This window comes from Equus quagga, chromosome 7 (assembly GCF_021613505.1).
Source record: "Equus quagga isolate Etosha38 chromosome 7, UCLA_HA_Equagga_1.0, whole genome shotgun sequence".
In the NCBI taxonomy this organism is placed as follows: domain Eukaryota; kingdom Metazoa; phylum Chordata; class Mammalia; order Perissodactyla; family Equidae; genus Equus; species Equus quagga.
Window position 1 is genome coordinate 17,499,155 of NC_060273.1, and position 144,179 is coordinate 17,643,333.

Below are 144,179 nucleotides of genomic sequence, written 5' to 3' on the forward strand. Positions count from 1 at the left end.
TTTCCTTGTGACTCAAAGCCTGGAGCAAGAGCACAAATGGAGGCCCACATACTATGCACTTAAACATTTAAAAGTTATAAACCAAACCTACAAACTATTAAGTAAAGTATGTTCTATAATGCAACGCTGACAGATATACCCTCAGAGCATTCTGGAAGGCCAAGTTCAGATTTAGAATTCCGACTCCTCCAAGTTCTTCACTTGAAGGTGACGATCTGAGGACAGCCAGCCCCTGGCCTGTGGCCCACTCCCCTTCTCTTTGCACTCCTGGTTCATCCTCCACTTCAAGCTGCCTCATACACAAGCATGTAAACATTCTAGCTCCATACGCACCCTCTCCTGCAAAGATCCCTTTCTTGGCCACCCTTTGGGCCTCAGGGTGTGCAAGCTGGTGGTGCAGTCCACTCTCAGAGGGACACCCCTGAGGAAGAGATCTGTGTGGACCTGAAAATGTGTTGAGGCTGTTTGGCCAGGTATTCCAGGATCCAGGACACCTGGAATGTGGTCTCTAAGGAGGGGTCATAGGTGGGCACATCTCCTTGGTCCTGTGGACTCCTCACTCCATGGGAAGGGACGCAGTCAGAGTCTGGGTCTTCCTAGCTGCAAGGGAGTCCAGGAAAGTGAGATCTGACACTTTCAGCTTCTTAGTGGAGGATAGGTTATGCCTGCCATCAAGACTTATAGCATGGGAATTCCATAAACAGAGGAAAGATACTCAAAGCTTGGCAGCCTAAAAGAACAAATGTCACCTACAATGCTTTAGCACATAGACTTTATCCACGGTCAGCTCAGAGATTCATAGATGATGATGATGATGAGGGAAGCTAACATTTATTGAGTATTCACTTCTGTCAGGCACTACGCAAATCTCTTCACATATATTATCTTGTTTAATCCTCACAACAACTCTAGGTTGTAGACTCTTTCATTACTGCCACTTCCAACAGAGAGAAGAAAACTGAGATGCTAAGAGATTAGATAACCTCGTCAAGGTCACTTGGGCAGCAAGTGGCAGAGACGGGCTTTGAACTCAAGAATGCCCGGCTCCAGGGTCTGCAAGCTTCACCACTGCACTGGACATCCTCTAGAGCGTAGACTGGTAGAAAGATGATTTAGAACCTAAAAATCAAAATGTGTGTTAATAGCTATTTGCCTTGACTATATAGAAACCCTGAATAATGCCCTCTACGAATGTTTGATCCTGAATGAGGACACCCACTAGGATGAGTTCATCATACAGTGTGTCCCCTGGGGCACGCTATCAAGCTGAGTTCAAGGATATTTTAACACTGTTGGCCTGACACCCTTTCCTCTCACCAGTTTCTTCAGGACCAAGGATGCACAGAGGTCAGCATTGTAGAGATAGGACTAAAGGATCCCAGTGAAATGGAGAGTAGATAGCGAGTACCTGGGAGGTGATGTCTCCATCACCGTGGTGCTGGAGAGAAGGCAGGCATCCTCTTGTCTCTTTCCTGCTTCTTTCTCTCTAGGCCCCAGGTATAAGGCTTGGGGGCGAGATGATTAATAACAGAAAGATGTTTCAGTTTTGCAGGAAGGTGGTTAGAGGTGAGAGGATGTTTTTGGCTGTGGTGTTTTGGAGGGATTTAGTTTAGGGAAGGAGCGATGGAGAGAGGGACGAGATGCTCCCGGTGTTTCTGGGGGTACTGGAGGCACCTTGCTGCTCAAGGGTAGTTCCTAGGCAAGAATATCCCAAGCTTGTCTTGCCATCAGCATCCTCTGACGCACTTTTAAGAATGACAGCTTTTGAGTTGCAATCCAGATGTACCAAATTAAAATCTCTCAGGGAGATTTATTGGTCAATAGATGGTTGGCCTGGTGTAAAGGGGAAAAGATCCAAAATCATGTTTGGGCTTACTCTTGGAAAGAGGGCAGGTAGAGGCTCTCACTAGAAATAAAAAGCAAGCACTGGGCTAAAGCAGCATTTCCCCTAGCGTGGGGTGTCTATTAGTGATGGCACCAAGATAATTTCCGGTGTCACACAGCCATCAACTCACAAAGAAAGTTATCCTTTATAAACAACTTTCAATCCTTCTAATTACATCCAGGAGACTTCTCAGTCTTGTGCTGAAATGTCTTTAACATGACTCTTGCTTATTCACCTTCTGAACAAAGAGACAGCAAGTCTCAAACTCAGCCTCCAGCAGGCAGCAATATCCAAAGAATGTAATAACACTGTTTTGTCTTTATTTGTGTACGTTTTTAAGGTTACCTCCAATTTTGGGAAATGATTCCAGTTTTTCACTTTGAGTAGTGATCAAGCTCACTTTAAAAATATCTATTTAAGTACAAAGATGATACAAAGAAATTTTATAGAAATACCCGAATTTTTGGTACATGGGCAGGGCAGAAATCATGAAGATGCCATGAAAATGACTGAAATTCAAGAAACGCCACTCTAGAATATTCCCAATTCGCTGCTTCCTCCCTCTTCGGAATTTGAGCATGGTGGAAAGGGTGCAGAAAATTAAAGAAGCCCAGTAAATACTATCCACATTTTTTCCCCTTCCCTTCTACTCATTCATCTTATACTTAGAAGGGGGCGGGGGGGGGGGGGCTTCTAGACATTAATACATCACCTCCTTCAGTGTGTTAATAAATGATCTGAAATGAGCTATGGTCCTTGCAGCTAGCAATATCCATTAGACAGGGGTTGGGGTGGATGGGAGGCAGAGACAGGGCCGGGGGAGGGATTAGGGAGGAGGCAGTTGCCAATGAAAATAAAGCAGCATTTTCAAGGTCTGCAGCTAAGCCTCAAGCCTCAAATCACTGGGTGAGCAAGGAAGTGCTAAAAAGTTGTTTGTGTGAAATGGAGTGTAAACTGCAAATTTGTTATTGAGGTGGAGGAGAAGGGAGCAGAGACTGAGGGGAGAGAGATGGAATGTGTGGGCAGAAGGAGGGACCCACTTAGGAAGCATTAGCCCCACCGCAAGTGGAAGACTCTGTAGGAGTTTGGCTGTCCTTATTTCTACAATACCAGATAACTCTGCAGCTCACACTCTGTGTGTTTGCTGCCGCATCTCCATCAACAGATGGAGGTAATAAAGAGGCTAAAAATGGAAACACGAACCGATGTGTAGCTTTGTCGTGGCAGTTTGTCACAGAACAGTCAAGAATCCCTCACTGGTAAGTGTGCTTGTCAAGGTCACCCATGACCTCTTTGGTATTAAATCTAACAGACACTTGGCTGGCCAGGCTGTAGCAAGGCCAGGGAGGCCAGTCTCTCGGGGTGTGAGGTTGGCCGCTGCCCACTTGCGATCAGCCCAGCTCAAGCAATGGTTTGGCTTCCCTAGGGCTTCTGGAGGCTGTTAGTTCCAGCTTTGGTCAATAGCCTTCGTAATTAATCAACTTAAAGGGAGTGCCGGTTAGCGATGGTTCTTGACCCCGGCTGCACACTAGAATCACCTAGAGAGCTTTAAAAAGTAACACCACTCCTAGACCTCACCCGGGACCAAGCTGTGGGGCCTCAGATTCTAAAAGAGCCCCAGGTGATTCTAACGTGCAGCCAGGGCTGAGAACCACTCGGCTAGATAGATCATTAAGGGGCCAAGTTCAGACGCAATGTGGGATGCCAATCTTGCTCCTTGTCTAATCCGTGATCTCTCGCCTCTTCCCAGTATACTCTGAATTGGAGTCTAGATAGGGGATTAACACTGAGAGAGCAAGAGACCATAACTTATTTAAGAAAAACCAATGGATGCAGTTTTAAGATTGCTTCCAATTTTATATAAATAATGCTATCATGAACCAATCACCTTATGCACAAACTTTGTATGTATCCGTAATCTATTTTCTTGGGATAAATTTCTACCCTGAGTAAAAAGGTATAAATACTTTCTAAAGTTTGTAACACACATTGCCAAATGGCTTCCAGAACAACCGTTCCAATTGACATACTCAAGTATGTACGAGTTTGCCCTTTCTCCGTAAGTTTCATGACCTGGAGTTTATCATTTAAAAATTATCTGCCAACTTGATTGGTAAGAAATTCTATTTAACATTATTTTATTTTGTACTTCTTTAATGTTCACTTTTTCCATTTGTGTATCAGTCATTTGTATTTCTTCTTTTCTGAAATGGCTATTCATGTGCTTTGGCCATTTTTCCATTGTGATGTTCATTTTTTCATATTAATTTTTTTATTAGCTATTCAGATCTATTTTAAAAAATTTTTATGCTATCTTTTTTTTTTTGGTGAGGAAGATTGGCCCTGAGCTCACATCTGTTGCCAAGCTTCCTCTTTTTTTCCTCCCCAAAGCCCCAGTACATAGTTGTATATCCTGGTTGCAGGTCATTCTAGCTCTTCTATGTGGGATGCTGCACCACAGCGTGGCTTGATGAGTGGTGCCATGTCCACACCCAGGATCTGAACCAGTGAACCCAGGCCGCCAAAGCGGAATGTGCAAACTTAAGCACTCAGCCACGGTGCTGGCCCCCATATTAACTTTTTAAGACTTTTTATATATATTAAAGGTATTAAACTTTGTGTGTCATATATATTGTCAATATTTTTCTTGGGGTCATTTGCTTTGAATTTTATTTCCACAAATTTTTTTAGATATACAGGTGTAAACTGTTTATGTAGCCAAATTTACCATTCTTATCCTTTATGGTATCTTCCATGGCTTTTGTGTTTAAAAGTTCTTTTTTAATCTCAAAATGTTTTTATGATTATTTTATGGCCTAATTTCTAATATTAAATACTTCGATTCATCTAGAACTTATTTTGGCAAACAAATTGCCTCAGCTCCACACCCAGATGCCACCTCCATCACCCACTGGACACGAGGGTCTGGTTGTGGGCTCGCTCTTCTGCGCTGTTCATCACTCTGTCTGTTCTGTCCTGAGCTAATACTGTACCGTTTTAATTACTGTAACTATATCATTAATTTTAAGATCTTGCAAAAAGTACATCATTCTTATTTTTATTTTCAAAAGCATCTGGTCTATTCTTTATGATTCTTACTTGAATATTATTTTGGAGAAGTCTCATAAAAATATTACAAACTTAATGCATATTAAGACAATATTGTTTGCAAATATTGACACATAGGTCTATGGAGTCAAAGAGAGAGTGCAGGGATGAGAAACACAGGGTTTAAATCTGTGAGAAAGGACAGGACTAGTCAGTATTTCATCTTGGACAACTGCTTATCCAGTTGGAAAACATGAGAGTGCTACCTTAAATTATACACAAAAATAAATCCCAGGAAAATTGGCAAAGTCCACGAATAGTCAATTTACAAACAAGGAATCCTAAACAGCCAAGAAACATAAAAAGATTCTTACCCTCCGTGATAACCAGGAAAATGCAAATAAAAACGACAACTAGGTATAATTTTTCTTACACATGATTGGCAAAATTATTTTTAAAACATAGTTTCTCAATATGTAGAGTCGATGAAGTTCGGGGAATTGCTGGGAGAGTACAGATTAGCATAGCCTCGCTGGAGGGAAATCGGGGAGGATCTATTAAAATTTAAAACACACACACCTTATTTCCTAGTGAATCTACTCAGAAAGGCTCGCATGTGCACACAGTAAGGGAAGTATAAGCAGAACTCTACCAGTTGCTAAAATACCAAAATACTCCTCTTTTGGTTGGTAGATAGCCCCACCTTAAGGTCTGCAAGTGCCCTTGACCCCCACTGTCAAGGCCACTTTAACCTGTTCCCTTCAGCCCCATGTTGTCCTGAGATCCAGCAGCTTAAGAGTTAATGAGTTAATGACCCAGCACAGAGAAAGGTCCAGGACCCCCTCCAGTTTGAGGCCCAGGGTCTGTTTCAGTTGGTTGGGGATATTTGACTGTGATCCCTGTGTTAAAGGATATACATCAGGGGCCAGCCCATGGCCAAGTGGTTAAGTTCATGTACTCCGCTTTGGTGGCCCAGGGTTCACCAGTTCAGATCCTGGGCATGTAGCTACATACCACTCATCAAGCCACGCTATGGTCGCATCTCACATGGCAGAACTAGAGTGATTTATAACTAGGATATACAACTAGGTACTGGGGCTTTCAGGAGAAAAGAAAGAGGAAGATTGGCAACAGATGTTAGCTCAGGGTCAACCTTCCTCATACACACACACACGCAAAATTCATTGATACCCAAAGAACTTGAAATCAACAATTCAAAGAGATTTATGCACCCCTATGTTCACTGCAGCACTATTCACAACAGCCAAAACGTGGAAGCAACTCAAGTGCCCATCAAATGATGAATGGATAAAGAATACATGGTAAATAAATACAATGGAATACTATGCAGCCATTAAAAAGACAAAATTGTCCCATTTGCACAACATGGATGGACCCTGAGGGTATGATGTCAAGCGAAAAAGCCAGACAGAGAAAGACAAACACTGCATGATTTCACTCATATGTGGAAGATAAACAAACATGTGGATAAGGAGCACAGATAAGTGGTTACCAGAGGGGAAGGCCGGGGGGTGGGAGAAAGGGGGAAACGGGCACAAATGTATGCTGACAGATAAAAACTAGACTATTGGTGGTGAGCACAGTGCAGTCTATACAGAAACTGAAATATAATAATATACACCTGAAATTACACAATGTTTTAAACCATTATGACCTCAACAAAATAATTGGAAAAAAAAAGATGTTCATCGAAGCATTGTTGTAAGAACAACAGATTGGAAACAGCTTGATGCAGAGACTAACTGCCTGCCAAATATCCACTCTCTTTCAAAGCCACAGAACCGATCAACATTACTGTCCATCCAAAGAGGACATGTCCCAGCTTTCCTTGCAGCCAGCTGTGGCCATGTGATTAAATTCCAGCCAATGAACCACCGGTGAGCAGACATTAGCGTGGGACTTCTGGGAAATCTTCAGGGGGAGGATGGGCACCTTTCTCCCCTTCCTCCATGCAGTCACCTGGACCGAGATGTGATTGGGGGAACTGTAGCACCCATCTTCAACCACAAGGAGGCGGGACACAGCCAAGGGCACCGAGAGCTGGAAGCAGCTTGGGTGCCTGATAACTCCATGGAGCCACCGCACAGACCCAGACTGCCTCCTTCTGGACTTCCTCTGAGTGAGACAAACAAATTTATGTCCTAGCCAAACAGCTGTTGCTTTGGGTTTCTTGGTTATAGGCAGCCAAATTTAATCACAGTGGATACAAAGCTAAATGCCTATTAACAGGGAAATGGCTAAATCAACCATGATCTATAAAAAACATATAAATGGAAACAGCTTGAGGTGCCAAATATATGATGAAACACTTTGCAGAAACTGAGTTAAATCTATAGGCATTAACATGTTGAGTGAAAAAAAGCAAGTTGCATAATAGCATAATCATATATGTAGACTTCTCCCCAAATCTCCAATAAAGTATGCCGGGTTTTCCTTTTTTTCTATAGATGAAAGCATAGAAGAAAGAGGGAAAGTATACTACCTAAACTGTGATCATGTTAGTGACTCTTGGAGAGAGGATAAAAATTCCTGGGAGATGGTCAAAGGGCACCTTATCTTTGGCTGCACCGTTCTACATTTTTACCAAAGGAAGGATTCATGTACTACTTGTATGGTACGAATTAATTAGGTTTCCCACCTACCCACCAGCTGACCTTCTTAAACTGTTTCCTTGCCTGCTGCTTGCCGCCTGCAGGGTCCACATTTGAGAATTGTCAGGGCTGAGGCTGCGGACCCGGAGCGGCAGCCTCTTTGGCACACAGAGATTAGCTCGAGAGCCACCACCTGAGTGCTTTTTGTCTGAGAACTTCAAGGTTCTTTCAGAACCCCTCTGTCACAAAGACTGTATTTCTTACAATACCACTGTGTCTAAAGAAATGAAATAAAGGCATTAATCTGTGAGGACAAAGAAAGTGAGGGGATGCAACAGCAAATGAGAAATTATAATAAAAAATTGCAAGTGGTACCTGGCACAGCAGAGCTGAGAAAGTTGCACTGAATGCCTAAAGCAGGAAATGCTGCCGGAGGAAATCTTCAAACAGCTCTGATCTCGGAGGTAGTGGGTGCTGCAGGCAGCAGGACAGAGGTACAAGGCTGAGCAGCTGGACCCCTAGGTATCCCTTATCATGCACACAACCAGGAAATTGTGCTGCCCACTCTCTAGTCGCTTATTCTACAGAAAAATTCACTAAGATGAGCTCCAGACAGGGAGACCTCAAACACAGTGGGAGAAGAAGAGAAGTGTTGGTATAAACCAAAGGGAATAAGGTTAAAATCATCCTCTTATGCAGGATTTATCTGTGGGTCTCATGCCACATTCTTCTATTTCTCATTTTTGAATGAGGCCAGTTCTGAGTCTGCTAGTTGCTTGAGAACAGTGTGGGGTCAGGACAGAGGGGAGCAATCTGGGCAGTTGGCAGTTTTAGTTTGGCTTTATTGTCTCAAAACAATTCTTAGCAGGTTGACAAGTCTTTGGCCCCTGTGGTGGATCTGCTCTCTGAGTGAGATTAGAAGTCACAGAGGGTTTTAAGCAGAAGGATCTCTCTTGCTGTTGAGATGACCTTAGGAAGGCCTTTGGGGGGCTGTATCAATCAGAGTCTGCTCAGGAAAACAGAACCATGATAGGTACTTCAAACAGAAAGAATTTAATTATAGGAGATTGGTTCTAAAAATGGTGGAAGAGTGAGAGGAGAAAAAAGGGAAGGATAAAGTTACTTAGAAATTAGTAACTGCAGGAACTACCCCTAGGCTGTAGGAGCAGAAGGGAAAATGATGTTACCAGAGCCCACAGCTGCTACATCGCTGTGATTGCTGGAGCATCTGCTACTGTCACTGCTGCCTTAGGAACCACAGCCACATCTGCCTTGCAAGAGTCCAGGAGGTCACATTTTCACGAACACGGCAGGATCCCAGGGGCCCCCAAATTGGCTGAGAGGTGGAGGGTTTGCCACACCCAAGAGTTCCGTGTCCTACAGCTGAAGCTATAGGAATGCCCACTTCATCCTCCACGCTATTCTTGTTCATCCTCCATGAACAAGAAATGAAAAACCTGCACTTAACCAACACTGCTGTTGCTGCTAAGGCTGTGTGAGACACTTCTAGAAGCAAAACATGGTTTCTTTTCTTTTTTTTCTCCCCAAAGCCACAGCACATAGTTGTATATTGTAGTTGCAAGTCCTTCTAGTTCTTCCATGTGGGATGCTGCCACAGCATGGCTTAATGAGCAGTGTGTAGGTCTGTGCCCAGGATCCAAACTAGCGAACCCAGGGCCGCCAAAGCAGAGCATGTAAACTTAACCACTATGCCACCAGGCTGGCCCTCAAAACATGGTTTCTCCTTTCCATTTGTTTTCTAGTCTCCTGCCAGGGACTCCCATTGGGCAAACCTAACTAGAACCCAGCTGGTAAGAGATTCTGGGAAATGTAGTTTTCAGGCTTCCAGCATCTTGAACATCAAGGGAGAGCATGGAAGAGAGGGAATAGAAAAGAGAGAAAAGAAATGACTGATAGTGGCTACTACAGGAATTTAGGTGGGAAAGAACCGTGGCTTGGACGAGGGTGATAGCAATGCAGCCAGTGAGAGACAGTCAAATTCAGTATATATTTTGAGGGGAGAGTCAACAGGACTTGCTCACAGATCAGATATGGGGTAGAAGAGAATGAGAGGAGTCAAAGCTAACTCTATATTATTCTTGGCTTGAGCAAATGGAAGATGAGAGTTGCCATTTACGTGGATGACTAGGACTATGATAAAAGCAGTTTTTGAAAACTAGCAAGAGTCCAGTTTGGGACATGATTAATTTGAGATGGCTGTTAGACATCCAGGTGGAGATGTTTGAGTAGACAGTTCAGGGGAAAGGGGATCTGAATTTGAGATGCAGCGGTATATAAATGGTATATAAAGCTATGAGACTTATGATATAACTAAGGAAGTGAGTGTGGATAGAAAAGAGATGATGACCAAGGACTAATTCCCGGGATACTCCAAGGAATGGTCATGGAGGCAAAACGAAACCATCAAAGGAAGCTTAGAAGAAGCAGCAGAGAGGTGAGAAAAACACCGGAAGAATGTGGCATCTTGAAATCCTGGTGAACTATGAGTTTCAAGAAGAGAAAAGTGTCAACTGTGTCAAATGCTGCTCATAGGCCAGGTTCAATGAAGATTAAGAACTGACGTGAGTTCAGCACTGAGGATGACATTGGTGACCTTGAGAAGAACAGTTTTAGAGGAGACGTGGGACCATCAGCCTGATTGGAATGGGCTCTGGGTCAGTGGGAGGACAGAGGTTGGAGCCAGTGAGCAGAGCTCACTCTTGAGGTGTTGAGAAGTAAAGAGAGGAGTATAAATGGTGCTCTAGTTGGAGGGAGAGGAGAGGTCAAGACAGGGTTGTTTCTCTCTTTTCTTTTTAGGAAGGAAGAAATACCGATGTATTCGTATGCCAACAAGAAGGACCCAGTGGAGAGGAGAAAAATGAGGATGCAGGAGAAACATGGAAAGATTGCTGGAGTCATGTCCTTGAGTAGACAAGAGCGGATTGGATATAGCACGCAAGTGGAGGGATTGGCCTTATCTAAAAACACAGACCATAAAATCATATTAACAGGAGAGAAAACAGTCCATGAACACAGCTGCAGGCGGGTAAGCAGAGGGAGTGGTAAAAGTTCTCTTCCAACTGCTTCTATCTGCCAGTGAAGGAGGAAGCCAGGTCATCAGCTAATGGGATAAGGGAGGAGGCGTTAGAGGTTTGAGAAGAGGAGAGGATGATTGCTAGGAAGAGTTCAGGGTCTACCTGAGATTAGAAACGATGACTTTGAAGTGAGACTAGTCATCATGCTGGGGCATTTGCTGTGCTCAGCTGTGTGGGTGCAGGCATTGGGCACTGAGTGGACAGAAAGTTGATTTTAACAAGGAAATACAGCACAGTGACAGAGAGTCAAGGGAATTAATGATATAAGCAAAAGAGTGATGATCATGTTTCTCCATGGAATTTTGACTGAAAAAAGAGGGAAGTGATGACACGAAGGAGGTGATCAATAAACAGAGAATTCAGTCCTTTAAGATAAGTTGTACCATGTCCTCATGGCTAAAATTGTTGTCCTCCTGGCAAAGGGATCTTTGAGGGTATTACCAATCTATTTATCCAATAAGCATACATTGAACACCTGCCATGAACTGTGCCCAGAGAGGATATTTGGTTACTTCCCCAGAAACATTTAAAATATTAGGGAGATTAGTTGGATCCAAAGCAGGAGGGGTCTTAAGTGATTACTGAGAATAGAGGTTGATGTTATTTTATTGTCAATAAAATTTTCAAGTAGGTTGAAAGATGCATATCTAGTTGAAAAGTACATAGGTATAGCAATCAAAATAGCTTAAGTCAGGGGCCAGCCCTCTGGCCGAGTTGTTAAGTTTACACGTTCTGCTTCAGCAGCCCAGGGTCTCGCTGGTTCGGATCCTGGGCACAGACATGGCACTGCTCATCAAGCCACACTGAGGCGGCGTCCCACATAGTAGAATTAGAAGGACCTACAACTAGAATATACACGGATGTACTCGGAGTGGGGAGGGGGGCTTGGGGAAAAGAAGAAAAAAAAAAGATTAGCAACAGATGTTAGCTCAGGGCCAATCTTTAAAAAACAAAATAGCTTAAGTCAAAAAGAGACTTTATTGATGGATGTAATTGAAAAGTTTGTAGCATAATAATAGCTAACGTTTATTGAGGGCTATTGTTAGTCAGGCTGCGTTCTAAGTGCATTACATTTATATCTTGCTTAATCTTAGTAGCAGAGGCAGGATTTGAACTCCAGCAGTCTGCTTCCAGACACTGCACTCCTAACTACTATGTTTTACTGTTTCTTTAAGATACAGCTGCAGGCAAAGCTGGATCCAGGGATCCAAACATTATTACCATTACTCAGTCTTTCACTCTCTGCTTACTTCTGTGTTGAATTAATTCACGTGCATGTTAGGTTCTCTTCATTCATGGTAGCTGCAGGCTTATACCATCCTTCCATCTAGCATTTTCAGAAGAAAGTTATGTCCTCTTTCTGAAAGTACTAGACCTACAAATGTCTATATCAAGTGATATAAAATAGATTCACAAGATTGTTAAGTAAAAAAACATTTTACAAAACAGTAGATATAGGTCAACTCATAAACAAACATTTATAATTGGAAGGATGTCAAAAAAACCATTGACAATAGTTATTTCTGAGTGTTATGATTCGGAGGACTTTTTTCTTCCTGCTTCTCAGTATTTTCATTTGTTTCTACATTGAGGATATATTACCTTATAATAAAAATGTGGAGGGAAAACAAAAATCTCAATACAAGCCAACAAATATATCTCCCTAAATTGTTCCCTTTAGCTAGGCACTCTTCCACTCCTATACCACTAAGATCTGTCCCTCAGGACATGGATACGTTGGGGGTGATGACACCAATCTTACCTGCTTCCGTTTAGTTAAGCCAAGGAGATGAGAGGGACTGTCACCAGGTCGCTCTGCCATCTAATTGTACAAGTGAACAGGCTTAGTATCTTCCCTGACATTACCAATAATCCACTTTGGATCAATTTGGAAATGAGATATTAGGTCTTCCTTGGAAGCCCTGGCGGGAGTAATATTTAGTGGTGCATCAAGAAGGAGAAAGGAGATGAAACCAAGGGAGTTCCTACATGAACACACAGCCCAAAGTCCAAGTCCTGGGCAGAGTTAGAACTAGCTATTTGGTCTCTGCCCCCAAGGAGTTGACAGTCTCATTAGGAAGGCAAGATGGTAAGAACGGGTGAGGACAAGAGTGTGTGAGTTAAATCATGCAGGATGGGAGGCGGGGGCGCTAAAAAGGTGGGGGCACTGACCCAAGGGAGGATTATGGGTGAAGCTGGTCGTAAATCTCCCCATTCATGCTGTTTTGCACTAGTTTCCTTCTTCAGCCTGCAGCATCTGTAAGAACATGGAAAATTCGACCTCCTTGAGATTGCATCCTTATTTATAAAACAGGGATAGTAATAATCCCTATTTTATTGGTTTATTGAGAGGATTAAATTAGGGAATGCATCTAAATGCTTAGCCCGGTGCCTGGTGCCGAAAAAATGCTCCATAAATACTGCCGATGATGATGATGATGATTATTGCCAATAGCAGAAGGAAACCAACATGGAGATGACAAAAGGTTTGGAATCTTATAGAGTACATACTTAAAAACAACCACGCCCCTGGTCTTCCAGATTTGGTTCTCTTTTATAGGCAGGATGTAGTCCCTTGAATTTTTGCCCTCTGATTTTGTCCCAAGAATGGAGCGTGTGTAAGATCATTTCTCACCCTCACTCCCAACCTCTTTCCTAAACGTAGAATATTTATCCACATCCTCTTGGCTCAGATGTGAACTTTGCACCTCATCCAACCTGCAGACTACGTGACTCCATTTCACGGTCCTTTGCCTCATAGAAACCACTGTCTTGGGAACATTTTCTCATATTTTACAAATCTCAACTCTAGGGAAAAAATTTGAAACTTACACTGAAATCAAACTGAATAATAAGGCTCGATTGGGTTGAAAGATTTAAGGGAAAGAAAATTTCCTTGTTTTATTATTTCAAATTCAAAGTCTTAAATGCAGGCTATTAGAGTGGGAAGGAAGATTTAAGACAATGCTGATGCAAAAGAGAAAATGAAGACTCAGAAAGAAAGGGAAGAGAAAGAAATGTGTTCTGTAGTTGCTATTCTGTTTACAAGCCCAGGTCTCCAGCCTTCTTATTAATTCTGCAAGCTATCTCAAAGTTGTTTTTCTATGTGAGCTATTCCAAATTCCTCTTTTTGCTTCTATTAGCCAGAGTCAGTTTCTGTTGCTCGAAACTAAGTAACCTTTACTGATTCATAAATAAAGGGGGAAAAAGGCAGTTAAGAGTAAGAAGAAAATAAATAAGGTACCAAGAGGAGTAGAGAAAATGGAGAAAATAGCCAGATCCTACAACTGTTTCACATTTTGAAGGATTCTAGTCCTAGTTTGGGCATATCCTTAAAAATAAGCTTGCACCCCACCTACACCATCTTTTAAATTAAAATGGTCCCCTTGTAATTGAGGTGGCAATTGGTTTTTGTATTAGTCAAGGTTCTTTCAGTTGTAAGTAACAGAAAAATAACTAAGCAGTTGGAGCGAAAAGTCCAGGGACCACGCTTCTGACATGGCCAGGTTCAGAGGCTCAAAGGATCCCATCAGGAATCGGATTCCCCACCTTCAGCCCCGCTCTCCTCTGTTTGCTTCCTTCTCCAGAGCTTCTGCTCTCGATGGCAGAGAGGAAGCTTTGGGCTTATTTTGTACTAGTTCACCACCTCAGAAGAAAAAGTTTTTCTTTTCCAGTAGTTGCAACAAAAGTTCTGAGGTTGATGCTCACTGGAAAGATTTGAGTTGCTTTCAATCACTGAACTAGGATTAGAAAATTATGATTTCCAGGCTTGGTCATAAGCCTGCCTTTGAACTAGGCTCAGCCCATACAAAACCACATAGGAAAAGAATGAGGGAAAACTCTCTCTCCAAGGACAGTAGAGATGACGACTTGCCCTCCCTAAGTTTTCTTCAGTTCTTTCTGGGTAACAAAACACCCAAACATTAGCCAGGCATATAGCCACCCAGAATCAAGACTACATTTCAAAGGGTCTCTTGAAACTAGAAAGTCACGTGACAATGTTCTGACCAATTGAAGATAAGTGGAAGTAATGCAGGAAACTTGCAGGAAATGTCCTCAAAAGGATATGGCATGTCTTTCTCTGTCCTTTCTTCCTTACCAATGGTCAGAATGTGGACGTGATGGCTGGAGATGAATAAGTCATCTTGGACTACATGACGATTTTGGAACAGAGGAAATACATGGTGGGGCCTAACACTGTGGAGCCAGACCAGCCCTGAATCTTCATCTTCTTTGATGTGATAAAAAAAAATAAACATATATCTTGTTTAAGTGAGTGTTATTTGACAAACCACGCAACCCAACATAATCCTACCTGATTCCCCCCAAGGGAGAATCATGATACTGTCGTAAAAAGATAGGGATCAGGGATGAGTAGCAGGCATGTCCACAGTCTCACTCCCTGAAGAATTCCATCCAGGTCATGGCCACTACTCTGGTTGGAAATTTGAAGAGGCAAATTTGCCTGCATCTGATGTACATGAATACCCAGAAACTTCAGAGTTTATGAATTCAAAGATAAAAATAATTCTAAAATTGAGCCAAGTGCAGAATTCTGAGAAATAACTGTACCCATGTCTTTTTGTCTAAGAAAAAAGTGGTTGTCAAAGTGGATTAATCCATGTATAACCTTGTAATCTTAACAATGAAGTGCAGAAATAGCAGGTTCACAATGTGAAAAACTGTTGAAGGTACATATTAGAACTCCTTTCAACATATTTGTTTTGACATTTTTATTAACAATTTGAGTGAGGAATTAATTAAATTGTAATCAAACACGGAGATGACATGATGCCAATAGAACGGCGTATGCCTTGAATAATGGAATCATGGAATTATGCAACATCAGAACCCCAAGAGGTTTTTGAAGTTAATTGTAACACCCCATTTCACAGCTGAGAAGACAGGCTTGGAGAGGTCAACCCACTTACCCAAGGCACACCTGGAATCAAGGGCGAAGCCGCTGGGAGTCAATCTTTCTACTTTTACTATTTGAATAAATGAAAGCTCTGTCATGATTCAAGATTCAAGCAGACATTTTTAAAACATTGGAGGAGTGAGCTGATGAGACAAGATAAAATTTAATCAGGTCAAATGCGTAAGGACCTACATGTTGGGTCCAAAAAAAGTCCACTGTACAAGCACAGTATGGGGTAACTGTGCCTTCATCAGCAGCACTTGTAAGAAACACTTAGAGATGCTACTTGGCTGCAAGTTTGAGACGTCAGCAGTGATGTAGCTACAAGAAACAGATTATGGACTCATAGGTGGCACTAGTAAAAATAGAGTTTACAGAAGGGAGGTGAAGAGTCCTGCTGAACTTTCCAGTCATACCCGGAATTCCTCATTCAGTCCCAGGTGTCAGATTTTAGAAGTTATATAGACAAATTATTTTACATCCGGGAGAGAAGCCTAGGATGGAATTATGTGAGGAATGGTCAAAAGAAGTTAGGGAACTGCAAAGCACTGTAATTAAGAGCTCGAATCTTGCAGTCAGACTGCCTGGGTTTAATGCCAGCTCTGTCAATCACTGAGTATGTGCTCATTAAGTCTCAATCTCACTGTCTGTAAATTAGGAATTATAATAATACCTATCTCCAAAGATAAACGAGGTAATGCATGTCAAGTGAGCTGCATGTTACTGGCACGAAACAAGCACTCAAATGTTAGCTACTATGAGGATTAAGGAAGCAAAGTGAAGTGGGGCTAATGGTACCAATCTCACAGGTGAGGTGAATATTGAATGAGTTACATACTGAGTGCTGGAAACAAAGTTGGTAGTTACTATCTGTAGTAGAGAGATTGGCCTAAGGTGTCTAGGGATGGGACTGGTTTTGGGGCAAAAGATTCCCCGGCTTGGGCTAAGTTCCACAGAGCCTGACCAGGTTATCCCTAAAGAAAGACCCTGAATAAAGATATTCAGTTGGGGGCAGGTGGTGGGGATGCTGGTAGTCAACTTAGACATTCCATGGGGGTACTCGCTTGGTAAACACCTAGGCACAGTGACTTGGCATTGTTGCGGAGTGACATCTTAGTTGCATTCTTGGCCATGGCCATTTAGACCTGCTCTGACGGCCGGTTCTGACCCACTTTGTGGTCACTCAGGGCAGTACTGGGGTTGCTCACTCAAGCCTGTTCTGGGCATGGTCACTGAGAATTGTCCTGTGGGCAGTCACTTAGGAATCCTTCGAAGTGGAACTGCGCCTGGATGTCTTCTCCGACCTCTGTTTCCTCCTCCTTGTGCCACTGCGTGAAGAAGTCCTCAGCATCCTGGACTTTTTTTTTTTTAGGGACGCTGTGGGACGCTGAACAGCTCCCCGCGGAGCAGTGCGCCGCTAGGGGGCGGCCGCTAGAGAGGAACCCGCCAGGCGCGGAGTGCGCTCCAGTTCGAGCTCGCTCTCGCGCCAGGCCCAGGGAGAGGTGGAGTGACAGTGGGGTGGGGGTGCATGCTTCATGGGTGTGAGACAGAGCGAGCCGCCTGGGTGTGAGTCAGCGCGCGGGGGGCTAAGGAGCTCCATGAACAGTCACGGAATCTCACTCACGATCGGCTCCTCCGCCCATCCCGTCTAGGGCGTGTGTCCCAGTCCCGCGCGTGTGCGCACACGGCACGATGTCCGATTCCAGGCTATGTGTGTCTGTTTGGAAAGGTTGGGGTGCAGGGGGGCGGAGTGTCCCTGTCGGTGTTTCTATGGCCAGGTTGGGAGATTTCTCCCTCTCCGACCCCGCGTGGGGTGTGGGGGTGTGTCCCGATCAGAGTACATGCGTACCTGTGTATGTGTGTGCGTGCGTGTGGTTCGACTGTTTATCATTGCAGGGTGCTTGCGTCTGCGCCTGGGTCTATGTCTGGGTCTGGATGTTGGCGCAATCTCGACCTGGGGGCCCACCCCTAGGTGTCGGGAGGCCAGAGTGGTGGGGGTGTCTAGGCTCCTGTAGGACTAAATGCCTCGACACCCTCCCCTCACCACCCCAAGCCGGCCAGGGCTCCTTAAGGAGCGGCCTGAGCTGGGAAGGCCTTGGGTGGATGAGTCGCTGGCAGAGGTAAGAGACTAGGGGCGCAGGGGGCGGGCCAGGTACCCGGGCGGGGCGCGGGCTCGGGGGACCCGCGCGGCTGACGTCAGGCGACTCCTTAAATAGAGCCGGCAGAGCGCTCCGCTCGGCATTTCTCTAGGAGCCCGAACGGGGCCGGCGCCAGCGCCACCGACCGGTCTGCCCTCCAGCCGGCACAGCCGCTCCGCCGCCGAGCGTGCGGTGCGCCGCGCTCCGAGGATCGGGAATGGGGCTTCGGGCGCTGGGCGCGCTCCGAAGCCGGCGCGCCTAAGAGCAGAGGAGCGCCAGGAGCCGCCCCGCTGCCCGGAGCCCCGGCGCCTAGGACTGGGAGATGACGGAAGCGCAGCCGCCTATTTCCCGGGGAGCCGCCGTCCCCAGGATCCCTGGGCATGGTGCGCGCCCCGGCCAGCAGCGCTTGGAGAAGACGGCGCCCCCTTCGCCCGACCCGCGTGCCCCGGGCAGCGCCCCGCGAGCCCTCTAGGCGGCCGCAGGGCCACAGCAGCTCCGCCGCCGGCGCCCCCTCGGAAACCATGACCCCCGGCGCGGGCCCATGGAGCCATGGCCTATAGGGTCCTGGGCCGCGCGGGGCCACCTCAGCCGCGGAGGGCGCGCAGGCTGCTCTTCGCCTTCACGCTCTCGCTCTCCTGCACTTACCTGTGTTACAGCCTCCTGTGCTGCTGCGACGACCTCGGCCAGAGCCGCCTCCTCGGAGCGCCTCGCTGTCTCCGCGGCCCCAGCGCAGGGGGCCAGAAACTTCTCCAGAAGTCCCGCCCCTGTGATCCCCCGGGGCCGACGCCCAGCGAGCCCAGCGCTCCCAGCGCACCCGCCGCGGCGGTGCCCGCCCCTCGGCTCTCCGGTTCCAACCACTCCGGCTCCCCGAAGCTGGGTACCAAGCGGCTGCCCCAAGCCCTCATTGTGGGGGTGAAGAAGGGGGGCACCCGGGCCGTGCTGGAGTTTATCCGCGTGCACCCGGACGTGCGGGCCTTGGGCACGGAGCCCCACTTCTTCGACAGGAACTACGGCCGCGGGCTGGACTGGTACAGGTAAGGAGGGAGCGCCCCACTCCGCGCGCCCAGTCTCCCGTCGGCTCCATCCTAGAACCATCTCCTGCGCTGTCTCTTGTCCTTAACCCGGCTCGTTGTGTGCGTTCAGGCTGACAAGGGGAGACTGTAGCAGAAGGATTTACCCGGAACTTCCCAGTGATTATGGAGATGGGCACGCAGTTTCTTTAACTGCCAAGGGCAGTTGTCTTTGGAGTCGCCAGAAGGGAAGGGAGCTCTCTAACCAAACCTCAGAGAGCTGGAAGGCCGGCTCCGTGTCCAGCCTTTGGGGTGGGGCAGGGTGCCCAGGGAAGGGACAGGCCAGGACACGTGCTGCCTGAACACAGCGCCCTGCTGACCCTCGGCGCGTCTTTCCTGGCCTCTGAAGGACCCTGAGAAGGGAAAGTCAGAACAGGGCCCCCTTGCGGCAGGGCTCTGCGCTTGGGCGAGGTCTCCATAGTTCAGGCCGAAGGAGAGGACGTCCCCTGAGGCGTCGGGATCAGAAAGCTGCCTTCGAAGTCTGCTCCCAGCTCCAGGTATTTACTGCTGTACCTGGGCTGAGACCCCCAGGCGCTGCGACCCTGTATTAGTGGTCTTAGAGTAGTGGACAGGAACCCTGGATTTGAGTCTTGGCTCTGTCACTTAGCTTGAGCAAATGCCTAAAACTCCATGAGCCTCGATTTTCTCATCCAACACAATGGGCAGGAAAACAGTCCCCGCTGTGTCTGCCTCCCCAGGCCTTTCTAAAGTGCTTTAAAAGTGTAGCATAGATAGTTTGCACTGGGCGGTGCTTCTAAACCAGCAGCCAGGACGTGGACTCTGGGATACTGGTGGGCACCTCATGTGAAGGCTGGCTAGTGTCATAGGGGCAGACAGTCATAAGTCCACGGTCCACTCCCCCCACTGCACTGCCCAGCATGAGAGCCACCCAGGCTGGTGGTGTCTGGGGATAGCCTGAAGCTTCTGGAAGATGGCACCCTCCACCGTTCAATGCCCATCTGCCTCCTAAGCCCTGTATGGTGCTGAGGTGTAGGACTAGCCCACATGTTGCCTGATCAGGGCATCCCTGAGTGGGGGTGGGGGGGGCCGGGGAGGGGGTGATGTATGGGCTCCCCATAACACATAGGTCACAGAATTCTCCCATTCACCTGACCCCTTGAAGACTTTCTGGAAGTGTCTGCATAATGATGGAACTGGGGAGGGGTGGCGTGGAGGCTGACACAGTAGCTGATGCTAGTTTTTTTATTTTTATAAAAGCAAACCGTTTAGGAAATAGAAAGTCGTAAGCATTTTGGACAAAGGACAACTTCATAGGAAGGGGGACCCCACTGGGTTCATAATAGGGGACCTTGGATTTACAAGAAAGAGGGCAACAGGGCCGACTTGTCACCTTTGCCAGTTAGCCCTGGCCTGCGGTGGTCGTGGTTGTGGGGGCAAGGGGCACAAACCGTCCTCAGCAGGCAGACAGGGTCTGTCTCCAGTGGAGCCCAGCAGGGGATAGCTGGCCTGCGGGTGGTCCCAGCACCATTATGCCAGCTTAATGGAATAGGGTGGCACAGAGTGGCAGGTCTGGTGCTTCCCCAGCTGTGACCCACAGGCATCCCCTCTGGGTGTACGAGGTGTCGAGGACAACGCGGGAGCCAGACCCAGGGCAGGGGAGGCAAAGGCAGCGAGCAGCAGAGCCCTGTGTGGGTCAGCGCGGTCACACTGATGCACGGCAGGCTGTCCTCGGTGGGAAATCTGAAGATCGTTACGAAGCCGTTTGCCCATGTGAAGTGCCTTTTAAGCGCAAAACAGCAAAATTCTGACCATGAGGCTTTTCGATATTGTGCCCCCCATTAAACACCCATCCCCTGCACCCAGTCTCTGTGCTCCCCTCCCCTCACGCCGCCCCCAAACACCCTAGCTCAGGCTTCCTTCCCGGAGCCCGTGTCATTCAGGGATGGCTGCTTTTTATTTTTAACCTTGGCATGTGTGATTCTAAGCCAGCTTAGCTGTGAACCTTAGAGATGGGAGCCGTGCCTTTTTTTTTTTTTTTATAGCACATTTGGATTCTGCTAAAATTCTCAGCTGAGTCTTGGTAGGTTTTATTTAACATCAAGCACACTGACAGCTCCACTTCTCTCTCTACTCCCCGCTACTTCCCAGGGTCTGACTTACCCTCCCTTTCCCCCTTTATATTTCCAAAAGAACAATTAGCCTGGAGGCCTGGTACTAATTGCCCCATGCCCATCACTTCCCCAGGAAGGCTGGGCACCTACTGTCAGGAGAGAGCTCTGTGATCTGTACTTCTCTCAGTTGCAAATCCACACCCTCGGAGTCAAGGGTTTCAGCTGGCTTGCCATTTCTGCCTAAAGTAATACTGCCCCATTTGGACGGTTTTTCCGTAATTGTCTCAACATTTCTCTGTATATGTTTGATCCTTTATTATCACTCAAGTAGTATGCATAATTGCAGAAATGATGGAGATTTCTGGGATCCTTTAAAACCCATGTTTTCACTTTATTCCCGAATTCCATGGGTTTGGATGGCAGGTGATATGCTCCTCTTCTGCCCACTGCCTCTGTTATTTGACAGATGTGAAAACTGCAACCCCAGAAAAAGAGAGCATCGGGATCTGGGGACACAGCATGTGGATGAAATTTAGGATCAGAAGTCACTGGCATACAATATCCCACAAAGATACATGTGTGTGTGTCTGTGTGTGCATGTGTGCATTTCCAGCCACGTGCTCTAACCATTGCTCTGCGCAGCTTGTCACCATAAAGCCAGTGTCCACGAGGTAGATATGGCCAAAGAGCCCTTGCATCCACTGTGGTGGACTGTGTTTTCCGAGGGTGGGCTCCAGAGTTGTGGGCAGTGGATCTCATTAAATATGCCCACGGCTGAGCCCCTGGGGATAACCGCCTGGGTCCAGGGACCCAAATCAGATAGACAGTGGAAAAATCCAAAGCTTAACTCTCACTCCAAAGGAGAGACTTCTTTCTGTGAGTAAATGGAGAGAAACCAGGAGGTGACAAACATGTGGTGCCTGCAGGCAGAGTGGTACAGTCAGAAAGACACCATCGGCCAGAGAGACCGGGAGAAAGAGTCTGCACCTGCCTTGCCCAAGCCTGAGCCCTCTCTTGGGAACCAGCCCCTTCAGGCCACCCTAGGAGAGCGCAGCCCTCTGTGGTGGGACCCCTCCCCTCGCTATTTGTCTGAGATCCATCATGAGGCTTACCTCACCTGTGCATCTGGCCTGAGTCCCCCTCCCAATTTCCTCCCCAAGGTAGCAGCTGGGCCTGCAGGGTGGGGTCGGCTAGCTGCTTGGACAGGTGGCAAAGCGAGACCACGCTGACTGACAAGGGAACCAGGATAGGCCTGTAGTAACTCTCATAGAAGGTTGTTTCGAAGGATGAATGAAATGGTCTCTGTGAAAGTGCCCTCAGAGTTCAATGGTACGTAAAGATCAGGTAGGAATGTTACTGTGGCCACTGTTACTCCGGCTGCAGCACTACCGACACTTCCGTGCTTACCGTCAGTTCTAGTGGTGTTAAAACTATTGGTTTCCGTCCCTGCTGCTGTTACCAGATGGGGCTGAGGAATTAATTGATGGCTAGAAAAGTAATTCCATGATAGACTGGAAGGGCCCTGGTCTGAAGTTCTGCTTTCAGCTCTGCTGCAATTTTCTTTTTCATCCTCCCTCCCTTCCTCTGTGTTGATAAAACGTCCCCTTCACATTTCTGGGTGTCAGTTTGCTCACTTTTAAGATGGGAATGCTGCCTGACCTGCTTTACAATCTTGTGAACATCAAGTAAGACAATGTATGTGAAATGCTTCTCCCAATTGAAGATTATCTTTAGGATGCTGTCATTCCCCAAAGGTTGGGTGTGGGTCTTCATCTTTTATAAAGAGGTAAAAGCTGTGTATTGTCCAGTAGTTTTTTGAGTCTTAGGGGAGGCTGAGTTTTGTGTGAAGTGTTCTCCATTTTGCTAGTTTTCAGCGATGGGCGTGGTGGTGGTGGTGGGGGGTGTTGGGGGAGCAGTGTGGAGAGGAAGTGAATTTCTCTAAATGCATTGAAATGCCAACAAGAGCAAGTTAATATGTGATAATCGACTCTGTGCTCTGGTGTCAAATCTTGATAGATAAGCCCGTTCTGTAAATTTTAGACTCTACTTCACAATGCTGGTTATTTATTTGTTCAGCGTTGATGGTGTTCTTGGGATGGTGTGAGGCAAAGAAGACACAACATTTGCCCTGCAGGCAATAGTCTAAGTAAGAAAGATTAAAAGCACAGAATAATGTTTATCACCTTATTCAGCTCATTTCAGTCAGGAAATCAAATTCTAGTGGCACAGCCAAACTCTAGAAAGGCAAACTTTAGGAAGAAATAAAACCAAAGGCAGAGGCAAGTGGCCTCCTGTATGCAGTAGTTAATGCAGAAGGCTTTACTGTCTTTAACAAACTGGTCAACAAGTGACACAGATTGATCCATGCTCATCGAGTGTGCACAGACGTGTGTGCATGTGCGCCCCACACGCGTACACAATTACCGTGTCTGTATAGACACACGTCTTCGTAAGGAGTTTTCCAGCCTCAGTCCGGGAGGATGTCATGCACACTGACTAAATGAAACCATTGAGTCCATGAATTTGCCCATCCATCGTGTAGCTTCGAAGCACGCTGGAGATACAATAGTTCCAGCACGTGTACGGATCTTGTCAGGCACCGAGACACATTCAGAATGGGCAAGCAGAGCTGTCATTGCTCAAGGAGGCTCTTGAAGAGCTGGCTTCACATCCCCCTGGAGCTTAGAGGGACAGTGGAAGAGCCTGGAATGGAGACCCGGCTTTCCCCAAGGCTTTTGGTATGTGGATATTTAGGGGGAAAAGCCCCTGACGGGCCCAGTGCCTTTCAGCCAGCACACATTGTTACGGCTATTTTGGATGCTAAAATGTGAAAATATCGCTTATCAGAGATTCTAAGAAGCACATTTTTTTTCACATTTTAACATCTCTGAAATTAGGATGTATCTGAGGATTGCTGGGCTCTTAGATTCAATGAGATATGATGCTTCCATATGGGATGGAAACTCTCTCCCCCAGCGCGGCCTCTGTTTTGAGACCCACTGGACTTTCTAAAGAGCCAGCGACTAGGTGGCAAATACCTGGCACAGCAAGGAGCCCCTGAGACTCTGCTTGTCTCTGCGGCCAGCAGGGGTCTCTTCTGATTGGTCAAGGAGCAGTACCCATTGTAGATTTTTGATTGTTACCCGAGCCATCTCCCTGAAAGCCTCTGTCCTGAAATGAGGGAAAGGGTGGGCTGATGCCCAGCAGGAGATAACAAGATGCTGTGGTGGGCATGTTCTTCATGGCCTGCCGTACTGCCCGGGGATTTGGAGGCACATCCAAGAGTCTCTAACAAGTTCAGGGCAGAGTCAGTGCCCATCAGGTGCTGTACCTGCGTGCTTGCTAACGCTCCATGCGTCTGGCGTGCAGGACTGCAGATTAACTGTCTTCCCTTTGGTTAGACCTCCATGAGTCATTCCTGAATGACTGAGTGACAGAGTAGGTGCGGAGGGGGCCGGAGCACACAGCTCCCTATTGGTGGGGTCCCCTGGAGGGCTTGGAGGGGAGGCTGTCTCTATGTGCAGGGGCAGTGGGTAGACAAGCACGTGGACTGTGAGTCAGGCTGGAGGGGTCTGAAAGGTCACGCAGCCGAACTAAACCTGTGGGACTCAGTATGTCCTCCAGAGCTAACCCCGGGGCGGGTTAATCCATTTATTTGTCAGACGCCTACCATTTGCCAGGCTCAGTGCCAGGCTGCTGTAGGCCAGCTCTGCTGCCACTTTCCTCTCCTGATGGGCTGCACTGATGGGCTGAAGTGCTTTGTAGTCCATGGGCAGCTTGACGAGGTGGGTAAAAGCCACCAGTGAGTGGAAATAACTTAGCATTTCAGAGGTAATGGCTGCCTGTCAAGCTACACAGCTGGGCTGTTCGTCCAATGATGCGGTCTTTCTCAGGAGGATGATGGCATAGGGAGGGGGGCAGAGGGTTATTACTGAGCATATTCTTCCAAGGAACATGGGCCAGAGGTTCTGGTTGGGTTATCTGGGGCTCGAGCATCACATGGATTTCCTGGCACAAGTCCATTGGGAGTGTCCTCCCACGCTTTGGAATCAGAGGCACTAATAATGGTCCCATCTCAGTGCCCACGGCCACCAGCTGCCATGAGTAAGTCAATTAGGGGTGTCTGCACTGGGTGGAGGCCTGAGGACCTCTTACTGCCATCTTATGAGGGGTTGCATCGCTCCCACGTTCTCTGAAATGAGTTTTCCAGGCATCAGACATTCTTGTACTGCCTTCCGATATGCCAAAACCTGGCATGACCTCTACTATTATTTCCTTAATATTTTTAAGTTAATGCATTTAAAAATTATAATTTTTCATAAAGAACTAGGCTTATTTTTCCCTTTAGTGTGTATGTTTTAGGATAGATAATATTCACATAATACAAACTTCAGAAGCAACAAAGGATACTCAATGAAAATTATTCTCCTCCTTCCCACCCCTGTCTCCCCACCATGTACTTCTTCCCAGAAGCATCACAGGTGTCCATTTTTGTGTCCTTCTAGAGATGTGCTGTGCATTTGTAAATCTAATACAAATTATGCAAATATGGCTAAATATATATTTTTTTAAAAAAAACTTTATTTAAAAACCACCCTAAGTGGAAAACCAGCATCACTTGCCATAATTAGAAAGTAATCATAAAAATAAATAGATTGAAGACAAAACAGTGCTATTGAATTTTTGCTACCTAAGGTGGCTAGAATGTTCCAACCCTGCAGCCTGCTCTATCTTTGTTTAAAAGAGGACATTAGGGGATACTAGTAAGAGCAGTTAAAGAAATACTGATATCAAAGTGAGACTTTTCTCCTTGATGTAATCAGGAAGAATGAAAGTGAAGTGGAAAAGATAATACCTTGTCTCACTATGTGATTCGGTGATATTTAGTAGGTCTGTGTAGTACCTACAGTTACCAAGGTGGGCTGTACACCAACATGGTGGGAAACTGCCAGAGTTTGCAGAAAATCCAGCTTCAGTAAATCCAGTGATATTTCCAGCTTTCAGATTCCTTTGATGTGTTAATGATTGGAAGAGACAAGCCAGAGGAAAACTCAGAACAAATATGGACATTCGGAAAAGTATTTTGACTTGCAGTATTTACAGGATAAGTCTAGCCTTCAGAAGAACAGGGTGTAGCGGGTATTTAAAAGAAAAAAAAACCCCACAAGCCTCCCGTTGGTTTCTTCACTGTTCTCACTGGTGGAAAGTCTGCAGTCTCCCCCGTGGTTATCAGATCTACATAGGTCATGACGTGCCTGCAGGCGTCAGTGTTGCAAAAATCAGAGATAAAGTTGTGAGATAGGGTGTGTTTTTAAAATCTCAGGATGCAAAGTTCCTTTACTTCCACCCTGCGATGCGGGATGTGAGGCTTCATTAGACATAGCGGCAGGGCAGGTGTCACTTTTGCTTCCTCAGTTTAATCTCACTGAATAAAGAGGGGAAGACAATGTCTTTCCTTTGTGCATACTTGCTTAGCTGCATAGAAGGAGCTGCGCTGGAGACAATTGTCCTTGGGACTTCCCATATATTGTTAACAGAAGCAACTTAGAGGGTGTCCATGACAGCAGAGCTCTCCAGGTTTGCCTTTAGTTGGGCAAATAATCATCCACACTGATGAGGAGGGGGTTTCCTGCTAGCTCAGGGTCCCCCCGGCCTCCATGCTCACTGCTGGGTGAAGGAATCCCAGATGGAGCCTGAGGCTGGTGGAGAGATGAGCAGGCATTGAAACAGTGCCTCTCGTGGAGGAGGGCTCCTGAGGGAGCATAGAGAAGAGGGATCCTCTCGGAGGGAGGGAGAGCAGCCCAGATTGAAAAGGCGCAGGTGAGATGAACTCAAAATGGAGATAAGGAGACAGAAAGCGAGGGACGACAGTCTCAGCACAGTGACTAAAAGCTCAGGATCTCGAATCAGAATGAATGAGTTGGAGTCTCAGTTCCGCTGTCTGCTAGGTGTGTGTCCGCCAACCGGTGGCTTCTCTGTGCCCCAGTTCCATCTGCTCGCTGAGACAAATCGTCACCAACCGCATCAAGCTGCTGTGAGGACTGAATGAGGAGCAACATGGTAAAGAGCTCAGAAAATTCCTGGCGTGCGGAAGGGGTCCAGCAAGTGTTAGCTGTCATTATTAGTCATTGAGTTTTTCATCGTACCTTTATTGAGCTAAGTGCTGAGGACCTAGACGTGAATAGGACACAGGTCCTGCCCCTGGGCTCTTTGCAGTTTGATGGGGTTATGAGATGTTCATGGAAAATTTCTACGCAAGTCAGGTGGTGAAAGTACCATAATAGAGATACAAGCAGAACTACAGTAGCGCAGAAAGGAGACAAAATCCAATAGAGGGACTTTTGGAAGGCTTCCTGGAGGAGGTTGTATGTTATTTGGGTCTCAGTGGGCAGATAGGATTTTCACAGGTGGTGGTTGATGAGGGTGGCCCCATAGGAATGCCGTTTCTGAATACATTCGTCCCACAGTTTCATCTCTGATTACAGTCAAATTGCAAAATAAAGTTGTTTTGGATCACTTTAGTTCTGTACGCATTTATTGACCACCTGCTATATGCCAGGCACTGGGCTAAGCCCTGAAAAAATGAAGATGGGGGGGCCGGACCAGTGGCACAGCAGTTAACTGCACATGTTCTGCTTCAGCGGCCCAGGGTTCGCCGGTTCGGATCCCGGGTATGGACATGGCACTGCTTGGCAAGCCGTGCTGTGGCAGGCATCCCGCATATAAAGTAGAGGAAGATGGGCATGGATGTTAGCTCAGGGCCAGTCTTCCTCAGCAAAAAGAGGAGGATTGGCGGTAGTCAGCTCAGGGCTAATCTTCCTCCAAAAAAAAAAAAAAAAATGAAGATGAGGAAAAGGATCTCTCCTTTAAAGAGTGGGAGGGGCAGACAAGTTCAATAGCAAGACTTGCTGAGAGAGAATACTTCCCCCGGCATTGCAGGGTCGCCGAGGAGGGGCCCCCACCTGCGGTGGGTCGGAGAGGCTTTGCGGGGAGGTGATGCCTAAGCTTTAGGTCATTTGCATTTACTGTTTCCTCTGCCTGATCACTCTTGCCCCAAAGCATCCTAGAGCTTGCTGCTTCTCAGCGCGCAGGTTCCAGCTCAAATGTCACCTCCTCAAAGACGCCCTCAGCCTTAGCCGCCCAATCTGAGCTGGCTCACCCTCCCCATTCCCCCCTCTCTCTCATCACCACCTTCTTTATTTGCTTCGTACTTCTTATTGCAATCTGAAATTGTGTTGTTCATTTTTCCTCTTACTTTCTGTCTCCCCCACTAGACTGATAACTCCCTGAGAGCGGGATCTTGTCTGTCCTGTTCGTGCCTGTATCCTTGGAGCTCAGAACAATGCCTGACACACAGTAGGTGCTCAATAAATAGTTGTTGAGTGTATATACTTAGATAAGAGGGATGGCTAGGAATTGGTGAGTCTGTACCAAGGCCACCAACTGGCCCCCTGCTTTATTAGGCTTTTCACACATGGGTCTCGGGAGACTGCGTGGGAGGATGCAGGACGCAGATGCTGGTGACTCGGCCATCACTTCACAAGATATTTATTGAGCACCTACTCTGTACCAGGCACTGTTATAGTCACTGCAGAGGGAGCAGTGAAAAAACAGACTAAAGTCCCTCCTATGGGGCTTCCTTTCTATGGTGGGAAGGAGATGGTCAGTACACGAAGAAGTCAATCATATCTACGTCGGATGGTGAAGAGGGCTGTGGAGGAAATAGAGGGAGAGGACAGAGTGCGTGGTGGGCGGGAGGGTGTAATTTGAGATAGGGTGGGTAGGAAGGTGATATTGGAGCAAAGACCTGAAGGAGGTGAAGGGGCAACACATGCTGTGATCTGGGCGAAGAACATTCTAGGCAGGGGGAGAAAGAGAGGCAAAGGCTCTGAGGACAGCAGAGCAGCTGATATGACTGAGGAAAATCTAGAGGCCAATATGACTGGAGGGGTGTGAGCAAGGAGGAGAGTGATGGGAAGTAAGTTTGGAGAGGTAGCTGGGGCCAGATCCTGCAGGGCCTCGTCGGCCATTGCGAGAACTTTGGCTTCTGCTCTGAGTGAATGAGGAGATATTGGGTGGTTTTGAGCTAAGGAGTCATATGTCCTGACTTACATTTTCAAGGGATCTCTTGGGCTGCTATGTAGGGGAGCGAGGATGGAAGCAGGGCAACTGGTTGGAGGCTTCTGCTGTGGTAATGGTTGGTGGAGGAGTGAGAAGTAGGGAGACGCTGGGTGCATTCCAAAGGGACACTTGTGGGATTTGCTGATGGATGGCACGGGGCAAGGTGTAAGAGAGAGGAGTCAAGGAAGATGGCGATGATGATGATGATAATGATGGTGCTGCTGCTGGTGATGATGACATTTATCAAGGGTTTGCTGTCCTTCGGACCCTTACAAGTGACAGGCTGGGGTTTGAAGCTAACATACTTCTCAGTACAATCCCTGCCTTGACTGGCCGTGTCTATCTGTAGGTGTCCTTGAACTAACCAAAGAAAGGAGTCATGTCCTACTATAACTTAGAGGCTTCAGGGTGACCCCTAAATAGGTGGGAGATGGCATAATCCCTCTTTCTAGGGGGTCTTCTAGGCCCTTTATATATATACATATAAATGCAGTGTTCTTAGGTAACTTCTTGAAATTCTTTGAAGGTTGAATTAGCTTTGTTCCAACCCAGAAAAGGCACATGTCACTCGTTGTGTGTGTCACTCAGTTTCCCATTCTTGTTCCAGCCTCGTCAATGTGCATGACTAGATAGCATGACCTTGATGGCATTGCTAGACTTAGGGGGCTCATATGTGTGGTTTCCTTCAAATGGAATTGAACGCTATAATACCTTCCTGCAAGATAATCGGGGTCTGAACCTCCCCGACTTCCCCAAAGCTGCTGAAGCATGGGGAATGTTCTCTGCTTTGGCAGCCTCTTTGCAGTGTGTTTCTGCTTTGATGGTTTTAATGAAGATATGAAATCATCTAACAGTTTTCATTTTGCTCAAGCAAGATGGCTTAAAGTGGAGGTAGCATTTCCCGGGATCAATCTCCATTTTCAGAAGTGGTTGGTTAAACTCTCTGCAGCTTATGGCCACTTCTGGCTGAAACAGTGTGGGATCTGAATTATTAATTCTGTGAAAAATGAGTTAAGTCATTGCAAAGCTCTGTGGTGGCAAAACCCCTACTGTAAGCCCCTTCTCTCGTATTTTCTCTAGCACGAACACCACCATTAACCAGAAATTTGGAGACAACTTGGCCAAATCTCTGCCGGTCATTTCTCTGGGAGGGAAAACACTTGACTTAATTCACTTGTTCTTTCCTGCCAAGGATGAAGAGGAAGAAACAGGCATAAATGACTCTGGGAGGTCTTACGTCAAAGCCGTTTTCATAGGTACTCGAATTTGGACGTCATTCAAGTGACAACTCTGCAAGCAAGGGGACATCTCTCAAATATGAAACTCTGAGCGCCTCTACCCTATCCAGGTGGCTGATGCCGAGGGAAGTATGTGGAAGGATGGCGAGCTCTGAGTGGTTTTGAATATGGCACTGTGAGCCGGGGGCGGTGACCCAGCTGCAGAGAGCTTCTGTCCCATGGAGAAGCAGTGTAGGGCAGCGATGGCATCGCAAACTCAGCATCCTGCCGACACTCTGTGGGCACGTACATGAGTGAATGGAGCTGGCTGTGAAACAATAAGGGGGGTGGATTTTTCCCATTTAGACAAGTCCCATCTGGAGAAGGCACTTGCCCCATTTAGAGAGGAACAACCACTAGTCAATCCCAACAGATTTTTTGCCATTCCTATATTGCCAGATCTTCTAGGCTTTTTCTTTTTTAGAAGAAAACTTGAAAAGGCGTTTAACAAAAATGTGAACTGTTAATTTATAATTGTGTCTTACTGATTCACAACTTTTATAGAACACTTGTGGACCAAACCGAACATGTTTGTGGGCTGAATGTTACCTGTAAGCTTTCCTTTCAGGATTCTAAGAGGGTGGTCCTTACAAGCAAGTTCTACTGCTTTGTAATCCTGCCTCTGCCACGTATTAGCTGTGGGGTAAGCCGCTTCACCTTTCTAAGCTTTGGTTTCTCCTATATAAGATGAGGATGTTATATGTTCCCGTCTCCTAGGTTCTTGTAATGATTCAGTGTCATAAGTGTTAGATTTCATTATTGTTGTGGGTCCCTCTTCCTGGATTGTGCTTGGAGGAGGTATGACCATCGCTAAGCCGATGGGCATGCCTGGAAGACAAGAGGCATAACGTGGACCTTTGTCAAGGTAGGGAAAGCTGGAGTCTTATCAGTTAGACCAATGAGGAGGAGAAGAATTGGGAGCTAGGATGACCCAAGGTTGGAGAAACCCATTTGGTTGTAGAACTGGCACCCAGGGAGGGAGCCAGCAGTCCTCATTGCTCCTTATGTCATTCATGTATGTGCCCATGGAGCCCCTAAGGATTTTGAATTTGTGATGCCATCGTTGCTCCAAACTACTTCTCCATGGGATTGAAGCTCGCTTCAGCTCAGTCACTATGCCCAACTACAATGCCATATTCAGAACAGCTCAGAGCTCTTCATCCTTCTACCCACTTCTCTTGGCTTCAGTCACCTGGATAGGGTAGAGATGCTCAGATGTTGATGTTTTAGAGCTGACCTTGCTTCCATAGAAGGCTAATGCCTCTTTGATTCAGTGGTTTGGTGTAGATGGAAGTCCAACCTGGAGAGTAGGATCTTGCTGACAAGCAAAGGAAGGGATGGGCAGAGGTGGACCATAAAGATGAGCCTGGAAGAATTTCTGTTCAGTCTTGGTCAGTAGTTGGCGCTTGCAGAATGACAGAAGAACATTGGACAGCGGGGCAGAGGAGGCTGGAGTGAGAAGAGCATGATGGAGCAGAGAAGGCAGCTGCCCCTCAGGAGAATGAATTGTGTCAGGCCTGGCACGATTCCGTTTAAAGTCGAGGTGAAGGGAAGTCTGTTGGGATTGGTTGCATGATCAGTATTGAGAGCCTGGATGCATGAACCATTGGAGGAGGAGCTGGGAGATCATCCTGGCTTTGCCTCGCCTCCAGAGCAATCTGTCTACAAGCCTCCTCAATCATAGGGTCATCAAAATTCTATCTAAAATGACACCTTGTTTCCCAACCTTCTGTCATTTGGGTGCCATCTTCACGATTTATATTTGGATATATCTAAAAATACTTTTATTTACTTTACATGGTATTAAAGTTCACCTATAGCTTTTGCTTTAACTTATTTACTTAAACAGGAAACTTTATATCACTACCCTAAATGAAAATCATCACTTGCCAGAAATAGAAAGTAGTCATAAAAACCTATGCAGTAAAAATCAAACAATGCAATTAAATTCCAGGCCCATACTGTTGCCTGTGCCTTGTTCTGCCTGAGGCAGCCTCTTTTTTCTGTTAAAGAGAGATCAAAAACTGTTAGAGAGGTGTTCGCATTTTAGCACCTAACTAAGACTTCCTCCATGATGTAATCAGAAGATTTGAATAGAATGAAAAAGGAAAGATAATTATTTTCTAATGATGTGATTAGGTGGTGTTTCAAGTCACGTCCATGTGCCACCTAAATGAGTTTTTTTAATCTCTGGTGGTTCATATCCCACACTTTGGGAAACGCTGACCTACCCACCTAGATCCCTCTTGCTTTGATGTCACTGTATTATTTTATCATACCTGGTTGTCATGGTCCATCAACAGCTTGGGAGGGACTGGCTGACATTACAAAGTCTGGGTGGTTTAAAAAGCTGTGATTCCAATTTAAATTGCAAATTGATGGGGCTTCATGGGAAGAGCGAATGCAGACGTGTGGAACTAGAGGAAGAGATCCAGCTATGCAGTATTTTTAGATCTTTTTCCCTGGATCAGTTTTGTATAATTTTATCTGGACTCTGGGTTTGATAAGTTCCAATATCTGCTCTCTACTGTATTACCTGAGGGCTAGCTCAAAGTTTCTTTACAATTCCAACTTAAGTGACCTATGTAAAATCTTTATTTATTGTTCCTTAAAAAAAAAGGTGACTTGGATGAATCTCAAAGGCATTATGCTGAGTGAAAGGAAGGTTACGTACTGTATGATTCCATCCATATGATGCTCTCAAACAGACAGAAGTAAAATGATGAAGAACAAATCAGTGGTTGCCAGGGTTTGGGGCAGGGGGAGGACGTGACTATTAAGAGGCAGACCAGGAAATTTTGGGGGGCTGATGGAACCATTCTGTATCCTGACTGTGGTGGTGGTCAAATGAATCTGTACATGTGTTAAAATTCATAGAGCTGAACACCAATGAAAAGTCTATCTAACTGTATAAGACTTTTAAAGATTTTTTGTAAAACCGACTTTATTTTTAAAACATCCATGATTATAGATCTCGGTATTGATGGGCATCCTATACCTTTAATTCCTAATTATCAAAAGGACCAAGCTCCCAGATTTTTGAAGTTCACTAGCCTCCCTAACTTCCGTCCTTATTATGAGTTAGAATCAAGGATGTGGGTGGCTTTTGCATCTTCCTCATCCCACACCCACGTTCCTGAGTGACGCTGGGATCTGAAGCAAAGTCTGAGAAGTTTCCGTTGTGGTCTGAGGCCACAGTGGCCAACACAGATGTCCAGCCAGGCTTCCACCTAAAGATCTGAGGTCAGGACCACAGAAGGCAGCAGTGGGGAATGCATCTCACAATCAGAGTGCCTGTTAGTGGATGCGAAGATCTGGCTGAGGTCCTGGGGAGAGTTGGAGAGGATATGGGATGGAGAAAAATGGGTCATAGCCATGGCAGGGTTACCCACCGCTGAACAAAACAATTCGCAGTCTACCAACAGCACGTCTGTTCTCCTGACCGCCAGGCAGCCTGAGGACTGAGCTAGAGAAGCCCCTCCTCAGCCCATCCTCCACCCAGAGCCAATTTAGCAGGGACAAAAAGCTCCCAGACACCCCCTCTCCAGCCAGAGCTGGGGAAGAAGACCCCACCCTGGACTGGAGAGCCCTCAGCGCCCTCTTCCCAGTACTTGGTAAAGACCCCATCTTTCTCTAAGCCCCCCATGCCACAAGACTTCACTTCCCAGCCACTGCTACAGATGGGCCACAGTCGTGTTCTCTCTTCCCCTGGCATCTGAAATTGGACATAGAGACCATGTCAACAGCAGAGAGAGCAGCCATTAAAGCCTGGCTGTACTGCTTGCACTTTGTATCCACAAGGCACCCCGCATCCTTTCACAAACCCCAGTTTTTATTGGGGTTAGTTTGAATGGGTTTCTTTTCCTCAGGTGACTGAGATATTACTTGGGTGGTTGTGCTGAAGCCATCCGGGCTGGAGGCAAACATGTGAGTGTTGCCAGTCTGTGGGTGATAATTGAATTCATAAAAGTGGCTGCAATAACTTAGGAGCCTGTATAGCTGGAGAGGGAGGTCACAAGGTGGGGCGTGACCCGGAAGTAAATTAACACAGTGATAGAGAGGCCTGGGCGGAGGGGCAGTTGGTGCATAAACCACCGTGGAGCAGAGGGTCTGTGCACCAGACGTGTTTGAGGTGTCTGCTCCTTCAGCATCTCTTATTCTGTGCCAACCCCTAGGGAAGAGATGGTTTATATTTCTCAACTTTGCCATTTTGCTGTGGTTATTGGTCTATTTGGACTCAGGTCAACTTTGGTTATTCATATTAACCTATTTCAAAAATGATGATGATCATATTACATATCAAGACGTCTGATATCTGTTACTGTCATCATTGTCCCCAACATATAAATACTTGTGCTTTTTCTGATTATAATTCATCTATAAGTAAATAAATAAGCAGATGAGCAAATAAAGATACATCCACATGATGGAATTCAGCATAGCAGATGAAGAAAGAAAAATATATACTGATATGGAAAGTTCTCAAGATCTGTTGTTTACTTAAGAAAATAGCAAGGTGAAAATGTATTATCTTTTGTGTAAAAGGGGGAAAGGAATAATGTATATTCAAATTTTTTTGTTTATGCATAAATAAATTCTGAAAGGATACACAGAAACTAATAACAGTTTCCTGGGGGGTAAATTGGGTGGATGGGGACGGGGTAGGAGGAAGACTTTTCAACACACATCTTTTATTTTTTTTAGCCTATGTGAGGATATTCTTTGAAAAATTAATAGAAACTGTACATTGTGGAAAAATTAGGAAACTGATAAAAGAACTAAAAAGTCATCCAAATTGTACTTCTGGTTATAACCACTATTCGAATTTTGCTTTTTTACCATTCTAGACAAATCATGTGTCTACTTTATATAGCACTTTATACATACATATGTATATTATCATATGTTTTATATCTTTTATAATTTGCAATTTTGCTTAACAATATGACATGGATATTATTCCATGATAATTATGGAACTACAGAATCATTTTAAATGCCTGTATAGCATTTGGGTGTGTGTGTGTGTGTGTGTGTGTATATATCATTATCTCTTTAACCAAATTTCCTGTTGTTGGACATTTAGATTTTCTCCACATTTTACTATTTAAAAATAAAAATGACAGCAGCAAGCACTTTGTCCACTTTTTCCCCCTCAGGATAAATCTCTTACAGAGGAATTTTTGGATTTGAAAATAGCATGCTTAAAAGAAAAAAAAAAGAAAGAAAAATTTGTGATACAAATTGCCAGCTGTCCCCTACTCTCCCCTACTCCTATGACAATTAGCTGAAACATTTATATTTCACTAGCAGAGCCTAAAATGGCTTTTTTCCCACAACTTTGTCAGCACTGACTACTAAGGGTCTATTTGATCTTTGCCAATCTAACACATAAAAATGATCTCCTTTTAATTTGAAATGTTTGATAGCTATTTAAAAATGTTTATGCCCATTTGTATTTACTTTCTAAAATTTTTCATTAATTGCTTTTTCCTGCTGGATATTTTTCTCTTTCTTTTTAAAAGAGGATTCTTAATGATTAATGATGCTTATTCTGGGTTGCTTTCATACTTTTAATGTCATATTATTTCAGATATGTTTCTGGTGGGTGTATGGAATTTGGCTGGCTTTTATATTTTTATCTAGTCTGATAATCTTCTCTCAATATGTTAGTTTACTTTTTTTTATTGATGTCGTAATGGTTTATAACATTGTGAAATTTCAGTTGTACATTATTGTTTGTCAGTCACTATATATATGTGCCCCTTTACCCCCTTATGTCCACACCCTAAACCCCTTCCCCTCTGGTAACCAGTAATCTGTTCTCTGTCCCTGTGTTTGTTTATCTTCCACATATGAGTGAAATGACGTGGTGTTTGTCTTTCTCTGTCTGGCTTATCTCGCTTAACATAATACTCTCAAGGTCCATCCATGTTGTTGCAAATGGGACGATATTGTCTTTTTTTATGCATGAATAGTATTCCACTATATATATATATATACACCACATCTTCTTTATCCATTCATCAGGCAGTGGGCACTTGGGTTGCTTCCACATCTTGGCTATTGTGAATAATGCTGCACTGAATACAGGGGTACGTAAGTCTCTTTAAATTGTTGATTTCAAGTTCTTTGGATAAATAGCCAGTAGTGGGATAGCTAGATCATATGGCATTTCTATTTTTCATTCTTTGAGAAATCTCCATACTGTTTCCCATAGTGACTGCACCAGTTTGCATCCCCACCAGCAGCGTAAAAGGGTTCCCTTTTCTCCACAACCTCTCCAAAACTTGTTATTTTTGGTCTTAGTTATTATAGCCATTTTAATGGGTGTAAGGTGATATCTCGTTGTTGTTTTGATTTGCATTTCCCTGATGATTAGTGAGGTTGAACATCTTTTCATGTGCCTGTTGGCTATCTGTATATCTTCTTTGGAAAAATATCAGTTCATATCCTTGGCCCGTTTTTTGATTGGGTTGTTTGTTTTTTTGTTGCTGCGTTATGTGAGTTATTCATATATTTTGGAGATTAAACCCCTTGTTGGATATATGATTTGCAAATATTTGAGAGTTTACATTTTTATGTATACTGATTCAGCTATTTGAACTTTTTTTTCTATCATTTACTGTATTCATTTTCATTGTTTCTTTTTTCCTCCTTTCCTGACTCTCCACTTTTGGATTGGCAGAGAATTTTTTATTCCCCCTTTTCTTCCCACTACTGGGCTGGAAGTTATATGAGCTATTTCTGTGCTTTTGACAGTGACCCTTATATCTGACCAAACAAAACCTTAACAGAGTAACACAGAGTGCCATGACACCCTACCTCCTCCACTCGACACTGTCCAGGTTATGCTTGCCTAGTATTTTACTCCACTTGCTTTTGTGATTTTAATGTCTATCAAAATAATGTGTATATGTAGTTTAAACAGTTAAATAATGTCATACGTCTTATCACAAAAACAGCAGCCCATTTCCTGACTCCCAACATTCTGATTCCTGCTTAACGGAAGCAACTGATTTTGCATCTTTTGGCTATCTCTCCTTCTGTGTTCCTCTATATTAGTAAATAACTTGTTTCTATTGCTATGTCTTATACATCACAAAAAGGATAAACTTCTCAATTACTCAGGTAAATGAAGAATTTCAAAACAACAATTGTGCAATATGTAGAAAATAATGATAATGTGTACAATAGTTATTGAAACTAGTCAGGTGTAGCCAAAGCTATACTCCACAGCAATGTAGCTTCTTTATTAAATGAAGAAAATGAATTGACTAAGGATTTTACCCCAGAAGTTAGAAGAATGATAAAAAAAACTTAGGGAAACAAGGAAGATGTCATTTGGAAAGATAATAACAGAAAATGAATCTAGGAAAACAGTAACATTGATTGAAAAAAAAAATAAATCCAGAGCTGATTCTTTGAAAAATCAATAAAATAGACAAACGTCTATGGTATTTAATCAAGAAACAAAAAGATAACACAAATAGGTAAAACTAGGAATAGGAAAGAGGATAAAACCACAAGATTTTTAAAAATCTGCAAAAGGCTCAAGCATCTTTATGATGCTGAAAAAGAACTAGATAAAATCTAATATTTAGTCCAATAAAACATGCAGTGCATCTTAAAGATATTTTCTTAGCAGGATTTTAAAAATAATTTTCAACATGACATCTTGAGCTGTGGATACCATTTCCCCCAAACTCTGCCTGCTGATAAATCACAGAAGTGCTAGATAAAATGTAAATAATAAATAGAAGAGTTAGAGAAAGTATAACAACTAAGATAAAAAATCTTAGCCAAGAACTTTAGACATCCTCGGGGCCACAGTGGATGAGAACGGAATGGCAAGTGGTGCTGCTGTTGCTGAGGACTCGACTTCTAAGTAATTATTACTCAATCATGTCATCTAATGCGTCTCCTATTTCAAATATTACATTTGATGTTGTACTCAAGCTTCAAAACCATATTAACAACATAAGTCTGCGTATACTGGTTCTGGTCCTCACCTTTCTTTCTCCCTTACTTTATGACTTTCTTTAGTTGTTTGTTTTTATTTCTCTCTCGACCAGTTGACCAACTTATTATGAATAATGTTTTTTTCAGTTAGTGTTTTACCTTGAGTGCTTTGCTAGTTTAAGAATATCTTTCTGCTTTTCTCGCACCTGAGCTATAATTTGGCTGAATTAAAATTTTTACGGGAAGATCTTTTAAGGTACGCCTCTGAAAGCGTGGTCCGTTGTCTTAGGGCATTTGGGGGGCGGGCAGAGGAGGAGTGTGGTGTCAGCTGGATTCATCTTTTTCCTTTGCAGACTGTTTCCTTTTGGTTTTTCCCTTGCCTGGATGCTTCCATAATTTTTCTCTGTTGTTTAAGTTACAACAGGGTAGGTTCAGGTGTGGCTCATGGGTTTACCTCGCTACTTACGGGCGCTTCTATTCTGATCCATAGCATCCACCACCTTACCTCTTCATCTGGATTTCCATTAAATTCTCATTAAACTTTACAGATTTGTCCTCTGTGGTTCTTAGGACTTCTCTGTATCACTTTTTTCCCTTGCCTCTGAATTCTGTGTCTCCTGAGATGTTTTATTCACTGATACGTGGTTTGAAATGTGGAATCTGGAGTTCCATCTCATTTTTGGCTTTTGCCTTACTAATCAGTTACTCTTTTCTCTGCAGCCATTACTGACTTTGGATTAGTCCCGCTCCATAGATGCCCGGGTGCTGTGTTTTCTTGAGTCTTTTTGAGAATGCAGCTGGCGATTTTCTAATATTACTTTGGTTTCTTGCAGCTACTCTGCTGCTTTGATAACACTTACTCTTGTCCCTTACACTGATTTTTTGAGCTCCCTTATCCTTCTATCCATCTGGTGATCTTTCTCTTTTCTCTACAGGTGTAGACAGGTGACCTACTTCCTTCTTTCTCATGGCTGAATAATATTCCATTGTGTGTATGTATATACATGCCACATCTTCTTTATCCATTCATCTGTTGATGGACACTTAGGTTGTTTCCAAGTGTTGGCTATTTTAGTCTCAACTTTATTACATCTTGTTCAAAAAAATCCTTGAAATTCCTGGCGTGTGAGTTAAACGCATCCGCAGGTCCCAATGCTGACACAGATTTCTCCTGTTTTTCTCATTAACAAAAGGGACCCAGGAGGTGGAGTAGGGGAGGTTAAAGATGCAAGGAGTCCTTTTTACTGAAACCAGCATTATAATCATCTTTTGCCTCCTGGAACTACTGGGTTTCTTTGCAGTGTGTCTCACTGGGGTCTGGATTTTAAATCTAGGTCTCTTGCTTGTTGACAGCCTCTCTTTCTTCTCTTTCCTTCTGTCACATAATTGGGCTTTCAGCACTCTCTCTCCAGGGGAGAGGGCCCTCGTCATGTGGGATAGGAGTTGATCTCTTCTGTCCAGAGTTCCTGAAGGTCATAACCTCTCCCCAGCGTGACACACACTGGTGCCTATCTGGATTGCAGGGGATATTGGCACTCTTGACCTCACTGTATGTCTGAGTTTGGATTTCCCTAAAAACAGAGCTGGAGATGCAAGCCTGAGTGCAGGTAGTTTATTTAGGAGGTGATTCCTGAACGCAGGAATAATTGAGTGGCCATTGGGTAAAGCCTGGGACAGAATATGAAAGAGACTCAACAGATACTTAAGAGAGACTGCCAGGGCTCACAGGAGCTGTCCAGCACAGCTGCCGCTGGCATCCAGGCAGCCTATGGAGTGAAACGGGGCACAGAACGTAGAATGCTACAAAACATATCACAGCGCTCTCACTCTGAAACTCAAAAAGAAGTCAAGCTCTCTAGCCACTTTCATTTCCACAGTCCTTTCTCTGGAAGTAGATTTGGAAAACTGCCAAGGACCTGGAACTGAGCGTCCCACTAGGGATCTAGTTTGCTGCTCAGTATTGATGACTCAGCAGTAACTTTCCAGTCCCTCCACATTTTCAGGTTGAGCTTGGTGCAGACAGAGGGCTAGGTTCTCAGTCTCATCTTGGTCTCTTGCTAAAAGGTGCCTATCAGGCCTTCATTGGCTCTGAATCCTTCAGACCAGGCCTTCTCCTCCAGGAGGGCGTGCGTTGAGGCACAGTGCCAGAGCAGCCAGCCGTTTCTAGGCCTCTGCTCCGCTGTGTGCAATCAGCGCTGACCTTGGATGGGTCATAGCTGGGAGAGAGCTGAGCCTTCATAGACTAAGAACAGTAGCCTGGTTCTCCCAGGGGAAGTAAGTGATGCTCAGGGGTCCTGCGCCGTGAGGGAAGGAAAGAGGTGTCCAAAGAATTTTGGTCTTGGGCCAAGAAATCCATGTTTTAGTGCCACTGAGTTCATCAACTTGCCTTTGACCTTGGGTGGATGACTTGTGTGCTTTTAGTGTCACTGTTTCCATTTGTAGAATTAAAGAATTAGGCTAGGTTTGTGTAACCTGAGTGGAGAACATGTCATAAACTAGGTGGTTTGAGGTGATACCTGCGATGATTTAGGATGACCTGCACTCACATTACATACATCAGAGCCCATCGTGAAAGCTCACTTCGCTTTCCAGCTCCCCCTCCCTCATTCCAGTTGAGTCAAGGAGAAGGTCCGTTTGGTGTTCAGAGGTCTTTAACATCTCTCTACCACTACCACATGACCTAGTTAGGATTCAATCTTTGTTTCCCCCTTCCGTATTGTGGCAAGAGAGACTGGTTTCCCATTTATGGGTCTAACAAAGTTTTAGAAAAAAACTAAAAAATAGATTTATGTAAGCAAAAAAAGTGAGTGGATTTTAAAGAAAAATAGAAAAGTTAGTACAAGAATATAGCCAGAATTGTGGGAGTTGTATGTGAACGACTGAATCTGGAGAAAGTGGACTTAAAGTGCCTGTGTCTAGCTGTAGAATCTCTTTGAGCAAAAATCCATCGTGCAGTTGGGACTCAGGACGCAGTATTCCAGGGCTCAGGATTTTGAATGATCCATTTGGATTCCTTTGGAATATATTCCCGGCAGACCCACCAAGCACCACCCTTCTGATGTGATATGTCTGCACCATTGGATCAAAGGGGCTTTTTTGACAGTTGGTGGAGGCTTCTGTCTCCTACGGCAGCCACAGGAATGAGTCCTTAGAAATCATAAATGACAAACTGCTTCTTCGGCTGCTTTGATGTCCTTGTTTAGTTCAGTCCAGGTGTGTTGTAGCTGAATAGTTTGGACCAGAGTGCTCACTGGGGAGAAAATCGTTATGAAAAGCTATCGATTAGGTGTCCACAGCTGCTGAAACCCAGCGGCGGAAGCTCCTGGCGCTGCATTTATGGAAGGGCAGGGGTCACAGTGAAGGGCAAGAATGTGACTGAGGGAGGAGACAGTTTGTTTAAGGGATTTGTGTGAAGGCAGGCAGGGACTGAAAAGTCGGTTCTTGCTCATTCCAGGTGGTGGGGCGGAGGGTCCAGGTGTCTGCTAAGGTGTGCCTTACTACCGTTTGCAGCCTGGAAAGAGGCTAGGGGATGCTGTTTCTTCCCAGGAAATCCTGCCTTGGTCTCATTACCCTAGGACTAGGGCATGGGGATGCTGACACTCTGTTTTTACTGCACAGTCCCAGCACTGCCCAGCCCAGTCCAGTGGTTCTCTCCACTGCCCAGCCACGAACACCCAGCCCCACACTTCGCTGCGCAACACCAGCCGACACTGTCACCCCATTTGTGAACTGCACTAAACTGTGATGATCACAGTGCATCTCTGTGTTGCCCTCGGTAACCCTGTATAACGCACTCCCTCGATATGCTGTACATCCTTAGACACCTGTGCCTTCCTGTGAAATGAAGCACAACCTCCTCTGTGCCTAGGAAAGTGCCTGACACCTAACAACATACCTGTTTGTTGAATGAGTGAATGAGCATGTGTTCGTACCACCTGTGTGGGGCACGACTCACAGGCACCCACTGAAAGCGCATGGGACTGTTGACTCACAGCTGCAAATGCCTGAGAGAGTGAAAAGCTCCTCAGGAGAGCTGGAAGGAGCTCTTGAAAAGAACAAAAGTGTAAGTAGTGAAGGAGTGCCACAATACTCCTTTCTGCTTATAGCTTTAAAATAGTTGTAATTTGCAATGGTCTGTCAATCACATTTCATAAATTGAATCATACCTCAGAGCAGCATTTTCAACATTGTTTTCTTCTTGGCACAAAAGCCTCTGCATAGGTAACTTCTGCGAGGTATGTGAAATTTTCTTTCCTGGGTGGCAGCAACTCCACTCCTTTTCTTCAACTCAAGGCAGCATATTATATGCTGTTTTTTAGATGACATGCAGTTTTTCCCTCTTTCAACCAAAGATTCTTATATGCCCCCACCCACCACTCCTGCTAGTTAGAATTGATGCCTTAGATGCTTCTACCTTCATTCTGCTCATAGATTTCTCTGAGATCATGATGAAAGCTATATTCCCATCCCCCTCCAGTTTATAAATATGTGCATGCAACATATTTGCAGAGAATTCATCTTATTGCAATGGAAATTGATTGCCTTCAAATCCGTGTGATGTAAGTCCTTGCAAAGAGCTATGTCTTTTTACCTTAGCTTTTTAATGTAAAATAAATCATCATTTAAAATAAAACCCTCAAAGTTGTGCAAAATAAGACAAAAGGTAGCCTTTAACTTTACTCAAAAGGAAATTTCAGTGATAATGCTGCTCATGTTTAGCTTGCACAAGAAGCTGAAATTGTGGTGCAGTGCGCATGTCATTTGTGACATCGAGTCGATTCTGACTTTTGCTTTTGATGGCGATGTGCACCTGGCTTCCAAAGGTGTAAGTAGAAACAAATGGAATCAGAGATTCCGTGGATAGCTTTGCCCAATGAGGGTGGCCTTGTGTCAAAGAGCACGAGATTTCCCCAAGATTCCTTAAATTGAATTCATGCCACATCATTTCCTTTGTCCTCGTGTCAGGGAGGCCACCTCTAGCTCTGTCTGCATATTCTTTGCTTGGCAAAGAAACTTCATTATTTCAGAGATGTTGCCTGCTTTTGCAATTACCCAAAGGAGCTCACAAAATAGGAATTCTTTGATTGTGACAGGGTGCATGTAAGAGGTGGAAAGAGCTGCTGGCTGCCCTGGGACGTATCGGCAATTTTATCCAGCTGCGTGCTGGAGAGAATGGCGTAGTGATGGTCTCCTCCAGGACCTGCGTCACGCCGTTAGGAGAAACATCAGTGGTTCTGGAGTGAATGACGGCATTCTACAGAACTGCCACTTGCATTTCTTCCTCTGCTCCAAGCCGTGAGCCAGCTCAAAAGCCACACTGACTGCTGTCCTTCAGCTACTTTGGAAGTTGTCTGTTCTCCTTATATTCTATTAGGGGTTATCCTTACAATTTTAACTTAACAGTCCAGAATGTATCAGTGTTTTACCTTCTTCCAGAAAAATACAAGAACCTTAGCATGCTAATTCCTATCACCAACCCCCATCTACCGTGTTTTTGTCTAGGATTTTTGTTACACCTCTTTTTGTCAACCCAAATCCTGTTATCATTATTACTCCTGTTTTAAAAAAGCAGTAAACATCTGGGGCTGGCTCAGGTGTCCTACTGGTTAAGTTCAGTGCGCTCTGCTTCAGCAGCCAGGGTTCAGTTCCCGGGTGTGGACCTACGCCACTCATCTGTCAGTGGCCTTGCTGTGGAAAAAAACCAGCAAACGTCTACATAGACTTATCCAGAGGTTTCCTAATTTCTTGTTTGCCATTGCTTCTTTTATCCACTCCCTCCCTTTGAGGTCAATTGCTGTCTACTAAAGTATGCCCTTTAGTAGTTTTTTCACTGGTAAATTCTGTCAATATCTTTTTTTTTCTGAAAATGTCTTTATTTTGCCTTCTTAATTAATAGTTAGCCAGTATGGAATTCTAAATTGGCAGTTATTCTCCCTCAGATCCTGGAAGATATTTCACCGTCTTCTGAAATTTCTGCTGTTGAGAAATCTACTCTGAATCTGGCATCATTCCTTTATAGGCGGACATGTCTTTTATCTCTGGTTGCTTACTACGCTATCTTTGCTGTTTTGTAATTTCGCTACAATGTATATAAGTATGGTTTTGTTTTATTTTATTTTTAGCTGAACACATTTTGCTTCCTAAACGTGAGGATTAATGCCTTTTATCAATTCTGGAAGATTCTCAGCCGTCATCTCTGAGTAGTTGCTTTCCCATTCTCTCTGCTTCCTCCTTCTAAGCTCTCCTGTTAGACACTTGTTGCACCTTCTAACGCATTTCTCCCATCTCTTAACATTCTCTCCTGTTTTCCTTCCTTTGATCTCTCTGTGTTGAACTATACAAAATTTCCTGTGTATTTTTCATTTGTTTGAGAGTATTTGTTTTTAATAAGAAAAAGGTTATATTTGGAAAGCCTAGAACTTTTGCCAAAATTTGGATTTGCCTGTTTTTTTTCTCATAATGAGCTACTCTTTTATTAGGGTTTCTGTCTTTTCTTTTAATCTCTCAATTATGTTAAACATATTTACTTTGTAGTTTCTTTTAAATTGCCTTATTATCTCAAGTTCTTGGGAAGATCCAGTCACTTTTTGTCATGTCTTCTTACTCCCCATTACGATGGATCGTGTCCCGGTGGGTTTTGTAATTTTTAAGTTTCGAGCTCATCTTCACTGGGGTTGTTTTTGCCTTCTGAGTGCCATGTGTCCTGAGTGTGGAGTGTTTCTGCTGAGTGGCTTTGCATTTGCTTCTGCTGCACTGGGACAAACTTTTGCGTTCATTTCGTGCTCTGGGATTCCTTTACCATGCTAGACACAAGCTCGGGGTTTCAATTTCTCAAGCCTTAGTTTTTCCTCCCAGAGCCCCGAGTAAAGGCAAAATTCCTTACAGGTCCCCCGGGCCAGTGGGAAGAGTTTCTCTAGTCTTCAGTCCCTTATGAGAGTCCCAGCTCTATGCGAGCTCCATGCAGGGGTCTTGATTCCAGGTAACCCCTCACATTAACTCAGGGTCACAGCTTCAGTCCTTCTAGGGGCATAACAACTCCATTGATAAAGGCCTATGTATGGCCTATCTCTCTGGGCCACGTTGGCATCATTCTATCAATGTTCTCTTCATTTCTGGCATTCAGGGATTTCCCTTTCTTTTTTGTGAACTCATCTATCTATTTTTTATTGTAATGTTTTATCTAGTGTTTCTATTGATATGAAAATTCTTGTTGGCTCAGGCTGCTTTGCTGTGGGGCCTCGTGATGTCTCTTTAATCATGGCTGCATTTGCTTACAATAAGCAACATAGTAAGATGCTGAAGATAAGGCTTTTGTGTTAAAGCAAATTCAACTTTGGGTAAAGTTCCAGTCTTTTGAAATTGAGTTTTCTTCTCATAACAAAAGACTTTTCTTGTCTGATTTCATTTCAAGATGGTCAGACATATGAAGGGTTAGCCCTTCAGAGTGGTCCCTGCATTGGGCCAAGAGGCCCAGTCAACACTTGATATATTATATCAGCTTTGGACAGTGATGTCCCCAATACAGATCATTGCAAACCCTTTCTGTCCTCCCACCTGTAATGCCTCTCTCGTTGTATGCTTGGCCTTCTTTGTACACTCATGTAAACTTAGTGAGGTCCTGGACCATGTCACATACTTGTTTCCTATTACCCATGGCACCAAGCACATAATAGGCAGTTAAAAAAATCTGTATGCTTTATATGAACTCATTTGTAGTTGGAGATATTAAAATTAAGAAAATTTGAGATGCCATTTCACGCCTAGTAGACTAACAAAAGTTAGAAAAATGCCACATTTTGGAGTGGATGAGCGGATATGAGAACTCCCCTGCACTGATGATGGGAAGGCAGCCTGGTGTAATTCTGAAGAGCAATCTGACATTACTGTCAAATTACACATATCAAATTCCAGAGTTCCACTCCTGGGCAAATAGCCCAAAGACATTTTCACAAAGCTCCATAAAAAGACGTGCAAGGAAAGTAATTGCACTGTAGTGGGGCGGGGCGTGGGGGACGGAGCGGGGAGTTGGGCACAATCTTGATGTCCATCCCTAAGAAAGTGGGTGAGCAAAGTGGGGACACACAGCATGGAGTCCTCCGCAGCACTTAGAATCAGCAGATTAGATATCTGATCACAAAGCAGCACGGAGAGACCTTAAAAGTACAGCATCGAGTGAAAAACACAAGAAAGGGAAGGAGATATTCAGCACAATACCATTTATGGAAATTTTTTAAAACCCACTTGTAAAGCAATATACATTTTGCAAGAACATACTCAAGCAAAAAGATACACATTAAATATATGAGAATGGATTGCTTATGGGAGAGGGGAGTGAGGAGAAAAGTGAATACGTTAATTAATAAATACATAAGAAAGGGGCCATGCACAGAGCAACAATGATGATAAGACAGAGTAGAATATGATTAATGCTCAACACGCGACGTAAAAAAAAATTAAGAAACTTTGTTCAGTTGGGAATCTCATTTTCTCCTTGATTTCTTGCCTGGTCGGGCCAGCCTCGTGTGTTTTCGTGTGTTTTCTGGACGCCTGTAATTCTTATTTTAATATGTATCCTTTCCCTCCAACTCACTGGTAAGCTCTTTGATTGCAAGTGTTGTATCCTGTTTGTTGTTACACGGCTGCAGCAGGATGTAGTTGAAAAGGATGGATTTGGGGGTCAAAGGAGCCTCTTCCACTGACTCTGTGACCTTGGGCAAGGTCACGTCATCTTTCTGGGCCTCACTTTCCTCATTTGGAAAACGAGAGCAAAAAGACCTCTGAGGCTTGTTACAAGGACTAAATGAAGAAATATCAACTATTAGACCCGGTTCAGTGCCTAAGGTAGCTATTCGATAAATGCTGGCATGCTCTCTTTGATTGTTTCCTGTAGTCTGCAACACATCCAGGTGTTCTGTCAAGATTTTTTGAGTGAAAATCAACTATAGACTGGAGCAAAAGATGGTGGCTTTAGGTCTGGCTGAAACAAAACTTCCATACAGCTTTTTTTTAAAGCATCAGGGTTGCTTCTAATGGGTTGGTGAAATGTTCTCCTCTGAGTCCCTTTAGAAAGGAACTGTCTCCTTTCGCCACGCCTCCACCATCCCGCTCCTCCGCTCTGTTTCTGTGTTCAGCCTTGAGGACTCTGTACCTTCTCACTCACCTTCCTCCCTGCTGGTCTCGGGGACAAGTAGTCTGCATTCAAGTTGATTTCTCTCTCCCTTTGTTCTCCGCTGTCTGTTAGAGAGCCCATAACTTAACGTGAAGCTGCGTGATTATCTCCAGGCCTGCGGCAGAGTGGAGAAACCCTGACACTCCACCGTGGATGGTGGTGATTTTCTGAGGCCTTTAGATTGATTGCATTCATCTTAGCAGCAGGTTGTACATGCTATAAAATTATCCAGCTGCTTTCTGAAATCTGGCATTCAACCTGAGAGTCTTTAAAAGCTTTCGCATTTTGAACATTTGAAATCCAGCAGATTTGGACAATGCACCTGACTCGCTCTGGTTGGGGTGGGTGTTTTTACCTCTCTATGCCTTGTTTTTCTCATCTAGGAAACGGGAATGATCTTCAGCATGGTGTACTTAAACACCCAGAGGGATGAGAAGCATGCATGCAGTGTGCCCTAAATGGCAGGTGTGACGGAGAGTGTCTCGCTCTCTGCACTTCGCTCCCTACCTGGGTTATTTCACCACTGGGGCCAGCAGGAGCTCACAGACATATACACTACCTCTTTAAAATCATCCAGTCCTCCATCTCTTTCAAATAAACCAGCCCACCCGTAGGCTAAGAGTATAAATTAAGGGGGGCAAAACCTTTTACCAAAATGTGTGCTGTAGAGAAATGTTATAGCTCATCTTCTGTATGTGGGAATACCACTCAGTTTATTGTCAAGTTCTCATTCTAACTTGATTTTGACAGACTGAATAGGCTAGGTCTGCTGCAGTAACAACTCCAACATGTCAATGGCTTAGCGCAGCAAAGGTTTATTTCTTGCTCATGCTACAAATCCTTCAAGTCTGCGGGGGACCTCTGCTCATGGTGATCGCTCAGGGATCCTGTTCATGGAAGATGAGTTTTGACGTGGGCTTCCAAAGTCACCACAGAAGTAGAAAGGGATTGTGGTAAATAGTGTGTACTGGATCTTAGCATTTTTGCCTGGAAGCAGCTTCAGGAAAGGCTTGATTCAGGGCACAAACAAGGCTGTGATGCTCCATCTTTCGGATCTGCATCCTCAGGATCTGGCAGTTCTAGGCTTTACATCATCTCAGCACCCATTTCAGCAACAGAGACAGGGTCCTCTCTAATGGTTCCCACACAAATCCTGGGAGCCCCTCTCTCATTGCCCTGAACTGAGTAATATAGCCATGCTGAAGTGATAACCTGGCTAGGGCAATACAGAGTGTTATTGGCTCAGTGTAGGCCATCCACACTCCTGGGGCTGAGTATAGGAATAGAGTTGCTCCCATAAAATAAAATACAGGATATCCAGTTAAATTTAAATTTCAGATAAAAAACAGAATTTGTTTTTTTAGTATATTGTCCCAAATATTGCAGGGGTCATACTTACACTAAAAAATTATTCATTTTTTAATCTGAAATTCAAATTCAACTGGATATCCTGTATTTTTACTTACTAAAACTGGCAACCCCATATGGGAGCCCCCTCCCAAACCACATACAGGGACAGAGTGGTTCCTCCCAGGCAAAATTGGGATGCTGTGTTATCAGAATCAGAGACAATGTCTACTGAATGGCATAAGCCACAGCTGTTCATTCTAATAACTATGCTAGTGCTGAATGGGTGTGATGCTCCCCCTAGGTGTATGTGTGTGATCCAGCCCTCAACTAATACCTTAAATATCTTAAAATAGCGTGACACTGTTCCAGTTATCTATTGCTGTATAAAAAAATAACCCCCAAATTTGGTCACTTCAACCAGTGATTATAATGATCTCTTATGGTTCCGTGGGGTGACTGGCCTCGGCAAGGCGGTTCTCGCATAGCATCTCTCATGCGGTTGCAGTCAAATGTCAGCTAGGCCTGTAATCATCTGAAGGTTCCACTGGGATGAATGTCGAGATGGCTCACTCACGTGGCTGGCTGTCAGCTGTGAGCTCAGCTGGGGCTCTTACCAGAGTCACTGACACGTGGCCTGTCCACATGGCTGGGGCTTCCAGCAGCATGGCACCTGGGTTCGGAGAAGAAACTTCTCAAGAGCAGGTGTTCCAAGAGGTCCAGGAAGAAGCTGCAGGACTTCTTAGGACTTTCCTCAGAAGTCCCAGAACATCACTTCTGCTGCATTCTCTTAGTCAAGCCAGTCACTGGGGCCAGTCTAGATTCAAGGGCAGAAAGGCATTAGACCCCGTCTCTTATGAGAGGGGCAGCATGTGTGTATGGGAGGGAAGGAATTGATAGGGTCATCTTGGAGACTATCAACTACATGCATTTTATGTGCATTATGTATTTTAACCCTCACACTAACTCTATCAGATAGAAACTGATATAGCCCCACTTTATAGATGAGGAAACCAAAGTCTTAGTGCAGTCAAGGGACTTGAAATTAAAGCCTGAAATGAAACAGCTAGTAAGTGACAAAGCAAGGATTAGCAGTCAGGTCTTCTGATTCCAGGTCGTTGTTATTTTTTTCTTCATTGCAGCCCAGCTGACTCCTCTTTGGAGTGGTGCGGCTGTTGTATATGGATTTAAGAATAAAGATGAAAATCCATCCTCCTGAAGGAGGAAGCTCTCAGATATACTCCATTCTCTCCTGGCTCATGGGAGTTTTCCACCCCCTACTTGTTGTATCATATTCCCTGGGTCTCCTCTAGGATAATTTAAGATAAAAGGTAAAGAACTTGTTAGACTAATATAATTTTCAGCCAATTGTGGTCTTGATGGCTGGGATACTTTGGATTATTATTCCATAAATAGTCACTCCCATCTCCCCTCCAACGTGGCATAGGATGCTTCCTTACTCCATCAGTATTGGCCTTGGCCATGTGACATGCTTTACCCAAAGGGATGTTAGCTAGTGTAACATAATCAAAGGTTGGAAATGTGCTTGTACCATTGGGCTTGCTCCCTTGTGCTTCTGCAACCACCAGTAATAATATGCTGCAGGTAGCCAGCTGGTCCTAGAAGGATGGGAGACATGTGGAGCAGGCCTGGACCCAACCTGAAGCTTAGACCCAAGCCCAGGGGAGCCCAGCACAAGCTCAGCCTGGACCAGTGATTCTCAACAGGAAGTAATTTTGCCCACCGGAGAACATTTGGCAATGTCTGGAGACATTTTTGGTTGTCACAAATAAGAGGAGGATGCTATGGGCATCTAGAGGGTAGAGAGGCCAGGGATGCTGCTAAACATCCTACAATGCACAGGACAGCCCCCTGCGACAAAGGATTGTCTGGCCCCAAATGTCAGTAGCTTGACTTTCAGAAACCCTGAGATAGATAAGCAAACTGCCAGCCTCCCTGCGGACACCTGAGCACAAATAAGTGATTGTTATTTGAAATCTCTGAGTTTTGAGAAAGGTTTTTAATACAGCATTATTGGTAACAAATGGCAGACATAATGGCAAATGTGCGAACAATGTTTTATGAGGCAAGCTCAACAAATAGTTCCTTCCAGCTAAACTTTGCAGTCTCCTTGCTGGCTCTGGTCCCCAGTCATTTCCTCTGGCAAAAGGCAGCCCAGCAGATCAGCCTGGATTCTTAGGCCCTGCCAGGGAAGAAAGGCGCCACCTGAGGCCCCGAAGAGTCCTGGCTCAAGCTTCCTGTTGTCCTCTTTCTTGCCTCCTGAAGACTTTAATGACTCTCTGCCTCACAAGGCCTGCCCCTTCCCCTCTCTGTCACATTCAATTTGTCTGAAGAATTTTCTCCAGCTGGTTGTTAATGCTTGTTTTCTCCTGCAGAAAAGCTCAGCCTTTTCTCTCATCATTCCAGGCTAGACTCTCCAGCCCTGACGATCGCATGCCCTCGATGATGACTCGTGTCCCCAAGGAACCTAATTCATTCTGCACTTTTTCGGAAAAGGTGAAACATGTTCCTTTTGGTCTTTCATAAAATCCCCATGTCCCTTTTTTTTTTTTAATGTAGCCTTGGTTCCCAAACTGAGAAAAGAATCGAGTTCTGACTAATCTACACCAAAGAAATTATAGAAACATTTTTTTACCTACTAAACTTGCAATCACATCTTACATCAGCTTCCTTTCTTCACCCACTTTCAAGAATTTTTTTTAATTGAGGCATAATTTGCATACAGTAAAATGCACAAATCTGAAGGGTACAGCTTGATCAATGTTTAGGTCTGTATACTCTGTGTAACCCACTACCCAGCTCAAGATCTAGAACATTCCATTGCCTTAGAAAGTCCCCTTGTGCCCCTTTCCAGGCAATCACTGCCCCCACAGAGGTAACTGCTGTTCTGTCTTCTATCACCAAAGATTAATTTTGGTTGTTCTCAAATTTCATATAGGTAAACTTATATAGTGTATCATACAGTATTTACTCATTTGTGTCTGGCTTCTTTCCATCCATGTAATGTTTTGAAAATCATCCACGTTGAATGTATCATTTAGAGGATTCTAAATGGCTTCCTCCGTAAAGAAGAGGCAGGATTTGGTAAAAATTTCACCACTCCTGTTTCTGGAGTTCGTGAATGTAGAAGAGAGAATTAAGGACTTCTGGAGAAGACGGGCATCGAGTCTTCCTCCCCTTCTGTGACAATGATCAACACAATAGGAGGAAAATCTGCATTGGTTTTAGAACTAGGAATAGCCATTTGGTAGAAACTTCAAGGAATTTCTGCTGGACTGGTACAGATGAGGCTGGTCTGAAGGTGCCATGGAAGGTAGCCTCACTTTTCCCATCCTGAGAGATGGGAAGAGGACCATGGGCAGGCAAAGATCCTACAGCAGGAGCCAGCATGGTGGTTGGGCTTCCTCCAAGACTGGAAGGCTGCCATGTGCAGAAAAGCTCCATGGACGGCATCTCCCCAGCATTGCAGCCAAGGCAAATACAAATCCACTGAGGCTGGCATCCTCTGAGGCTGACTGTCTGGTGGAGCAAGAAGCCTGGCATGCTTCCTGATCTAAGCAGGCTGACTCTTCTCTTGAGTCCATTTTGTTGATTTATCTTTTCTTGGAAAAACATCCATTTCATCCAACTTTTCAGTTTATAACCATGGACACATGTACTTTCACAATTGTATTTGAATCAGCTGCTGGTTGCCTGGAGAATTATTTCAATAGTGTAGAATGTGGGTTTTGAACTTTGTGAACCTTTGAATAGCTGAGAATATCTTTCTGTCGCTGCGCATGGGGACAGCACTTTGGCTGTGTGTGGAGTCCTAAGGGTTTCAGGCTCCTGGAACCCTCAATACCTGACATTGTTTTCTGTCTAATGCCACAGAGGTAAAGTCTGAGGCCAGGCTGACTTTTCCCCTTTATGGGTAATTTTTTCCCTGAGTACTTGTAGAATTCTTTTCCTTGAAGTTAGAACTTTACCAGGATATGTGTGTAGGTTTTGGTGTCTTTTCATCAATTTTTTTTTTATATAATTTTCACTCTTTTGAAACACAGATTTGGTTTTTCTTTAATTCAGGACACTTTTTTTCTTGGATCAAATATTGCTCCTGTTACATTTGTTTTGGCATCTTGTTCTCGGATAGACATTTTCTTTGTGCTACATCCCCCTGCCTGCTTTTGATACTTCCCCCCTCACCGTATCCCCTCTGTCCTTTTCCTCTGAATCCTGGGGAACTTTCTCAAGCTTGGCCCGTCGTCACTGAGTTTCTTCCCTGCGTTGTTAATTGAGCTGTTATTGTATCAAATGCATTTGTAAACGGTTTCATTTCTTTCTGCCTCTAAACTATAATCATTTTCATCTCTTTTTTCTTTTTATTTCATCTATATTTTTGTTTCATGATGTCTGCATTTTCTTTAATTTTATTGAAAGTACAAAGCAAACGTGATTGCAATTGACTTCTATTTCCTGCAGAAAATCATTTTCAAAAGCACATTTGTCCTCTGCCCATCTTATGACACAGTTTTCAGAGGCTTCACATTTTATTCCTTTTTATTCTTTTTAATTGATGAGAGTTCTAGCCAGGTCTGCATTTCCACCTAAGTAGAGAGCAGAGGATTCTTCGAGTAATCCCCACCACCACCACCCCCGCCCCATGGATCCTGAGCTGGAAGATTTTGCAAGTTCAGAGATTAAGCATCCTGGGGGACTGAGAAGGAAGGGAGGCCACAGACAGTGCCAGCCCTGGAGTGGGACTTGCCAACATTTGGCAAAGCCACCATGGAAATTTCAAAAACCCCGGGTGTCCAGAGCCCTAAAGTGAGGGGTTTTTGTGAGGCTCGGCACTCTTATGTGTCAAGTGACATAAAAACAAACCCAGACTGGCTTAAGCAAAAGAGGATTTATTGTCTCCCGTAACTGGAGAGTGGAGGCGCCATCCTGGCCTCACGTATGACTGAGTTCAGTGGTATCAGAAACAGTGCCTCAAGTCTCTCTCTTTCTCTCTCCTCCACTCCATGTGCTGACTTCATCCTCAGGTGCTTTACGGTGGCCTGATGCCTGCTACAGCTTCAGTCCTCAAGTGCTCACAATTCCAAGTTCAACAGAAAGAGTATTTTCTTCTCTCCAAGAATTCCCAGGAAAAGTCTAGCTGTAGGCGCATCGGCTGTGATGGCATCACATTCTCATCTTGGAACCACTCAGCACGTCCTAGGGGGTGGGATGTTCTGTCTAGAGTAGACATGAGTCGTACACCCACTTCTCAAGCAGAGATTAGGATCTGCCGCATCCAAATTCTAAGAAGAAATGTTGGGATGCTGTTATTAGAAGAAGGATGAATGGATGGTAGTGGCACATAGAGTTCATGTCCATTATGGAAGATTCTCCCTTTAATTCTGTAAAACTGCTTTATTTCCACAGGGGTAAGTTGTAAACTGGCCCAGGAGGGCTGCAATGTACAGTTGGGCAGGTTGTGCGCTACACAACCATGCCACACTGGAGGGGCTGAAGTCACATCATACACACTATAGATTTTTATACCTTTTTTGTAAGAGTTTTCCAACGGATGGAGTTATCAAATGGAGCATCTTTTACTTATTGCATAAAGGTGCATTATAGGCTGGTATCAAATGGCAGACTTCTCCAGGAATTGTTACTCTGTGCTTCTTTCTGCGAGCTTTAATTCCCTTCCCTGAGCTGCCGGTCCTGATGTGGTTTCTTAGGTTATTTTTGCATGTTTACATATGCAAGTTCTCGATCTTGTGTCATTTCCCAGAAATAGAAATCCCATTGCTAATACAGGATTGTTCTTCTGCTCTGCCCCACACCTAGCCCCAAAGCACAGACCTTCTTCGCTAAGGAACCGAGCCTCCCCACCCCTGACCTCTTCGTAAGCATTTCTGATGATACGAGTGGTGGGAAGCCCATGGGAGGGTAGGCGGGTTGGTCTCTGGAAGAGCAGGAGGGGTCCATATGCTTCCCTTTGGTAGCGGATGTGTCGTCAAGCTGGTTGTTACCTCGGAGCACCCAAGGCAGCAGCAGTCCTGATTTTCCTCTGCCTTGGGCATGTCCTGTCTCTTCTCTGGGCCTTTAAATGAGGGAGTGGGGCTGGGTCATTTCTGAAAGCATCTCCAGCTCTCAGATCTGACACCTGGGGGTGTCATTCAATTGTAAGAAGAATGACATTTCAACAGATGCTACATAATCTCAATAACAACCTTTATTCAATGCTAATAGAATGCAGTATCTGAGGCCGTGCCCTGCGTGTTTTATACACACTGTGTTATTTAATCCTTACAACAACCCCACAGGTATGTGTTACCATCATCCCCATTTTATAAATGAGGAAAGTGAGGCTCAGAGAGGCTAACGGACACCTGTTTGTTAAAAAAAAAATCTCAGTTAGGTCTCATACCCATGACTTGATGTGAGATTTCCTGATGCTAAGTATGGTGACAAAAATAATATTAATTTTAATGGCTCACATTTGTATAGCAAATGTGGATGTTAGAGATTCTGAAAGGGCTGGGTTCAGATTGGGCCTTTGTTACTTAATATCTCTTGACCGTGACCTTTATCTTCTCTTCTTTAAAGTGGAGATAATACTTGCCTCATAAGACGGTCAGGAGGATGAACTGAGTTCAGATGACCCCTTGGCAATGATACAAGCACTCGAGAAATGCCCCTCCCTGATTATTTATATTTATTTACTTGTTAACCTTGGGTTTCCATGGTTATAATTTTTTACGCAAGAAAACAGAAACTCTAATTGTTTCACAAGACACTTTGCATCTTTCCACCGTGTGTTATCCCACCACCATTTTCTTCCTTCCAGCTTTGGAAGATTTCCTTTTAAGAAAGCCCCTCCTTGTTATTTCCACTGTAGCCTCCGGATGAGCATTTGAGACGATTTTAAAGCATAAACAGTGGGAAAACACGTTAATATCACTTCCTTTCCAGCCTCATTTCAAAATGAAAGGGAAATGTGTTTGGGGAAAAATTCACTTACAGCTTTGGCCAAATGCCCAAACTCTCACAGGAGCCTGACACCCGGAACAAAGTTTAACTCTCTCTAAATAAGATCCCCCTGACTCTCATTCTGCAATGAGGAAAGCTCAGACGGTGCCCCATTTGCTCATGATAGCCCGGACATCAATAATGGAATGGGAAAGACAATCTTCTAATCAATTCTTTTTTTCTGCTGGTTTAGATTGAAGCACAGAAAAATGCCCAAATGCTCCATCTGCTTCCTCTAAGATTTCTGGTAGGCTGGAGCCCAATTATGGCTGCCTTATCCATTTTTAATAATCTACTTATGATCATGCAAACAGAGGGTGTGATTATACTCACATCAGCTTCTGTTTCAGGCCTCCATTTCCATCCATAATTAATAAGCCACTCGGTGCATCAGAGGGGAGCTGAAGGAGAGATGGGAGGGATTCTTAAGTAGGATAGCTTTTTCGGTTGTTGGTCATTCATTCATTTTACAAACGTTTCCTGCCGTCCACAACATGCTGGGCACAGTGCTGGACACCAGAGGTGAAAGAATGGCACAGCATGGCCCCCTCGAGCAGCTCGTGGACTCTCGAGGAAGATGCAGAAACACATATGTTTGTGGTGTGGATTGCGCTTGTTTTTAAGCCAGAAAATTCAGCTGCTGAGACAACCAACATCTTTTATGTTCTCAAGTTATGAAGTATAGGACAATGAGATTACTACAAAGCCTATTTGGAACCAATTTCTTCTGTTTGAGAGGGAGTGAGCTATTCAGGGGAGGTAGTCAATTTAGGAGTAGTAAGAGCATTAAACGTAGAGTCGGACAGCCTGGGTTCCAGTCCCTGCTTTGTACTGTGTGACCTTAGACACATCCCCTCACCTCTCTGAGCCCGTTTCTGCATTGTAAAATGTGGAAAGTGCCTCCCTTGCTGGGCTTCTCTGCGATAATGTTCATGAATTCATTGTATGGAATGCAAAGTGCTATACCAGGATAATAAAGAAAACTCTAAAGTCTTGCTGATCAGAAATATGATAAAACCACTCTGTCCTTGTTTTCTGATCCTACCCCCCTACCCATATCTCCTGGTCAAATGTTACCCATGTTCCGGAAGGACCCAAGCCTTCACATTAGAGAATGAAGGATTTTGCAATACTCACGGTACGAGTTCTTCTTTCTGTTGGCAAACAATGCAAATTGCCTCTAATAATTCTCAGCACAAAGGGGTTATTTTGGGAAAGATGTTGGGGACTCGCAAATTTGCAGAAGGTTAGATAACTGAATTTAGTACATGTTCTGTTATTATTTGCTGCAAATGTAATTGAATCAATAATTGGCTGCTCGTCTTGTTTTCCGTGTCACAGTTGCCAGACTTCCTTCCCTCCTTCCCGGGGCGTGCGTGCGTCAAGAATCCCGCGTGCTCCCCCCACCGCCGTCTCAAAGTCTTCCTTGTTGGGCCAGGATGGTCCTCTCCTGCCAGAGTTGGCTTCTTAGCCCATCTTAGAGGAAGTCTCCACCTCTGACTTCAAAATTCCCACTGCCAGTCTTGATGGAAAATTCCAGCAATCTATAACCTGTGATTTATGGCTGAATTAAACCTACAGACTTTAATCTCTGGCAGTACCTGAGCGCTGAATGAGGGCAGCGCGAAACAAAAACAAATTCAGAGGAGGGAGAGTGGCTTTCATCTGGTCTGCCCCAGAGGGTTTCTTGGGGGAGGTGGCAGCTGAACTGAGACCCCCGCAGAGAGGTAGGATTTGGGCAGGTCGCGGGTGAGTGGGAGCGAGGTGGCTCGGATCCAGAGAGTTCTGACCTCCGTCTGACCTCCCCCGACCCCGCCGTCCAGCCACATGGCCCCTCCTCAGACGCGTCAAGCACACCCGCCTCCAAGCCTTTGCGCTCGCTCCTCCCCCTGACTGCTCTTCCCCCAACAGACGGCCACATGGCTTGCTCTCCTGTGTCACTCAGATCTCTGCTTCACTGTGAGTGAGACTCTCCCTAACCACTCTGTTTGAAAGTGTCCCCCTACCCGCAGTGCACATGAGAACACCCCATCCTGCTCCTGGGCTTTATTTTTCTTCATCGCAATGATCACTTTCTACTGTATCATTTACTTGGGGGGGCGGTCTCTCTCCCCCTCCCAGCAGGACCTGCCATCTATCTTGTTCACTGCCGCAGTCTCCAGCACCTGGAACCGTTTCTGGCCCATCGTAGGCTCCCAGTAGATACTTGCATCAGGAACAGAGAAAACAGCCGCAATCTTGTCATGGGCTTTGGATGTTATACGTTGCTTTTCTGGCCTCCAGAACCCCAGCCTACCCTGGGGTCTATCCAGGACTCTCGGCTTGTGGGCGCCAGTCTCTCACCCTTGTCTCTGCTTGTGGCCTGGGGGCGGCTGCTCCAGCTGTGTCTGAACCAAGCTGAACCAGCTGGCTGCTGGTGTACACAGTGTTGACACCCTGTACCTCCTGGGGAGGGGGTACTTGTTTCAGAGAAACGGGAGGGGGGGCTGTGCCCTGGAATCTGGGGAGGCACAGTGACAGGGTTGCTGGAGGAGCCATGGTCTCTAGGACCAGCCTCAGTCGTCTCTCCTAGGCAGGCCTCTGCAGCAGCATCTGAATACTTATTGATTTTTAATCCAGAGTTGCGGAGGGAGCCTCCTTCCAGCCATGGGTCAATGGAACTTAAAATATGAACCTCTTACCACGGCCTCTAAGATCTTGGCCACTGCCAACCTCTCTGGCCGCGTCTCTTACTTCCCATCTTGCTCACCACACTCCAGCCGCCAGGACCTCCCTATTTTTTGAAACTACTTCCCTGCCTCAGGGCCTTTGCACCTGTTTCCTAGAGTGCTCTACTCCCCACTCTTGGCCCCTTCTCATCATTCAAACCTGAGCCCAGTGTAGCCCAGTGGAGAGACCCTTCCCGTCTAAAGTAGCCTCTCCCAACCTGTTTATTTTCTTTGTAACATGTTTTACTTTCCTATTTGTTTAATTTCACTGCTTGTCTCTCCACCCCCACCTTGGGAGTGTGAGCTCTGTGAGAGCAGAGGTTCATTTACAACCATAGCCTTAATGCCCAGCTCAGCTCCCTGCACTTAATAGGTACTCAATAAACGTTTGTTGAATGAATAAATGAATGAATGCACCAACAGGCCAAATAGGCATTCTTTTTTTAGGATCTAAAGGCAACTGGTGTGGTTGTGTCTCATTCAGGAGGCAGGCTTCTCCTCAGTCTCTTTGAAGAGAATCAGCAGCAAAGATTGCAACCTGGTAGACTGTGGAGCTAGATGGAGCCTGTGGATTTGTTGAAGTGGTTTGATTGGCCTCCCACAGTTTTTTAAAGGCGAATGAACCAGGCACCTGTGCTTCTTGCATTCCCGGCTGTTTAGCATCAATTGTCTTACCCTCCTCCCGTCTCACACATTTCTGTTACCTGACTGGCTCTGGCAGCATTTGCACTTACCCACCCCGGACTGTTGGATCATTTGGATCGGAACACTCAGACACCTTCTGTGGCCTCGCCTGCCGTCCTCATGGATCAAGAGTCCGTTCTCAGGAAGCTGGCTGGAGAACCAGTCTTCTCGCGTGTCTATGACGTTCCCAGGCTTAGGGGGTGTCAAGGTCTGGCTGATGGCTTTCATCTTCCCTGAGAAGTTGAGGAAGGTTGACGGCCAAGAAGAAAGGACAAGGGGCTGGAGAGTAAAGGTTTGGGAGGGGTGGCGATGAAGGGGGCGCCCGCGAGAGCAGGAACCAGGTCTGCTTTGTCCACTGCTGTGTCATCCTTAGCACCTCGCACAGCTTGGAAAATAGCGATGTTAAGGAAATACTTGAGTTAAATGTTTTAAATTTTAGCCATGGCTGTAATGACAGTGTCTGGTTTTGAATTATAGCATCTCTCTTTAGTTAGGTTTTATTACTTTCCCCGTCAACCTGGTAAGAAGAGCAGAGAAACTCGATAATGATGATTTCAGTGTCCTGTGATGCCTTTAAGATGCAATGGGGTAAAAGGGACAGCGTACGGGTGGCCCCCAAAAAATTCAACATACCTGCCAATGCCAGTGTATCCTAAGAATGCCTTGGCACAAGCTTCCTACTTCCATGAACTTGCACCTGACAGGAAGCAACTCCGCTTGGAGCAAAACACCTTTCGGCCTTCAAGATGCAGGCATGTGGTCGAGCCTTCTGCAAGGTATTAACCACCCCTCTCCCCGACCGAAATCCCAAGATCTCTGCACTCCTGTTCAGCTTTGTCAGGCCCGAGTGTGCTGTTTGCGCCACCGTCGTCACCTCCACTTCCAGATCTCACACATCCCAGGATGTGGGTCCCCCTGGCCGTGGTGATTGGTTCACGGCACCAGCTGAACCGGAGCATCTACTGCGGGACTTTCCGGCCAGAGGCATCAGGATGACTTCGTGTTTCCATTGGGGTTGTCGGCCTGATAGGATGCCTGGTCCTGCCACGTGGAGAAAGCAGGGAGGGAGTCAGAACTGAGAGAGCTCTGAGGACATCATCTGAAGCCCCGGGTCCAGCTGGGTCTCTGTCTTCCCATTTTGTGGAAAAAATTCTCTCCCATTTAAGCCCTTTTTGTTTTGGTTTCAGTTTGCAGCTCAAAGAGTCCTTCCAACCTCCTGATAGTCGTGGGTCCACCAGCTCCTGCAAATGCTTTTCTGCCCTAAGAGCTTGCCAGCTTGCCACCTGAGCTCAGCTTGGCACTCATGGATGGCACTCATGGATGGATCCCTCGTGAATGGGCACCTGGGCCACAGTGCTCCCAGGCAAGCCACGAGGACAGTGTGTTAGTTTCCTAAGGCTGCCGTAATAAATTACCACAAAGTTAGTGGCTTAAAACAACAAGAGTTTATACTCTCGTGTAGCTGGAGGCCAGAAGTCCAAAGTCAGTAGCCCTGGGCCAAGATCAAGGTGTCAGCAGGGCCGTGCTGGTCCTGGAGGCTCTTGGAGAGAATCCATTCCTTGCCAGAAACAGCAGATATTAAGAATATATAGTGCATTTATAGTGTCCATTGATGGATGAATGGATAAAGAAAATATGAGAGAGATATATACCCACTCAGAAATTCTGCTTTTAGAAAACAATTTCAAGAAAATAAAGGGTAGATGCATATTTCATCTCAAGGATGTTTAATATAGTTTTGTTTGAATATTAAAAAATGCAAACAAACAAATATCTGATTAGGAGATGGTGTGGAATACTATACAACTGTTTAAAGAGATGAAGTACATGAATGTAATCTTATTAACATGGAATATTATCCATTGCGTATGAACAAGTTTTAAAAAGTTAAAGAAAACCACATTCATTTAGTGTGACTTTGTTTACTTCTCAGAAGTACTGTACACACAAAATCATACAAATAGAAACAGAAAAAGTCTGGAAGAATATACAACACACAGTTACTAGTGTTTATTTCCATGTAAATAGGCCAGAGAATGCTAAGTCAGGAAATATCTTGAAGTCAGCAGCAGTTAAGTTTCGGATCCATTTCCGAGCCTGGGCTCTACCCAGGGCTGTTGTTAATCTGAAGATGAATTCGTCTGCAACTGTGCCCTGTCTTAACGATTACGGGCGTTGATGTGTTTCTTTTTGTAGTTAATGTTGCTGCCACAGCATTCTGAGGTCTCCTGCACTGGGGTGTGCCTGTTTTAACCAGCAGTCCTTTGTGTCCCTTGCCAGATTTATTCAGCAGTTTATCTAGCGCTTTTCCTAATTGAATAAAACCCATAATTTCATTTTTAAAATACATGGGCCCATTAGTGTCAGTAATGAGACATTAACAAGTATGAAGATGGCCCATTAATGAAACAGCAGTTTGAGGCGGCTCCGCTGGTGGAGTCCAAGGGGGAATCACTTAGAAATGCTGTCTCCTGAGGATTTTTGATGGACCTGTTTGTGATCCTCTGAACAGCAGTGGGACCTACAATGAAATTAGCATTTTCCTGACAGGTATTAAACAGCGAGACCGGCAGCTGAGATTTATGTTGCTGGAAGAACAGAAGGAAGCCCAGCGACGCCGGAGAAGGAGGTCTCGGTGAAACCTGCCCTCCGAGTCAGGGCTGGTTCTGACTTTGCCTTCCGATAGAGGCCTCCTCAGCAGCCCTGCTGGACCAGTCTTTGAGCAGGTGGTCTCCCATCACATTCGGGAGGCAGCATGCTATGGTAAAGATGTGGCTTTAGCATCAGATAGCCATGGGTTCAAACCCAGCTCTGCCACTTTCTGGCTCTGTAATCGTGGGGAGGTTATTGCAAATTACTTAGTCTACCCAAGACTCAGTTTCCTGACCTAAGATTGCAGAGCAGGTCTGAGCTAAAACCCCCAAGATCTATAACCTTCTTTCAGTTTAGGCCAGAGAAGCAACAGGAGCCCATTGACATCACCTGTGGTCCAGCTTAGGTTGAAGGCAAAGCCTTAGAGTCTCAACCTTATTTGGGTCACCGACGCCTTGAAAAGACTGGATAAAAATAGCTAATGTGTGTTGAACACTTCCTATGAAGTGTTTTACAAACACAGTCTTAAATTCTCACATTAAATTTATAAGGTAGGTACAGTTATTAATATCCCTGAGTTTACAGGTGAGGATCCTGAGCCTAGAGGTTTAAAGCTTACCTGGGGTTATAGAGAGAGTAACTGGCTCACGTGGAATTTGAACTTAGGCCGTTTGACCGCAGAGCGCAGCTTACACTCCCTGGGATTTACTGCCAATGCCGACCCTCCCGTGTACATACCATATACAAAATGGCATTTTGCAGACAAGTGCAGGAGCTCTGTGGACCTCCCTGAAGGAGGAATGTCCAGGAAGCTGTGGTGGCAGTAATAATCGAGGATTTGGAGATTTAGGTGTGTCCAGAATCTGACCACTTTTCACCTGCTCTTGGCCAAACCACCATCGTCACTTTCGTGGATCACTGTCAACAGCCTCCAGACTGATTCTGGCTTCTGCCCTTTCCTCCCTTCCATCTGTCCCCAGTGCTGCAGCTCATGAGACCTGCTGAAACATAGTCGGTCACACTACTCCTCTGTTTCTCCTTTCCTTCAGAGTAACTTCACGGTTCTTCTGTGACCTCCCAGGTCCTACAGCCCTGCCCCTTCCACTTTGTCTCTCTGACCTCCTCTCCTGCCACTTTCCCCCTTTCCAGTTCTGTTCCAGTGACACTGGCTTGCCCGCGGTTCCTAGCATACCCCAGGTGCAGTCCCACCTCGGGGACTGTGCGTCTGGGTTTGCCCCGCCTGGAGCGCTTGCTCCTCCGAGAGCCCCGTGCCCGTTCCCTCACTCTCTTGCAGTCTCTGCTCAAACGCCCCTTTGGAGTGAAGCCTTCCCCAGACACCCTTAATAAAATTTTAACCTCCCTGACCCTTCGTTGTCACCATACCTGTTTTATTTTTTCTCCTTAGCACTTGTAGTCATCTAACATGCTACCTATTTGTTCATTCATCTTGTTTATTGTCCATCTCCCCACAACAACACAATCTCCATGGAAGAAGGGACTTTTGTCTTTGGTTGAGCCTACCTCTGGACTCTGGGACAGTGCCAGCATGTAGTCAACCCTCAATAAATATTTGATGAATGAATGAACCTGGTCCAATATCCTTCTACCTGCAGGGGCATTTGGAGGATTTGGGATTTGGAGGCAAAGTCCTAGGGAAGCCAGCAAGACTCCTATAGTGAGAGCAGCCACTCTCGGTAACACCACGTGGCCTAGAAACCTGTGTGGCTCAGACTCACTGTTGGCAGGGACCAGGATTCATTACCAGGGCGAGGGTAGGCTCACCTGGGAGGTACAGACAGGCCTGGGAAAGTCCTCTAGGGATCTGACCAGGCATCCAGACATTCCACTGGGTGCCAGTGGAACGATTACAGATGGTGCCTGTGCTTCTGCAGACAGTCTGTTTATTGTTGATGGAAACGAGATCTGTATGCTGTGGAAACCCGGAGAGCCCGTAGTGCAGCAGACGCTCGGAGATGAAAATTTCAGAACTTGGCTTGTAAATCTGCTCTCTACACAGAAGTGGGACAGTCTTGTGATTTGTCAACTGAGTATTAGGATGTCAAATGACAGCCCTGGAGATAAACTGAAAAAAAAGACTGTTTAATAATCTACCCTTCACTTCTCATATCGACCCTAAAGATGATTATTCCTGACTTATTTTCCAGGAGATAAGTTCCCTCTTTAAACTCATGGTGATTTTTATTGTCATTTACCCCGAGTTTTATCTCTTCTACCAAATACAGCAAATGCTGCTCTTGGGCAGTATTTGGCCCAGAGAAATTCTGTTTGGCTCACATGATATTTTGAGAAAAAATGTTTTATTGGATGCCAACTTGAAAATGAAAACACGCGAAAATATTAAATTTCCGGCTTGCCTTGAAAACAGGGAAAATTGGGCAACAGCAGACCCATATTCCTGCTTGCTAACAATCAGCTGGAAAGAACTGATTTCCTCTTTAGATGACGGATGCAGCCTAGGGTTCCCAGCAGCCCCCTCAGCCCGTTCCGCTCATCTGGTACCTGCCTGACCACTGGGTGGCGGGCTGCTCTCTGATGAGAATGGAGGAGAGGGCAGCTCAGCATCCCGAAGGTAAGATTCTCCCAAACTTCATGGAAAGAATGCAAATGTGGACTTATTAGGCAATCCGCTTCCGTGCCAGGGGCCCTCGTGTTGGTTTCTAAGAGGCAAATGAGATGGAAGTACTTATACGATGACTTCCAGACTCTCAGCCACTAATGCTGAACGCTGGCTAACGTGGGTCCTCAAGGCAGAAGGCCTGGTGTCAGATCCTGGCTCGACCACTCCTCAGACGTGTGGCCATGCGCGGGTTTCTTAACCTCTCCGTGCCTGTTTCCTCGTCTGTAAAGTGATGAGAACAGTAGTTCCTACCCCACTGGGTTAGAGTTGAGGGTTGAATTATTCACGGAAAGCACGCAGACAAGGACTTGGCATGTATGTAGTGGTCAAGAAGTGTTCCCTGGAGTAGGGGTCCTGTGGTGTCGTGAAAACACTTGAACTTTGGATTAACACAGAAGATTTCAAACCCTGGCCCTCCACTCTCAGGGAAAAACAGCAGCACTTCTTTGAGCCTGCCCCTGAGTGTGCGGAAGCCGAATCCATCTTGTAGGTTATTAAATGGGGGTGGTGGAGGCCAATGAAACCGAGAATGTTTAACACACCAGGTTCAAAGCCTGGCACACAGTAGACATTTAAACGTCCATGAGGTCTTATCTCACTTTAATGGCAAATTTCTTGGACTGTTTCCCTTGACCTCTACTTATAGCCGACTAAAATTTGGGGGTGACAGAGACCCTAGACTGGAAGAGAGGGAATGATGGGACATGGCTTTTTGTTCCCGATACAGGTAATTTTGAATACATAATCACTCCCTTTGTTCTTTAAATTTTGTAAACGACCATTCTGGAATGTTCTAGATGGATATCTCAGAGTCTCGCTGGATTAAGCCATATTTACTCTGGCAATCTCTGACAACACAAAATTCGTGTGTTTCGATTTGCTGTTGTTGTGTAACAAACCACTCCAGAACTTAGTGGTTTAAAACAACAGCCAATTATTAAACTCAACAACTCTGCAGGTTGGCAGTTTGGCCTGAGCTCTTCTGGGCAGTTCTTCTGGTCTGGGCCAGGCTCACCTGAACTTGGCTGGGCTCACTCACCATCTGTGGCCAACTAGTGGGTTGATGGGCTGGCTGCTGTATGGTGGCTTGGTCCAGGATGCCTCAGATGATGAGGTCGCCATCTCCACATGGTCTCCCATCCTCCAGCAGGTTAGCCTGGGCAAGCTCAAAGGCAGCCACAGGGGTCCAGGAGCATCAGGAGGCAAGCCTCAATGCCTGAGAGCTTTCATGTGTCTGCATGTGTCACATTTGCTACTGTCCTGTTGGCCAAAGGAAGTCACGTGGCCAAGTTTCGAGTCATTATAGGCCAGTTCTACCAAAGTGGGTGAATACAGAAAGGGAAGTTACTGTCGCCATTTGACCCACCATGACCATAAGCCAAGCTGGAAAACTCCTGCCTTGACTTTTATCAGGTGGAAAATCCAGAGAGTATTCCTACCCCCGTCCCATCCCAAGTTCTCAGACTTGCTGGGAATTTGCTCCTTGGCGACTACACCAACCAGCCTTCCAGCAGGGCCCGTACGCTGCTCTCCTCAAGCCCAGTTCACAGCAATACCCGTTCAAGTCCGCTAACCCATGCTTCCCTGTGTGGCCTGCCTTGGCCAGAGTAGCTTAGGCAGTGGGCCCATACGGCTGTGAGTCTGTGCCTCTTGAATGCCAAACTCTGCCAAGGCCATATGCTGTCTGGAAAAAGGCATTGTTCACTGTGAACATCGCCACTGAGAACTGGCAGAGGCAGCTGCTGGGGCTGGAACCTGTCACAGTCAGGACAAGTGCTGGGACCTGCTGTACCTGTAGGCCCCAGGAAGCTGAACCAGCCGGACCAGTGAGAGATCTCCTGGTTCTCCTCAGATCTCTGGGTCCTACGTCCCTAGGCCAGTAGCACCAAAGGGGGCTAGTGTTCTGAGTCCCCGAGATCCTCACAAGAGATTCACCCCCAGGAACTTTGCCAGTAACTGTACAATCCAGGACCTGCCTGATCCTTCTACCCTGTGGGGAGGCACTGTGGGCTCCATCCTCCTGTCTGGCTCCCCCAGGGCTGGGTCAGTGCAGAGGGCAGGACTCTTACCTGCAGCTCGAGTAACTCAGTCAATACCAAATCATGAACAAGGAAGGATATGGGAGGCCCAGGCTGCAGAAACGTGCCCTGGTGGGACCGTCGTAACAGCAGCCAGCATTGACAGAGCATTTACCATGTGCCAGGCCCCATGCGAAGCGTGTGTCCTGCAAGGTCAGTATTACTGTCATTTTACAGAAAGGGAAACTGAGACCCGGGAGATGCAGTGACTGGTGCTGGCTCAGCTGAGGGTCAGTGGAGGGAACAATGATCAAGCCTAGCCTGTCTGTCTGACCCAGGGCCCTTAATCCCTACCCCTGGATGCCAACATTGGGTGGATGAAGTGGCCCTGAGAGGTTGGAGGGGGAGCTGGGAAAGACGAAGCAGAAAGAGGCGGGGAGTGAGTGAACCCAGAAAGGGTGGACTTGCTGTGGTGGGGTTCTCAAGGAACCGGACCCTTTTAAAGGGGCTGGGACTCTGGAGCTTTGGCGTGGGGTACTTAGTCTTCCAATAGCACCTCCAGTTGGGTCTTGACTACAGATTCCCTGGGGACAACCCGAGCCCAGGTCCCCTGCCTGAGCCGGTGACTTCTGGCCTCCGTAGACTTTCCACCCTGGTGAAGCTTGGGGTGGGGAGGAGGGCACTGCACATCATTGCCTTCCTCTTCCCGTCCCAAGTTCACAACCAACTGAGTCAAGAGTCAGACAAATGGCGATCCAAATGTCACTGTCACTGATGCAGGTGGCTGGAGAATGTAGTCGAGAGAGCCTGCGAATCGTCCTGCCGAGTTAGACCGACCCTCCTGGTCACCGGCATAGCTGGGCGACTGCGGGTGTCCCCCACGGGCATCGACGGCCCGGAGGAATACGCTTGTTTGCGGGTAGCTGGTGCCAGCGGGGCTCGGGGAGGGTGCTCACCACACTATGCTTGGTTGCTTCTCCCAAACTTGCCAGCTGGTTAAGTCAACGTGAGGAGTGACTGAAGGGTGGGAAGAGGCACCAGGGTGTTGTTCTAGCTGGAGGCTTTCCAAGTGGTTACAAGCGAGCAGGGGAATGGAGGTCCCTCGGACACACCCGGTTGGCCGGGTGACTCAGTGTCTAGAGGAGGGTGCACGTCCCTTCGTGCTGGCCCGAGAGACTCTCGCTTGGACAGAGGAGAGGCTCTGGAAATCTGAGGGAGCCCTTGGGTCATGACTTACCCTGAGAAGGGGCAGGCCGGTATCAGCTTGGATTTCCTCCCAGACCTATCCCTAACCCCAAAGTGCCCTGCAGTCAGATTGTCCTACAGAGGGTCCGTGAGGTAGTGTTTCACTCAGCATTTATCTGGCGTCCAATATGAGCCAGGCGCTGTAGGGGGGCCTGGTAGAGAAGAAGAGGATAGGCCAGTCTCTGCCCTCAGGATGCTGCTGTCTAAACCAGTAAGACAGAGCCGGTAACTCGCGCAACAACGCAGGTATGAACGAGGTTTACAGGTGGCAGAGAGGAGCGAAGGCTGAACTCTGTCTTGCATAGAGGGATTGTGAGGGACTTCTCAGAGGAGGTGATGCTGATGCTGACTCTGAAGCATGAGCAAGAGTTCACCGGGAAGACAGTGCTGGGATGGCCATTCTGGGCAGGGATGTGTGGAACTGCGCCAAGTCCTGGGGAACCGTGAATGCTCCTGGATGTCCAGAGTCGAGCGTGAGGAAGGAGAGTATCCTTTGTCACTCGTGTCATTCATGTTGCCCTTCGTGGTTTCCTTCCTATCAGGTACTTGGGTTTTCTACTTAAATTATCTAGAAAGTAAAGTTTTTATCACTGTGGTAAGTGGAATACGGGTATCATTTGTCAAAGCAAAGAATATTACAAAAACAAAATGATGTTATTCCATTCTGATTAGACACTGCAGCCTGCCAAAGGCTCAGAGCTTGAGACCTGCTCTTTGTGTTGAAAAATAGAGATAACGTGTTAGAGACACACTAACACCAAACGGAGACTGTGCCCTTGACTAGGAAGGAGGGATTGGAAAGGGATTAACCTTTTTGGTCTGTGATTCGATGTTAATTAGTGCTGAGCCCAAGGACCACCCAAATCACCCCACCCTGTGGGGGACCCAAAAGCCATGGGGAACCGCTGACAGATATTAAACAGGGGCATAACGTGACCCAAACATCAGAAAAAAGTAAGTTATGGAGTATATTAGAAGGTGGTAAGTGGTGCAGAGAAAAGTAAAACAAGAAATGAGGATAAGGAGCTGGGGGAGGGTAGTTGCAGTTTTAACGAGGGTGGTCAGGGAGGTCTTCCCTGAGAAGGTGCATCTGAGTAGAGAAGGTGCATTTAAAGAAGGGGAGGGAGATGTGGAGATCTGAGGGAAGAGCTTTCCATGCAGTGAGAACAGCAAGTGCAAAGGTCCTGAGGTAGAAGTGTGCCTGGAGTAATCAACTGCAAAATAGCTAGTGAGGCTGGAGTAGAGGGAGAGGTGGGGAAATAGTTGGAGATAAAGTCAGGGAAGTAAGGAGGAGGGTGCAGACAGTCTCCTGGCATTTGCCCAAAGCCTTACCTATATATTCCTGCAACAATCCCACGGGGGAAAATGTGGACGACTCAGCTAAGCACCAGCTTTCATCAGCCAGTGCCAGGACCATCTACACAGATTTTCCAGGCTCTGGCTATACCCTCAACATCAGTACTATGTCATCACCAACACAGCGTCTGTGTCTCGACAGCCCCAAACTCAGGCTCTGCTTTCTGAGCAAATAACCAGTTTGATTATTTCTTGGGATTCCAACAGAATCCACCAAGAGTTTCAGCATCTTATAGACTACCTCAGGAGCCTCCATGTGCCTAGTGCCCTGCAGGGTGGACAGTGATGTTGGGAGCTCGCCTGTCCTGCAAACTGTTACTGGGCTCCCCGGGGGAAGACAGTCAAGCTCCTCTTGTGGAGTACGTTCTTGCCAAGCATCCCGCGTGTCCTGCACCACGTCCTTGGAAGGATGAAGACAGATGGTGGATGGAGGCAGGGGGTTGAGCGCCCTCTGCTGTGTTGGTAGCCCAGTTGAGTATCCCCCCCGGGGATGTGCCATTGAGTGCAGATGGCCCTCGTGAGCTGGCGCCATTTTCCATGAGATTAATTGTGTCCAAGGTGTGGTGAGGGAAGGAGAGGGACCCGGAGCTAATGAGCTGAGTTCATGGCGGCATTAATGCGGCTGCACACCCAGCAGGCATTGCCATCAATCAGTCTGTCAGCCTCTCTGGGGGCCGCTGGAGTGTAAATTAATCTGGAGGTAGCAACCCCACTGCCGAATTCTTCCTCCAAATATGTTTGAGTCTGAACTCTTTCCCTGGGCTCCCAGAGAGGGTGACGCATCAGTTTCATCTTTGGCCACCAAAGCATAGGGATTTTCCATGGCCAAGCACCCAGACAGGGCTCAGGGGCCACTGGCCTGGCAGGAAGACTGATTGCCCACCATGGACTGGGTGAGTCAGGGTGAGAGAGAACGAAGAACCGCCACAGCCCCACAAGGCTCCCTACAGCATGAAGCCCAGCCTCTGGGACTGTTTAAGGACGTTCTGCCAACCTAGATCTTAGACAGTAATCAGGTGCATGAGGAAAGGCTCAAATTTGGTAAGTCTCCAATTTTGATTTGTCTTCTTTCCATTAAAGGTGTGGAAAAAAAGCTTTGACATCAGAAAGTGTAGACGACGTCTATTGGTTTTGCCTGCCCAGCATCCATTCCCTTCTCTGGCATTTTCCTTTGGGGAAGCTTTGTGCCATGCACTCCTGGTTGAGGAGTACATAAGACTGCACCTTGTCCCCTGAGGTGGGCACATGACAAAGGCTGGCCAATCAGGGAACTCCACCCCTTGGCCATTGTTCAGGGATGGCACGTGTCTCAAACTGAGCCGATCAGGATTTCCCTAAGATAGGATGTATGGACTCTGGTAGAAATAAGTCTCTTCCCTCTGAGATCTCAAACTGTGCCAATGAACGTCTTTGCCAGTGACGTGGAAGGAGTGGTTGGTCTGCAAAGGGAAGCCAACAGAGCAAGGACAGCAGAGCCAAGTGATGGAGACGGAGGGCCCTGATGACACTATCTGAGCCCCTGGATCCAGATGGGCCTGAGACTGGGTGATCACGGGACCCCCAGAGTATGTGCGGCAGTACAGTCCCTGGTAGTTTGAGCTAATTCGAGCTGAGTTTCTGTCACTTGCAACCAAGAGACCTCAGTTCAGATCCTAGCTCTGCCGTCTGCTAATTCTGTGATCTTGGGAAAGAACTTAGCTCGTCTAAACTCACTTGGCTCATCTGCAAACTAGGAATCATGAGAGCACATGCCTTGGAGGGCTGTCGGGATGGTGAAATGTGAATGCTCTTGAGCATTCCTTGGCCTTTACAGGTGCTCAGTGCGATTCCGATTCCCTTCTTTGTCTGATGCAGAGGGAGACCTGAGAGAAGGCTCTGCTCTTGGTGGGTGGCGCAGACACTGGCGCTGTCAGGAGGAGGTACAGTAGAATCCACGTGAACACCGCAGCAACGAGGGCTGCTCTCAGGTGCTGCCTCCCGTACGGTCTCTACTCCCACCCTCTGTTTCCCCATCTCCCCTCAGTCACCAGCCCCTTCCGTGCTCTGCAGAGGGTACCAGAATGCATGTCCAGACACGTCGGAATGGTAATCGACAGCGGAAACCAAAATGAAAGAAAGCAGAGCTTGCAGGAAGCTGACGGGAATAGGAACAAAGGTTTACAGAGGTACAGGTGACTGCCATGGTGGAATCCAAACTTCTCACCCAAATGACGACAGGAAGGTTTCCAGTGACCTTGGGAAGCTGGAGAACACACTTCATAGCATCTCAGCCAAAGGGTCTTAGCTTAATTTAATTGTTTGCAAGATCAGCAAGGGCAGGAACTGTGGTTCCTTTGCTGGCTTCTCTTCTCCCAGCAATTCTCAAGTGGTTGGCACTTAGTCAGTCCTTAATAAATATCTGGTAAAAGAAAGAAGAAAATACCAGTGGCGTAGGCACACAGGTTGCACACTGGCAGCCAGTCGGCTGTAGCATCAGGGGACACATTTAAATTAGTCCTTATCATGTCTTTTGAGTTGTTGATGTTGTTTCGAAACACTTGCCAAATTTCATAATTGAGAAATTTCACGTGAAAATCTTTATTTCTCAGTTCACTTTGAAAAAATAGCATATGTGGGATTTCCAAAGAGAGTCTCGGGGATCAGCGAGGGAGGTGAACTTAGCTGCATTAAGATTCCCAGACCATAGCAACACTCCTGCTAACCATATGCTCCATTTGGGGCAAATTCAGATCACTTTATAGCGCTTGCAGAATATTATAAACTGCAAGCAGACGCCAGTTTCTGAACACGTTGACCATTTGTGCTTCCTTCTCCGAGAGTCACGGGAGGAAAGAAAGTGATAGTAAAGAAGCTCAGGGAACGTTTCTCAGCCTGGCTGTGTCAGGCAAGGGCTGCCCAGAACATCAGTCCAGCAACATAGAGGGTTTCACATCCTTTAAGAGCATGCCAGATAAATTGGAGAAGCCAGAAAGGCGGGGGGAAAAGAAAAAAAAAAAAAAACTGGTCCAATGGGCAAGAGTTGAAGGGATAGAAGCAATCTTGCCAGCACGAGAGAGCTCTAAGATAGAAGTATTTGAAAAGCTGTTACATGGAGGAGCTGTTGCAGGGAAGGCCCGCCTTTGCTGTGGAAGACGGGTGGGAAATTCAAGGACTCACAGTTAGCGCTGTTGAAGAAATGAAGGGAGCTGCCTTCGGAAGGCACTAGGGTGGCTGGAAGAACCACTTCAGTGGTTTTTTGGGTTTTTTCTTTTTCTTTTTGGCTTGAGGATAAAATAGGAGATGATAGTTGAACTGTGTACTTACCCTTCTGTTGAGATCAGAGGTTAGCAATTAATTGCACCCCTCCTCACCTCCTGGTTCTAAATTGAAAAATAGATGCAGGCGGAAATGAAAACATCATTTCTCCTTATATAGCTGGTCGAGCTAGATTGAAGAATGCATCTTGAACCCAAGACCAAAAGTGAGCATTCACAATTGCCCACCACCCCTTAACCCTGACTTTGAGGTCAGCCCACAGGAAAAGTTGAGGCACCCAACCAGCCAGCCATATAAAGGCACTCGATCTGCCTCCCGCTCTTTTGGGTCTAGTAGAGAAAAGGCAGAAGGGTGGCTTCCAGACCTGTCTCTAGAACCCAGAACAGGTGGGTCCTGCCCCAGGTGGGGTAAGGGCTCCACTTCCAGGCACGTCACAGAGACAGAGAATGAGGAGAAAACACAGGGTCAGGAGAGAAGCTGAGCCGTACTTGACCCAAATGTCACCAGATAAACATTAATTCTAACATCCAACACAGAGAACTGATAACGTGTCAGGGACCATTCTAAGGGCTTCCCGTGATCTATCTCAATGTATTATCTCATTTAATCCTTGCAACAACCCTATTAAGTATTACTATTACTGTCTCCGTTGTTTTTTTTTTTTTAGATTGGCACCTGAGCTAACATCTGTTGCCAATCTTCTTTTTTCCCCTCTTCTTCTCCCCAAACCCGCACCCCACACCCACCCCAGTACATAGTTGTATATTCTAGTTGTAGGTCCCTCTGGTTGTGCTATGTGGGACGCTGCCTCAAAATGGCCTGATGAGCGGTGCCACGTCCGCATCTGGGATCCGAACCGGCGAAACCCCGGGCCGCAGAAGTGGAGCGTGCAAACTTAACCACTCGGCCACAGGGCCAGCCTCTATTGTCTCCATTTTACAGATCAGAAACTCCAGGAACAGAGAAGTTAAGTAACTTGCCTAAAAACATACTAGTAAGAGGTTGAGCTTAGCTTCAACCCGAGGTCCATCTGACTCCAAATTGGAGCTCCACCCAGGATAGAAGGAAATGCAGAAGCTTCATTCATGATGCTTTTCCAAGAGGACGCACGTTTTGGCAGGAGTCTCCATGGCCCCTTGGCCCAGGACTCCATAATATCCTACATCTTCTCCCTGGACCTGAGGCCCTACAGTTTCACCCTCCAGGTTAAACAGCTTTGGGTTAAACAGAGCGGGTTCAACCTCTGCCACTTTCGAGCTGGACAACTTGGGTAACTTACTTAACCTCAGTTTTTCCATCTGTAAAATGGAGAAAAGAAAATCTACTGTCAGTTTCATTCCCTGTGAAGTTAGGCAGGATCCGATCCATCTAGACGTCTACCTTGACCGTCATTCCTTTTTGCCGGATAGATCTTCAGCCCCAAACCATTGTGTTCTTCGCCCTTATATGAGACACCACCACCCCCCAGCCCCGTTTTGGCCTCTTTAATTTAAGGTTCCCTGAGAGATGGCTTAGAAGAGGAAAACCTTCCCACCCTTGTTCTTCAAAGCCTCCAATTCAGGAGAATCCCCCAGAGGCCAACTCAATCCGCAGTCCCTGGAGAAGGAATTGAGAGAGGTGAAGAAAACTCTAGGAAGAAACGGAGCATCAGAACGTGGGGCTCTTGCCCTCATGTCTCACTTCCTACTGTCCCTGTGGATTCCACTTTGTCCTAGATTTTTACCAGAGATGCTTCTCTGCTGGGGATGAAGGGGACCCGTCCCTACCTCCCCCTGGTGTGTCGGGAAGAAATGAGGTCTTGGGTACAACCCTGAGGAGAGGGTCGGGCACAGGCGCCGGGTCAAACCCCTCTGGTCATTGCTTGAAAAAGGCTGGGAGTCAGAGCCTTTGATAGACTCTCCAGACCCAGCCTGGCTCTCCGAGGTCGTCAGGAATCAGTCTTTCTCTTGTGGCTCGTGTGGGGCTCGGGCTTCCTCACACCCCAAGAGCTAAATGTGCGTCACTTACAGAGGTGCAGGCAACTCTCGGATTGTCTTCTTAAGCAAAGTAGCCCTGGAGGCTCATTTTCTTCTCCCTCAAAACCCTTCCAGGCCACCACAGATCGCACTTTATAGCTCGAGTTAGCTGCACAATTAAACCCAAAGCAGCCTGTTTATGAATGTGAGATGCCAGGTTTCCCTGCAAAACATAGCAAAGTAACAGATGCTTTAGAGCAGTAAACAAACTGCAATATAGCTTTTCTTTTCTCTCTCTGATGCTAAAAGGCAGAAACCTTTCTTAGCAAGTTCAGCTTGCCAGGTGGGGGTGCTACTGGGTTTGCATCACTCCACTGGACATGGGGCCTGGGTGACCCACCTGTGGCCCCAGCCTCGATGACTGAGATTCCTAGTGTGAAGCCTAGCCACCACCAGCCTCGTGCGAAATAGACAGAGGCGCCACTCCCAGTAAATGCAGCTGCAAGAGAGGCAGCTCAGTAAGCCAGATGGAGACTGGATTTCTCCCCATTTCCCCCTTGGCCGGGCCCCTTGGGCAGGAATCGACTTGCAGAACTTTAAGTAATGGGCCGATGCAGGTGCTGTTACACTGCCCAGAAAGTGACCTCGGTTTCATAGATTTAAAACAAACAAACAAACTCAAGAACCCAAGGAGACATTCGCTCCACTCTCCTTCGCTGGTTTATACCTCAAGCTTTAAAGATGTTACTGTGGCACTGATTCCACTTCTGGATTAGGAATCCCAACCATCGTCAGAGTCCCTAGCATTTTTGAGTCATTTGTGTGTGTGCCTTGTGGCCTCCCCCTTTCGTTCTCCCAACGGTCATTTCAAACCTTTCATTGCACTTTGAGTCTTCTGCCCGCCCTACCAGCCCCTCAGCAGGTGAGCTTGCTCCCTCAAAGCCTTGCATTGCTCACATGCAGGGCACGGTGCTAACACTTTATGTACATTTTATTTAATCCTCATAGAAGCCCTGGAAGGAACTGTATTTGGGTTCTCCAGAGAAACAGAACCAATAGGACATATACAGATATATATAGGAGGAGATTGCTTATAGGAATTGGCTCGCGTGATTACAGACGCCGAGAAGTCCCACCCCCTGCCATCTGTGAGCTGGAGACCCAGCAAGGGCGGTGGTGGAATTCAGTCCAAGTCTGAAGGCCTGAGAACCAGAAGCCCCGATGTCTGAGGGAAGGAAAACAAGCAAGTTCCAGCTCAAGAAGAGACAGTGAGTTCTCCCTGCTTTCATCTTTTTGTTCCATTCGGGCCCTCAGAGGATTGGATGACGCCCGCCCACAGTGGTGAAAGCGATCTTCTTTACTCATTCTACTGACTCAAATGCTAATCTCTTCCAGAAACGCCCTCACAGACACACCCAGAAATAACGTTTCACCAGCTCTCCGTGCGTCCCTTAGCCCGGTCAAGTTGACACATAAAATTATCCATTTGCAGAAATATATGACTTTCTCCATTTTGTATGTGTGGAAACTGACCCAGAGTTGAAGTGACTTGCCCAGGGGGCCCAGTGTCTTCGTGGTGGAGACTGGCTCACAGCTCAGCCCTGAGTTGTCACTGCTCTGAAAGAGCTTCCCGTGGGGTTACACTGGACACATTCAACAGGGTCTTCACCACAATTAGGAGGTGGGAGATTGGGGGAATCGCCTGTAACCTTTTTCTGGGAAATAATGGACTTTTGACAAAGATATTTCTTTAAAATAAAAATAAAATAGACTAAAGAGCTGCCTTTTGAGCAATGGCTATTCTTAGATTGGATTTCAAGATACAGCAGTTAAATAGTGACTACCTTCTTCCATTTCAAGATTCTTGATCTAATAAGGAAAAATCCACGTCTCCCCATGACAATCTTGTACGATCAGAAAGGAAAAAAAAAGCTCTGACATCTCTCCTTTGACCGCCTTGCTGATTAGAAAATTACTTTTCACATAAATGCTTGGAGTTAAATAATAATTAGTTACATTTATACAACAGCCCACCCCTTGAAAAACTGTTGATATATGAGAGATCCCATTAGATATTCACAGTAATAACCAGACTTTGAGGTTTTCTAAAGAGATTTTCTTCTTAAAGGAGCATTACTTTTTTTTTCGTTGATATGCTTTTGACCAAATGGAATCATACTTTTAAACAGTTTTCCTTTTGGGGATATTTATTAAGCAAATTATTTATAAGCTTAACACAGAGGACAATGTGAATGTCCTTGGCCACTCTTTTCCTGGTCGTTACAGGGTTCCTTACAAAGAGCCCGCCGTCTGCCTCTTTCTGCAGTAGAGGCCCTCTCCACTGCCACCACGGGGACATTATCCTCCCTGTGGATCTTCCGATGCAAAAGCACATGCATCTTTGTTTCATGGACATTTTTTGAGGCCTTGCCGAGCACCAGACGCTGTGCAAAGTACATTTAATTCTCCTGCATCCTCTCCCTTAATTACTATAATAATCCAATGAGGATTGGCCCCACTTAACAGATGAGAAAACTGAGTCCGACAGAGGCTAAATAACTTACCAATGACTTCTCAGCTAAAAGGAGACCAATTAGAATTAGAAGCCATGTCAGACCAACTCTAGAGTCTGTGGGTTTGACCACTACATTATTGTGCCTTGCTAATTTTAAAGAGCTGTCAAACTGACCACCTTCCGGTGGGTTAAGTAGAAATTAGACTGTCTGCTGTTCAACTCCCCAGGCATTCAGCATCTTGCAGGAGGCATGAGTGGGTAGAAGAAATTGCCTGTGTTTAACAGAAACGGGCCAGGGTTTGCTGACATGTTTAGTTAATCCACGTGGAGATTGCTGATGAGGATTCTGGTTAATTAGTTGTGGAATTTTAAACAACTAGCAGATGCGCTATGGTAAAATGCATTTTACTCCCCGATCCCGGGGGAAAGCCCTCGGTGTGTTCTGTGTCTGTGTGCACTTATGTCTCCTGATTGAACATGCAACAGCCTGTTTTGCAAGACTCGGGTCTCTTGGCTTTGTTCCAACATGGATAATTACATTCTGCTTCAGCTCTCCTAGTCTCCGGCAGGTACAAGATTAACCATCATAACTACAGCTACAAGCGCCTACTATGCACCAGCTGACACCTTGGGAAATCTCCGTGTGTCATCTCCGATCCTTTCCACAAGCCTGCAGAAAACTGAGGCTCAGAGAGAGGTTAGTGACTTCCCCAAGGCTACATGAAGTGGCGAGACAGGGATTCAAACTTAGACACGTCTGGCTCCAAAATCTGTACTTTTTCCTCTTTTGCACTCTCCATTTGAAAGAAATGCTCTTGACAAAAAAAGTCAAAGGATGTGAAAAGGATACGTCATGAAAAACAAGTTTCCTTCCAGCCCGTAGCCAGGCCCACCCACCCGTGTTCTTATGTATCATGCAATATATTCTGTGCATCTACACCTTATTTTCTCCTTGAAGTTGCTGTTGTAAGTTGTTTGGCTGAAACAGACTATGGCTCTGTACTGAAATTTCCTATTGAGAATTTGTGAATGCTTTGGGAGCAAAGTGGGGAAGGATTTTGTGTGAATATCAAAGAACAGCCTATTCTACACACCCTTTCAGGAAAAGTCATCAAGCACAGCAGGTGGTATGTTTATGTAGAGTTGGAGAGGTAGAGGATGCCAGACTATCATAGGGAACCAAGTCCTTCCTTTTAACATCCAAGGACACACACACACACACACTTGCACACGCATGGAGACCCGTTATCATGTATATATAATGTTTTCTAACTTCTTTTTTTACCTACCAATTTAATACCAGCATTTTCCCCGTGTCTTAAATGTTTTCTGCAATGTCATCTATAATCACAGCATAGCATTTCATTAAATGCATATACCATCGCTTCATCAATATGGTATGGTGTACATTTAGGTTGTTTCTATTATTTCACTATTTAAGTAAATAATACCGTGTTGAGCATCCTTATAATATACGTCTTTCTGAAAATATCCTAACATTTCAACAGGATAAATTCTAAAGAGTACCCTCCATAAAATTTAAACTTATTTGCAATCCTAGCATTGCATGAGAGCGCACATTTCTATGCACCATGGATAACACTAAATAATTCTTAACTTAGTGATAGGCCAAAATGCTATCTTATTTGGATTTAATTTGTGTTGTTTTGATATCTTATGACTTTCAATATTTTTCCAATTTTATATTTTCTTTCAGGAATTATATCCTTCCCCTAGTTTTCCGTTGGGGTGTTTTCCTTATTGATTTATGAAAGGTCTATTTATTAAGGATATTAAATATTTATCTATTATATATGGAACACAGTTTGTTCTTTTGCATTTTATTTCCCCTTGTGGTGATTTTTTTGTCTTCCAAACCTTAAAATTTTTATGTGGTCTCATGTTAAGTCTTGTGCATTGCTTTCTTCCTTTGGAATCATGGTTATAGAGCCTTCCTGATTCTCAAGAATATATACATATTTACCGATATTTTAATCTTTTACTCCATTGTTTTCTTTTTAACATTGAATTATTTCACTCATCTTGAATTAATATTGGTGTAGGTGTCAGTGGGGAAAACTAACTTCGTTTTTTCCCCAATCAAGTAGCTAATTGTCCCCACAAAGTCCCAATAATCCATAATTTCTCAACTGATTTGAGACCTTTATTTAATCGCACCTTTATCTTGGGATTTTTATATAGTGGTGCTTATTTTTGATTCCATACTCTGTTCTAGTAATCTATTGGCCTATTCCTGAGCCGGAACCACACTGTTTTAATTACTGCGGCTTTATAATATATATCGCGTGACATTGCCGTTTCCTCCCCATAATTTCTCCTTCTAACACAACACATTGGCGCTCATCTTTAATTTATTCATCCAAAAGAAACTTTATAATTGTAATGTCAAATTCAATTTTTTAAGTCCTCTTGGGATTTGGATTGGTATTAACATTTGATTTATAGATTAATTTGAGAAGACCGGATGTCTTTCTAATATTACGATTTCCCATCCCACCATTTATTAAAGTTTTAATTGAACTGTCTATAAATTATAGAACAATATTAAATATTAATTGTGTTAGCAGGCATCTTTGTCTTGCCTAACTTTAATGAGACTCATAGCCTGGAGGTTACCAGCGCAGGCACTGAATCAAAACGCTTGTGTTTATTTCCAGGCTTCACCAATCAGTACTCTGGGTCTTTGGGCAGGTGACTTCTCTGTGCCAGATTTCCATATGTGAATAATAGAGCTAATACAAATACCCACCTGGTGATATTGGGGTGAAGTTTAAATGAGATAATACAGGTGAAAGTACTTAGAACTGCACCTGCCACATGGCTCTCAATCAATGTAGGCTATTGATATTATTTCATCCTTCAGCATGCAAGGGCCATGGGTTTGAGAAGGATGTTCTTTTTCATGTTAAAGAGGCAGCCTTCCTGGTTTCTTCAGGTTATTTTTTTCTTCATTAGTAATGGATGTTGAGTTTACAAACTGCCTTTTCAGAATCTGTTGAAATGATCATTTTTTCTTTTGACTGATTTCTGTGCTGAATTGGGATTCTGTGTTCGATGTAGTGATGTGGATCTCAATGGGACGTGGCAGCTTTTCTTTTAAGAAATTGTGCTTTGGGAGATATGACTTGAAATCTTGACTGGTCAGTTTCTCTTGAGAGGGCTCTTCCACTTGTCACCTCAAGGTAGATGAGCCTGCCTGCCGGCGTCCTGGCAGGTGTCTCGCCCCGCCCCACTGTGCCCAGTGCCCGGGGGCTGCCCGCTTCATAGCTCCCAAGGATAATCTCCTGAGTCCCTGCTCTACCAGGAGTGGGGCCGCGGCCTGGCTGTAGGGTTGGGGGCAAGCTCTGCAGATCTAGCTGCTCCTTTTTGAGACCTCTAACATTGACTGTGCTTCTGCCTGCACCTTTCACCCCACCAAGGCCCCTGGTGCCTCCAGTTCTGGAGCTGTTGGAAGATTCTGTGGCAAGAATTCACTTTCTTCTTATTAGTGACGCTGCCTTTCTCCCCACAGCCACTTAAGTTTCAGCTTAATATCAACCTCCCTTCTTCCAAAAATATGTCTCTATTCATTGTCTGCTGCTGTCTTCATCCTTTCTCTTGATGTTTTGACTTTCTAGCTTTTATCCATTCATTATCCACTTAGTGGTGACCCAAGAGGGAGTGGAGATAAACACTGTGTTTGATCCACCACGTTATAAGGAAGTACCACTGTGAATCGCCCTATGTGTATGTTATCTGAAAGTACCACTGTGAATTGGGCCCTCTGTTAATATTAAATGATCCACTTGGTCTCAGTGAATGTCTTTTCCTTGGATTCTACTTTTTCTGGTATTAATATCATGACTCTAGCTTTCTTGAGACTGTCATTTTCCTGATGTATCAGAACCTCTCCATTTTCACAGAAAATGTTTCTGTCCCTGTGTTCTGGGGTGGTCTTGTAAAAACAAATATGACTAGGTTTTATTTCAGAATGAGAAATCTTTATTGTTGTCATTTTAAAAAAAGTTTTGTGTTTCACCTATTTTCAATAATTTTTAATATTAACACAATCAGTCTTATTTCTATTCTTCTGTCATCTTGCTCTATATATTTTGGCTATTTTTTTCTTGCTTTCCTTTCCTGTTTCTTTTGTTATATGAGCTGCCTTGTCTCTGCTTTTTTATTTTCCAGTATTTCGGAAGATATATGTCCTGTGTTTTAATTTTTCATTTTACGTTTCTCTACTAGAGTAAATGAGTGGCCGTGCCTTTTGGGAAAGATCTCAGGTACTTGCACTGTGCCCCTGCCCTCCCCTCCTTCCTCTGTTGTCAACATCTCAGTCTTTGTTAATGTAATCTGGGATTTTTGGATTTGATTTATCAAATTATTTTTTCAACTGTATTGAGATATGAATTATTAATTTTTATATCTTCTTTTTAAAAATCTTGATATTAGAAGCTGAATTGATTAGTTACTGGGACCCAGCACTTTTTTCCATCCCAGTCACCACCCTGTGATGCACAGCTTCCCCATTCTCGAGTTCTCTGACACCATCACTCCCATGGTTGCTTTTATTTTCAAGGAACTTTTTGGAAAGTGAGTGGAATGCTTTTCAAGCTGTTGCACATCTTTTAATGTAGTTTTTTTTTTTTTTTTTTTTTGCCTTCACAAGAAAATTGGCTAAGAGCTAAGTATTGGGAGTCACAAATTTTTTTCTGCAAAAGTCTATTAATGATCTGTGTTTTTCCAGCATTTAATGCTGCTACAAAGTCCTTTTCTGGCTTGAATTTGTAGAAAAACTGTTTTGTTTGCTTTATCCGTCCTGGGCACCTATAATACTTATAAAACTTTTACATTTTTGTCTAATTCAAAATGTTTGCCCTGATGGATGTTTGTATAGCTAGATGATGGATGGACGGATGGATGGGTGGATGGATGGATTCACAGATGTGGGTTTCATTTTGTTTGGATGAAGCTCTTATGGCCTATGATCTGCTCACATAGCCATCTTTTATCTCTAGAAATGTCTGTTTAGTGGAATCTTTGCCTATAGCTCTGTCCAATTTGTTTCGAGTTTCTTCTTCAATAACATCACAAACTATACATTGCCTGTGACTACTCTGTCTTCCATGTCACCTTCTTACTCATCAGTTCAATCTGTGGACTTTTACTTAAGAAATCCAAGATTGGGCTAAAGTTCATTCTGATCTCTATTTTCCACATCACTAGTTCTACTTTTTACTGCTCTGTATAGTTTGCTAATGCATTTTTAGATTCTCTGTGGTACCATCTCACCTCATCCATCCCTGCTTTTTTTCTTATCTTGTTGTCTTTTCATGTCAACCTGTGGTCTTTTCATCCAAGCCAATGCTCATCTCTTGAGCTTCTGCTCAAATGTCTCCTCTGGGGTTTCCCTGACCACTCATTGTATTACCTGCCCTTTTCCTTTACCCCAAGTTGTAATTATATATTTGTTTATTTGTCCCTTATCTCCTCTACCAGACCAGAGGCTCCGTGAGGTCAGGTGCTATGTCCTCAGCACCGAACATATTGGCTGACAAACAGTAGGTGCTTAATAATTATTTGTTGAAAGAGTATATGTCCACGTTACTCTGGCTTGGATACCCTTTGGCTATACCAACATTGTTATATGCCAGAGGTTCCCAAACTTTAGTCATTGAAGGATCACCTTTTTTTCCATATTCGTGTACCATTTTTACTATTATTTACTTAATATTTGTCTTTAGATAAATTCACATTTCCTATGTTCACTACATATTTAAGCCTCATCCCAAGCAATAAAATCGGTTGAGTAAAGGTGATGTCATAGTTCCAATTTTCTAAAATAAACACATAACTGTAAAAAGTGGAAGTTTCATCCACGAACCACTTGCACACTATAGATGATAAGCGACCGCACTTTGGGAAACCCTTTCTAAAGACCTCAGGCTGCTGCATTTCCTCAAGGAGCCCAGATCTTCTTGATTTAGGCTTTGGTTCCTTCCCATGTTATTCATTCGACAAGCATGAATCATTCTTTTGTGGCTGCCTGTGATGAGATGGCACAGTGACAAGGACTGAAGATACCACAGTCAGCAAGGAAGACACCATCCCTTCCTGATCGGATTTGCACACCAATTGGGAGGAAAGGCAATAGATAAACAAACAGATATGCTAGATAATTGCAGATCGTGCTTAAAGCTATGAGGGAAATAAACCAGGGAGTTTAGAGAGTGACATTTGAGAGTGGTGACATTTGAACAGAGACCTGAAGATGAGAAGGACTGAGCCATGAGAGGAGCCAGGGACAGTGTTCCAGGCAGAAAGAACAGAAAGGCCTCAAGACAGGGAAGGGTAGGACTGAGGGATTCAAGAATGTCTGCCAGCTCATCTAGCTGGGCATCCTGGATGCCTTCCAGAATTGAAATGCAGGGGTGGCCCATTCTACGCCCTAGCCTGGCCAAGAATCCAGATTCGTACAGTTTGGGTGGGCCTTGGACTCTGCAAAAGTATTGTTGACTCAACAACCATACCTTCAGTTTGGGGCACATCAGAGGCCTGGATGATATCTGAGCAGCTAACTTCCACAGTGCATTGCCCAGCAGCACTGCACACTGCTCTTCTTGCTCCCTGCATGATCAGAAAACCAACCCCGGGAGAAGAGCCAAGATGGCGCCGTGAGTAGTCCTCTTTGTCTCTCGCCCTTCGAGTCTACAATTATTTGGACACTTATCGCTTGACAAAGGATATCCAGACAGCATCTCAGGACGTCTGAGACACCCATGCGACTATACATCGGAAGGCGGATGGACTTTCCTCCGGGAGGATGTGGAAATAGGTGAGGGCTCTCCGACCCCGACGGGCAGCCTGGGACCCGCAAGCGGCTTTCTTCCAACGGACGCCCCCAGAGGATCCACGCACGTCTAGGGCAGGAGCGAGAACACAACAGAGGAGCGACGGTGGAAACAGGTGACCAGAACCCTACCTAAACCCCCTGCAATTACTCCTAAACACAGAGGGAATCTTTGGAGTTGCACACTTGAGCCCACGGGGAGAGTCTCTCCCCGCCATTGGCGGGGGGATCCAGCCTGGTGCTCGGGGCGCCCGGAGGGTCCCAGAGAGAGACACGGAGGGCACGGAGATCTCCCAGCTGCCGTTGCCCGCCCCGTGGGACTAGGGATTGCCGGAGATCTCGGAGAGGACCGGGGCGGGGGGAATTTTCAAAGGCCGGTCCTGCGACCCGGAGGGGAAGCGCCGGAGCTCCGCCCGGGCAGCAGACAAGACTCTCTGCCTGCCGTTAGCAGAGGGGCCACGCTGAGCACTCACGGCTCCGGCAGAGGCCCGGAGAGAATCCCTGAGGGCGGGGCGACCCCCAGCTGCCGTTGCCCGCCCCGTGGGGCTAGGGATTGCCGGAGATCTCGGAGAGGACCGGGGCTGGGGGAACTTTCAAAAGGCCGGTCCTGCGACCCGGAGGGGAAGCGCCGGAGCTCCGCCCGGGCAGCAGACAAAACTCTCTGTCTGCCATTAGCAGAGGGGCCACGCCGAGCATTCACGGCTCCGGCAGAGGCCGGGAGAGAAGCCCTGAGGGCGGGGCGACCCCCAGCTGCCGTTGCCCACCCCGTGAGGCTAGGGATTGCTGGAGATCTCAGAGAGGACTGGGGCTGGAGAGAGTTCCAGAGACCCAGCTTAGTAGCCTAGGGGGAAACCCTACAGGCTCACAGCAGCCTTAGGGAAAGCCTCTGCACAGCACCAGTAGAAGGCACCCAGCCGCCAGCCACAAGGCTGGAAGACCCCAGGGCAAAAGCAGCATAGCTAGGTGTACTAACCACAGACTGTAGAAGATGCCAATAGCTCTCCTGCGACCTATAGAGGACAAGTGAGATTTGGTGGGTGCCGACAGCAATGGAGTGACAAATATAAGTGATCCCACCCCTGGCTACTGGAAAAGCCCATAACACCGTTGCAGACCCCAAGGAGAGAGCACATCTAGGTGGGCTGCAACAGTAGGCACCTGCAGCCTGAAGCCCCCCTGTGACGGCCCCCACGGCAGAGGAGGGAATCCAAAGGGCCACTGTGGCTACGAAGAGGGGCCCAGGCCCAGTTAGCAACTATGGACAGGATTCCTGGTTGGTGAAATATAAACAGCTGCTCCTCCCACCGCAGCAGCTGAAACAAGTGAAAGGAGCAACTAAACTCTATTTCCATGCGGAGGCACAAATCAACAACATCAAGCAATATGAAAAAATACATTAAATCTCCAGAACAGAAAGAAAGCAACAAATATACAGAAAACAATCCCAAAGAAAATGAGATGTATAACCTAAATGACGATGACTTCAAAACAGCCATCATTAAGATTCTCAATGAGTTAAGAGAGAATTCTGACCGACAACTCAACGAGTTCAGGAGCTATGTCACAAAAGAGTTTGATACGATAAAGAAGAACCAAACAGAAATATTGGAAATGAAGAACACAATAGAGGAGATTAAGAAAAATCTAGATGCTCTGAACAGTAGGGCCGATAATATGGAGGAAAGAATTAGCAATTTGGAAGATGGCAATATAGAATTGTTGCAGGCAGAGGAGGAGAGAGAAGCAAGACTTAAAAGAAATGAAGAAACTCTCCGAGAATTATCAGACACAATTAGGAGATGCAACGTAAGGATTATAGGTATACCAGAGGGAGAAGAGAAGGAGAAAGGGGCAGAAAACCTATTCAAAGAAATAATGGCTGAGAACTTCCCAAATCTGGTGAGGGAGATGGATCTTCAGGTGACAGAAGCCAATAGATCTCCAAACTTTATCAATGCAAGAAGACCAACTCCACGGCATATAGTAGTGAAGCTAGCAAAAGTCAACGACAAGGAGAAAATATTAAGGACAGCCAGGCAAAAGAAACTAACCTACAAAGGAACCCCCATCAGGCTATCAGCAGATTTCTCAGCAGAAACTTTACAGGCTAGAAGAGAGTGGAATGATATATTCAAAAATCTGAAGGACAAAAATCTACAGCCGAGAATTCTCTACCCAGCGAAAATATCCTTCAAATACGATGGAGAAATAAAAACTTTCCCAGATAAACAAAAATTAAGGGAGTTCATTGCCACAAAACCTCCTCTTCAGGAAATCCTCAGGAAAACCCTCATTCCTGAAAAATCCAAAAAAGGAAAGGGGCTACAAAACCAAGAGCAGAGGAGATAAGTAGAAGGACAACAACAGAGAGTAGCAGCTCTACATCAGAACAGATTAAACCATGGGACGAGAAACAAAGGAAACTGAAAAAAACCGGAAAACAAGACACAAAATGGGAGTGGTAGGCCCCCACGTCTCAATAATCACTCTAAATGTAAACGGATTGAACTCCCCAATCAAAAGACACAGAGTGGCAGGATGGATCAAAGAACAAGATCCAACAATATGCTGCCTCCAGGAAACACACCTCAGCCCCAAAGACAAACACAGACTCAGAGTGAAGGGATGGAGAACAATACTCCAAGCTAATAATGAACAAAAGAAAGCAGGTGTCGCTATACTAATATCAGACAAGGTAGATTTCAAAGCCAAACAGATAAAGAAAGATAAAGAGGGACAGTATATAATGATAAAAGGGACTCTCCACCAAGAAGACATAACACTTATAAATATATACGCACCCAACACAGGAGCACCAAAATTTGTAAAGCAACTCTTAATAGAACTAAAAGAAGACATCAACAACAATACAATAATAGTAGGGGACCTCAACACACCATTAACACCAATGGACAGAACATCCAGACAGAAAATCAACAAGGAAATAATAGAATTAAATGAAAAATTAGACCAGATGGACTTAATAGATATATATAGAACACTTCATCCAAAAACAGCAGGTTACACATTCTTCTCAAGTGCACATGGAACATTCTCAAGGATTGACCATATTTTGGGAACCAAAGCAAACATCAATAAATACAAGAGAGTTGAAATAATATCAAGCATCTTTTCTGATCATAACGCTATTAAACTAGAAATCAACTACAAGAAAAAAGCAGAGAAAGGTGCAAAAATGTGGAGACTAAACAACACGCTTCTCAACAAACAATGGATCATTGAAGAAATTAAAGAAGAAATCAAATATTATCTGGAGACAAATGAAAATGAGAACACGACATACCAAATCATTTGGGATGCAGCAAAAGCAGTCCTAAGAGGGAAATTCATCGCAATACAGGCTCACCTCACTAAACAAGAAAAAGCTCACGTAAGCAACCTCAAACAACACCTAACAGAACTAGAAAAAGAAGAACAAACAAAGCCCAGAGTCAGTAGGAGGGAAATAATAAAAATAAGAGCAGAAATAAACGATATTGAAACAAAAAAGACAATAGAAAGGATCAATGAAACAAAGAGTTGGTTCTTCGAAAGAATTAACAAAATTGACAAACCCCTAGCCAGACTCACCAAGAAAAGAAGAGAGAAAGCGCAAATTAACAAAATCAGGAATGACAGAGGAGAAATCACAACAGATACCAATGAAATACAAGAGATCATAAGAGAATACTATGAAAAACTATATGCCAACAAATTGAACAACTTGGAAGAAATGGACAAATTCCTAGACTCCTACAATCTCCCCAAACTGAATCAGGAAGAAATGGAGAATCTGAATAGACCAATCACAAGTAAGGAAATAGAAACGGTAATCAAAAACCTCCCCAAAAACAAGAGTCCAGGACCAGACGGCTTCTCTGGAGAATTCTACCAAACATTCAAAGAAGACTTAATACCTATTCTCCTCAAACTGTTCCAGAAAATTGAGAAAGATGGAGAACTCCCTAACACATTCTATGAAGCCAACATCACTCTGATCCCCAAACCTGACAAGGACAACACAAAGAAGGAGAACTACAGGCCGATATCACTGATGAACATAGATGCAAAAATCCTCAACAAAATTTTGGCAAACCGATTACAGCAATACATCAAAAAGATTATACACCATGATCAAGTGGGATTTATACCAGGGACACAGGGATGGTTCAACATCCGCAAGTCAATCAACGTGATACACTACATCAACAAAATGAAAAACAAAAACCACATGATCATCTCAATAGACGCAGAGAAAGCATTCGACAAGATCCAACACCCATTTATGATAAAAACCCTCAGTAAAATGGGTATAGAAGGAAAGTACCTCAACATAATAAAGGCCATATATGATAGACCCACAGCCAACATCATACTCAATGGACAAAAGCTGAAAGCCATCCCTCTGAGGACAGGAACAAGACAAGGGTGCCCACTTTCACCACTCCTATTCAACATAGTACTGGAGGTGCTGGCCAGAGCAATTCGGCAGGAAAAAAAAATAAAAGGAATCCAAATAGGTAACGAAGAAGTAAAACTCGCGTTGTTTGCAGACGACATGATCTTATACATAGAAAACCCCAAAGAATCCACAGAAAATCTATTAGAAATAATCAACAACTACAGCAAAGTAGCAGGGTATAAAATTAACGTGCATAAATCAGTAGCATTTCTATACACTAACAATAAACTAACAGAAAAAGAACTCAAGAACTCTATCCCATTCACAATCGCAACGAAAAGAATAAAATACCTTGGGATAAACTTAACCAAGGAAGTGAAGGATCTATACAATGAAAACTACAAGACTTTCTTGAAAGAAATTGACGATGACATAAAGAGATGGAAAGACATTCCTTGCACATGGATTGGAAGAATAAACATAGTTAAAATGTCCATACTACCTAAAGCAATATACAGATTCAATGCTATCCCAATCAGAATCCCCAGAACATTCTTCACAGAAATTGAACAAACAATCCTAAAATTCATATGGGGGAACAAAAGACCACGAATTGCTAAAGCAATCTTGAGCAAGAAAAACAAAGCCGGCGGAATCACAATCCCCGATTTCAAAACATACTACAAAGCTACAGTGATCAAAACAGCATGGTACTGGTACAAAAACAGGTCCACAGATCAATGGAACAGAATTGAAAGCCCAGAGATAAAACCACACATCTATGGACAGCTAATCTTCGACAAAGGAGCAGAGGGCCTACAATGGAGAAAAGAAAGTCTCTTCAACAAATGGTGCTGGGAAAACTGGACAGCCACATGCAAAAGACTGAAAATCGACCATTCTTTTTCACCACACACCAAAATAAACTCAAAATGGATCAAAGACCTAAAGATTAGGCCTGAGACAATAAGTCTTTTGGAAGAGAATATAGGCAGTACACTCTTTGACATCAGTTTCAAAAGAATCTTTTCGGACACTGTAACTCCTCAGTTGAGGGAAACAATAGAAAGAATAAACAAATGGGACTTCATCAGACTAAAGAGCTTCTTCAAGGCAAGGGAAAACAGAATTGAAACAAAAAAACAGCTCACTAATTGGGAAAAAATATTTACAAGCCACTTATCCGACAAAGGGTTAATCTCCATAATATACAAAGAACTCACACTGCTTAACAACAAAAAAACAAACAACCCGATCAAAAAATGGGCAGAGGACATGAACAGACATTTCTCAAAAGAAGATATGAATATGGCCAATAGACACATGAAAAGATGTTCATCATCGCTAATCATCAGGGAAATGCAAATCAAAACTACACTAAGATATCACCTTACCCCCGTTAGATTGGCAAAAACATCCAAAACCAAGAACGACAAATGTTGGAGAGGTTGTGGAGAAAGAGGAACCCTCATACACTGTTGGTGGGATGCAAACTGGTACAGCCACTATGGAAAACAGTATGGAGATTTCTCAAAAAGTTAAAAATAGAAATACCCTATGACCCAGCCATCCCATTACTGGGTATCTATCCTAAGAACCTGATATCAGATATCTCAAGAGTCCGTTGCACCCCTATGTTCATCGCAGCATTATTTACAATAGCCAAGACGTGGAACCAGCCTACATGCCCAGAAACTGATGATTGGATAAAGAAGATGTGGTATATATACACAATGGAATACTACTCAGCCATAAAAAAAGACGAAATTGGCCCATTCACAACAATGTGGATGGACCTCGAGGGCATTATGTTAAGCGAAATAAGTCAGTCAGAGAAAGACGAACTCTATATGACTCCACTCATAGGTGGAAATTAGTATATTGAGAAGGAGATCTGATCGGTGGTTACCAGGGAAAAGGGGGGGTGGGGGGAGGGTACGGAGGGGGAAGTGGTGTACCCACAACATGACTAACAAAAATGTACAACTGAAATTTCACAAGCTTGTAATCCATCATAACATTAATAAAAAAAAAGAAAAAAAAAAAGAAAACCAACCCCTGCTAACCCTTTGCAACCATTAATATATTCTGTATTCCCACCTGCATCTGTGGGAGACAAAATGGAAATGACTCTTGACGGTCGCTGATTTCTCCCAAAGAGGCAATAGGGAATTGTGGAGGGACAGGCAGGAGATGTTCTCTCCAACAGCTACAGTTGTATCACCCCCCACTAGGGGGCACTGTTATGCTGCAGGAAGTGGGACAGGCTTGCAGAACTCACCCTGCAAAACTTGGTACCCCTGGGGACTCTGCAGTGTGAGATTGTAAAGCTGGGTGTTTAAAAATAAAATAAACTCCCTGACTCATACCACCATCTCCTGGGGAGTTTGCAGATGCCTGGGAAGCATTCAGAACTGGTGGGGACTGAGAGGTCCTTAGGGTGGATGGAGCACAGGTGGAGAGAGGGGCCTCCATGGACACTGCAGGCAAGGAACACTGGGAGGTGGAGGTGAAGACTGGCATCAGAAGGCCACTGGGTTGATCAACTCCATCCTCAGCCTGGGGCTGGTCACATGGAAAACTTTATGTGTTTGGCAGCAGGATACTGAAGATATTCCATTCTAACAATTTCTATGTTTTCTATGGAGTTTGATGTGAGCTCCTCTGCTGAGAGGGGCAGGAAAGGGCAGGCTTTGATTATTTGCAAAGAACAGAAAAGCTCTGAAATAGTCTTGCGGAGTGGGAGAGAAAGTCAGGCAAGAGGAACATGGCGGAATTGCTAGCTGTGCTGAGACCCCTTTGTGTTGGCCATCGGGCATTGGCAGTGGAGCCAATCTGCCCTGTTTAGATGTTGTCCAGCAGCACTCTCGCTCTTCCTCCCCTCCATCTGTTTCCACTTATATTGACTTTGGGAGACTGTAAGGGGCATGCAGATCCCCTAAGCCACCATCTTGCTCCCTGGATGTTGATGTCACTGGGGAGTGTCACACAGGAGCAAACTGGCTCAGAATGGATGCTGTAAAGCAAAGCCTAGCAGGAGAAAGATGCTGAGCTGCTCCTTGCAGCTCTGACCATGAATGAGGAAGCTGTGATGGGTCCTGAGCTGGCTGGGACAGATGTCAGAAGAGACTGGGTAGGAGGTTACCAGTTGGGTTTGGTTATAGATGAGATGTGGGTATTGCTGAGGCAACTGGTGGATGGTGGGGCCGTTAACTGAGACGAGGTGGGGATAAGTGGTAAGTCGAGAAAAAATAACTGAAATTTGTATGGAGAACTACTCAGAGGGATAAAAAGGAAACCAAGACAGTGTGTTCCCAAAGCGAAGAAAAAAATACGTTCCTCAAGACGTAGGAGGGGGCAAGGGCCTCAGATGCCACTGGAAGGTGAGACGAGACTAGGATCAAAGGTGGGACTGGCATTTAAGGGTGTGCTCGGAGAGGGCCACTTCAGAGGGTGGGAAGCAGATGTGACAAGTCGAGGATGAATGTGAGGAGGTGGAGCCATTGAGCTTTAGTTCAAGAACTTTGGGAAGAAAAGGAGATAGAGGGCTGTGGGAGAGGGACGGATGACCGCCTTTTTGAAAACAAAAAAGACAAACTGTACGGTATGGCGACTACAGTTAATTACACTGTATTGTGTATTTGGAAATTGCTAAGAGAGGGAATCTTAAAAGTTCTCATCATGAGAAAAAGAAATGGTAACTATGTGAGGTGACAGATGTTCACCAGGCTTCTTGTGATGATCATTTCACAGTATATACAACAATTGAATCATCATGTTGTATACCTGAAACTAATATAATGTGATATGCCAATTATATCTCAATAAAAAAATGAAGAAGAAAAGACTTACACTAAAGGGGGAAATTAAATGGAGAAAGAGGAACCCAGTGCTTTACGGTTTACATGGAACTCTCCTGTTGATCCAGCTTAGACCTCAAACAGCCAGGTGAAGTCCACATTATCATCATCCACATCTCACAATGAGGAAACTACTCGGAAAGTCCCAAAGCCAGGAAATGGGAAAGCTGGGCCTCAAATCTGGGTCTTCTGAATCAAACCATCCACATTTCCTCACCTAACATCAATGAGCCAATTTCATTTAACGCAAGAAACCTTCACTGACTGCAGTCTGTGCCAGTGTTGCCAGGACGGCCGTTAAGACCTCGATAGTGAAAGCAGGGGCCGTGACTAGCAGGTCAGCCTCACCTCGGAGCCTGTTAAAAATGCAGAATCTTGGGCCCCCACCCCGAAACTTACAATCAGGATCTGCATTTTAACAAGACCCCCCAGGCAATTCAAATGCACATTGTGTGAGAAGCACTGACTTAAGGGACCCACTCTCCCTGAAAAATGGAGAAGGCTTAAGTGTGAGGAAGGACTCCAAAAGCCCAGACTAAGAAAAGAAGTGAGAGATCCGGAGTTACCCCCAGAAGACGCCCTGATAGTGTCCCCACGGCCAGGCCAGCCTAGCCACAAATGGCACCTGAGAAATTGAGGTCCAGTTGCCTGGAAACTTACCAGAGCTGTACATGCCGCAGCCAAAACCATTCACTCCACACCCACGATCGCCCTTCCTCCTTTCTGAGCCAAGCTTGTTGAGAGAGGAGCTGAACACTCTCTGCTTCCCTTATCCTTGCTTCCCACCCACACCTTTCCTCCCCCTCACTCCACGAAACTGCTTCCACACAGGTGATCTCAAGAATATCAACGGAGACTTTTAACATAGTTCTTTGCGCTGCAAAGAATACACGCTCACGGCAAAGGAAAAGAAATCCAAGGAGTGAAGGATGGTAAAGGCGGAAATGAAGTCCCATTCTACATACTACAGTCCATCCCGGGTCCCCAAGGTTATTCCTCAGACGTCATCACTGGTAGCAGTTGACTGTGTTTCCTTTTAGAGATGGTTTATGCATATCCATACTAGCATATATTTGTGTATTTTGTATGTAAACAGGCACATATTGAACTCGCTCTTCTGAAGGTTGCTTTTTTCACTTAATAATGCATCTTGGTCTCCTTTCTGTGTCAATATCTGTAGACCTACCTCATTTTTTAACAGCCACATAATCATCTATTGTCTGGCCTCACCATAGTTCCTTTAACCAGCTCCCTACTAATGGACATGCAGGTTGTTTCTGGTCTCTTTCTGTTAGTAGCTGGGTCAATGCCAACTGCTATAACAAACCCAAGGACCAAAGTGTGTCTTGCTCACAATAGTCCAAGGGGGCTGTTTTCCTAGTTGTAGGTGGTGTTCCATGCCTTTTCTGCCTTTTGGACCTGCCCCCTTCTAGGGCCTCTGAGTTCTCTGCATTCAGCTGGTGGACAGAACAGACAGCGAAGAACACACACCTACTTTGTAAGCATCTTGGCCTGGAGGAAACACACTGTACTTCTAATCACTGTCCATGACGAGAACCAGCCACAGGGCCCACCTGGATGCAGGGGGTGCTGGGAAGTGTAGTCCTTGGCTGGGCAGGCCGTCGGGAAACAGCTATACTCTGGAGGGGTGCCCAGGGGACCTTAGGTGGACGCCTCCCCATCTCTGCCACAAAGGCTGCAACGAACGTCCTTGCAGACAGGTGTTTATGTGCTTGTACAATTAAACTTCCAGAAGTGGAGTTACTGGGTTAAAGGGGATGTGCATTTTACATTTGGGTAGAAAATATCTAATTGTCCTCCTAAAAACTGCATTGACTTATGCTCCTACCAACACTGAGAATACTTAGTTCTACACACTCCTGCCAGCAATAACTGTTACAATTTTTAAAAATATATTTCCCAGTCTTATAGGTGAATAATATTATCTTATGGTTTTAATTTGCATTTCTTTAATTTTAAGAAAGATGAAGTATCTTTCCGTATCTTTATTTTCCATTTGTAGCTCTTTCACTATAGCTCTTCTCACGGCCTCTGTTCCTTTGTGTTACCAGCTGCTTCTCTCTTCCTTATTGATTTACAAGAACTTTGAAAAAGTATATCAAATATATAAATATATATGTTTGTGTATATATATATATATATATATATGAAATCATCCCCTTTTTTTCTATCTTATATGCTGCAAATATTTTTCCAATTAGTCATTTTCCTTTTATTTTATTTATGGTATCTTTCCATCTCTGAGACTTACATTTTTTTGGTAGTCTAACTTTTCAGTCTTTTCCTTTCATGATTTTTGTCTCATGCTTAGAAAGGCTGTCCTCATGCCAAGATTAATTTTATATCCTCACGTTTTCTTCTCTTGCTAGAGTCACACTTGAATCCAGATTCTGCAACTCGCTGCGTTGCTTTGATGATTGACTTTGGTTCTGGGTGTCCCAGTTTTCCTCAGCCCACAAACAAGACTCAGGGAGGGCCTGCCTCCTGGGGTTACTGTGAAGACAGAGAGATGCCTCCTAGAGAGCAGGGAGCCGCACCTGGCCCCCCGGCACTGCGCAGGAAGTCTCAGGGGTCGGCTTACGTCCAGTGTGTCTATGACCATGTCTCCGTCAGCTCGGGCTGTGTGATAGTGGGATGTATCATACGAAATATATATATTTGTCTCCATCCCTGTTCCTGGCACAGAGCTCCTAAAATCCTTGGAATTTCCTAAGTGATGAAAATGATCAAGGTGTCTGGTTATGTTAATGAGGTGACTTTTGGACCACACCTGAAGGATGGGGGCCGGTTGCCAGGAGAACCAAATTTGTGATTCCCACCCCTCTGACTCCGGAGAGTGACAAGGGACAGGAGATGGAGTTTAACCACCAATGGCCAATGATTTAATCAACCATGCTTATGTAATGAAGCTCCATAAAACTCCAAAAGGACGGGGTTTGGGGAGCTTCAGGTTGCTGAACACCTGAAGACTAGGGGAGAGTGGTGTGCTCGGAGAGTGTGGAAGCTTGGAGCCCCTTCCCACATTCCTTGCCCTAAGCATGTCTTCCGTCTGGCTGTTCCTGAGTTGTATCCTTTTGTAAAAAACGAGTGACCCAGTAAGTCAACTGTTTCTCTGAGTTCTGTGAGCTAATCAAGCAAGTTAATCGAACCCAAGGAGGGGGTGGTGGGAACCTCTGATTTACAGCTGTCTGTCAGAAGCACAGGTGACAATCTGGACTTGCAATTGGTGTCTGCAGTGTGGGGGACAGTCCTGTAGGACTGAGCCCTAACCTGTGGGATCTGATGCTGTCTCCAGGTAGATAGTGTCAGAATTGAGTTGAATGGCAGGACACCCAGCTGGAGAATTGCCTGTTGCTGTGGGGAAAAAACCCACACATCAGAATTGGGTGCAGAATCGCAGGCTGCTATAACAAAAATACCATAGACCGGAGGGCGTAAACAACAGAAATTGATTTCTCACAGGCTGGGAGTCCAAGATCAAGGCGCCAGCCGATTTGGTTCCTGGTGAGGACTCTTCCTGCTTTACAGATGGATGTCTCCTTGCTGTGTCCTCACATGGTGGAGAGAGAGAGATCACCTCTGTCGTGTCTCTTCTTAGAAGAGCACTAAGCCCGTTTGTGAGGGCTCCACCATCATGACCTAATTACCTCCCACAGGCCCCACCTCGAAACATCGTCACACTGGGGATGAGGGCATCACCTTATGAATTTGGGGGAGACACAAACATTTAGTCTGTAGCAGACCATGTGTATGGCTGACGTATGCTGCATGCCCCCCCTTTTTTAAGATATACAAAGTGATGATTTAATATACATATACATTGTGAAATGATTACCACAGCCAAGTTAATAACACATCCATCACCTCACATACTTACCATTTTGTGTGCATTTTGTGTAGTAAGAACACTTAAGATCTACTCTTTTAGCAAATTTCAAGTATGCAATACAGTATTATTAACTACAGTCACAATGCTGTGCAATAGATCCCCAGAACTTATTCATCTTATAACTGAAAATTTGTACCCTTTGACCAACATCTTCCCATTTCCTCAACCCCCAGCCCTGGTAACCACCATTCTACCCTCTGGTTCTATGAGTTCGACATATAGGTTCCACGTATAAGTGAAATCATGTAGTATTTGTCTTTCTGTGTCTGGCTTATTTCACTCAGCCATAAAAAAAGGGGGAAATCCTGCCATTTGCCACAGCGTGGGTGAACGTGGAGGACATCGTGCTCAGTGAAGTAAGCTGAGTGCCCATTTCTTATGCGTAGCAAGTGACAGAACTCAAACTCAGGGCTCTTTGCTTCCAAACCCCATACTCACAGCCAGCCACTGAAGCAGCCCTGGCCCCTGACCATCGCTGCACAGGTATATCGGGCAGGGAGGATCCTTTCTGGTCCCCGCCTGTCACACGGCAGGCCTCAGGACAAATTCCACAATGCACAGGGGTGGTGGACAGACGAGGCTTTGCTGGGGAAACTCGCAAGCCAAGGGCCTTGATAGAAGAGGCAGGCGTGGGTCACTCTGTTCCCTCACCGTCAGCCTGAGGGACATGTCAGGGTCTGGACAAACTGGCTTTAGGCCCCAGGGAAGGGCCTCCCCCCGCCACACCTCCATCCGCTTCCTTCTTCATAGGGTGAGAGTGAGAGCAGCCTCACCAGCTGGGGGATAATCAAACTTCAGGGACATCAGGCAGGCTGGGCTTAGGTGCCAGCTGTTTATAGGAGTTAGCCGGGAAAGCCTGCTGCCCGGCCCCTGGAGACCTTGATGACCGGTGGGAAACTGGGTTCTGGCAGAGCCCCTCCTGCCAGAGGGAGGATGCCACCAGCCCTTGTGGGAAGCTGAGTTCAGGTGCTGTCCCTCACACTGGGAGAAGGTGACTTCCCCCACCCCTGTGGGCCACAAGGCTGTTATCACCTTGAGGACAGAGACTATACCATGCTTATCTTTGTATCCCTGGCGTACAGTAGGTACTCAATAAATGCTTGATTGATGAATGAACATATGGATGCATACCAGGCACAGGACAGGCATTGTCGATATAGAGATGTGACAGTCATGATCCCTGCCTTCTGTGACCTTACACTCTAAGGCGATGATAGACACAGATAATGCGTAAGACATGGGCCATGTCTACAGCGGGTACCATGGAATCACAGGGTGACAAATGTCTAACTCTTCCCGGAAGCGGGAAATAATGAGGACACAGTCAGGGAAGGCTCTGTGGTGGAGGTGATGAGGAGCTAAGAGCTGAGAGCAGCTTTGCCTGACAGGCTACAGAGGGCTTCCCTCAAAGGGCACATGTCAAAGGTCCCGTAGCACGAAAAGTACAGTCTGGCAGGGAGGACTCTGAATCATCCTGTCTGGCCAGAGCCCGGGGTGGCCATGGGCCAGATTAAGAAAAGCCACATAAATCCTGTTAAGGCCTTTATCCTGTGAGCAATGAAGAATTATTGATGGAGTTCACGCTGGGATGTAATGTTTTGCTCCTGGGTCACATAAGTGTGAGGATTTGGGGCTCTGGACGTGGGAGGAAGTGGTTCTCATTTCTCCTCTCGACCAGACGAGTATAAACGGCCACAGGTGCTGGGCCTGCGCCCCGCTCAGCACATGTGGCTTTAACAGGTTTCATTTTAAGAACCAGTTTCTTGCAATAAAGCCTTTCCCCTCCTCTTCCGCTCCTAATTATCCCTCCAAGGAGCCTGGTTGCCCAGTTAGGAGCTAATAAATCACTGAAGGCCCCCAGGCAGCGAGGCCTTCCAGAACACAGACACGGAAGGTACAGACTTAGCAGAAAATGAAATGTTCCAGAGGGTTCTAGCGGTAATAATCAGAGGTGTGCCAATTCTGTAAGTTCCCAGTGAGGCCCTGCTCAGACGGGCTCCCAGGAGCTAACACACACACGGGATGTCCCTTGTGTGGACAGTGGGGCCAAGCAGCTGTCTCTGCCCCACTAGGTGGGTCAAAAAATATCATTTCCAGAGAGCCTCCAGCTGACAAGAGAGTATTTAGATTTTTTTCTTTTTTTGGAGGGGCCACAGGAAATCTGTGATTTTTCCCTCGGGAAGAAGATAGAGTACAGACTTTGGTGGTTGGGGGAGGCACATGTCTCAGCTGGCACACAAGTGTGCTTCTTCCTGATTGTTCTCAGATTAAAGCCCGCCTTTCTGTTTCCCGTCAGCAAATATTTACTACACCCCCACTAAGTGCCAGTCAGCCCCTTGGTGCTGAGAATACAGCTATGAACAAGACAGACACCAACCCTATTCTTTGGAATTTACAGTCTACGGTTGGGGGCGGGGATGGCAGAGACACAGACATAAAAATAAATATATGGCATATTAGATAGTGATGAGTGCAATTGTGTTATTTATGAGAGTAGCTTTTATTGAGGGCACGCCTCCCAAGCTTCTCTGATCATAAGAATCATGGAGAAGCTTGTTAAAAATGTAGATTCCTGGACGGCACCCCAAGCCCATTGAATCCGAATGTACAGAGGAGGGACCTGGAATTCTTTTTCCCAAGGTGCTCCCCAGGTGATGCTCATGAACAGCTGTATTATATCACAGGCTAAGTGGCTAAAGGAACACGCGGGCTGCACCAGTGCTGCTTAGGCCCAGGGTCCTCTGGGGAGCTTTAGAACTGCAGGTGCCCAGGCCCCACTCCCGGATTGCTGATTTCATCAGTCTGCCGTGGGGCCCAGCCATTTACATATCTCCAAAACCCTCCAGGTGGTCCCAGTGTGCAACTTGACTTCCCCACTCCCTCCCCTCCGGCCACACTGCAGAGTGACCACAGCCCCGTCCTCTCTCAACACTAGAGGGAGCCTTGGGCAAAGCACCGTGTGCAGGGGGCAAAACAGAAATGGCATGAGATGCGTTCCTTTAAATCTCATTTTAGCTTCTTCCGTTGGAGATTTGGGTGGACGCAAAGCCTGGACTACCTCAGTCTGTGAGCCTGAGCACCTGTGGCCGTGACGCACTCTTAAACCAGTGCAATGATCCTCCCTCCCCAGGACTCTCTGCTAAAACCTTTCTCTGCCCAAGGCCAGAATGCTGGGAAAAGGCTGGGCTTCATAAACTGACACTAGTCACTTCTGAGGACCCAAGGTAACCTCTCAATAGGCACCTACCTTTGACACTGGATCTTTGATCAATTTATTGAGCACCTATGTTGTGCCAAGTATTGTGCTAGGCAAAACTGAACAGGAAACGCATTGCCCAAGTTGCTGAAAATCTATTGATATGAATGGATGCATAGCTAATAGGTTCCACAAAATGGGATGAGGCTCCTGGTGGCTGGGTGCACAGAGTGCCACGCAGTTACAAGAAAGGGTCCAGGGTGGGTATGACTTTTGGCTTGGATCGGAAAGAGGAGAAAAAGTTCACCAGGGTGAAGAGTCAAGAAAGATGACCCAGAGTCTTAAAAAATAAAAACAAAACACTCAGCAAGTGCAAAACACACGAAAGGGCAGGCTGTGGTTTGGGGAGTGGATTTTGTGTTCAGCATGGCATGAGCATCGGGTTACCAGGAGGTGGCAAGAGATGAGTTCTGGGAAGGTAGGCAGCAGCCTGAGTACCAAGTCAAGGAACATGGGCTTCATTCAAAGGATAACTGAGGGTTGACAAGATTGAATTTGCTTTAGGAAGGTTTCCCTGGTGGACACAGAATGCAGAGTGGATTGAAAGTGAGAAGAGAATAGAAGCATGGAGGTCAGAGAGAAATCTCCTGTCAGAGGAATAGATGACAAGGCCCTGAGGCTCTATGAGTGGGCTAGGAAAGGAGGGAGAGAGGTGAGAGCTTACAAGAACGAAAGACCTTAGATGTGAGGAGGAATCAAGATTGATTGTGGAGCTAGCTTGGTGGCTTAGTGGTTAAGTTCACGTGCTCCACTTTGGCAGCCCAGGGTCCGTGGGTTCAGATCCCGGGTGCAGACCTATACACTGCTCATCAAGCCGTGCTGTGGTGGCATACCACATACAAAAAATAGAGGAAGATTGCCACAGATGTTAGCTCAGGGACAATCTTACCCAAGCAAAAAGAGGAAGATTGGCAACAGATGGTAGCTCAGGGCCAATCTTCCTCACCAAAAAACAATAGATAAACACAAAGAGTGATTCTGAGGTTTTTCTGCTTTGTGAGTAGATTCATGGTGATATAATTTGCAAGAACAGGCAAAAGAGAGAAGTCAGTTTGGGGAAGAAGATGGCGAGTTCAGTTGCTGAGGTGAGGTGTCCAGTCCACAGACAGTTGGACATTCTGTCTGGAGCATGTGGAAAGTTGGGGCTGCAGTCACAGACTTGGGAGTCAGCAGCTCCCAGGTGGTGGTTAAAGGCTGGGGAAGGAACGAGGTCATCCAGGAAGACACAGGTAGAATGAGAGCAGTGGGAGGCAGACCTGCGGGAAGATCCAGAATGGTTTGGAGAGAGTTGGGAATTTGAAAATGGGGCGAGGGCTTCAGTGCGTAACCGGATTAGACAGGTTGTTGGTTTCATTTAAACTCTAAAAATATTGGTGGAGACCTTACTTGTGCCGTGGACTGAGGTAGACTCTGGAGATGGAGATGCAAATAAGGAGCGCCCTGCCCTGCCTTCATGGAGCTTACAATCAAGTTGGGTGAGCGTAGCTTCCACACAGAGGCAGCTAGGTTGTGAAAGATAGGTCAGAGTTCTTGGGTTGCAAGCAACAGAAACCAACTCTGACTAACTTCAAGTAGTAGTAAGTTTTTAGAAGGATGTGTTGCAACTTACAGAATACAGGGGAAAGTAGAAGAATCGGGTCTCAGAAAGGGCAAGAACCAAGGCAGCTGAGGGGATTTGGTAAGAAAAACTGACAAAGAGATTCTTCCAGGCTCCTATGCCTGGTAGGAAGATTCAGTCCAAGCATTTTCAGTCTTTATGAGACTTTTTTTTGTCTTTATGACACAACTGGCACTGATCGGCTTAACTTCAGTCATGCACCCACCCCTTGGCCTGCTAAGATTTTATCCAAAGCAGGAGTAGAAGCTCCTTAAAGAAAAATCTGGAGGCTGTTACCAGATGTAGGGAAAATTGTTGCTGAGCAGGTTAGAATAACAGATGGGAGGTGAGGAAGTCCAAATGGTGAGTGTTAGACTCTCTCCCAGTAATTTATGCAGAGCTACCTGGAAAAGACAGGAGACTGAAGCTTAGAGGGTTTCAGGGTGAGAAAAGTTCAGCTATTTTTTAACAGCTGGAAACAAGTAAGCAAAATTTAAATGATGACGTGAAGAGGAAAAATGAGCCTTGAGGAAAAGTCTAATGCATACCCCCACATGTGCACAGAGTGGGGACATGTAGCTTCAGTCTCCAAGCACGCTATTGTCACACAGGCCTCGGATGCTCCATTCCAGTGACCTAAGGAGAAAGAAATATGTAAGGGCGTCCTTTGGTGGGACAGAGAAAATTTGAAGTACACAGGAGCCATTCGACTCAGGCCTGAGGATGCGTGTGTGGTGGTGTTCACGGTCTGGTGTTCACATCTTTCTTAGTTTTGTAATTAGGTTTTGCAGCTGCTATGCCAATTAGGAATCAGAAGGGTGGAGCTTCACTTACATGCACAGCCGGGGGATGACGTGATGCTCCAAAGATCAGTGGAGCAGGTCAGAGTTTTCCAAACTGGTAACAGAGAGAGATGTTAAGTTGTGCTCCTGGCAAAAGTTCATAGCTCTTTAGTCAAATAAGCTTGGGAAATGCTGCATCCTCAGTTCCACCCTGGGATGTTCTTTAGTGTATTAAAGGATATTGCAGAGAAATCTATTTAATGGCTTCTCAGGTCAACTTTTTTGTGTTAGGGAAGACCTTTATATCAATAACCCCAATAGAGTTTGGAAAGTCCTTAAGTTTAAATGCCCTGTTGCATTTATATAATTTTGTCTACTCTCATCCTAAAGACTAACACCTAATTACAACATGTACCGGGGTCATATTATAATAGAGTTGGATTTCTAAGAAAATCTAGCCAAAGAATTCTGTTCAAGAGCACTCGTAATTTTTTGCTAATAAAGATATCCTATTTATGGGGCCGGCCTGGTGGCGCAGCGGTTAAGTTCTCACATTCCACTTCTTGGTGGCCCAGGGTTCGCTGGTTCCTATCCCAGGGTGTGGACACGGCACCACTTGGCAAAAGCCATGCTGTGGTAGGCGTCCCACATATAAAGTAGAGGAAGATGGGCATGGATGTTAGCTCAGGGCCAGTCTTCCTCAGCAAAAAGAGGAGGATTGGAAGTAGTTAGCTCAGGGCTAATCTTCCTCAAAAAAAAAAAAAAAGATATCCTATTTAAAAAAATAGTGGCCTACTCAATATTAATAAATACTATTAAAATTTTCAACTCACAAGGATCCATTATAGACCTTACGCCTGGAAGGAAAATATCAGTTCTATCAGCCTGTCCGTTGCACAGTGACTTTGAAGGTTCAGGGGATAATGGGCAGGTTTGCAGGGAAAGCAGTAAGGGAAGGCACCTGAGAGCGTAGGTGGACAGGCGAGCCCCTGCCTGCCTTGTCCTCGGAGACTTGTGGGAGGGGCGCAGGATGGGTGCAGATAACAGTCAGTTTCAATATGGAGGAGAGAAAGGATGAAGCGTACACCTTTCAGTGTAGTGGGACACTAGTTGTGTGTTTGGGTGGGTGACAGGAGTGGGAGCTTATGGTAAGAATTTGGAACACTTACTATGAAGAGTGATGGGGGGGGTCTGTAAAGACAAACATAAAGATTATTGAGCAGTGCTGAGGGTTAAATTAATACAAATATAAACGATTCAGTTGTCAGGATCAGCAACTTTCTCTACTGCTGTTTGTCAACCGAGAGACAGAATGAGAATGCCTGAAGGGTTGGAAGGATGCATTACTAGAGACTGGAAGAGCAAATAGTACAGGGAAAGTAACGATGATGATGATAATGACGATAATGATGATATTGATGATGATGATATTGATGATGATGCTATTGAAATGATTGTCCATTGGGTTCAGAGAAGGTGTGGAAGAAAGTAAAATCAAGAGGACCATAGATGAATTTGAAAATCAGATATAATGAGTTTGAGACTGTGGTAAAGGAGAAAGAAATAAGGTTGTAATCTGTGTTAGTTTCCTGGGGCAGCCATACCAAATTACCACAAACTGGGGGGCGTAAAACAGCAGAAATGTATTCTTTCACATTTTTGGAGGCCAGAAGTCGGAACCCAAATTGTCGGCAAGGTTGGCTCCTTGCAGAGGCTCTGAGGGAGAATCCGCTCCAAGCTTCTCTCCTTGCGTCTGGTGGCTGCCAACAATCCTTGGCATTTCTTGGCTTGTAGACATATAACTCCATGCTCTGCCTCCTTCTTCACCTTGCCTTCTTCTCTGTGTGTCTCTTCCCCGCTTCTCTTCTAGAGACACTCCTCTTTGGATCTGGGGCCCACCCTAATCCAAAAGGATCTCATCTCGGGAGCCTTAATTTACTTACATCCGCAAACACCCTTTTTTCAAATAAGGTCACATTCGTAGGTTCTGGGTGGACATATCTTTTGGAAGGTCACCATTCAACCCACCACGTGGTCCTAGAGTAGAATTTCAGAGCGAACCATTTCATAGTTAGGGCAATTCCAGTGACAAGACCGAAGAGATGGCCGTGAGGAAGAGTTGCTAAAAGGGAAGAGAAAAGTGGACATACTTGGTCCAACAACTATGAGGCCACGTTATTGGAGGGAGATGATGATAGGAGCTGGGAGGAAGACAACTAGGAACCAGGAGTCTATATTCCAGGGGACGTGAGGATGAATGCTTTGAGGATTGGTAAATCATGGTGTCAGGCCTGGGGAAAGTGATCTAGAGGTGGTTCTCAACTCTGCCTTCACATTGCATCATCGGAGGGGCTTTCTAAAAGCACCCACTCCCAAATGTGTTTCATCAGGTGGTCTAGGATCAGTTGTCTGGTTTTTTGTGTTTTGTTTGTTTAATCCCTCAGGTGGTCTAATGTGCAGCCAGGATTAAGAAAAACCAGTTTAAGGTAAAGCCTGACCTTCAGAAAGAAGTAGCAACTGGGAGCCAGGAGTGTTCCCCTCCATCGAGGCCTGAAAGAGACACTCCTGGGAAGGTGACTTCAGAGTTTCCCACCTCATTCCCTAAAGTCTCAAGCAGAGCCAGGAAATTAAAAATTAACAGAGCGAGAGCTTGCATTGCCGGACTTCGACCGAGGCCCCGACGGGCCTGGAGTCCTGCGCTTCTTCAGGCTTATGCTGAGGGTGTATTTGAGATGTGTTTCAGGAGGAAAAGACATCAGAACCCGTTTCTGAAACACTTGCTATTCCTACAAAACAAGCCTTCCTCCGCCTCGCCCCCCAAAATTTTCTTAATATATTTGGAGAAGCATCTTTTGCCAGGACAATATTTGATGGCTTCCTTTGTATTTTTGAATATGTAATAAATGCATTAAAAATTTCAAGCAGCATAAAAGATTATACAAGAAAAAGTCTTTCTCATTTATCCCCGACCTCCTCGCTCTGCTTTCATCTCAAGTCCCCTCCCCGGGAGCAACCACTTTTATCAGTTGCTTGTGTATCCTTCCTGAGGAGAACAGGCTGTATCTTGCCTTTTTTCATCTTGGGAATCATTCCCTATTAGTACATACAGATCTGCCCAACTCTATTAATTGGCTCTTCTATAATTTATTTAACCCATACTGATGGACATTTAGGTTATTTCCTGTCTTAAAGCAAACCTGTTAAAGATCTTTTTAAAAAAATCAACCAGAGTTAAAGTAGGTTTCTCACCAGAGAGAGACGGTCAAGTGTAGTGATTACAGATAATGATACTGTGTTATAAAAATCAAGCTTGCTGAAAGACTCGATCATAAGGTGTGTTCCTCACCAGGTGAGAGCAGCTGGGCCTCAAATGTCACAGAGGAGAGAAGGGACTCCATTAGGGAGGCGGGTGTAGGGCAATGATCTCCCTGAGCCCCTCGGGGAACCCTGTCCGATGATGTTCTGTTTCTGCCCCGCAGAAGCCTGATGCCCCGGACCCTCGAGAGCCAGATCACACTGGAGAAGACGCCCAGCTACTTCGTCACTCAAGAGGCCCCTCGACGGATCTTCAACATGTCCCGAGACACCAAGCTGATCGTGGTGGTGCGGAACCCAGTGACCCGCGCCATCTCCGATTACACCCAGACGCTCTCCAAGAAGCCGGACATCCCCACCTTCGAGGGCCTGTCCTTCCGCAACCGCACGCTGGGCCTGGTGGACGTGTCGTGGAACGCCATCCGCATCGGCATGTACGTGCTGCACCTGGAGAGCTGGCTGCAGTACTTTCCCCTGGCTCAGATCCACTTCGTCAGCGGCGAGCGGCTCATCACTGACCCGGCGGGTGAAATGGGGCGGGTCCAGGACTTCCTGGGCATTAAGAGGTTCATCACGGACAAGCACTTCTACTTCAACAAGACCAAAGGATTCCCTTGCTTGAAAAAAACAGAATCGAGCCTCCTGCCTCGGTGCCTGGGCAAATCGAAAGGCAGAACTCATGTACAGATCGATCCTGAAGTCATAGACCAGCTCCGGGAATTTTATAGACCTTATAATATTAAATTTTATGAAACTGTTGGGCAGGACTTCAGGTGGGAATAAGCCACCAAGATGCAAAGGCTCTTCTGCTGTCTCTTCCCTGAGGTTTGCCCTTAGAGACTATGACCCTCTTCCCCGAGCAAACCCAGCCTCCAGCCTCCTTTCCCCACCTTGGGTTCCATCATCCTGGAACCAGGAAGCCCAGCTAAGGCCAAGAATCCAGGGGTGCCTGCCGCTAGGTCTCCCAAGTCTGTCCAGGCAAAGTTGATCCGCTTCTGGCATGTCCAGTCAATTCTGAATCATTTCCCTTTGGCCCGTAACAGGCCTTGGGAAATTGCTTTAAGAAGAGTGGGTCTTCCAATTATGATAGATATTGTAAGTGGTGATGGTTCTGTTGCTATGAACACAGCAGTCTGTCCTTGTCCCTGTCGCCCCAGAGTGGGCTTGTTAATTTAAGAGGCATGTACCTCCCCTCTAAGCTTTACTCTCCGGAGCCGCGCTGGTTGTGGGATGGGAAACCATCCTCATCCTCCTGACCTTGGCAGCCCATGGAGAGTTTGCAGAACCGGAAGCACACCCTGGGCACTCCCAAGAGACAGACCCTTTAATGATGAAATAACCCCGAGATTTCAAAGCCTGTGATCTCAACAGTGCTTGAAGGGTAACTGTCTCTGAAAACCACTTTGTGACTCTCCCTGCTCCCTCTGGACAAAAGCACATACTCCTGCTCTTACGGGTACTCTCCTCACGTGAGCTTTCATGTTTGGCATGCAACAGAATCATGCTTGTCCATGTGAAATAAATATAGCTCTCTCGTGTCCTTAGCGCTGGGCTCTTCTCTGTAAGCCAGGCCTGGAGCACAGCTCCTTCACTCAACTCCTCCCATACAAGACGGGGCTGGTGCTGGGGCCGGGCTGGGAGGGCATGGGCGAGAAGCCAGAGTGGGTGATGGGGAAAAGAGGTTCTTGCTGGCAGAGGCTGGTGCAGACATGTCACGTGGGACCATCCTCTTTCTGAAACGTAAATCTGATTGGGCCAGCTCTCTGCTCAAGCTTTACATCTGAAGCGCCAAACTAGAGGCCCAGGGGCTGATAGAAGATCAGACATGTTTTTGCTTGGCCAGCATGACGTTTTGAAATAATTTCTAACATTTAAAATTTGAGTGTTTCCATAGAAAAATATGGGTTTCCAGATTCGTTTTTTTTAGTGGAGACACGGCTATACTGAGCCTGTACCCAGCATGGCAACAATTGGCCGCCGCCTTTAGATGGCGTTTTCCAATCCCCACCGAGCCCCGCCCCCCTCACTGATTGACGTCATCTGCCTGGCCCCCAGGCATTTGCGTTCACAACCCTGCTTTGGGTGTGGACCGTGACCTCAGAATAAAGTCTAAATCCTCCAGTACAGTGCCCAAGACAACCTCAGTTACAGTTTCCGCATCCCTCAGCCTCTGCTCCAACCTCACAGAACTGCAGGCCTTTTCTTGGCTCCTTCAAGTCTCTGTGCCTTTGCCTGGAATGCTTTCCACGGCCCCTGGCCCCCACGTCTCCAGCTGACGGAAGCTCTCATAAGACTTCACTCCAGTGTCACTTGCTTGATATTTGTGAGGCCATCCCCAGCCAGGCTCTCTCTTTGCTTGTCTGCATTTAGTTGGTGTTTTGTACGTAGCTTTTATCACACTGGATTTTCATGATTTGTGTAAATATGTCTCCACCATAGACCTTGCCTCTTTGAGAGTCAAGACTGTATCTTGCTAACATATCGTAGAACACAGCATGTGTTGGACGGGTGAATGTGTGAGTGGGTGGATGGATGCTGCGGGCCTGAGAGCATGGAAGGGAACGCTCCAAGGAAGTGCACTCTGGGTCGCGCTTCCCAGATGGCGCCATGTACCCACAGGTGGCCAGGAAGGACTGCTGAACCTGCCGGGGCTGCTCTGCCTGTGTCTGCTGTCAGACATGGTGGAAGGTTCCTGAAAATGAGTGTGTGACTTACAAAACAGGGGAACACAAAAGCCTAAGACACAAGTTCTGTTTCTTGGCCCATCTTTCTGCCCCAAGCATCTCACAGGAGATCTAATGACTGAGACCATGGTACCAAGAAGTCAGTTCTGGGAGTCTGCCCCGCTGTGTGCTTCCCCTGTGGGTGTGGAGAGGTGATTCAGAGGCCACTGGGAGCTGTTACCACCCAGAAGCTGGGGCCCTGAACCTCTGGTGACCAGAAGAGGGACAGGTTGTATATAGACATTAATGTTACCCTTATATATTCTCCATCCAAAAGTATTTGGTATCTGTGATCCTGGGCCATGTGGTGGCTAAGAGTGTATCCAAGGGGATACAGAATTACATTGGGACATAAAGGAAACACCCAAGAAAGAGTTGGTGGAATTTGCTTGTTTATTCTGATTGGGTAGAGTCCAGTAAGAATTGATGAAAATTCTGCATTTTGTGTGCACAAATGCAGTCTTATTCCTTTGCATTACCAGCATTCCCAGACAAAGTAGCCTCCAAGCATTAACGAATGTCAGAGTCTACTGTAACTAGCATATCAACCATTGTATGCAAACAAAAGATGCTCAAGTGCCTTTAAAATCCTAGTTTAAACAAGTGAATGCTGGTGTACAGGAATCTGCTGAGCAAACTCTGATTTCTACTCCAGCACAAATGGACCCTTTCACCCAAGGCGCCCTGGGGCAAGCTTGCACAAGGTCCAAATTAGTAGTTTAAATAGATGGTGTTTGACTATTCAATCTGAGACCCAAAAGGCTCCTCTGGGCGTGTGTGTGTGTGTGTAGTGTGTAGTGTGTTTCTCTCACAGTCCAGGATGTTGAGCGCTTCCACAATACCAGCGGCTCCTTCCATCCCCTGCTCACAATTCACAACAGCTCACCCCATAACTGCATCCCACTCAGCAGGAAGGGCGTATAGAAACCAGTGAAGACTGCTCAAAAAAGAACAGCCTACTGACTCAGAGCTTGCTCTAACAAGGAGTCTTGCACAGGGAAGCCTTCAGGGCACCCGGATTGGAGGCTGTCTGCATGGGGAAGCTGGAGGCAGGCTCACTAGAAGCTGGGCATCCCATGTAATTGGTTTGTCGGCGTATTTGACTTTCTCTGGTTGGTCCTGAGTTGGAAGCAGGAAGATAAAAACAGGAAAGTTGGCAGTCAGTGACCAAGTCCTGACCATTCTGGGCCAGTTGCTGCAGAGGTTATGGGTCAGAGTTCTATTGCCATATTGGTCTGGCTATTGTCCATTCAAACATTCAGCCTCTCAGGAGGAAAAGGGGGCATGGGCACAACAAGCCTCTTCCATTTGAGGTTGCGACATCCTTTCCAACCACAGCTCCCTCCTACTGTGAATGGTGTCCTATAGGATGGTACGAGGCTAGTGGAACTACTTTTGCTCACATCTGCTTGGGTAGAACTCAGCCACTTGGTCAGACTTAGATCCGAGGGAAGCTGGGAAATATCATCTTTCATTTGTATGGCACAGTGCTCAGCTAAAAAGGGGGTGTTCTATAGAAGAAGGGGAGAGCGAATATTGGGGGACAGCTCGCTGGATCTTCTGGGTCACAGAATCTTATCCAGGTATCAAAGCTTCCAGAGGTGTCTGGGTCTCCCTATGGCTCTGTGTTGATCTGTGGGCATGCTTCTCAATGCATGTCGGAATGTGCTAGGCCTGTGTCAGCGCTGCTTGGCTTTCCCTGCTTCTGTGAAGGGACACTATATCACGGAAGAAAACACAACTTCAGGAACCCAGTGGGTCTGAGTTTGAATCCTACCTCTGCTGGTTCCTAGCTGTCTGACCTTGGTCAAATTGTCTAACTTCTTTGAGCGAGTTTTATCATCAGTAAATTGGGACATAAATTGTACCCATGGTAAGGGGTTTATTGGGTAGATTAAGTGAGAGAGTATGTGTCCAACACATAGTAGGGGCTCAATTTGTCTTCCCTTTATTCTCAGTTATTTGGTTCCTGGCAGTGGAATCTGCCACAGCTCCTCCACTTGTCTGCTTAGATCAGCTACAGTGCTAATAGAACCAAGCTCATGGCAATTTCCTCCAGCCTCTCTCTCATGACCCAGGATCAAGTGGCTGAGTCTAAACCGCTGAGCTGCATTTTTGGATGGTAAATCCCCGGGTGTCCTTATTGCCCCCGTGCCAAAATTGTCCCAATGTTTTGCTCATGCTGGCCCCATCCAGTCTTCTCCTGGGTTGCCTTTGGTTCCAACCATTTTCCATACCTATTACGCTCATCTTAGCCTGAACTCCAACACCGGCCAGTTTCTCCCAAAGGGCTGATCTTCAAGATAGCATGACTGGCTCCTTCTCATCGTCCAGTTCTCTCAGATATCTACCTAAAGTTGCCCTCCCTCTCGCCTGTCATTCTCAATCTTGTATTCTGTTCTCCTTCCATTACAGCGCTTACCACTAGCTGACATTATATATTAGTTCCCTTGTTTGGTATCTGTTTCCTCCATGGGTCTGTCAGCGCCATGAAAGTGGAGGTCATGTCCATCTTCTTCAGCGCGGTGCTCAGCATACAGGAGATATTTAATAATTATTTGAGTAAATGAGCGAACTACTGGGGCTCTGTATCTTGAACACTAGCCTTTGACCATTGCTTAACCCCAAGAACGGACATTACCCCTAAGCTCTGTCTTCTGCCTCGAATCTCTTAGGCCTCCTGAGATCTTTCTTGCCATTATTATCGTATACAGCACCTTTGTGGGAGTTAGGAAAAGGCACTTCCTCTTGGCAGATAAGTGAGAATAGAGTGCCCCTTTGGGTTGGAAGCAGCCTTCTGGGCTTACAGTACAGTGAATGGAGTACAGATTGGCTATGAGCCCCTACTCTCCCCCTACCTGAGCTGACGTCTTTGTGCAGGGCACAGAGGGCACAAGCACGCATGGCAGCCCCGACTACCATTCCTCCCATTCATTGGGATTCCCCGGCCTGGAACGCTCCTGAAATCAGCACTAAGGCATCAAGACACTTTCTATTCTCCTGGCTCCCTGCCCTGGCTTTAGGAGCTCGCCCGTCCCTACTGGTGTCATGACGCTTGGTGATTCCCCACACTTTACATTCACTCCTTCTGGTATGTGCACGTGTGTATCTCTGTACATGCACACTCATGTGTGTCTTCTCATGCATGTGTGTCTGGCTCTTTTCTATATCCTCATATACACTTAGTAATACTCAAAACTATTCAGCAAACATTTACTGAATGTTTGCAAAACAAGGGTATGCAGGTAATGACAGCTGACATTTATTGAATGCTTTCTGTGTGCCAGCTGTTGTGCTTTCCATATCTTATCAACTCTGTGAAACAAGTACTAGTTCAAATTGGAGTAAATACAGGACAATGAGTGTGCTGGTTACGAACACGGGCTGCCTATGTTCTAAGTCTTGCTCACTACTCTCTTACTCTGGGATCTTGGGCAACTTATTTTATGCTCTCTGTGCCTCAGTTTCCCCATCTATAAAACAGAGGTGCTAATAATAGAACCAACATCATGGTGGTTTTATGAGGATTAAACAACTTAATTCATGGGAAGTGTTGAGAGTCATATTCACAAGTGATAGCTGATATTGGTATTATCCCCATTTTTGAATTGAGGAAACCGAGGCCAAAAAAAGTGAAGAAAATTTCTCAAGTTCACACAAGTGGTAGAGCCAGGAGTCAAACGAGTCACAGCTCTCAAGGCCACACCCTTGATCACCGCAGTATGGACGCTGTCCTGGAGCAGGTCACACAAGAGATGTACAGGGGAGTGAGTCCAGAGCAGTAACTGGAGCAAAAGCAGGAGTCGAAGCGGCATAAAGGAGGAAAACATAACACGGTCAGCAAGGGCTTCACGAAGAAGGACACGGAGCACCTTCTCGCTCCTTCCCACGTATAGCAAATCTCACAACCTCATGACTAACGCTCAGCTTATTAGACACCAGGGATGCAATGACATTTCATCTCCCGGAAACAGGAAGAACTTAACACGGTCCATGCCTCCACTTTGGTGAAGCCCCTACTAGATGAAATATGAAAAATGAGTAGCCGATGAGATTTCCTTCATTCTGCTGTGCTCATGGAACACGTCGGGTGAACTAGCCAGCCTCTGAGGATGTGCTGTTGTCTTCATCTTTGTTCCTGCTTCCCTCATGGAGCTCCCAGTCTAACGAGCATGAGAGCCGCATAAACAAATGGTTACTGTATGATGGAATAAACTGAAACTATGTGATGGGGGCACAGGGAAGAGAGCGGGGACTTTCCTGGAGGAAGTGACAGTGGAGCCATGTCTTAAAGGATGAGTAGGAATTTATCTTTTGGAGAAGAGTGTTACATGCCAGTCTGAAATGCCCCTGGGGCATGGTGTTTCCAGGTGGGGGCAACCAGGCCCAAGGATTAAGGGTATTGGGCTAAATTCTGGTCCCTGGTTTGGAACCTGGGTCTGTCTACACCACATCCAGGTGCAGGGGCTACTCTCCCTTTTCCCTCAGATTCACGTTGGGTCAGGCCCACTCTTTTTCCAGGATGAGGCCACTAGTCAACTTAGACTCCTTTCTAGGAAGATGCATGTAATTCCCATCCTCTTGTCCCACCTCCAGTGCCCAGCACTGGAGATCTGAAAAAACAGTCCACGTGGACAAATAGGTGCCCCGGTTGGGTTCCTCACACTTTGACAATGAACTTGGCTCTTGATGAACTTGGCTTCCTGATAAGTAAGGAGAACATGTTGCTTTTATTATTTGAAAAAAATAAAAAAGCAAGCATGCATACCTCAGCCCCCAAACAAACTTAGAACATATTTTATTCCATTTTTCTAGGGTAAAACAGAAATATGAATGTGCCATTTAGGAACTATATTCCTAACTGCTTTTTATTGACAATAGTGGCTCAAACAAATTTGGGATTTATTCTCTCAAATTAAAGAAGTCTGGAGATGAACAGTCCAGGGCTGGTACAGCAGTTTGGTTGTTTTATCAGGGACTCAAGCTCCTTCTGTCTTTCTGTCACATTATCCTTAGTCCATGGCTTTCGTTCTCATGATCCACGACGGATGCTGGTGCTCCAACCACCACATCTTTGTTCCAGTTGCAAAGAAGAGGAAAAGAAAGAAGACAGGGAAACACTCCTCCCAGGTAAGTCAATCCCGCTTGAGGAGATTACCCAGAAATTCTACCCCGTAACTTATACTTACATCTCGTTGACCACCTCTAGCTGAAAAGGAGGCCAGAAAATGTAGTCTTTTAGCTGAATATATTGTCTCCCTGAAAACCCAGGATTTTGATGCTAAGGAAGAAGGAGAGAGTGGATATTGAGAAGGCAATTAGCAGCCTCTGTTACAATGAAACTCCAACTATTTGAAAAAGCTCTCTCTAGGATTATCAATATTTTCCAATCAATCTTCAAAATGGCTCCAGGACCTCCCACATTTGAGACCTCCAGGTTGTCTCTCTATCCCTTCTGCTTGACTGCTCAAGGAAGCAACCCCAGCACCAACTCTCATCTCCAGCTAGGAAACTGGCTTTCTGAGGGGGCAGGAGACGGGGAGGGGGACGTCGGATTGGTAGCATTTGCCAGTTGCCCTGGTGTAAGTGCACCCACCGTGGGCAATTTCAATCTACCCATGTGACGTCACCGAATGCAGAGTTGGGACACCTTCCGAGTCTGAACCTTTGGTCCAGAGGCCGCACAATCAGCTCTCAGGAGTCAGCAGGAGCCCGCTCAGGCAAGCCACCGCGGAACCTCTTATCTCCCTGCTCCCGAGACGGGAAACCCCTGAGAGAATAGACCGGAGGCCCCGGATCTTGTTATGCGCTGTGTGCCTGGTGCCTCCCCTGGCCTGAGCTCCGGGCCCTGGATCAGCATATTTCCAACCCCTCTCCAGCGAGTCAGGCTGCATCTCATCTGATGATACAAAGGAGTTGCGTCATACAAGCATCTAATTCACCTAAGTTCCGTTACACTCTGTCCGAGAGAGGAGGAGAGAGGTGATCTCAATAGTGTGAGCGGTTTTGCTCCGGGAACCTATCCGACAGTGACCGTGAAAAGGCGCCGTGGATCTTTGATCTCCTCCAGCCCTGCATGCCTGCCACAGCGTGAGCATTTTGCCTCAGCGACTGTGATTCTAATGTGGATTATTACTTATTTTTTATACTCCATGGCCCCTAAATGCAAGCCAACTACTTCCGCAGATACCCACCTGGATAAATAGACAGAAATCCGCAGCAGCGATGCAAGTGACATCGGCAGTGTTGGACGAGGCAATTTTGCCTTCATCATGTGACCTGTTGACTTCGACCCCAATCTCTGAGTAAGAGGCAACTCCACCTCATTTGCCCCCACCGCATGGCCTCCGCATCCGCTGCGTCCACACACACCCTTAGCCTGCAGGAGAGGGGACCAGAGCACGAATGAAAGGGGCAGGAGAAAAGCAGGGCAGGACAGCGGCCTTCCAGCCGCTTCTTTACTCCTCCAGCATCCTCCCGCGCTTGCTGCGGGGTACATGGTTGCGCCCTTCCTCTCTCACAGAGTGTGCGGCGGAAATGCACTCCGTGAGCCTGTGTGTGACTGACATTTGTTTTACTCCCGTGTGCCTCGAAGGACTGGAGATGTGTCTGTGTGACTGACGCACGTGTGGCTGCTCCGCGTCTGACCAGAACATGATTGACTACACAGGACTAATCGGATCACGGCTGACTGACACGTGCTCCGTGGGCACGGCCCAACCAGCGCAGCTCTGGCTGGAGCTGTCTGGGAGTACCAGTCCGACGTCTGCTCAGCCTCGCAGCGGGGCTGGCATCTTGCCACGGGCTGCTGGGCCTGCAGTCCTGCCATCAGGCTTCTGGGAAGGGGCTCTGTCCCTCTCTGGGCCCAGAGCAAAGGGTGCATTTATGGCTTGGCTGTAGCTGCTCCTCAGCCCTGACCTGGCGCTCCTTCCGTGCTGGGCATTTGGCTGTATTGGAACCCAGCACGGGCCCTGCGGTGTACTCCTCCCGGTCGAACCTGGTCCTCATGGGGTTCCGTTCTGGGCTCCTCAAAGTGGCTTTAAAGGCATCTCGTGCCTCCTTTAGAGTCCTGAACCCTCTCTCCAGAGCAGCTCAGAGCCCTCGGGCGGAGGCAGAGCAAGAGGACTCTGAGGAAATGGAGGCACAAAGTTAAGATGGCAGAGGCAAAGAATCCAGGAAACAAAGGTATTTATATAGGACTTCAATCTTTCTCCTGCCTTTGAGTAATGGTTACGTGACTTTTAAACGGGTCTAAGGGGATAAAGTTCTTTCACATACTTCACACCATTTTATCTTTGTAATAACTAAGGTTTTTATTCCCATTTTGCTGAGGGAAGAAATTGAGGCCCGGAGGTTTTTTTTTAAAAGCAACCTTTCTGAGGTCACATTGCTAGAACTCATATCTATAACTTCTAACTCCAAATTCCTCGTCTTTATGAGAAAGAGACTTGTGCTGCAGCGCTAAAATTTAGGTTGTCTTTTGGGAAGAATTTGACATCAACAAGGGTGGTTAGACCCGGGAATGAAGGACAGACATGCGACATATCTTAGCTAGTGTTCTTTAAGCCCACTATATGAATATCTGAGAAACGGACATAATAGGAAATTGGCATAAATCTTGGTGTTTTGCTTGGGCACGCAGAGAGGGGTGAGGATAACTCACATATTAGTCTTTCTTACATAAAACAATGATAAACATAAAATAATGATAAATGTAAAATAGTAAGAATATGGGATAACGGGTCTATTAAAGGATGCTCTGGGAGATCAAGGTGATACTGTACAGAATACAAATGATGGTTGGTCCAAACTGATAGATGGATGAAGGCTGGAGAATCCTGAGAGGGAGTAATTATTGTCTCGTGCTTCCTAGAACGTCAGCCGTCTGACTTCCGCATTAGCTGTAGGCAAATGATCCACCACTGATGTCCCCCGTGAGCATACGAAAGACAAGTATTCTGCGACTTCATGTGAAAGACCGTCTAATAAAGAAATTAAGCAAACAGTGAACAAAACTATAATTTATCATGAAAACAACTAAAAAGGAGATTATTATAAAAAGAGGAGGATTACTGGAGTAACTACTGACAGAGCCAAGAATTTGTCTCCCCAAACGGTCCTCAGTTAATTAAAACATTCAACAAATATCCAGTGATTCTCCGAAATACCATCATGGTCCTAGCCTTGGAGATTCTGCAGTTAGAAAGTTCCAAGTTCCCACATTCACCTTGTAGCACATATACCAGCATATAAGGTGGCCCCACAGCTAGGACAAGCCACCGTTTTCCCAGTGATATTTTTAAATGTTTTGCCCACTTGAGTTTACGAAGTTCAACCAGGTGAAATTGCCAGAGCTCAGTTGTTTTCACTGGCAAAAATGGCAATCTCGCACAGTCTTCCACCTAATACAGACTTTCAGGAATTCAGAGGATGTCGTGAGCTCTCTACTTGCAATGTCTGATTTTAGTTACTGAGATATATTTAAAACCACAGTATCTGGACAAACGTATGGACTTAAAATGCTGCTTTTTCCCCTTCTCGTATCTCATGAAATGATATTATTTAACTTCTCCTCATTAATCTTTGGCATCAGGATGCTGTTTTGAGTTAATCCAGCAGTCCTCTAATCTAGCAGAGGTTCGGTGCTCTCACCACTGCAGCCCGGGTTCCTTTCCCAGTCACGGAACCCCACCACCCGTCTGGCGGTTGTCACACTGTGGCCGCTGCGTGTTGCTGGGATGCTGAAAGCTAGGCCACCGCTATCTCAAATACCAGCAGGGGCGCCCACAGGGGACAGGTTTCAGCAGAGCTTCCAAACTAAGGCAGACTAGGAAGACGGACCTGGCCACCCACTTCCGAAAAAGTTGACCTCGAAAACCTTATGAATAGCAGTGGAGCATTGTCTGATATGCTGGAAGGGGAGAGGATGGCACAGAAAGACAGGGCAGGGCTCCACTCTGACAGGGTCACTAGGAGTCAGAATCTACCAGACAGTACTAACAACAAGGCGGTTCTCCACCATGCTTATCTCCAGTCCCGGGCACCCATTCCCAGGACATTAGGGCATTAGGACAGTTGACCTTTCTGGTGGACCCATGATTCCATCCACAGAATCACTTAACATCCCGCTTGTTAAGATGACCTTCCAATGGCTTGTTTAGTCCAACACTTGCCCTGTGAGTTCACATCCCAAAGCATAACAACGAGATCCGTGTTCAATTTCTTTTGCCTTCTCTGTTACCAAGTCCATCTGGCAACCTACATAAACATCCCAAATTAGCACTGAGTCAGCTCACTTCAGGTCGTGCAAACAGCACTTCATGGTTCAAAATAAAGTAATTTAGAGACTGTCCTTTAATACAGAGACTTTATAAGGGCTCAAATATAAGATGACTCCATCTTTTCTGAGGGAATATTTTAGTCAGGGGAGCTGTTACCCCTGATATGTATAAGCATATTTAGAGACTACTTTCAATTTGGGGTACAAGTGTATAGCAATTAACCTTTCAAGAAAATTTGGCAGCTAAATGGCCCCCAGGTAACCGAGTGAATGAAACTTTTGATTAGGATAATTTAATGTTTCCCATTTGGATGCCAAGATTTTTTTTGCCAAGTGCAGGTTTTCTTTTTGGCATAATTCACATTTAGCTAATTCTACCTGGCACCATTTAGCCAACAGGTTTGGCTGTTTCATGTTGTCTTCCGGAACCTGTGACTATAACCTTGACATCCAGTGGATACGAGGACACCATCTCCCTGTGTGCCATGGCAGTAGGACATGTTTCTAGTTCATCTAGAAACGGCATCAAATTGTTGAAGGACACCATCTTATTTTAAGCCATTTGAAAAAACGGTATTTGCAATCTTACCCGCTTTAATTCTTATAGTGAATTGAGAAAAATGAGAGAGAGAGAGAGAGAGAGAGAATTAAAAGCTTTGGATCAATACTACTAAGATCATATGACTTGACCCATAAATGATTTATATATATGAAATTAAAGCCAATAATATATCAAGGGTTTTAGTTTATTCGATTTAACCACTCTCTATTGAGTGAAACAGAATCAGGCCATGATCGACGGTCAGATAACTGCAGTACGGCCGCCTGTCCCTCCTGGAGAACGTCGGGACGGGGGACCCTGGTCGGCAGTTTGTGAAGGTGAAACGCGGAGTTGAGATTTCAAGGAATAGTAACTGGACCAGTGTTTCCCAAAATTTAGACACTGAAGCATCACCCACCTTTACAATTTTTGCTATCCACACACTACCTGCACTATTATTACCTTCGTCTTTCCCTTTTAATCATCTGCTTTTTACTTAACAAATAAATTTATTTTAAAAGGAAACTTTATGTCTCCATCATAATGGAAAATCAGTTCCACTAACCCTAATTAATTAAAACACAAAAGCATAACTATTGCTGTGAGGGAATGTCTTTTCCCCATTCTCCTGGTTTCAAAGAGAAGGCATTTTCACAAAACACTCGTAGATTCTTGCCTACTCTTTCTCTTCTTCCAGAGGTGGCGAGAATTTACCTGGCTGCTGGATGCAGACATTGGTCCTCATTTCCTGGATGGGTAGGGCTAATTTATCAAAAATCCTTCTTTTGATAGGATTCCCTTCTCTCTCCACCCAAACTGGAGTCAGGCAGTGATCGGGTAAGTGGGTCTGTTCCTCAGACTCACACTTTCCCTCACGTGGGCTACCCAAGGTCCCAGCAGGGGGGCATGGTGTGGAGGGTGTTAGTAGGGTCCCTGGATGCTAATAAAGCCAGGTCTCAGCCTAGTCTTTGTCATAATAAGAATGTCATTGGAATCTCCCACCTGCCTTGTGCTTTTTTGTCTTTGTTCTCAGTAGATTCAGAATTCAGATGGAAAGAATAGAGTGGTACCTCAAACCCCAACAAATATTAAATTTTTTTTTAAATTATCAGATCGCTACCTAAAATCCTCTCACGTACCAACGAGACACTCATCCCACTTTGGGATACACCAAATACAGACGATGGGATTTGGGAAGTCGTGGAAATTTATCCTTTTTTTTTTCCCTAGCTAGAATAGGTTATACTTTGCGTTTACCCTGATGGACTCTATTCAAAGAGTTAACGATAATAATTTGTAATAACTGGGGCACTCAAAACTGAGAGCAAAATCTAAAGCATTCTAGTGACCAGATGTTTTCTCCAGGAGCAGGGTGATAGTCCAAAGATTGAAAAACCAGGACAACATTGTCTCTGACCAAGGAAAATAGGTTCCGGCCATATGCAACCAGCATGGCCTCCTCCAGCTTAGGCAATGAAAAGTCCTCTGAGACCCCGCTACCCGGAGCAGGTCCTGCGGAGCAGCAGCATCGGCACCCCTGGGAATTGGTGGGTTAGAAATGCAGGCTCAGGCCCGCTTTGGACCTGCTGGATCAGAATCCGCATTTTAACAAGACCCTCATGTGACCCCCCAGGCACATTAACATGTAAGAAGCGCAGTGCATTTCTGCGTTTCTAAAAAGTTGCCGGGGGAAGGCGAAACAGGGGATTTTTGCTCAATGAGTACGAAGTTTCACTTACACAAGACGAATAAGATCTGGAGATCCGCTGTGCAACACAGTGCCTGTAGTTAACAATACCGCACGGTGCGCTTCGAAATTTAAGAAGGTAGGTCTCCTGTCAAGTGTTCTTACTGAGACAGGAACCAGCCTAACGAGACAGGGTCGTCCACAAGGCCCCTGGCCTAACAGGATAAGGCCCCTAACCAATGGTCAAGGTAAGAGAATCAGTTAGAGACCACCAAGATCCACGTTCCCCAGCCTTGGGACATTCCTGGGCTTACGCATGCGCCCTAGCACCCAGGAGTCCACTGAAGGTGACCCCAGCCCCATTAACATCGTAAAAATCACACCCAGGGCTGGAAAGGTAGCATGTTAATAGTACACGCATCGCATGTAGTAACATGCCAGGTGACAGTGCAGGCGCAAGCACAGCACCCCCCTACATGCCATGACAAGGCCCTCCCCCCCAGCCTTTGCCTAATAAAAGCCCCACAATCCCACTCCCTAACGAGCTGGTCACCTGCCCCCTTCCTTTCTGCACCAGCTCCCTGTGCCTCTCCTGTTCACAAGCTAATAAACTTCTACTTTTCTACTCCCGTTTGTTGTCTCTCTTAATTTCCATCCTGAGAGACAGTAGGAACCCAATGTGCCAGTACCATTACCACAATAATAGTAATAATAATAAATACAAAGGGACACAGGAAATATGTTTATTACCTTGACTGTGGTGACGGCATCATGGGTATGCATACGTCCAAATTCATCAAATTGTATACTTAAAACACACGCAGTTTTTTCGGTATACAATTATACCCCAATAAAGCTGTTCAGAAAAAGACAGTTCTCACGGATCCCCCCGAAACAACCCTGCCAGGGGGTACTAGTGTACAGACCCACTCTGAGTAGGAAGGTTCTCGGTTGTCTGTCGGGCAGGGAGCAGATGCCACTGGACTCCAGACCTGGGAGGAAGCTTGCAGGCACCAAGGCTGGGTGTGCTCCCCCGACTTCCCCCCTGAGGGCTGGACAACAGCAGCAGTGCCCCACATCTGTGGGAGGTCCCTGGACAGCAAGTACCAGCCACTCTTGACCACGTTAGCTGCCTCTTCCACTGTCCAGAATCGAGCTCTTTCCAGAAGGACTTCAGAGAATCCCTGAGTTAACTTTCTCTGAGCACTGAAGCCTTTGATCATGAAAGACATAGATGCCCTAAAAAAAAAAGGATCTGCAACAAATAGGGCAAATGTTAGCATTTGTTAAACTCCTATGGTGGGTACCTAGATGTCTGTTATACTATTTCCTATATGTTTGAAACTTGGAAATTAAAAGATTAAAAATCTATCAAGTAAAAGTAATAGATACCCAACTGAGATAAGAAAAATTGCAAAGAGGATAAAAAGCATCCATAATTCTAAACGAGACAAGGATGCCCTCTATCACCACTCTTATTTAACATAGTACTGGAGGTCCTGGCCAGAGCAATCAGGCAAGAAAAAGGAATAAAGGAATCCAAATAGGGAGGGAAGAAGTGAAACTCTCGCTGTTTGCAGATGACATGATCTTATATATAGAAAACCCCAAAGAATCCATTGGAAAACTGTTAGAAGTAATCAACAACTACAGCAAAGTTGCAGGGTATAAAATCAATTTGCATAAATCAGTAGCATTTCTATACTCCAGTAATGAACCAACAGAAAAAGAACTCAAGAATACAATACCATTCACAATCACAGCAAAAAGAATAAAATACCTTGGGGTAAATTTAACTAAGGAAGTGAAGGACCTATATAATGAAAATTACAAGGCCTTTCTGAGAGAATTGGATGACGACATAGGGAGATGGAAAGACATTCCATGTACATGGATTGGAAGAATAAACATACTTAAAATGTCCATTCTACCTAAAGCAATCTACAGATTCAACGCCATCCCAATCAGAATCCCAATGACATTCTTTACAGAATTAGAACAAAGAATCCTAAAATTCATATGGGGCAACAAAAGACCCCAAATTTCTAAAGCAATCCTGAGAAAAAAGAACCAAACGGGAGGCATCACAATCCCTGACTTCAAAACATACTACAAAGCTACAGTAATCAAAACAGCATGGTACTGGTACAAAAACAGGTGCACAGATCAATGGAACAGAATTGAAAGTCCAGAAATAAAACCACACATCTATGGACAGCTTATCTTTGACAAAGGAGCTGAGGGCATACAATGGAGAAAAGAAAGTCTTTTCAACAAATGGTGCTGGGAAAACTGGAAAGCCACATGTAAAAGAATGAAAATTGACCATTCTTTTTCACCATTCACCAAAATAAACTCAAAATGGATCAAAGACCTAAAGGTGAGACCTGAAACCATAAGGTTTCTGGAAGAAAACGTAGGCAGTACACTCTTTGACATCAGTATTAAAAGGATCTTTTCGGACACCATGCCTTCTCAGAGAAGGGAAACAATAGAAAGAATAAACAAATGGGACTTTATCAGATTAAAGAGCTTCTTCAAGGCAAATGAAAACAGGATTGAAACAAAAAAACAACCCACTAACTGGGAAAAAATATTTGCAAGTCATATATCTGACAAAGGCTTAATATCCATAATATATAAAGAACTCTCACAACTCAACAACAAAACATCAAACAACCCAATCAAAAAATGGGCCGGAGACATGAACAGACATTTCTCCAAAGAAGATATACTGATGGCCAATAGGCACATGAAAAGATGCTCATCATCTCTGATCATCAGGGAAATGCAAATCAAAACTACACTAAGATAAAAAAAAAAAAACTACACTAAGATATCACCTTACACCCGTTAGAATGACAAAAATATCTAAAACTAATAGCAACAAATGTTGGAGAGGTTGCGGAGAAAAAGGAACCCTCATACACTGCTGGTGGGAATGCAAACTGGTGCAGCCACTACGGAAAACAGTATGGAGATTCCTCAAAAAATTAAAAATAGAACTACCATACGATCCAGCCATCCCACTACTGGGTATTTATCCAAAGAGCTTGAAGTCAGCAATCCCAAAAGTCCTATGCACCCCAATGTTTATTGCAGCACTGTTTACAATAGCCAAGACGTGGAAGCAACCTAAGTGTCCAGCAACAGACGAATGGATAAAGAAGATGTGGTACATATATACAATGGAATACTACTCAGCTGCAAAACAGAACAAAATCATTCCATTTGCAATAACATGGATGGACCTTGAGAGAATTATGTTAAGTGAAATAAGCCAGCGAGAGAAGGATAATCTGTGTATGATTCCACTCATATGAGGAATTTAAAATTATGGACTAAGAACAGTTTAGTGGATACCAGGGGAAAGGTGGGGTGGGGGGTGGGCACAAAGGGTGAAGTGGTGCACCTACAACACGACTGACAAACATTAATGTACAACTGAAATTTCACAAGATTGTAACCTATCATTAACTCAATAAAAAAAAAAAGCATCCATAATTCTACTACCCAGATATACCTTTCAGTCCCTTTTCTTGTTAAAAAGGAAACTTAAAGGACTGGCCCAGTAGTGTAGTAAATTCATGTGCTCCACCTTGGTGTCCAAGGGTTCTCAGGTTTGGATCCCACTTGCAGACCTACACACCGCTTGTCAACTTGTGCTGTGGTGGCATCCCACATCCAAAATGGAGGAAGACTGGCACAGACGTTAACTCAGGGCCAATCTTCCTCACCAAAAAAAAAAAAAAAGAAACAAAATTTGCATTTTTATTATAATTATTTCAGCACATGCTTTTAATTCCTCTCTTTCATAAATCCCAATTAAAATGGTCACAGAAAAATAAAAATAGGTGGGTGGGGGCAGATCTTTATCAGCATTGAGAAATAGGGAAGCTTGACAAGCAGCAAGCTGAATGTGGGATTTCCACAAAGAAGCCCCAGCTCAGAGTGATGGGGACAGGACAGGACACAGGACATGAGACGTGGGCCCATGGAGCTGCTGGTCCTGGCAAGTCCCCCGGCGAGCATGCCAAGCAACGTGTAGGCCTTTCCGCTGCGAGCTCCTAATGAGGGTGCTTAGAGGAGGGGGCGGGGCCTGCTAACTTCTGCTGCCAAAAAAAACTCAGAAAGGAAACTGCTGGGCCCAGAGCGGAGCTTACCTCCTGCAGTGCCGACTCCCACGGAAACTCACTTCGTACTCATCGCAGGCAACCCAACCCTCGTCCAACAAAAGACAACGACAAAAATACCAGCTTTCCCATCTCCCCTTCCTCTGAGGCAAAAAGTTCGAACAAGGACCCACTGGCTCTCTGACAGAACCTCTTTTTTAAACCCCAGGAATGAAGAAGAAGATCTTGGTCTCTGAAGATGCCCAAGGACAGAAAATGACAGGGAGGGTGGGGGACCAAGAGACGATTCAGGAGTTTCAATAAAGATTGTGTTAGACTTAAGCCAAAAAAAATGGGAATGCTTTTTATGATGATTCTTCTTTCTTTTTTTTTTTTTTTGAGATTTGAAAAGACATTACATTTTACAAAAAGACGGTAATTCAGAAATACTGTTTTTAGCCAAAAGAAGGCATAGATTAGGTTAAAGGACAGGCTTTGGATTTAGACAGCCCACTTGGGTTCAAATTTTGGCTCTGCCATTTATTGGGTGTGTGAGCTTGACCTCTCTGTGCCTTAGTTTCCTCCTCTGTAGAAAGGGCTGGTAATGATAGTCCCCATCTCAGAATTCTCAAGAAGATGAATGGGATGATACAGCTCAAGTGTTTGCCACAACAGTCACTAATGGTACATATGCTTCATGCTGTTTTTAAAAAAAACTTACCAAATTTTAAAATGCCATGGACAGCTTCTGGTTTCTAGAGAGTGAATTTAGCCTACATATTTACCTCTATTCTCTCTCAAAATACCACTGAAATGATAAAAAGCAAAAATCTTAGCAAGCCTGGAAAAGGGAGGAAACTACTACCAATAGACAAGAATCTCCGGGGAATTCCTGGAGGACGCGAGATGGATGCAGACAGAGAAACCCACGGGGGAGCTGGGAGCTCGAAGAAGCCTTGGCCGCTGGCCCTCCCGCCCGGAGGAGCGCTGCCCGAGAGGAGGAACAGAGGGAGCGCTCGTGTGAGTGAGTGGGGGTGCGGGTGTGTCCATGCACGAATTGGTACTCCAGAACCTCAGGCACAGCCCTGCGGGCTCCTGTCCATGGAAGGTGACCATTTGGGAAACTCAGGGAGCATAGAGAAGGAAGCCCTCGCTGCATCAAATACAAAAGCAGCTGTATGTGGCAGAACGTGTAGTTACAAACTCCTAGGCAGCTGTCTTCATCCCTCCAGGGTCCATGCATCTTCCCGGAGCGAGCGGACTCAGAGAGACACTGCGGCCTGTTAATAATTTCCATAATCCTCAGTATCAGCTACTAAGCCAGCAGCCTACTCCACATAAGCAATAATAATTTATAGTTGCAGTTAATGGGCTGTTTTATAGGAACCCACAATTATAATTGGATGTCAAGTGTTGTGAATCTCATCGGATGGAAAGCGACAACCACTGGGGCCTGGTGTGTAATTTTTTAATGTGATTATTAAATTTCCCATCTCCTTTTCCTCCATCTTCTCTCAGTGCGGCTTCCAGCTGCGGCCCCAGCTCTGTCAGTGCTGTCTTCTTCAGCCTGGAACTTTGAAATTTACTTCTGCAAACCTGTTTCCAGCCCTATGGTTTTCACTGAGCATGGGTGCACAGTCAGCCACTGGCCTGGACCCTACAGAAATAGGGCAGCTACCAACTTTCCTGATTAGGAGTCCCCCCCCCAAAAAAAACCCAGCCAAGAAAATCCCAGGTCCCCAGGTTTTCTCAGCTCGCTTTGCACAAAGGGAACCCCATGGCGCTCAGCCTGGCCACCCCAGCGCATTCAGAAGGTGACCACAGGGAGTACAACCCAGTGGCCACAGGCTCTTGGAAAGGACGCCTTGGTGTTCTGCAGTCAGAATCCGACATTAGAGTTCTGTTCTAGATTTCAGGACTTGGATTAACATAAGATTCACCAGTGTCAGGGAAGTGGCAGAGATGTTTGGGGAAGTGGTAGCCAGGCTGAGGAGCCGTGCAAAGCAGGCTTTCATACGTCCACTCCTGGTGAAGGGGAAGCATGGCCTTCTCCTAATGACGGTGCGGAGGACCTCCCAGGAGACAAGACTGTAGAGGCTGGTTGAGCAGAGAGGGCAAGAACAATCAGAGAGAGGCTGGCCGGGATGTTACTCTCTAGCGGAGGCCCTGAGCCCACCCTCCTCGTCCATGTCAGATCCCAGCTCAGCCAAGACCCCAGTGTCCAGAGGCAAGTACAGTGCCTAATGGAGCACAAACTTAGTCCCAATCCTAGCCAAAATCACAGCCAGGCCGGGAGACAACAATTCCCGGGGCAATCCAGACACGAGGCAAAGTCTAATCCAAGTATAACCCTGAGCCCTCTCCATAACCCATTCCAGAACACCGCCAAACCCAGAACCGCATGGAACAGTAGCCCTGAACTCAGTCTTGCCTCAAATCCATTACCAGGGCCCACATCCCAAGCCCAGGTCAGGATGAGCAATAAGGTGGGGAGTCCAGGGTATCAAGTTATGGGAAACAGGCATCCAGTGATCGTTACCTGAGTCCAGAACCCTCTGACCCAGCATTTCTCTCCCGAGAGAGAATCGCACTCTGAATAGGCTTGTCTCATAGCAGCCAAAACACCTTATTTCACATGGCCTTCCAGTTCTCCGGGGACAGAGGCTATCTTCCATTCAACTAGGAAATCCCAGGCTTCGCACAGGGCCCAGAACAGTCAATGCTTGCTCGATTACTAGATGGAAATCATGGAGTCGATTAAGAAGAAGGCGGCCTTTGGAGTCCATCAGACCTGGATGAGAAGCCCTACTCTGCCACTTCTTATCTGTGTGACCTTGAACACGTCCCTTACCCTCCCTCGGCTGTGAAATGGTGTCCACGGGGCAGCTGCGAGGAGAAAACGGAACAGTGGCTTGAAACTACCTGGCATAGAAGATTGGTTTCCTTTTCTTTCTCTGAGGGCAATGTCTCCCAGGATACTATTAGATAATATCTATTTTTTTCTATCCATCACTGAGTACAGAACCCTCAGAGGGTTTCAGATGCGTAGAGACCCTAAGACCGGTGGAATCTACTTTGCCAACCTGCTGCCCTGTGTTCTATTTTGCCTGTTTCCAGGGTGGAGTCTCTGTAGCTTTCTGTATTAGTTACATATTGCTACAACGGGGCTGTGTAACACTCAATCACAAAACTTCAGTGGCTGCAACAATAAACACTTATTGTGGCTCATGCATCCGTGCGCTGGCCGAGCCATTTTGCTGATCTGGGCCATTATCAGGCGATCTCATGTGTCTGCAGTCAGTTGGGGCCCTCAGCTCTACTCCATGGGTTTCTCATCGTCCTGCAGGCTAGCCTAGGCTACTTCATACAACACTTGGCAGGGTTCCAAGAGATGAGCACAAGCCTACAAGAGCCCCTGAGCGTGGGCTCAGACCTGACACACCATCACTTCCAAGGTGAGTAACAAGGCCAGCCAGTTTCCAGAGTGAAGAGCCCCTTGAAAGGAGGAACTCCAGAGTCATCTTGCAAGGGGAAAGGATCCAAAGAAGGGAAGGATTGTGGCCATTTTTTGTAATCAGTCCATCGTCCTTCTTTGTCCTCCTTCAGGCTCTTTGGTTTTGAGTAGGTGCATAAGAGGCTAGAAGGAATGATATACTTGGACTGGAGTGAGAAACATTTGGGTTCTAACCCCAGCTCTACTACTTGTGTTACTTAGCCTTCCTGGACCTCAATTTCCGCATCTGTCTAGTGACGTCAATAGTAAGAACTTCTGACTCCTTGGCTTATTCCCATTATTCCTTTGGGGCATGCCCAATCCTCCGGTAGTAAGGGCAGAAAGAAAAATCTAAGTAGAAGATTACCAAAATCACTGTCTGGTGGGTACCCCAAGCCACCCTTCCTATAGAAGCAAGAATTGACCATCTCAGATCCCAGCCATGACCCCATGTCCAAAGACAAGTACAGAGCCACAGGTCACCAGAAGGATGGTCTTCCACCATTTCCCAGGAAAACGTTTCTCCAGGCAGCTATGCCGATGGTAGGAAAAAAGTCAATCTTGACAAGCAACTGCTCAATTTATTATCCATTCCATTTTTACCAAAGTCTGTGGGAAAAACCAAAGGCACGCTCCAAGCCCAGTTCTCTCAAGGTAGCTTGTGTACATAACACAAATGTTTCCCTCCTGCCCTCATCTACTGTCAGTCATCTCCCAGGGTGGTGCTACCTGGACCACACGCAGCTCTTTCTCTAATTACTGTTGATTTCATTTGCTTTTTCTCATTATAATGTTATTATCCTAAAGTGAGAGTCCTCTTACTGGGGCAACCAGAAGCGGGGTCTGTGTGGATTCAGTCTTGGCTGAGATCTAAATTTTACTTGGTTAAGATCCACGCTTAAGGTCAAAGAATAAAAAAACACCCCACAGGTCCACACGCCTTCTCTCCTTATTTTGTCTTTCTCCAGACAAAACTTAGTTGACCTCTATGGTTTCTCCCGAATGTACTCACATAATTCATTCGCCTTCTGCTCACCAGCCACAATATCTCATCTCCTCCCATAAGCGGATTCCCCTCTGATCAATACCGCCTACTCTAGACCTACTTTGTGGGGTTGGGATGAGGTTAAACAGATAATGCATTTAAGTTCTCAGTTTGGGCTCAGTGCAGAGCAAACAACTCAATCAAGATTAATGACCAGTGGCACTATTAGTATTAATATCAGCGTCAGTATTAGTCTGTCCTCATCTTCCTCAGAAGTCATCGGAGTCTACGTCAGTTGCTACTTCCATATCCTATGTCCTCTTTTCAAGACAAAACCTGCCTCCACAGCAGATTCCTTACTCTTCTCCTCTCATGCTCTGTTCCTCACCTCCGCAGGGCTCCACACCAGCAGGTAAACCTAGGTCAAGGAACAGATACTGTCTCAGTTGGCAAAGAAGCTTCTGGGCCAAGTCCAGAGAGGAAGAGAGAAGAGACCTTACCCTGAGTTTTCCCTATTGACTCCCGACCCAAGCAGAGGCCAGTGCCATGGGGTGTGAGCGGTCCTGGGGAGGGAGCTGTGGGTGTTCCCCCAGGACGAAGATGAGGAAGCCAGCAGCTGGCAGGAAACAAATATGACACAAATGCTCTGCTGGAATTGCTATAAATAGGGAAAGTCAATGGAGTGGAAAGGAAAGCATTTAACAGCTAAGTGTTCTTTGCAACAGCAGGCTCACACCTCATTTTATCAGACATTATTTACACAAAAAGAGGTGTGATGGTGCTTATGGCATCATTAGGCATGGATTACTTCCTTAACTGTGAATATAGAAGCCCAGGGAAAGCAACCGCTCTCGAACTCCTCAAGGACACCCCGAAAACCAAGTACAGACTCAGCCACTGCCTTAGTCAACCGGAAATGGTGCCATCGCTCCCGTGAAGCGTCTCGTCTGTCACTTGGTTCTCAGCCCACCAATAATAAATATAGAGTGGGTGTGAATCTGCATCTCAAAAGTCAGGGGAGCAAGAATGGTCACATCTCTCTATTTGCAGTGACCAGCCTAATTTCCCCTTCTGGACCTCTCGGTGCTAGCAGGAACCTCCACCTCAGTTCTTCGGGGCCTCCCTCAGCTCAACCAGGCTGTACTGTCAAGGATCTGGGGTCTTGTGCAGTGCCAGGGCCGGGGGCACAGGATCTTCAGTCACCAATCAGCCCTGAGAGTTCTATCCTTCCGTCTGTGTGGTGCTTTCAGCTCTGCGTTCTCTTTGCTGCTTCCGCCCCAGGCGTGGGACACAGGGATCTCTAGCGAGGCTGGGAATGCAGGTCCCTGTGGTCTACGGCCATGGACACACCACATACCAGTTTCTTCCTGGGGTCGTTCTGCCTTCCCACTGCTCCAGGGACCCACTGCTCTCTCTCCCCTACCCCAGCCCAGGGGATGTCTCTTTTTTCTTAGTCTGAAGGAAGAATCTCTCTCCTTCCTGAGCCTTCCAAGCCTCTCTGCCTCCTCCCACAAACCTTTCCTCAACATGTTTAGGTTTTCAGCAACAATGACAGAAATCTCGGGGGATACTCTGCCTTCAGCCCTGACACATTCCTCCCCCGACACAATCAAACACCAAGCCTGCCACCTGCCTGCATGGGAGGAAGCAAAGAGAGGAAATACAAATTAATGTCTCACAATATTATCCAAACACTAGCATTTAAGAAACTCTGGCTACGTGTTATATCCACCCAAACAGTCTGTCCTTTCAGAAGCACGTCTGCACACTCAGAGGAGGTGGGTGGAAGCGTCTTGGAAGCTCAGGATAGGGCCAGGCAGAATCCCTCGTAGGCTGACCCATCCTGCAGAGTGTGGCCCACATCATCCTCTCCTGTTCTTCAGAGACCCCTCTGAAGAGTAAAATCACCATGCTGCATGTACTGAAACACAGAACCATGACATAAGTGACAACGTGAAGCCATTGCCAATCTCAGCGTCCCTTTAGTCACTCCATGAAGGCAGTGGGTGCCTGCCCTGTGTCGGGCTCCGTGCTGGAGGCTGGGGGAGCTCCACATAGCCATTCACTTTCCAGTTCATCTCACCGATACTTCTTCACGCATACTCTGTGCCGGCCACTGTCCTGAGTTCTAGTGATACAACAGTGAACACGAGACAGCAAGGCGTCTTGTGGAAATAACATTTTATGGGGGAAGACATCAGACAAACAAATCAGTGAGTAAATAAACTGATGACAGAAAGAAGACAAAGCACAGTAAAGAGACAGAGAAGGACAGGAATCTCTATTTTACGTAGACTGATAATGGAAGGTCCTTTGGATGAGGTAACCTGGAGCAGAGATAAGAACGATAAGAAGATGATAGGGGAGAAAAGCATTCCATGCAGAGGGAGACAGATGGATCGTGCTGGGTGTGTTTGAATAACTAGAAGATAGCCAGTGTGGCTGAGCATAAGTCGTGAGGACAAGAGGGTAGGAGATGTCAGTGAGACACAAAAAGGCCAGAAACCTATACAGCCTCTAGTCATGGCGGAAGGTTTAACTCTATTCTAAGTGCCATGAGACACCATTGGAGAGTTTTAATCAGAAGAGTAAAATGTTTCATGTCAAAATGATTTCTCAGGCTCTGCTGTGCAGAAAGGATTGTGGGGGAAGAGTTGAGCATGTGGTCAAGGTTAGTTAAATGGCTGGTGCAATACTCCAGCCAAAAATGATGGTGGCGTGGACCAGGATGGAGGCAGCGGAGACGAAGAGAAGTGGACACATGCAGAGCGTATTTTGGAGACAGAGATGGCAGGTCATGCTGAAGCACTGGGTCTTGGGGATAAGGGACAGAAAGGAGCCAAGCATGTTTAAGACATTGTCTCTATAATGGAGAAATTCACAGTAGATCACAAAAGACTTTGGTAAAATACATTATTCCTATCAAATGCCAAGGACCAATTTCTTATTACATGGCCTTGGAACTTTCTAGAAAGATGAATGTTCACTCTCCCTAGTTGCCTGCTCAGTATGATCTAGAGTGTAGATTTCTAACCAAGTAGTCTCCTGGGATGGGAAGGATTCCCACCAAACTGAGGTCTCCCAGGGTTTGAGTAAAACTGGTCTCAAGGAAGAGAGTGATGATGACAGGATTCCTCCTCCAGTGTCCCTGTGACACCAGCCTCTGCTCAAATGCCTCCTCATGATGGGAAACTCATTACTTCCAAGACAGTCCATTTTGGCTATAGATCATTTTGACTACTAGCTTGAGTTCCCTAATAAAAGCTGTTCTTTGAACCAAACGTTAAGGTCTATATGAAACCAGGGCCACCTTGCTTTAACTATACTCAGTTGTTTGTTTGCAAAAGTAGTTAGAAAATCATCACTAAAGCCCTCCCTATAGGTAACATCTCTGAGGCTTGGGTCACCATGGTAACAGGTGGAGTGCTTGAGCTTTTCAGGAACTGAGACTTGGCCCCTTGCCCAGTTCAGGCCAGTTGAGACCACCAACCCATCAACTGGGCCTGTGCAAATGCTCGACAAATGACATTTTTGACACAAAGGGGCTAAAAACACTCTCAGATCATGGTAAGCCTGCCATTTTGTGAACATGCACCCTATCTTCGTAGGCATGAAGCTTGACTACGCTTGCGCAGATCAATTACCTCCAATCATCTATTCCCACTCCTCAGACTGCCCCACCCCCTTATCCCATAAATATCCCTGAGTCCTCATGTTTGAGGAGGCAGATCTGAGATTGATTCTCCTGCCTCTCACTTGGCTGCCTTGTGCTTAAATCCTTTCTCTTTGCAAACTAGTCATCTTGGTAATTGGCATAAGCAGCGGGCAAAACAAACCTGGTTCAGTAACACATATATCTCTTGCTTGAACTTATTTTCCTTTAATGAAAAAGGAGTTGAAAGATCAAAAACTGATGTCTTTACAAGAGCCAGAGATTATTGCCTGAACAATGTCTTCCATTCTCTCCCTGTTTTGCTCCATTTACTGGATACTCCTTGTGGAATGGACTCCTTTTCGAGGGAAGGTGCAGATGAGCCCCTGCACATGAGTTATAACAGGGTGTAGTAGTCAGTAGAGGTCAGCTGCTATAACAAACAATCCCAGCATCCTGGTAGCTTAACAATAAAACTTTCTATCTTGCTTACATCACAGTCTGTGGCAAAGTAAATGCTTCACCACTCTTCCAGCTGAAGGATGGGGTCTTTTTCTCCTCCCCTGAATCTGGGTTGGTCTATGACCAGCTTGACCAATGGAATTTGGCAGAACTGACACTCGTTCTAGGTGTAGCCTTTAAGAGGCTGGACAGCCTCTGCTTACACTCTTGGGTAGAAGCTGGCCACCATGTAGGAAGTCAGATTACCCTGAAACTTCCATGCTGTGAGGAAGCCCAAGCTAGCCAGGAGGAAAGGCCACATGAAAGAGACAGAGAGGTGCTGGCCAGCACCCAGCTGTTTCAGCCATCCCAGCACCAACCTGTGAACAAAGAAGCCATCTAGAACATTCCAGTCCCCGGCCTTACATTCTGTGCCTGTCTCCCTCACCTTAGCTCAAGCTGTGCGTGAGTCTCCCAACACCATCCCTCTTGGCCATCACCTAGAGGAGATGACCACAGCTGTGGTGGGGAGGAATCCAGACAACACAGCCCTCATGGAGCAGCTTTGACCTCTTTAGTTTTCTACAGCTGACACCTCCATGTGTATATGTGTGTGTGTGTGTGTGTGTGTGTATGTGTGTATAGTGTTACATGTGCTCATCCTTGCCTATTTACATGCTACCTAGATCTTTAGGCGGGAGGCCCTAACAGAAACTATTTCTGATTTGGGTTACAGGACCCCAGAGCCAGGATGTCCAGAGGTCAGAGGTGACCCCAATCAAGGGCCAGCAAGGCCCCAGGAAAACATTATACACAAACTCATATTTTTTTCAAAAATCACTCAATCTTATTTATTTGCCAGGCCTTATTCAAAATTTCTTCTCATAGACATTTTGGTTGCTTTCCCAACCAAATTATTTTATTAGCCTTGGATAATTCACTTTACAAGTGATCTGTTGCTTACATCAACAACTCCTGCCACTCAGTTACTGAGTTCTGGGTGCCTTGTAGCGAGTGGGTACAGAGTCTACTGTTAAGACCCAGACTCTACGAGCCAAATTGCCTAGGTCTGGATTCTGGTCCTGCCACTTACTAGCTGTGGGACACTTGGCAAGTCACTTGACCTCTCTGGTTCTCTTCATCTAGAAATGTGGATAATAGGAGTATCTACCTCATCGAGTTACTGTTAGGATAGAATCAATTCATATATGTCAAACACTTAGTGTAGTGTTTGGCACAAGCGTCAGCTGCTAGTGATGTAAGCATGACCAGCAGGGATAAGGGTGCTGCTGAGTTCTGATTGGCTGAACTGGCTTGGAATGTGACTGGTCCTAATATCAGTGAGTGATGATGGTTGTCCTAGAATGCATTCCCCAGAAGCAGGCTCCAAAACCACGATTCAGGTGAAAGGCATGTATTAGACGCACTCTCAGGAGAAGCCTGTGGAGGGGTGAGAAGGTGGGACCAGGAAGGGAAGGGGGGAAGCAGGGGTAGGACATCAAGCAGAGTAGTTTCTGTTTATGCAGCAGAACCCAAACCTAACTACACAATGACACGCATTCACACCCTATGGGCTGCAATCACTAACATCTTAATATTAGCATAGCTAACTGTCATTGAGCAAACGCCAAGTCCTAGAGAAGGCGCCAAGTTCTTCACATACATTCTCTCATCTAATTTTCAAAACCTGATGAGCTATTACGTCATCATAACAGGTCCTAACAGGCAAATGATGCACCGATGTTTCCGTTTGTTTTAAGAAAACATCTGAGGATGTTGAGTTCATTAGATTCTGCAGATTAAATGCCCTCAGATACGTTATCTTCCTCTAGATAACGGCTGAGAAGATACACACATTTATTTGTAAAGATATTGGCTGATGCAAACTTTTCTAGTGCAATGAAAGCTGAAATGTGCTAATGCGCAACAACTGTGGGTTGTTCATTCTTAAGCGAGGCCAAAAGAGTATGACTGTGATGTAGCTTGAAGCCTCTGGTCTGCAAGGCCCAAGGCCGGGGACGGCTTGTAGATTTCATCCTGAGCACCAACCCTGATTGACTAGCTGGCGCTTGGAGTAATAACTGATTCTCTAGGCTTAGCAGGAAAGACCGCTGCCATCGGTTAGTCATGTCTGCGTGGCTGGAGGACTGTGTCTTGGTCCCTTCGGCTGCCGTAACAAAAATACCATAAACTGCGTGGCTTATAAACAACAGAAATTTATTTCTCACAGTTCTGGAAGCTGGAAAGTCCAAGAACCAGGCACCAGCAGATCTGATATCTGGTGAGGATGTCCGCTAGGTCCCGCTTCCTGGTTCATAGACAGCCCTTTTCTTGCTGTGTCCTCACAGGGCAGAGGAGCTGAGAGTGCTTTGCTGGGGTCGGGGGGGGGGGGGGGGGGGGGGGCCCGCGGTGCAGGCACTAATCCCATTCCTGAGGGCTCCACCCTCACAACCGAATCACCTCCCACAGGCCTCACCTCCCAACACCCTCACATTGGGCGTTAGGATTTAACACATGAATTTGGAAGGGAACGTAAGCAGTCAGACCCTAGCAGACTGGGAGCAAACTGTACGTGCCAAGCCTGTGAGAGCATGTCAACTTGAGGAACCTAGTTTAATAATTCCATTTTGCAGATGAGGAAACTGAGGCCCAAATAAGTAATTTCTCCAAAGTCATAGTTAGTGAGAGGCAATGCTTGAATCACACACCCAAGCTTCTTGAGTCCAGGGCTGATGCTGGCAACCACCATCTTAATATGACAGCCACCTCATTTGACACCAGCCTGCCTGGCCCTTAGGGAGAAGGAGAACAATGGGGGTGCTTCCGGCTTGGGTTGCAGCCTCCCTTCAGATCCAGGATCTAAGTTCCATCTCTGCAAACCCCACCCCAACACACTGCCACGAATCCCAGGATTCCTAGGATGGAGGGGCCCCAGCCTCTTGTAGGATGACAAAGCCTCGTGTGGCCTGGCTTCGGCTCTGCCGGCCTAAAGTTCAGAGCGCATCCTGGCCTTGGGCCACTCCCCCGACCCCCCACACCACCGCAGGGCCAGCAATCAGGCCGGGGCTGCGCGGCCCAGCGCTCGCCTCCGCAGGCCGGGGCCGAGGGCGCAGCTATTGATCCTGGCGCTCCCCGCAGCCGCCTCTGCCAAGAGGCAATTTACCACCAGCTCTCGGAGGTCACGGGCAGGGCCCGGCCGCCCGCCGGCGCTTTTATGCAGCTATAAAAACCATTTAAAGGGCCACTTTGTGAGCCGCAGCGCAGCTCTCCCCAGAGGAGGAGGGAAGCAGCGGAAGCCGCGGGCCCACAAGCCCTGGAGGCTGGAAACCCCAGAACCTCTGCTGCCCGCTCCCCGCCTTCGGGAGAGGCTGCGGGAGCTGCGGGCCTCTGCGCCCTGGCTGGAGAGCAGCACTGAGAGGCCCGCAAACCCACGTCAGTCAGACCCCCATCCCAGCCCCCACTCTCACGCTGATCATCGCGAAGCGCCTGCGCCCTGCTCTGTGCCAGGTGCCACCTGTGTAGCAGCTCTGCGGAGGTGGGGGGGGGGGGTGCGGTGCAGGTACAATTATCTTCACGCCCATTGCTCGGAGGGCAGGCCGGAGGCTCAGGAAGTTAAGTGACTGGCTCGACATTTCACAGCTGGTAAGCAGCAACACCTGGATGTAAACTCGGCTAGTCCAACTCCACAGCCACTGGTCTTAATCACGCACGACTCCGCAGGACCCACATTTTAATAAAGATACGGCATCCCTTCAGCCTCAAAAGCCGGCTGCATAAGTATAACGTGGCTCACCTTCTACAAAGGTGAAAGAACCCTCTGGCAAACGCAAAGAACCATTGCCAGCCCCCAACGCGCTACATTCCAGGCTGTTTGCCCCCACGTCTGCCGCTCCTCCGTGCCCTTCCCACGCTCGTCTGTCTGTTCAACTACCGCCACCTGCAGGTAGAGTTGGTCACTGTCTCTTATGGGCCTCGCTTGAATCCATTCATTTATTCATTCATTCGGTGCGTCATTCCACAGACGTTTATTGATTTCTGCTTTGTGCCAGGAGCACGGAACTGGGCTGGAGGCCGCAGGACACAAGGTGCCTACAGTCTAGGGAGGAGTCAGACGTTTAAACAGGCGATTATGATACAGGACAGACGCATGGTGAACAGCGAGGGAAGCGAAGGAGGGCTGCCGGAGGAGGGGCCCTTAAAATTACTCCCTGAAGGATGACGAGAAATGGGGCAAAGAAGCGTCGAGGAATGTGTTCCAAGCAGAGGGAACAGCATGGACGAGGACCCAGGGGCGAGCGCAGGCACAGCACAGGCTCTCTGTCATCAGTTAGGAGAGGAACCACGCCAAGCTTCACGTACGACAGGAGGGAGGAGCGAGAGAAGCCCAGAGAGAGGCTTGTCGATTTTCTGCCTTCCCGCAGCCTCCCTTCTTTGAGATGGACAACTGAGGTTGTCTCAGTCTTAGGCAAAGTGTTATAAGCGTTCATGCCACTAGAAAAGCTTGTATAACTTCAGGACAAGTGCCCTGCCTTCCTGGCGGGAGGATCTGAGGCCCCTCTGGGGAGAGGATGGGCGGTGAGGTGTGGCAGGCAGGGAAGCAGCGCCAGGCCGTAAGGGCCTCGTAAGCCAGGTTAACTCGTTTGCCCTTCCTCAAGCAAAGGGCAAATGGCAGGTCGTCGAAGGGCTCAGTGATGGGGACCCACTCAGATTCTCCTTCCCACATCATCACTCTGGGGTCAGTGACATCTGGCTGCTCTTAGGTTCCTAGGAAGGCTAGGGCAAAAAATGCATGCTTCTCAGATTAGAAATCTTGTCAGTTCTTTTAAAAAATTTTTTAGTGGGATAGGGGTGAAACCAGTCTCTAAAAAAGCTGAGGAAGGAGAGGATGTTTCTGCCCAATGTCATCCCATTGGTCTCTCGTTGACCCCGGGGGCAGGACCAGAGGAAAGGAATCAGGCCAGAGCTGCCCTTTCTTTGCCAGCCTTTCTCAACTGCTTCAAGATGCCACATCAGTGTCGCCCGCCTCACAGAGACCGGGAGGCCCCTTCAGCTGAGAGCCCTCAGCTTCTGCCTCTCTCCCTCGGGCTTCTTGGGCATCTTCGCGCTCGATGGAGGCTTCGTCACCGCCGCAGAAGCAGCAGCCCCACCCCTCTTGCTTGAGTCTCTCTTCTCAGCGCCCACCCTGGGTTCCGCACCAGCCTGGGTTTTCCAAGGCTTATGCCACCTATTGCCCATCTCTCTCGAGTCATCAATATTTTTTCATTCTCCCTCTGCCAGGGAGCATACTTAAGTGTCCCGAGCTAAATAAACGCCCTTTTCCCTCAGCCCTGCCGCCATCTTTCTTTCTCCACTGTTACACTTTTCCCCAAAAAAGCAACCTCTGTTCCCGGCCCCTGCATCCTCACCCTCGGATAATTTGTCTAATGCCAACAAGGCTACCTCTCCTTAAGCATTTGCTGTCTGCCAGCTCTGTGTCACTTTATGTACACGACCTCATCCATTTCACTTACAACCATGTGAATTAGGTACAGATGGGGAAACTGAGGCTCTAGGGAGAGAGGGACTCATAGCTCAGTCATACTGCTGGCCCTAAACCCTGCCTCCAGCCATCTAGTCTTAAGGAACCCTCCACGAGGGCAGCCACCTGCCTATTCCCTGCCGTACTCCTGGTAGATGTGAGGCACTCGGTAAGTATTTGTTGAATGAATGAGTGTTCAAACACTGTAATGACATTTTGTCAGCCTGTTTAGAGACCTTTTCTGAAAAGTTTTATAATTTAGTAATAAATACATTTAGTAGTAAAGTTATATGTATCATTGTGTCTCATAATCCCAGAATCCCTTTATGAATTAAGTATCTTGAAAAATAAAATAGAGTGGCATTCAGTGCAATTCTGAGCCCATCTATCTTATGTCTTCATCCTTGCTGTCAAAACGCCAGTGCCTTCTTAAACAGGAGAGGATGCTGGCTACAGACTAATTTGCTTTAGCTCCTGAACTACACGCAAGCATGCACAGTACAAAACAAAACAAAACAAAAAAAATCAAGGAGACAAAAATAATCAAAAGTGATGAATTTGGCAAATCCCGTAAAAAATGCTGCAGGTCTGAAAATATTTATTGGGAGAAACATACACACGAAAGAAAGGTTATTCAGCAGACAGAAGAGGAAAAAGAAATCTATTAGAGTAAAATAGTACACATTTAGAAAATGTTTCAAAGAAACTAAAAATTAAGTAAAAAATTCCCTTAGGCAAATTGCAGAAAACATCCTTATATTTATGTGTACAGGCAACTGGGTGGATCAGCTTTAGATGACTTAGCTGCCATCAATCAGAATGGGTTAAGTTCTGCTGCAGTAACAACCCTCAGACGTCAGGGGCTCAACAGTGAAGATTATTTCTTGCTCACGCCACATTTCCAGCACAGGTTGAGTAAGGCTCTGCTTGAGGTCATCTTCATTCCAGGACCCAGGCTGACAGCACAGCCTCTCCTGGAATCTTCCTGAGACGTGGTAACCATACCTAGCATCAGGAGGTTCTGCTTAGGAGTGACGCATGTCACTTCTGCTCCTGTTTGATTGACTGAAGCAAATCTCATCACGTTGCCTGAGCTCTCCAGGCAGGGATGTGCAACTCTCCTACAGAAAGGGCAGCACGCAACGACCCTCCACTTCGAGCAAACTGATGTCTGGTGGAATAAGGAGCATTCTGAGGAACATTGATTTAATCTCAGATGGAACTTGCTATCTGGATCCTTCTTACACCAAATGACCTTTCCTCATGCCTCATTCAAGATGCATGCAACCAAAACCCCTCAAAATATCAGTAACTTGAGCAATATAGAAATTTACTTTTCTCTTGCAATAATAAGAAGCCTTTAGATAGGGAGTCCAGGACTGCACCAGTAACTCACGGCTATCAGGGGCCCAGGCTCCTTCTATCCTAACGTTCCACTATCATTAGCCTATCACCTCATGGTCCAAGATGGATGCTTGTGCTTAGCCATTACATCCATATTCCAGGCAGCCAGAGGAAGGAAAGAAGAATGTCCCCTTACCTTTAAGGAAACTTCCTGGAAACCCTCACACTCCCTTTTACATCTCAAGGGACACAATTTAATCACATGCCATACTCACCTACAAGGGAGAATGGAAGATAGTCTTTTATTCAAAGTGGCAACAAGTGCCACTAAATATCAACATTTTGTTACAAAGGAGGAGTGGGCTTCTGGCAGTCCCTGCCACACGGTTCTTTGCCTTTCTACAGCATCTCATCAGTGTTGACACCCTACCTTTTCCTACCCACCCCACAACTGGCCTTGGGGGTGCTGCTCTCACCTGCGATGGTAAAGTTCAGCACACTCCACTTCAGCAGCCCAGGTTCATGGGTTCGGATCTGGACCGCAGACCTACACCACTCATCAGCCATGCTGTGGCAGCAACCCACATACAAAGTGGAGGAAGACGTGCACTGACGTTAGCTCAAGGCTAATCTTCCTCAAGCCAAAGAAGAGGAGGATTGGCAACAGATGTTAGCTCAGGGCTAGTCTTCCTCAGCAATACTAATTAATTAATTAAATTAAAAAGGGGGTTACCATATGATCCAACAATTCCACTTCTGAGCATATACCCAAAGGAAATGAAATCACTATGTCGAAGAGATATCTGCACCCCCATGTTCATTGTAGCAATATTCACAATAACCAGGACATAGAAACAACCCCTGTCCTTGAACTGATGAATGGATAAGGAAAATGTGGTACATATAAACAACAGAAATATCATTCAGCCATAAAAAAGAAGGAGATCTTGCCATTTATGACAACATGGATGGACCTCCACGACATTACGCTAAGTGAAATGTCAGAGAAAGACAAGTACCGTATGGTCTCCCTTAGATATGGGATTTAAAACAAGAGCCAAACCCATAGCAACAGGGAGTAGAATGGTGGTTGACAGGGCGCAGGGTGAGGGGTGGGGGGAATGGGGAAATGTGGGTCAAAGGGCACAAACTTCAGTTAGATGAATACTTCTGGGGATCTAAAATCTTGCATAGCGACTAGAATTAACAACACTGTATTATACACTTGAAAGTTGCCAAGAGAGTCGATCTTAAATGTTCTCACCACACACACAAAAACTTGGTATGTGAGATGATGGATGCGTTAACTAATCTTATCACAAGATGTTAAAATTAAGGGAAACTGGATGAAGGGTACATAGAAACTCTCTATACCATTTTTTTTTCAACTTTTCTGTGAGTCTAAAATTATTTCAAAATGAGAAGTTAAAAAACGAAGTTATTATACAAATATTCATCGCATGGGATCACAGTGATATTAAAAGAGATTATGTCCATAAAGAATACGGCGTTCTATTTTATCCCTCAGTCGACTTCCGCGGAGCCCCGCACAGCCGCCCGGATTCCGCAGGGGCTCAGTAAGTGCTGGACAGAGTGACTTAGTTGGAGAAAAGGGAAAGGAAAACCAACTTTCCATAAGTTACACCCTTTCATTCTTACAATAACCCTGTGAGGAGGGCATTATCCTCTTTTTACAGATGGGACACGGAAACAGAAGGGTGTACAGCTTCCGCCCTGGAATGCAATTCGCTTCTGCGAGGCTGCGGTGAAAGTGCCCTGGGCCGCGGCACTTCCGCCCACGTGCTCTCCCCGGCACCCGGACCCCACCCTTCCCAGCCCCCCGGGGGGTGGTGTTTTCAAAAAAACACGACTGCTTCTGCCGGTTTCCTGCTCCGGCACTTGGATTTCATAAGCAGGCACAATTCTAATTGAACTTTGATTCACTATTTGATTAATAGCTTGGCAATTAATCAGGCTCGTCCTGAGCCTGGAGCCTCTGCTCGCCTCCTTTCACTGAACCAGAAAAGAGGCAGCAAACCTCAGCGCCCCTTCCCAGGGCGATGTGCCCTGCTCGTGTGCTGGTTCCGTGTCTCCCTGTGTTCCCAGGACACTGTGCACTTAGTAATTTCTAAAGAAGGCTGTTAGAGTCACGCGGTAATCACAGCCCCCTTCTGGCACATTCCCTGGACTCCTGGCCTCGTTAGAAATCCTCTCGTTGTCTGCTTCCAGCCTCTCGCTTGCAAGTAAAAGCTGGCCTCTGCTCTCCTTCCTGCCAGAATCTCAAGGCACCTCATTTACTTTTTTCTTAATGTAACATTTATTGCCGTTTCCCCCCGTTCTCTGATTAAAGAAGGAATACGTGTTCCTTGCAGAAAAAATGGAAAACGTAAAAAATCACAAAGAGAATAAGATAACTATAGTGCCATCAGCCAGAAATAAGCACTGCTAACATATGGAGATGCAAGTGATCCTTGACCTTCTTAAATAAAAATGGCTTTCACGCAAATTGGTCATTATATGTCAAAATCCCTAATTCAGAGATCCAAAATGCAAGTAAAAACAGGGGCAGGGCCACCTCATTGCACAATTCCAGGGGACATCATTCATATTAGTCTATGGGAATGACACCCTCTGAAGTTGTGCAGTGCACAACCTGTGCAGCTGTACTTGGCAACCATGTACAGGACCTGGGGAGACAACAGGAAGCAAGTTATAGGTAAGCTAAAGGGCAGAGCAGCTCCTGAGAATTTTTACAATGTAGGGATGTGGGACCAGTGGGGGCAGAATCTTGTGATTTTTCAAGAGGGGCTAGAAATCTGGATTTTTAAATAAAATCACCCAATTTTTGAATGCTGGCAATTAATTCAATTAAAAACGCTGTGCAAAACAAACAGGCATCATCCAGACTATGGGGTGTCTGGTGACTGAAAATGTTTTTGGGTCATCACAGGACCTTCCCCGCTCCTGGAGCAGCTTCTCTTCCCCCTTCCTACTCCTGCACCCACCATCCTTGCTTTTCCCATGGAGTGGGCTCCATAGCTTTCTTCCTAGGCAGAGAGCCTGACTTTGAATGTCTTGTTCTTGGGCAGTGGTGGGGGCGGGCAGTCATCAAAGGCCCCGCTTATTCCCTGCCACTAAGACAGTGAGGGAAGATGATTTCCTCTGCCCGTCTCTGGCACTTGATCCCTCCACAAAGGGCTCATCAGCAGATTCCTTCAACCACAGAAGGACCTCTCTTTGAGAGGAGCTTTGATAAATACAATGTTCAGTGACATTTGAGCCTCCCAGCGATGCTTTGATTGATGCCTCAGATGAGGCTCTAGGTGGAAGATTTAAGGTTGGGGGCTGCCCAACCACCAGTCCTGGCTCCCAGGAAGAGGAGAGAAGGGCTCGCAGGTCCTGGGGACGTGCTCAAGGCCATTTTCCCAATCATCCCTGGTAAGGGGGACCGTTAACATGTTCTTTTCTTTGAGGGCACATTCGCTCATGTGATTATTTCATGAAGATGTGTCCCATCCACTGGACTGTGAGCTCCACGGGACTAAGAAATGAGTCTGGGTTCATCCCCTGTCGTGTCTCTGGTGCCAAGCAGAGGCGCTGGCACATAGTGGGAACTAGTGAACACCGGTGAGTGAATGGAGGAGCGGCCGTGTCCACGCTGTCAAACCCTCCGACCCTCGGCCTAGGCAGAGCACCTCTGAAGCGTCACCCTCTCCGTATGAGATTCGGAGCAACCGTAAGTCAGGATTTTCATTGTTTTCAGCTCTCTAGGAATAGAAATCCTTTATAATATGCGAGCCTACTGTTTCACTTTCAGAGAGCCAATTTCCAAAGATACTTCTAGTAAAACATTATCTATAAACATGGAGAACTTTGTAAATACTCTTTCAATATTTTTATTTGTGTGTTATAATACTTAATATTTCAAAATCATATCTTTCATACAACCACATATCATAATTGTTTTCCAGGGACAATAAATATTTTTCTGTAACATTATTTTTTAACAACCACAGAGAATTCCATTGCATGAATGTGCCACAAGTATATTTTCTGTTGATGAGCATTAAGATTGTTTCCTATTTTTTAATGTTGTAAATACAGTGGTGGTAAATATCCTTGTCCAGAAAAGCTGGCCCACAGCTCTGATTATTTTATTTATATCATTTACTTTATAAATTTATTTGTTTATATTATTTTATGTTAAACTCCCTAGTCATATGGTATGCCAGTTTTGATGCACAGGTTGCCCTATATAAATGTTGTACCAAATTTCCACATACTGTGGATGAGTGATCATTTCTTCACCCCCTCACCCACAGCAGATTTAGATTTATGGGGCAAGACACCTGAACACCCATCTGAGGTATCAATGAAAGCATTGCTGGGGGACTCAGATGTTACTGAACATTGTATTCACCCAAGTTCCTCTCAAAGAGAGGTTCTTCTGTGGTTGGAAGGAACATGCTGATGAGCCATTGTAAAGAAGTCTTACTTAAGGAACAAATAGATGGCCATTAAACTAATGTCTGAGGGGGGTGGGATCCAGATAGCTGCAGAGACCTTATTTTGCTCAGTGGAGCATGCAAGGTCAGGGCCAGAGCTGAACTGCTGAGCCACAGACAGAGAGGCTGAAGACTGCTGCAAATTGCCCTCCTTTTTTACCCTTCCCCACAAAGCACTCAGCCAATCCACTTTTTAACCACTGAACAAATGTTTCAGGAAAATCAGTTTTAATCATGTAGAGCGTTTTGCCTCAACTGGCAGGATATCCAGGATAAACTGGTAACTGATGAAAGCAAGCTGAACAACAGGATCTTGTGTATTTCCCACTTTTTAAAGAGAACCTCTGTAAGCACTTATATGTTTCCATGTGTTTGTACAAGCAAAGGAAAATATGGAAGATAATATACATTTTTAACAGTGCCTATTAGATTAGTTTGTGGAGGGGAAGAAAAGATTATTAATTTTACTTTAGATGCTTGAATTGCATCAATTCTTTGAATTGTTCAAACAAGTACATACAACATACATATACTTCATATACAACAACATATACAACATACATGTAATTGAAATATTTAATTTTTTAATTAGGTGTGAAGAGGCAGCAAATTGTAACACATCCAGAAAAGGCCCCTTCTCAGACTGTCTCTGACTAGATATTATTATCTTCAAAAATCTTTGCTGAAAAACTGGCAGGGTTAAATATTGAAATATGGAAATGATAATAGACATCTCTTTTTGCCCTTTACCATATGAGATTATCTCTAGTATTTTGCTTTTAAGTTAATGAGGATATTTTTTTAAGATAGAAATTCTTTATCATATTAAGGAACTACACCTTTTTTTCTTAATTTTACCTAGAGTTGTTAAGAAAAATGAATATTAATAGTTATCAAATATTTTTCACAAAATCTACAGAGTTGATCATTTGCTTCCCTCTTTGCACTTATTGATGTAATCGGAGATGTTAATAACTTTTGTAATATTAAACCATCCTTGCATTACAAGACTAAGCTTGATTGGGTCATACTGTATTGTACTGTTAGTATAGTGTTAGAACCGATTTGATTAGAATCAGTTTGATGAGGCTTTATTTAGGATTTTTACATCAATATTCATAAGGAAGTTTGGTTGGTAATATTCTTTTTTTGTGCTGTTTTAATCAGATTTTGCTATCAGTTATGCCAGCTTCATAAAACGACTTGAGAAACTTCTCTTCT

The 144,179-nt window shown here is 45.8% G+C and overlaps 1 protein-coding gene across 1 annotated transcript; it reads left to right on the forward strand.

Moving 5' to 3' along the window:
• Positions 1-18,245: 18,245 nt before the first annotated feature.
• Positions 18,246-105,734, forward strand: HS3ST2 (heparan sulfate-glucosamine 3-sulfotransferase 2). The gene is made up of 2 exons (XM_046668551.1): positions 18,246-18,730; positions 104,842-105,734. The coding sequence occupies exons 1-2, from the start codon at positions 18,246-18,248 to the stop codon at positions 105,458-105,460; spliced, it is 1,104 nt and encodes a 367-aa protein (XP_046524507.1). The 3' UTR covers positions 105,461-105,734.
• The last annotated feature ends 38,445 nt before the right edge of the window (positions 105,735-144,179 follow it).

Excerpts from the sequence above, each read along its gene's own strand:
- HS3ST2 (XM_046668551.1), top strand. The coding sequence starts at position 18,246 with ATGGCCTATAGGGTCCTGGGCCGCGCGGGGCCACCTCAGCCGCGGAGG. Across the intron at positions 18,731-104,841 it reads CGCGGGCTGGACTGGTACAG|AAGCCTGATGCCCCGGACCC; the intron begins GTAAGGAGGGAG and ends TCTGCCCCGCAG.